The sequence below is a fragment of the Doryrhamphus excisus genome, linkage group LG15 (genome assembly GCF_037039965.1).
Source record: "Doryrhamphus excisus strain RoL-2023G ecotype Guam linkage group LG15, RoL_Dexc_Guam_v1.1, whole genome shotgun sequence".
Lineage (NCBI taxonomy): Eukaryota > Metazoa > Chordata > Actinopteri > Syngnathiformes > Syngnathidae > Doryrhamphus > Doryrhamphus excisus.
The window spans coordinates 12,044,425-12,158,935 of NC_136371.1; the positions used below are offsets into that span (position 1 = coordinate 12,044,425).

The 114,511-nt window shown below is 45.5% G+C and overlaps 12 protein-coding genes across 22 annotated transcripts; 9 read left to right on the top strand and 3 right to left on the bottom strand.

Annotated features, from left to right (window-relative positions):
- Positions 1–3,376: 3,376 nt before the first annotated feature.
- LOC131104707 (C-type lectin-like) lies at positions 3,377–4,736 on the top strand. The gene is made up of 5 exons (XM_078796819.1): positions 3,377–3,419; positions 3,742–3,827; positions 4,151–4,279; positions 4,438–4,573; positions 4,657–4,736. Exons 1-5 carry the CDS (start codon positions 3,377–3,379, stop codon positions 4,734–4,736), a joined length of 474 nt encoding a protein of 157 aa, XP_078652945.1.
- Positions 4,737–9,183: 4,447 nt separating this feature from the next.
- Positions 9,184–10,910, top strand: LOC144901772 (lithostathine-1-alpha-like). The gene is made up of 4 exons (XM_078796703.1): positions 9,184–9,451; positions 10,042–10,096; positions 10,177–10,262; positions 10,752–10,910. The coding sequence occupies exons 1-4, from the start codon at positions 9,389–9,391 to the stop codon at positions 10,899–10,901; spliced, it is 354 nt and encodes a 117-aa protein (XP_078652829.1). The 5' UTR covers positions 9,184–9,388; the 3' UTR covers positions 10,902–10,910.
- A 1,321-nt stretch (positions 10,911–12,231) lies between these two features.
- Positions 12,232–46,469, bottom strand: lamb2l (laminin, beta 2-like). 2 transcript variants are annotated; one of them, XM_058051130.2, is made up of 35 exons: positions 46,132–46,469; positions 38,398–38,458; positions 35,099–35,268; positions 32,622–32,757; positions 32,320–32,393; positions 31,055–31,243; positions 30,174–30,237; positions 29,328–29,530; positions 29,035–29,155; positions 28,644–28,832; positions 27,583–27,762; positions 27,033–27,145; positions 26,875–26,954; positions 25,387–25,543; positions 24,984–25,124; positions 23,502–23,663; positions 23,320–23,441; positions 22,376–22,496; positions 21,917–22,109; positions 21,700–21,843; positions 21,353–21,584; positions 21,121–21,284; positions 19,786–20,010; positions 19,495–19,709; positions 19,306–19,402; positions 18,526–18,898; positions 18,071–18,255; positions 17,707–17,954; positions 15,965–16,180; positions 15,747–15,891; positions 14,962–15,169; positions 14,754–14,895; positions 14,507–14,683; positions 12,770–12,935; positions 12,232–12,689 (listed from the first exon to the last, which is right to left on the bottom strand). In XM_058051130.2, the coding sequence occupies exons 2-35, from the start codon at positions 38,426–38,428 to the stop codon at positions 12,553–12,555; spliced, it is 5,520 nt and encodes a 1,839-aa protein (XP_057907113.2). In that variant the 5' UTR covers positions 38,429–38,458; positions 46,132–46,469; the 3' UTR covers positions 12,232–12,552. The 2 variants fall into 2 exon arrangements, with proteins under 2 accessions (XP_057907113.2, XP_057907114.2); XM_058051131.2 differs by lacking the exon at positions 46,132–46,469 and adding an exon at positions 41,449–41,543.
- A 137-nt stretch (positions 46,470–46,606) lies between these two features.
- LOC131104201 (phosphatidylinositol 4,5-bisphosphate 3-kinase catalytic subunit gamma isoform) lies at positions 46,607–56,769 on the bottom strand. The gene is made up of 12 exons (XM_058051134.2): positions 56,602–56,769; positions 54,006–55,162; positions 53,298–53,850; positions 53,033–53,098; positions 51,506–51,731; positions 51,035–51,126; positions 50,469–50,612; positions 49,695–49,785; positions 48,802–48,932; positions 48,522–48,633; positions 48,278–48,435; positions 46,607–47,344 (listed from the first exon to the last, which is right to left on the bottom strand). Exons 1-12 carry the CDS (start codon positions 56,767–56,769, stop codon positions 47,090–47,092), a joined length of 3,153 nt encoding a protein of 1,050 aa, XP_057907117.2. The 3' UTR covers positions 46,607–47,089.
- Positions 56,770–59,583: 2,814 nt separating this feature from the next.
- Positions 59,584–64,372, top strand: tnnc2.1 (troponin C2, fast skeletal type, tandem duplicate 1). 3 transcript variants are annotated; one of them, XM_058051348.2, is made up of 6 exons: positions 59,584–59,691; positions 62,344–62,398; positions 62,582–62,725; positions 62,850–62,964; positions 63,827–63,963; positions 64,147–64,372. In XM_058051348.2, the coding sequence occupies exons 1-6, from the start codon at positions 59,689–59,691 to the stop codon at positions 64,176–64,178; spliced, it is 486 nt and encodes a 161-aa protein (XP_057907331.1). In that variant the 5' UTR covers positions 59,584–59,688; the 3' UTR covers positions 64,179–64,372. The 3 variants fall into 3 exon arrangements, with proteins under 3 accessions (XP_057907331.1, XP_078652639.1, XP_078652640.1); XM_078796513.1 differs by lacking the exon at positions 59,584–59,691 and adding an exon at positions 59,956–60,015; XM_078796514.1 differs by lacking the exon at positions 59,584–59,691 and adding an exon at positions 60,556–60,577.
- Positions 64,373–67,426: 3,054 nt separating this feature from the next.
- Positions 67,427–70,558, top strand: tnnc2.2 (troponin C2, fast skeletal type, tandem duplicate 2). Its single transcript, XM_058051350.2, has 6 exons — positions 67,427–67,528; positions 68,230–68,281; positions 69,178–69,321; positions 69,481–69,595; positions 69,655–69,791; positions 70,227–70,558. The coding sequence occupies exons 1-6, from the start codon at positions 67,526–67,528 to the stop codon at positions 70,256–70,258; spliced, it is 483 nt and encodes a 160-aa protein (XP_057907333.1). The 5' UTR covers positions 67,427–67,525; the 3' UTR covers positions 70,259–70,558.
- Positions 70,559–70,904: 346 nt separating this feature from the next.
- Positions 70,905–71,617, bottom strand: taf13 (TATA-box binding protein associated factor 13). 2 transcript variants are annotated; one of them, XM_078796515.1, is made up of 2 exons: positions 71,418–71,617; positions 70,905–71,359 (listed from the first exon to the last, which is right to left on the bottom strand). In XM_078796515.1, the coding sequence occupies exon 2, from the start codon at positions 71,356–71,358 to the stop codon at positions 70,984–70,986; it is 375 nt and encodes a 124-aa protein (XP_078652641.1). In that variant the 5' UTR covers position 71,359; positions 71,418–71,617; the 3' UTR covers positions 70,905–70,983. The 2 variants fall into 2 exon arrangements, with proteins under 2 accessions (XP_078652641.1, XP_057907334.1); XM_058051351.2 differs by having other exon boundaries at positions 71,423–71,607.
- On the top strand, positions 71,017–76,771 carry slc35h1 (solute carrier family 35 member H1). Its single transcript, XM_058051345.2, has 9 exons — positions 71,017–72,101; positions 72,549–72,699; positions 72,764–72,827; positions 72,929–73,001; positions 73,636–73,804; positions 74,628–74,711; positions 74,870–75,045; positions 75,121–75,250; positions 76,313–76,771. The coding sequence occupies exons 1-9, from the start codon at positions 71,991–71,993 to the stop codon at positions 76,432–76,434; spliced, it is 1,080 nt and encodes a 359-aa protein (XP_057907328.2). The 5' UTR covers positions 71,017–71,990; the 3' UTR covers positions 76,435–76,771.
- A 760-nt stretch (positions 76,772–77,531) lies between these two features.
- On the top strand, positions 77,532–96,552 carry col20a1 (collagen type XX alpha 1 chain). Of its 5 annotated transcripts, XM_078796510.1 has the most exons (43): positions 77,587–77,670; positions 80,459–80,521; positions 80,627–80,674; positions 80,953–81,057; positions 81,149–81,292; positions 82,313–82,456; positions 82,942–83,097; positions 83,454–83,621; positions 83,777–83,896; positions 83,954–84,118; positions 85,067–85,225; positions 85,348–85,520; positions 85,600–85,729; positions 85,799–85,944; positions 86,330–86,459; positions 86,525–86,664; positions 86,774–86,900; positions 86,978–87,117; positions 87,777–87,909; positions 88,596–88,741; positions 88,817–88,946; positions 89,042–89,158; positions 89,221–89,367; positions 89,459–89,515; positions 89,601–89,639; positions 89,720–89,858; positions 91,383–91,525; positions 91,663–91,772; positions 92,028–92,186; positions 92,261–92,338; positions 93,114–93,200; positions 93,281–93,334; positions 93,456–93,551; positions 93,608–93,661; positions 93,722–93,775; positions 93,859–93,912; positions 94,745–94,816; positions 94,877–94,912; positions 94,994–95,060; positions 95,189–95,377; positions 95,518–95,595; positions 95,682–95,843; positions 96,085–96,552. In XM_078796510.1, the coding sequence occupies exons 4-43, from the start codon at positions 80,994–80,996 to the stop codon at positions 96,111–96,113; spliced, it is 4,536 nt and encodes a 1,511-aa protein (XP_078652636.1). In that variant the 5' UTR covers positions 77,587–77,670; positions 80,459–80,521; positions 80,627–80,674; positions 80,953–80,993; the 3' UTR covers positions 96,114–96,552. The 5 variants fall into 5 exon arrangements, with proteins under 5 accessions (XP_057907327.2, XP_057907324.2, XP_057907323.2 ...); XM_058051341.2 differs by lacking the exon at positions 80,627–80,674 and having other exon boundaries at positions 77,536–77,670; positions 96,088–96,552; XM_058051340.2 differs by lacking the exon at positions 80,627–80,674 and having other exon boundaries at positions 77,537–77,670.
- A 448-nt stretch (positions 96,553–97,000) lies between these two features.
- dpm1 (dolichyl-phosphate mannosyltransferase subunit 1, catalytic) lies at positions 97,001–99,288 on the top strand. Its single transcript, XM_058050871.2, has 9 exons — positions 97,001–97,163; positions 97,375–97,474; positions 97,563–97,596; positions 97,678–97,754; positions 97,826–97,851; positions 97,934–98,029; positions 98,196–98,264; positions 98,424–98,538; positions 98,652–99,288. The coding sequence occupies exons 1-9, from the start codon at positions 97,033–97,035 to the stop codon at positions 98,754–98,756; spliced, it is 753 nt and encodes a 250-aa protein (XP_057906854.2). The 5' UTR covers positions 97,001–97,032; the 3' UTR covers positions 98,757–99,288.
- Positions 99,289–99,585: 297 nt separating this feature from the next.
- Positions 99,586–106,712, top strand: adnpb (activity-dependent neuroprotector homeobox b). 3 transcript variants are annotated; one of them, XM_078796511.1, is made up of 5 exons: positions 99,586–99,727; positions 99,842–100,026; positions 101,544–101,660; positions 102,892–102,984; positions 103,070–106,712. In XM_078796511.1, the coding sequence occupies exons 3-5, from the start codon at positions 101,553–101,555 to the stop codon at positions 105,842–105,844; spliced, it is 2,976 nt and encodes a 991-aa protein (XP_078652637.1). In that variant the 5' UTR covers positions 99,586–99,727; positions 99,842–100,026; positions 101,544–101,552; the 3' UTR covers positions 105,845–106,712. The 3 variants fall into 3 exon arrangements, with proteins under 3 accessions (XP_078652637.1, XP_078652638.1, XP_057906850.2); XM_078796512.1 differs by having other exon boundaries at positions 99,617–100,016; XM_058050867.2 differs by having other exon boundaries at positions 99,618–100,026.
- A 506-nt stretch (positions 106,713–107,218) lies between these two features.
- Positions 107,219–113,402, top strand: pard6b (par-6 partitioning defective 6 homolog beta (C. elegans)). The gene is made up of 3 exons (XM_058050868.2): positions 107,219–107,839; positions 108,490–108,712; positions 111,980–113,402. Exons 1-3 carry the CDS (start codon positions 107,777–107,779, stop codon positions 112,879–112,881), a joined length of 1,188 nt encoding a protein of 395 aa, XP_057906851.2. The 5' UTR covers positions 107,219–107,776; the 3' UTR covers positions 112,882–113,402.
- Positions 113,403–114,511: the final 1,109 nt, after the last annotated feature.

Genomic DNA, 114,511 nt, shown 5'->3' on the forward strand with positions numbered 1-114,511 from the left:
CACACTCTTTATTGCTCTCTGGTTCTACCATATCTTACTTATTGTGTGGAAATATGGGCTAATAACTATAAAAGCAATCTTCACTCGCTAAATGTACTGCAAAAAAAGGTCAGTAAGGATAATTCATAATGCCGCCTACAGAGAACATACTAACTCCTTATTTCTAAAATCACAAATACTTAAACTTGCTGATATAGTTCATCTTCAAACTGCTAAAATAATGCATAACATTAAAATTAAACAATTAGCTAAAAATACTTCTCTACAAGAGAGGAGAAATATGATCTCAGGGAAGAACTAAATTTGAAACAGTTATAACCTAGGACTACGCTAAAAAGCCATAGCATTTCAGTATGTGGAATCAAACTATGGGATGGATTGAGTAAGGACCTCAAACAATGCACAACGATGAGCCAATTCAAGAAACAATACAAGCAGTTGATGTTTGCTAAATACAAGGATGAAGAGTCTTGAACCAGTCATGATGTGCTATACATATCACTATATTGACACTTACTATGGTACCCATTATGTCATTGGATGGTTATATCACCTCCTACTTCGGTACGAGGTACATTATTAAAAAAAATAATAATAATAATAATAAAATGAATTTTTAAAAAAACCTTAAACTGTATTATGGAAAGCAGGAAGTGAACAAATGTATCAGTTACTGATTGTAAAAGTACCAGATGGAGGGGTAGGATTTAATAAGCTTTGCTTCTTCCTACTCCTTTTGGACATGTGGAACTGTGAACTGATTATGGGATGCACTCAATTGTAATCTGATGCATGTTCTAATGAAATAAAACCATTACCATTACCATTACATTACCATTACCATTACCATTCGGTCCCCTCTTCTTTCTTCCTTCATCTGTCTGCCCATTCCCAGCCTGCAGGTGATTAGAAAACTGGTTCCTCTGGCTCGGGGCATGATCTTGATTGCCGGGTTGCACTGGCGTCTGGGGGGTGGGTGGTTGGGTGCCCGGTGTCTCTGTCCCTGCTTGCTGTGCTGACCCCCTGTGGGTTCTGGTGGGGGTGCCGCATCGCGGGGTCTGCTGCCGCCAGGGGGGCCTGTGTGCTCTCAGTGGCGCTGGTTCCTCCGTGGCCTCCCTCGCCTCTTGGGGTGGGCCGGGGTTTGCGCCGGGTGCTCTGGCTTGGCTACTGTGTGGGACCGTGGGGTGAGGGCATGGGGGGCTTTTTGGCCCTGCCCTAGTGGGGGCACGGGTGGTTGTACCCCGCTGCCCTTGCGGAGCCTCCTCCCTTAGGTATGTATATATGTACGTATATCTATATGTGTGTATATGTTGTGTGTATGTATATATTAATTAGTATATCTAAATTGTTAAAAATGGTTGTATATAAATTATTATTATATATTAAGTATTAATATTATTATACACACAACCACTTTTACCAATATATTATTATTATCAATAACTATATACATATATAGATATTAATATATATAAATTAGTAACATCAACTCGTATTTATTTTCAATTTATTTATTTATTATTTATTTTATTGTGTATGGAAGGCATGTGATATATGTGGACCGTATGCTATCGTCCCACTCTGACCGTGGTTGTTTCCCCGGGTGAGGTGCCTGGAGAGTGCGTGTGGGAGGTGGGGTATCGGTTGTGCAGCTTGGGATCTGGGTGGGGGAGGTGTGGTGATGAGGTGGGGGGGTTCCCTGCTTCTCTCCCTTCAGTCGGGGGTCGGTTGTGGTGTGGTAAATGTGGGGCGGGCGGGGGTGCTGGCTGTTGGTGCACGGGTGGGTGCCGGGGCAGGTGGCGGTTGGGATGGTGCTCTGCACGGCACTGGCCAGGATAGGCGGGGGGGGGGCTTGGTTGGGGGTGGGATGGTGGGTTCTGGGTCAACTGGGAGCCTTGGCCAAGGGTTTGGGGGCGGGTCGGCTATTTGTCGGTGTCTGGCAGGCCCCCTCTGTTTCCAGTCTTGTGGCAGTCTTCCCGCCCCCGGGGTGTCCTACTTGGCGGGTTGGTGGGCGGATGGGAGTTGTGGTTTAGACGGGTCGGTGCTGTGGCAGAGGGAGGGCGGGGGGCATCCACATTTTTTTTTTACTTTATTTTTTTTATTTTTTTTTAACAAAACATCAACATTAATACAAACAAACTTAAAACAAAAAGGGAGATACACAGTTTACATGTAGGACCTTGGAGGGTGATCTGCAATTGGACGTGCCAGGGGTGAGGGGTTTCGTTGCGAATGCCCCTTTGCCCTCGGAATTCCTCTGGCTTGGTCCCCCTTCAATTTTAACCGCAACTTAGACACTCAGTTCTGGGGGAGGATCTGGGCAGCCATGGGACCCACCCTTGCTCAGCTGTCCTCCACTATTAATTACTCCATATGATACATACACACACATACACCAATCATAGGTCAGCCCTTTGGTGCAGGCCTATTTTTAATTGCACAATCTACACAATACCATCTCATTACACACACAGGCGTGGCGGGCTGGACCGGAGAGCCTTCTGCCTACCCCCGTGATTGGCCCGCTGGCTGCTGGGACACGGCGGCTCACTCGGAGTGTCCTGGGCTGCAGGATGATATGGTCTGGTCTGCCTAGCCTTCCTGGGGGTCGCTGGGGCTTGCCCTAGGGGCGCGGTTGGCGATACCTCCCTTAGACTGTCCTAGGTCACGGGCACCTCTGTGCCCTTGGTGGGGCGTTCAGCAGTCTCCAGGCAGTGGGGTCCATGCACGGTGTGTGCTTGCCTGTTTGTGTGTGTTGAGTGGATGGGGTGTGCACGTGTGTCTGAGCAATTTTTTCGTATTTATTGTTTTAAATATTCAATTAGTCAAGGTACCACAAAGCTTGGATCTCCACAGGTGGGAAGGGAGTGGCTGAAAACCGGCAAACAAGAGCTACAGAATTTGGAAGAGATCAAAGAAGGTCAAGGGGAGACTTTTGACCATCACCAGCGGAATGTTAAGTGATGAACTCGACAAAGTCCAGGATTATCGACAGAAAACACGGCATCAGGACATCACCAATCTGGGTGAGAGGAAAACTAAGGATCACCTGACCCTAATTTTGCCAATTCCGAGGTTGGCATTTCTGTAACTAATTAAAGCCTAATCATCCTAATTAATGACAAATCCTGGCAAATAGTCTGAAAACATCAAACTGTGTGACCTGCGTAGTTTCCAACTCTGTTTTTGTGATGCTAATTCCCCGCCATCGCCAGCGTGGATCAGCTGATGCCAATTAGCAGCCACCACCCAGGTGTCTACGTAACCTTCACGTTTATTTGTTTGACCCAATGCGTCAGTGCTGTATGATGTGTCATGTGACCCTAATATGAGTGAAATAGTCAACATTCCAGGAGTCAAGCTAGCATATAAAAGGATGGCTTTTGCTGTCCTCGGCATCGAGCATCAGCGCTGCAAAGGTAACATAACAACTTTACATCCGACTTGTCTATCATCGCACAGATGGCATTTACTCTTGTCGTGTTCTTCGGCCTTTGTGGGATCAGTGGACTGTTGACTGGAGCCGTAAGTCCAAATCTCCCTGCTGGCGTGTAGCTTCTCAGTTATCCAGGTTATGGTAACTGGCATGTGCTTTCTTCTCCACAGTGGTCTTGGCCTCATCATCATCATCATGATCATCATCATCATCATCATGACATAGGTTGGTAGCTGTGACTAGCGTACTATAAATGACATATGTTATTGCTGTCTTTTGGACCATATGTCTAAATGGTGTTGCAGATGGCTGCTGTCCTCAGGGCTGGACTCAGGTGGATGATCACTGTTACATCTTCCAATCTGAAGTCAGGACTTTTGCAGATGCAGAGGTAGGCAACAATTTCACACAGTCGTGATGTCCAGTCGTACCTCACCACATGGAGTTAAGCATTGGCAAGCTTAAAATACAAGAAGAAGCTGCTTGAAAATAGTGGCTGTCAGTCATTTGGGGAATCTGTATTTACAAGATTGGAGACAGGTTTTCTTTGCCGGACCGCCAAAAACATTCCATCTATAAATCAGGAATCCTCCTTCACAGAACTTCCTATATCACAGATGGGTGTGGAACCAATGAACCGTGATAAAGGAGGGAGTAGTGTAGCTCTGAAACATCTGACTGATCATCGTTTCTTCACTCCGTTTCTCCCATTAGAGTGTTTGCAACGCTCTTGGCGGGAATCTGGCCTCCATCCACAGTTACCTGGAAAATCTGGCTGTTGCGGGACTGATTAAAGAAGGGGGTGCGGACTATGCTTGGATTGGACTCCATGATGCCATTAAGGTGAAGCATTCCTATTTTTAACAACCCGACTTTGTCCTCCTACATTAACATCTAATCTGACCTCAAACGTCAGCATTATTTCATGATGCTGTAGGACCAGTAAGTCATGTTTCAACATCAGCCATATGGACCATGTTGTGCTGTTGTGTCATCTTTAGAGGGACTCGTTCAAATGTGACTTTGTCTTCCAGATAGGTGACTATATTTGGACTGATGGCACCAAGGTTGAATTCCTCAACTTTGCTCCCGCAGAGCCTAACGGCACTGGTGCCTGTGTTGAGCTTTACGTAGCTGGTATGAGTACAATCCTTCAGTTCAGCTCATTGAATTACGGAACGTGGCGTCATAGTGCATTGGTTTTCTGGTCTTCTCCACAGATTTCACATTTTTTGATGAGGACTGCACCATATTGCACCCCTATGTCTGCACCAGCGAGACCTACTGTGGCCACCACTAATCAGACCTCCTACCAGCATCTTCTGGAACAATGTCTTTCATTGACCACCATGACTCCACTCAGTCCATATCAAACTTTACTGGTGTCTTTGTAACTCTGGGTTTACTATCACGTGTTCTTCATGTCTTCTACACTGTTCAGTCATTGGCAGCAGTCGGTCAAACACATTGGAAACCTCAAAGATGATCTCTCTACTAAAGAAAACTGAAATAAAAAAAAAACGGTCTGCAGTAAAAATGTGTCTTGTTTGAGTATTTCTGCCCTCAACATTCATTTTCAAACCTGGAGTGAATATTGATCAGTCAAAGAAAGAACAGTATACAGTGGGGATATACAGTAGTTGCACACTACAAGTGGCCTCTACTAGTTTAGGATGTACGACTTGCTTCCACGACTCCATAACTCCAAACATCAACCTTGTTCTTCAGCATGACAATGCCCACCTCATTCTTCAGCCATCCTTTCAATCTCCAAGACTCTCACTCATGTCTACGTTCATCAGTTCTTGGGAGTATTTGTTTTGTCCCCTCACATGATCCCATTCCCATCTCCATCCGTGATCACACCAACCTGCTACACACCTTTCCCATCATGACCTCTCTGCCTTGCCAGGCTATGCAGGTTCTTTTCTCCTTCTTTGTTGTCTGGTCTCCGCTACAACCCGTCTAAAATAGTTGATTTAGCTTTTAACTCCTCTTGCTAGCACAATTCTTCTTTGGTCAACTTTTTCCAGCTCTCTATTCTTGGACCTCTTTGGCCCACCATCAGGTGTCCAAATATTGTCTTCTCCTAGATGATGCACCCAACACCTTCTTTCCTTTTTCCCTGGTTACTTTTGTTGTGATTGCACAATCATTCCGCAGATCCTCGCTACCATCAAGACTCAATTTCTTCCTGAAGTCATCACAGCAGTTCTTTTTCCTCAAGTTCCACCATTTAATGATATTGGTCCAAAACTAGAAGAAGGGATTCCAAAATAAAGCACAAGCGTGGAAAGGAATGAAACAATAGAAATGAATCCTAATTCTATGATTCTGACAGATGTAACAAAAAAGGAAATCATTGACATTGTCAAAAATTGTAAAGCAAAAACTTCAACTGATTGTAATGGAATCAAAATGGACACTATAAAAACGGTAGTTAATGAAATCGTAGAACCGCTGATGTACATCAGTAATTTATCTTTTCAGACCAGAAGATTTCCCCAAGAAATGAAAACAGCTAAGGTTGTTCCAATTTTTAAAAATGGTGAAAAACACCAATTTACAAACTATCGGCCAATCTCCTTACTACCACAATTCTCCAAAATTATTGAGAAGCTATTCAACAACAGGCTGGATAAATTTATTAATGTGAACAAATTACTATCAGAAAGTCCGTATGGATACAGAGCTAACATTTCTACCTCCATGCCACTGATTAAAATTAGGGAGGAAATGACTAACGCTATAGATCAGAGGAAGTGTGCAGCCGCAGTATTCATGGATCTGACAAAAGCCTTTGATACAATCAATCAAATCATCAATCATAACATCCTAATAACTACATTAGAAAGGTACGGAATAAGAGGATTAGTTCTGAACTGGGTCAAAAGCTACTTAGCTGACAGGAAGCAATACGTAAAGCTAGGAGAATACACATCTGCAAGTTCATATATTATGTGCGGAGTTCCCCAGGGGTCAATACTGAGGCCAACACTGTTCTACATCAATGATATCTCCAAAGTAACGAAAGACTTCAAGCTGGTATTATTTGCGGATGATACCACTGCTTTTTGTTCTTGAGGGAGTACAGATGAAATCATTAGAAAGGTCAGAGAAGAAATGGTCACACTAAAAAGATGGTTTGATGATAATAGATTGTCCTTGAACCTAAGTAAAACTAAAATCATGCTGTTTGGAAACAACAGAAAAGACACGCACCAGCAAATACAAATAGACGGTGTAGACGGTGAAGGAAAATACATTTCTGGGGATCACAATAGATGAAAATATGAGCTGGAAACCTCATATTACAAATATACAACATAAGGTGGCCAGAAATATTTCAATATTGAACAAAGCAAAATTTGTTCTCAATCAGAAATCACTCCACACTCTTTTTTGCTCTCTGGTTCTACCATATCTTACTTATTGTGTGGAAATATGGGCTAATAACTATAAAAGCAATTTTCACTCGCTAAATGTACTGCAAAAAAGGTCAGTAAGGATAATTCATAATGCCGCCTACAGAGAACATACTAACTCCTTATTTCTAAAATCACAAATACTTAAACTTGCTGATATAGCTAGGACTACGTTAAAAAGTCATAGCTTTTCAGTACGTGGAATCAAACTATGGAATGGATTGAGTAAGGACCTCAAACAATGCACAACGATGAGCCAATTCAAGAAACAATACAAGCAGTTGATGTTTGCTAAATACAAGGATGAAGAGTCTTGAACCAGTCATGATGTGCTATACATATCACTATATTGACACTTACTATGGTACCCATTATGTCATTGGATGGTCATATCACCTCGTACTTTGGTACAAGGTACATTATAAAAAAATTATAAAAAATAATTAAATGAATTGGAAAAAAAAACCTTAAACTGTATTACGGAAAGCAGGAAGTGAACAAATGTAACAGTTACTGATTGTAAAAGTACCAGATGGAGGGGTAGGATTTAATAAGCTTTGCTTCTTCCTACTCCTTTTGGACATGTGGAACTGTGAACTGATTATGGGATGCACTCAATTGTAATCTGATGCATGTTCAAATGAAATAAAACCATTACCATTACCATTACCATTACCATTACCATTACCATTACCATTACCATTACCATTACCATTTGGCCCCCTCTTCTGTCTTCCTTCATCTGTCTTCCCATTCCCAGCCTGCAGGTGATTAGAAAACTTGTTCCTCTGGCTTGGGGCGTGGGTGGGCCGGTTGGGTGCCGGGTGTCTCTGTCCCTGCTCGCTGGGCTGACCCCCTGTGGGTTCTGGTGGGGGTTGGTGGGGTGGGGCTCTCCGCATCTGTCCGCATCTGGGGATGGGGCGTGGGTGGGTGGGGTGGTGGTGGTCATCCCGGGGGCGGTGTAGGACGTTCTTCGGGGTGGTGGGTAGATGGGGTGCCACATTGCGGGGGTTGGTGGGGTCTGCTGCCGCCGGGGGGGCCTGTGTGTGCTCGGTGGCGCTGGTTCCTCCGCGGCATCCCTCGCCTCCGGGGGTGGGCCGGGGTTTGCCCCGGGTGCTCTGGCTTGGCTAATGTGTGGGGCCGTGGGGTGTGGGCATGGGAGGCTTTTTTGCCCTGCCCTTGGTGGGGGCACGGGTGGTTGTACGCTGCTGCCCTTGCGGAGCCTTCTCCTTTAGGTATGTATATACGTATGTATGTATATCTATATGTGTGTATATGTTCTGTGTATGTATATATTAATTATAATATCTAAATTGGGGGTGCTGGCTATTGGTGCAAGGGTGCCGGGGCAGGTGGCGGTTGGGATGGTGCTCTGCACGGCACTGGCCAGGATAGGCGGGGGGGGTGCTTGCTTGGGTGCGGGGTGGTGGGTTCTGGGTCAATGGGGAGCCTTGGCCAGGGGTTTGGGGGCAGGTAGCTATTTGTCGGTGTCTGGCTGCCCCCCTCTGTTTCTGGTCTCGTGGCAGTCTTCCCACCTCCGGGGTTTCCTACTCGGCGGGTTGGTGGGCGGAGGGAAGTTGCGGTCGGCGGGTCGGCGCCGGGTTGGCGCTGTGGCAGAGGGTGGGGCTGGGGGGGACATTCACTTTTTTTTAACTTCTTCAATTTTTTTTAACAAAACGTCAACATTAATACAAACAAACTTAAAACAAAAAAGGGGGCCCTGGAGATACACAGTTTACAAGTTAGGATTTCACATTCCTTGTCATGGTGGAATTTGAGTCATTTCCTTGGTTTCTGTCCGTGAACAGTGTCCACTTCACCCATTTTTCTCCACATATGTCTTCTTCAGTCATCAAGCTATGTGTTAATAATTCCATATTGTGTATTGTATTCATCACACAAAGCCAGTCCACCAGTACCGGGGATCTTGGATTAAGCCATTTCACTTTTGGCGTCCGTTGGGGTGTCCCTTTTCTGGTGGGCTCTGCCATGTGGTGTCTCTGTCCATCCCTGGCACCTTTGGCTCACGTGCCTTGGGAGCGTGGTTGCACTCTGCCTCATGTGGGTCCCGGTTCTCCTGTGGTCTCTGTGGTACCGCTTCCAGGGCTGCCATAGTGATGGATGTGTTGCCGGGGCACGGTTCCTGCTGTTCTGGCGGTTGTAGGAGCTGTCTTGAGGTGCATGGCTTGTCCGCGACTCTTGGTGGTCTGGAGGTGGCATAGCTGGTGCAATCTTTAGTAGGCCCCCCTGTGTGGGGTGGCCGGAGGCCATCGCTGGGGGGGTTGGTGGGCCGGACTGGTTGCCATGATGGGCCCTGTTGAGTGGATGGGGTGTGCGCGTGTGTCTGAGCAATTTTTTTATATTTATTGTTTTAAATATTCATTATTAGTCAAGGTACCGAAAAGCTTGGATCTCCACAGGTGGGAAGGGAGTGGCTGAAAACTGGCAAAAAAGAGCTACAGAATTTGGAAGAGATGAAAGAAGGTCAAGGGGAGACTTTTGACCATCACCAGCGGAATGTTAAGTGATGAACTCGACAAAGTCCAGGATTAACGACAGAAAACACGGCATCAGGACATCACCAATCTGGGTGAGAGGAAAACTAAATATCACCTGACGCTAATTTAGCCAATTCTGAAGTTGGCATTTCTGTAACTAATTAAAGCAAACGACAGCCTAATCATCCTAATTAATGACACATCCTGGCAAATAGTCTGAAAACATCAAACTGTGTGACCTGCGTAGTTTCCAACTCTGTTTTTGTGATGCTAATTCCCCGCCATCGCCAGCGTGGATCAGCTGATGCCAATTAGCAGCCACCACCCAGGTGTCTACGTAACCTTCACGTTTATTTGTTTGACCCAATGCGTCAGTGCTGTATGATGTGTCATGTGACCCTAATATGAGTGAAATAGCCAACATTCCAGGAGTCAAGCTAGCATATAAAAGGATGGCTTTTGCTGTCCTCGGCATCGAGCATCAGCGCTGCAAAGGTAACATAACAACTTTACATCCGACTTGTCTATCATCGCAAAGATGGCATTTACTCTTGTCGTGTTCTTCGGCCTTTGTGGGATCAGTGGACTGTTGACTGGAGCCGTAAGTCCAAATCTCCCTGCTGGGGTGTAGCTTCTCAGTTATCCAGGTTATGGTAACTGGCATGTGCTTTCTTCTCCACAGTGGTCTTGGCCTCATCATCATCATCATGATCATCATCATCATCATCATGACATAGGTTGGTAGCTGTGACTAGCGTACTATAAATGACATATGTTATTGCTGTCTTTTGGACCATATGTCTAAATGGTGTTGCAGATGGCTGCTGTCCTCAGGGCTGGACTCAGGTGGATGATCACTGTTACATCTTCCAATCTGAAGTCAGGACTTTTGCAGATGCAGAGGTAGGCAACAATTTCACACAGTCGTGATGTCCAGTCGTACCTCACCACATGGAGTTAAGCATTGGCAAGCTTAAAATACAAGAAGAAGCTGCTTGAAAATAGTGGCTGTCAGTCATTTGGGGAATCTGTATTTACAAGATTGGAGACTGGTTTTCTTTGCCGGACCTCCAAAAATATTCCATTTATAAATCAGGAATCCTACTTCACGGAAATTCCTTGATCACAGATGAACCCTGATAAAGGAGGGAGTAGTGTAGCTTGAAAATAGGGGCTGTCAGTCATTTGGGGAATCTGTATTTACAAGACTGGAGACTGGTTTTCATTGCTGGACCTCCATAAATATTCCATTTATAAATCAGGGATCCTACTTCACGGAAATTCTTTTATCACAGATGGGTGTGCAACCAATGAACCGTGATAAAGGAGGGAGTAGTGTAGCTCTGAAACATCTGACTGATCATCGGTTTGTCACTCCGTTTCTCCCATTAGAGTGTTTGCAACACTCTTGGCGGGAATCTGGCCTCCATCCACAGTTACCTGGAAAATCTGGCTGTTGCGGGACTGATTAAAGAAGGGGGTGCGGACTATGCTTGGATTGGACTCCATGATGCCATTAAGGTGAAGCATTCCTATTTTTAACAACCCGACTTTGTCCTCCTACATTAACATCTAATCTGACCTCAAACGTCAGCATTATTTCATGATGCTGTAGGACCAGTAAGTCATGTTTCAACATCAGCCATATGGACCATGTTGTGCTGTTGTGTCATCTTTAGAGGGACTCGTTCAAATGTGACTTTGTCTTCCAGATAGGTGACTATATTTGGACTGATGGCACCTACGTTGAATTCCTCAACTTTGCTCCTGCAGAGCCTAACGGCACTGGTGCCTGTGTTGAGCTTTACGTAGCTGGTATGAGTACAATCCTTCAGTTCAGCTCATTGAATTACGGAACGTGGCATCATAGTGCATTGGTTTTCTGGTCTTCTCCACAGATTTCACATTTTTTGATGAGGACTGTACCATATTGCACCCCTATGTCTGCACCAGCGAGACCCACTGTGGCCACCACTAATCAGACCTCCTACCAGCATCTTCTGGAACAATGTCTTTCATTGACCACCATGACTCCACTCAGTCCATATCAAACTTTACTGGTGTCTTTGTAACTCTGGGTTTACTATCACGTGTTCTTCATGTCTTCTACACTGTTCAGTCATTGGCAGCAGTCGGTCAAACACATTGGAAACCTCAAAGATGATCTCTCTACTAAAGAAAACTGAAATAAAAAAACGGTCTGCAGTAAAAATGTGTCTTGTTTGAGTATTTCCGTCCTCAGCATTCATTTTCAAACCCATCACTCTCTCATAAAACGTCATTTTGTGGCTCATTAGCCCTTTGCCTCTGTAGTTGCCACAGCTCCAAACTTCACCATTGTTCTTGTGGATTGGCAGCAATAACTCTCTCTCTTCCCAGGGCTTATAGTACCCCCCCCCCCCAAAGAGCAAAAACATACAATCATCAGGGCCGCTGCATCAGACGGGGCTGTTGTAAGTTCAAGGGCACGGAGGGTGGCTTAATGTCTGGCATCTCTGCTGTGGCGGTGGAGTACTTATTTGCCACTAGTGATATACCAGTGGTGTGCAATGGAGTATTTGTACTCCTGTAAAATTATTTGTAAAAAAGTATTACAATTGATAACATTTATTTGAAAAAATATATATAAAAAATAATTTCATAAAATAAAAATACAAATAATAATAATAATAATAATAATAATAATAATATTACTTAACTAGGAATAAATTGACCAATGTTTTTTCATAAATCTACCAATGAACCTGTAAGGAAATAATAATAACAACCATAACCTGATGGAACCAAAAACTACTAATATATCATAGTGAACATGAACCCCCCCACAAACTTAAAAGGTACCAAATACCACACTAGGTCAGGGGGGCTAAACAAGTGAGCTCACCTTTATTAACCAAACGCTAACCCAATTCAAATGTTTACATGACATTACTCTGTCTGTGTCACAAAAATGCAATGAAATCATTTGTATTTTAGAAAGCATATTGGTTGTGAGCTTTTTTGCAATTAGATAATTAGAAACCAGGAATAATAGAATAATGGAATACAATGGCATTTAAAGATGGCATACACATCTCATGAATATTGATAATAAATCCTTCCCACGGGTCATCCTTTAGATTGGACAGCCTAAGAGCACACATCCAAATGTGGTACAGTACAAGGACGTTTCTCAACACCTTACTTGAGGGTCTCACACACAGCTGCTGTACTTCTGCACTTGCTCACGGATATGATCTCGCACCACGGTGGCGTTTTCCTTCAGCTCGTCCAGCTCCATCCTCTGCTTGTGAAGCCGATGCTCGTTGCTCTTGAACTTCTTCTCCAGCTCTGCAGAAAGAACGACATGACGAGGAGGATGCACTGAGCAAGTCAAGCTGTCGTCTGATGCTAGCATCTGTTTGACTGACTCTTCAGCTGCTCCATGCCCTTGGCAGCTTTGTTGAGAAGCTCCTCGGCCTCCTTCTTCATGTCCTCGGCCTTCTGCTTGATGTTGTCCAGGCCTTGAGACGCGCCGCCGAGCGAGTCCACCTTCTTCTGCAGCTCATCGTAGCGCCTTTCCGTGTCATTGAGGCTCTGTCACACCACCACAATGCAGTACAACTTTTCAGTTACTTTCATGTGCCCTTCAAACTTGTATGACACAAAGATGACAGCATATTTACTGTAGCAGCACCCATCGCAGCACACTGCCCACCCTACATGCATACAAAGACACTGTGAGGTATGGACATACTATAAAGTGGGTAACAGGGGTGTGAGGTTGACTACAGGGGTGTTATTTCATGTCTAGATGGCTCCAATCATGTTAAAAAGTTTATTTAGAAGGTGGTAAACAGGTTTTCTATGTCTTTTTTCCATTATTATGTCTACCATATTGTGTAGTAGGAGTGTATAGGTGACAAAAGGGGTGTTAGTTCATGTCTGGAGGGCTCTAATCACATTAAAAGTGGATTTAGAAGGTGGTAAATATGTCCTATTTTCTCTTATGTCTACCATATTGGGTAATAAAAGTTTATAGGTGACTATAGGGGTGTTATTTCATGTGTTGGGGGCTCTATTCACATTAAAAAGTGGATTTAGAAGTTGGTAAACAGGTTTATTTGCTCTTATGTCTACCATATTGGGTAATAGGAGTGTATAGGTGACAATAGGGGTGTTAGTTCATGTCTGGAGGGCTCTAATCCCATTAAAAGTGGATTTAGAAGGTGGTAAACATGTCCTATTTTCTCTTTTGTCTACCATATTGGGTAATAAAAGTTTATAGGTGACTATAGGGGTGTTATTTCATGTCTGGAGGGCTCTATTCACATTAAAAAGTGGATTTAGAAGTTGGTAAATAGGTTTATTTGCTCTTATGTCTACCATATTGGGTAATAGGAGTGTATAGGTGACAATGGGGTGTTAGTTCATGTCTGGAGGGCTGTAATCACATTAAAAGTAGATTTAGAAGGTGGTAAACATGTCTTATTTTCTCTTTTGTCTACTATATTGGGTAATAAAAGGTTATAGGTGACTATAGGGGTGTTATTTCATGTCTGGAGGGCTCTAATCACATTAAAAGTGGATTTAGAAGGTGGTAAACATGTCCTATTTTCTCTTATGTCTACCATATTGGGTAATAAAAGTTTATAGGTGACTATAGGGGTGTTATTTCATGTCTTGGGGACTCTATTCACATTACAAAGTGGATTTAGAAGGTGGTAAACATGTCTTATTTTCTCTTGTGTCTACTATATTGGGTATTAGGAGTGTATAGGTGACAATAAGGTGTTATTTCATGTCTGGAGGGCTCTATTCACATGAAATAGTGCATTGAGAAGGTGGTAAACATGTCTTATTTTGTCTTATGTCTACATACTATATTGGGTAATAGGAGCTTAAAGGTGACTATAGGGCTGTTAATTCATGTCTAGAGGGCTCTAATCATGTAACGAGCATGCAAGGATGTTTAGTGTGCTTCCAGAGTGCTGGGATACAAACAAATCCTACAAAGCTGCTTCACCAGTACGAGTTACCGTGTGTGGGAGCGTTGGCATTTCATTACTTGACGTTGGGTTTTTCTGTATTATCAAAACTTGCCATGCCTCCATTGTTGGTTCTTGATGTATAAATCCTCAATGATCCTTGATGATGCCCGTCCCTACCTGCTCCAGAGACGACGCTTCCAGCGTGGCGTTGCTGGCTAAAGCTTTGGAGCCCTTCGCCATCTCCATGTTCATTTCAGTCTTGTTCCTCAGTGTTTCCAGACCTGACGAGAGATTGTTCAGACGCATCATGATGTCCATCTGCTTGTCCTCCAGCTCGGTCAGCCTCTCGTCCACCTGGAGTGAAATACAAAGGTCTCCATGATGTAACATAGACATCTCCATGCTGATGATACTGGTAACGCACCTGGAAAGTGGCGTTCCTGGTGCCTTTCAGGTTGTCCAAAGCCTCCTTCAGGGCGCTTCTTGCTTTCTTGACAGCCTTCTCAGATTGATCCAATGCCACCTTGGTAGTATTGGCGGCATCCTTCACGCTTTCTGCTCGATTCCTGCACAATGGCAATGGACGTTGGCTACCAGACTTCACAGATGTTTTCACATAAGAATTTCCATACTTGGCTTGTTTAGCTTGTTCCAGAAGATGCTTGGCCTCGTTGATGTGCCGTGAGGTATGGTTGATGATGCCCTCGATGTCTGAGAGGTTGGAGAGGCTGTCCTTCATCTCCATGATCAACGTGTCCATCGTGGTCCTGTTGACCGGCAGCCTGACGGACAGGACCTGCAGGGCTACCTTCTCGATGCTGTCTGGATCAGCTCCTTCTTCTGGACAATCATAGGCAGAGGAACATGAAGCCAAAGCAGCACTCATCTTCCTTAATATCAGCTTCCATCAAAACATTTTTGGACGACATTAAAGACGTCGTGATGATATGTGCATGTTGCTTGAACACCATATGATCAATACGAGTATCTGAACTTCGGGTTTGGGGGATATGGCTATTCGACAGCCAAGTGCCATATTTTCATGATAACCATTTTTTGGCATTGTTTATGTTGTGGCATGATTGGCTAAATATACAGTATATGGCCTGTGAATGGAAAATGGTAGAAACTAACTTGCTTTCCTCATGAAAGAGCCCATCTTCCTCCTGGGCTACCATGTCTACACTGAATAACCAAGAACACAATATTCCGTGTGCCTTGAAAAGTCCAAATCATCCCAAACGGTCGGTACCAAGATTAATTTAGACCAGGTTAGATGTCATTAGGCACATGTAAAGCTCTGGCAGAGGCTTTGTAGGGGGAGGGACCAATTGGCGTCTACGCTTATTGGCACTGGAATGACATTGAGCTTTCATCAATCTTGATTGGTGGTTTACCTCAGGTATCGTGTACAGACCTGTAAGGAAATCCCGGATCTTCCTGATCAACTCTTTCAGGCTCCTGTTGGACTTTTCAAAGTGGTCTTTGTTCTTCTGGGCTTTTCCCAGTGTGTTCGTGGCCTGGTTCTTCACATCCTGCGTCAAAGATGCTATTGCTTGGAGCTGCACAGACAGAGTCGTGCGTAAGAAGAAGAGGGAGGAACGCCGCCATCGCAAAGAACGTGAGCTACTGCACCTTCATGGCCACGTTCTGCAGGTCATCGTGAGCAGCATCCAGAGTGTTGCCCGCATTCCTGGCGTGAGCTAAGGAGGTTAGAGATGCGCCAACTGTCCCGTTGCAGCCGTCCCCTCCGCATACACGGTTACCCCCCACATCATGGCAACCGGCGCCGCCGCACAGGCTGTCTTGACAAGTGCCATTGACACCGGGGTTGCTGTGACCACCACATACCTGTAGGGGGCATTAGTGCAGACCATGACTGACCCAGAAAACACTGGTAAAACAACACTGGTTAAACAACACTGGTCAGAGCCTGAAGATGATGTGGTTGTTGGACGTGTGAGTCACAGTGAAGGTTAACTTGACACCTTGGTGTGCAGTCAGGGCCAGCAAAGCCTCCTCTGCTGGCCTCATCGCTACCAGAAGTACTAAGCTACATTTCAAACTTATATTGTAGTACAGGGTGACACAAAAAAAACAGAGCTCATAAAAAGTTGAATAATTTCCGCAATATTCAAGTAATTCTGTTATTTGTTTCAGATTCATTAAGAAGACGGATTGATCTAAGAGTCTACCACGTGTGAGCTTCGAGATGCCTTGGACTACAGAGCAAAAGACATTTGCAGTTGAGACATATTTTCGGCTGAAGTCTTTCCGGGAAACGCAATTGCGATTCAAAGACCATTTCAATTGTCGTGAATTTCCTGTCAGCTCAGTGATCTGCGGATGGGTTAAAAAGTTCAGAACCCATGGGACTGTGAATAACCTGAATGCAAAAGACAAAAACAGACAATCACACTCTGGGCGACCAAAATCATCACGGACACAAGACAATGTTGCTGCAGTCAGAGACTCTGTTGTCCACAGCCCAAGCAAGTCTGTGCGTCGGCGAAGTCAAGAACTTGGCATCAACCGGGAGTCTGTAAGAAGAATTTTGATCTCAGATCTCCATCTGTATCCCTACAGGATTCAAATCAAGCACAAGCTCACAGCTGACGACATGAGGAAGCGAGTAACCATGTGCCAGTGGTTTTCAGACAAGATTGACGATGAACCGGACTTTCTCGACAACATGTGGTTTTCAGACGAGGCCCACTTTCTGCTGTCTGGGCACGTTAACTCTAAGAATAACATCTTCTGGGGCAGCACACCCCCTGACCACTGCCTGCAAAGGCCCTTGCACTCTGTCAAGTGTACTGCCTGGGTGGCCATTTCATCTCATGGCGTTATCGGGCCATTCTGGTTTGAGGACGATGACATATCTTTGAGCGGCTGTAGAACAAAGAGTTTTTGTTGTACAGAATTGAGACTTTGCAGATGTTGGCTACATAGGTTGTACATAATTCCATAGAATTTTTGTTTCAAACTGAATAAAATTTCAGGAGTTATAAGACTTTTAGTGAGCTCTGTTTTTTTTGTGTCACCCTGTATTTGGTCCATTAATTGACGTAAAACAATAGTATTGTCTAAGTTTTCATCTTAGCATCTCGATCAGGGGGCGGGAACCTATGGATGGATGGATGGATGGATGGATGGATGGATGGATTCCATGTCTGCATACGACTCTCCCATTTGTAACACAATATTTCTAAGTATATATTATACTTCACCTATACAATAACTGTAAGTATATATTATAGTGTTTGGGTCCTTTTCATCGATGATCCACTACACTGCAATGCTGATGTCATATGACTTCATGTCCAAAATCCCAACTATACTGAAAGCTAAATCTTTCCTCCAACACGTCCTCCTACCTTGTCACTGAGGTGATGGACCTTGTGCTGGACATGATGGGCCTTTTGCTGGAGGTCCTCTATAGATTTGTTATGAGCTGCTACAGCTTGAAGGAACCTCTCCTCATTTCGATCCAGCAGCTCTTCAGTCAGGGCGCGCCTTTCTTTCGACTGTTCCACTGGACTGAGTTGACCCGACACGGAGGCATCGCATTTCTTCTCCGCCTCCAACGACTCCTCATAGTACCTCTTGACTTTTCTCCAGTCATCTGCCAAGACACAGCCGAGCCATGTATTCTCATATGCTCTACATGCTCTGTATTTCATATGTTAAGGTGTGCTGACACAGTTTTACGTGATATATGGTACATGTGATGTAAATGACCTCCAAACCCAGAGGTCATGTAGTCTTCCAGCTGCTGCCTCTTGGAAGCGACTGTGAGGTTGACGTCCATCAGCTGTCTCTCCAGGTCGCTCAGCGTACTCCTCTGTGCGGCCTCCTCCACCGCTGTAGCGTTAAGCTCTCGAGCGACGCCCATCAAGCGCCCGTCCGTCAAAGCTATCTCTGCCCTGAAACACAAGCACACAATGTTTGACTCGTGTATAAGAGACACATTACTCTCCAGAATTGTCTATGCAGAGAGAAAGTATGTGATGATAGCCATAGAAACATACATTTCCCACATAGAGGGTTTCCAAGTGCTAGACTAATATAACATAATTACAATGATGTCATGTCTTGTGTTTATTTGTTTATCCACCGGCTCAAAACTGCACAATCAGAGAAGACCACCCAAAACAAGAGATGAGAACGTCCAGTCCTGGTTGATTTATGCTGACCTGAGATCATCAATGCTCTGCCCAAGCAGCTGATGGACCGCGTCACTGTCCTCTCGGCCAATCAGATCCCGGACCTGCTGCAGCTTCCTCTGCATCTCTTTGATGCGAGTGTCACCAACGCCCGGCGTGACACCACTCTCCAGGATCTTGTTGGCGGTCACCTGGATGTGCTCCAGGTCACGTTTGATCTGGCACACCATGTCATCCCACAGCTGGAAGCAGGCATGACACCGCACGCACTCGGGGAAGACGCCTGTGAAACCTCGGGCGCATTCATTGCAGCGTTTGCCCGCCGCTCCTTCCTTGCAACGACAGTCCCCGGTGGTGCGGTCACACTGTGCTACTTCTGAGCCCTGAGGATGGCAGTTACACTCTGGGGAGGGGAGAAGACAATGGTATTCATGGCATCTGCTCTCCAACCACTATTATTCATCTTTAGTATCTTTTCATACCCCCCCCCCCCCCCCAGGGAGATTGGCAAGGGGTCACAGAGAGGCGATCCCGACCAGAAACGGGGCTGTCAGCCCGGAGGGCAGATTGCTGCTGGGGGCTACCCACCAGTGGGCTCAGTGCCGCCCTCACCAAGCAGAAAGGAGCCTGCCCTCGGCCAGGAGTGCCAGTCCCCCACACCCCCCCCCTCCGCCCCAGGACCCCCCTGCCCAGGGACAGAGGAGGTATCGCCCCCCCATCCCGTGAAGGCCCAGGCAGCAGAGGTGACATCATGACATTGTAGAACTCCCACCTGGAATATGCATGATATGATGTGTCGTATTTGATCACCTTGACACGCCACCCGCGGGTCTCCCCAGTGGAGGTGCTCACACTCGGTGCAGTCCTTCCCTCCAAAGCCTGGATGACAGTGGCACTGCCCAGTGAACTGTCCAGGACAAACATCTGTCATAAACAAGCTTGTGTTTGGGAGGCTAGTGAAATCTAGCCTTAATTAGAAGATATCAACCATCGGTTCACCATATTGCAGTGAGTCCCCATGGAGTGTTGCAAGTCACAGTCGCAGGGCTCACAGCCTCGGTCTTGACCGTAGTTCCAGTGGTTCGGAGCGCACTGGTCGCAGTTACGTCCAGAGACGTTCTCCCTGCACAGGCAAGCGCCGGTCTCCCGGTCGCAGTCGCAATGTCCGTCAACACAAGCCGACAGGACGGTGCCAGCGGTCACGCAGGTACAACCTGAGATCACCAACAGACCACAGATTATATTCAATGGAGAGAAAAGATGTGCAACACACCTTTCTCCAAAACCTACGTCTACAGTCGTGGTCCAGGGCGTTGCCATAGTAACCCTGCTGACACCGTCCACAAGACGGCCCGTCGGTATGGTACAGGCACTTGAGGCACTGCCCTGTTCTTGGGTCACATGACTTGGGGTCCTGAGTGTCGATGTTGCCGCTGCACTCGCATGGAAGGCACTGGCCGCCAGATTGCTCCGGGTTGCCATAGTAACCGGGGGCGCACTGGTCGCAGCGTGGTCCTAGCGTTAAACAGACAACCAGATTTGTATTTACATTATTTACGGGGGTTAATGGCTATTGGATAATCCGAGATTTGTACTTTTGATCCGAAAAAAGTACATTTAGGATAGGATAGTGGTAATATTAGATGTCATTAGGAGGGAAAACGGAGCATAGCTCTTCAGGAAGGCATTTAGATTAGCTTGCCCTAGCTAGCCCTTCTCTCCACCCGCCTAAGGTCACACAAATCCTCCCGTTTCATAGGCTGGGAAGTAATTGACTGCTGATGTCATACAACTTCATGTCCCAGTTCCATGATGGGGGCACAATGCTCGGTTTTGGGAAGTGGTAAGTTGTACATTTTTAGAAAATCTGTCTCTCCATAAACATCCTTGCACTTTTCTTCCTTGCACTCACTGAGAGGAGAAATATGACCACAGGGAAGAACTAAATTTGAAACACTTATATGCTAGGACTACGTTAAAAGCCATAGCATTTCAGTATGTGGAATCAAACTATGGAATGGATTGAGTAAGGACCTCAAACAATGCACAACGATGAGCCAATTCAAGAAACAATACAAGCAGTTGATGTTTGCTAAATACAAGGATGAAGAGTCTTGAACCAGTCATGATGTGCTATACATATCACTATATTGACACTTACTATGGTACCCATTATGTCATTGGATGGTCATATCACCTTGTACTTCGGTACGAGGTGCATTATTAAAAAAAAAAAAAAAAAAACCTTAAACTGTACTATGGCAGGAAGTGAACAAATGTAACAGTTACTGATTGTAAAAGTACCAGATGGAGGGGTAGGATTTAATAAGCTTTGCTTCTTCCTACTCCTTTTGGACATGTGGAACTGTGAACTGATTATGGGATGCACTCAATTGTAATCTGATGCATGTTCAAATGAAATAAAACCATTACCATTACTTTTGAATGCTTCTATACCTCTACTTCTGATATGTCCTCCATCATGAAAGGTGCATGATGGGATCAGGAGGATGACAAACAGTCAGGCTTCATTTTGACCCAAATATATCACAACCGTTTTCTATTTTTTCACACGATGATAAAAAGAATGCATGAGCCCGCCCTCAAGCCCTCCCCCGATCTCACCAGCATAGCCGGGTCTGCAGTTACACATAATGAGGCTGGAAGAGAGGTCAGCTTGGCAGGAGTGGCCGTTAAAGTGGTCCGATCCGGGATTACCGGGGCAGTGGCAGGGGCGACAATGGTCCCCTGAGCCAAGCGCCGGGTTCCCAAAGAATCCATCCTGACACCTGGGATGAGCAAGCGAGGTTATGGACCACCTTTGTGCCATCAGGTACAATGTCAATGTACCGCTTACAGTTCACAAAGGCGCCCGGTCGTGTAGTCCCGGCATTCTTGACACTCGCCCGTTTGGGGGTCACAGACGTCCGAGTGGCCGTTGCACTGACAGGGGCTACAGCTGGGGAAGCCCCATTGGCCCGTCTGGCAGTCGGAGCACCGGCGTCCGCTGGCTCCCTGCCGGCATTGGCACTGGCCACTCACCGGGTCGCACTGGTGGCTCAGAGAACCTTCCGGATGGCAGTCACAGGCTGGAAAAGAACAATATATCCATTGGAGGGGTAACTAAAGACATAACCCAAAGTTGTCACACTTTATTTACAGTTTGTAGTGGACAAATCACAACTTTTCATACAAGTGACTCACCAGTGCAACCATTGCCTCCAAAGCCGTAGGTTCCTGGAGCACACTGGTCACACTGTCGACCAATCACGTTGGCCTTACAGTGGCACTGACCTCCCATGCGATTGCACTCGCCCAAAAGGGAACCTTGGGGATCACACTGGCAGGCTGGAGGAGACAAAAGTGATGGCAACATTGCCCAATGTTCTATAAACATCTACGGTGTGACCGGTGTCCTCACGCAAGGCGCCGTCGTGAAGGATTGCTGAGATGCTGCAGATGAGTTTGGAACACATGTCGGCCAGGGTGGGCATCGGCGTGATCATGAAGGAGTCCAGACACATGTAGCGGATCATCTCCTCTCGTCTCACCTCGGCTGCAATTTCGTTGCCGTGGAAACCAGGAAGTTCTGTGTATTTGGGGATCAGCACCAACTGTTGAAAGACAGCATTAGTGTGTAATTTATACTCATCAATTATGTAGACGATGACAATCAAAGGATACTTGGCCAACATGCAGAGATATATTTCACCTATATTTATTATGCACTGTCAATTGATTAATTTTTTTAAATCAGGTTGGATCACTATTTTTGACAGCCCCAATATTGGCCTATCACTAATTTTCCAAGCATTTCCTTTGTTTCTTCAGTGAGGTAGGCTGAAGTAGTAATGAACAGAGCGGGTGGTGGTCCTCTTACAGAGTCGATGAGAATGAAGGCGGTGAGGTGTCGGTGTGTTACTCCATGGCGCTGGAAGCGGACGGCAACCACATAGCGATTACTTGGCTCAAAACAGAAGGGCCTAGGCATCTGGATGTACCTGCAACAATATGAACACACTATAGTCAAGAACACACACACATGACAATCAGCTCAGAAAGGGACGGCTCGTGCTTAAACCATGCCAACGTTTCAGATCATGAGATTTGCACATTTGGAAGTGAGCCCTGAAAGAAGATTGGATGGCTCAAAACGCTCGGTTCCAAGGTTCGCCAGGAAAGGTGCATTAGTGTCGGTCACGCTGTGCGTCCACACAGTGAGCTCGCGTGCGGCTTCTGAGCTCCACGGCACCAGCGGTGCCTCTGACAAAGTGTGTCCAACAATGAGTGCTCCGCCTCGGGCAGGCGAGGTTGGAGGAGCCTACTCTTTGAGCTCATACACGGTAAGTCAGGAGTCTCCAGCCAGCGCATGATCTACCAGTAGCGCAAAACACTTAGGTCTCCAAAGACTTTAATCATTTATCATTAACTCCTATTACCACTATATCAGAATGTGGGGTTCGGGGACCAATCACAGCCGGAGGCGAGCTGTGGGTGGAATAAGTTAAAAGAGACAGTTTTGGCGGGAATCACACATCCATGGAATACAGCTACTAATTGGAGCCGCCATTTGAGACCGCTGCAGCACTTAAAGTTGAAGTGGAGCCGTGCAAAAAGAAGCCAAGCTGCAGAAGCGGGATGCCGTATGGATGCCTCCCTTGTCGTCAGCTTTGGGGAAGACTGTCCCTCATGGGAAGTGGGACATTACGTCACAGGGATGACTTTGACAGCCAGGGCATGCACGCCCACACACATGCAGCAGCGTATAGCCAAACCGCCATCCAAACCACCGGCAGATTGTCTCGTGGTATCTCTAGTTGTTACCTGTTGCTGTGCGGCAAGGTGACGGTGTAAAGCTGCTCAGTTGGAAGAAGGTTTCCACAGCGCAGACTGGAAGGAAGGTTGACAGACGTTATGCTAACGATGGCCTCCCAGTCCTCTGTCGACTGCACAAACAATGTTTAGTTTCAAAGACTTTGACAAAACCGTCAATTCAGTGTACAAACCTCAGGTTCGTAGCGGATCATGATGTCGTAGTCCATGCCGTACGGGATGTTGTCAATGGTGAACACCAGACCTGCACCGTCCTTCACTCGAGCAAAACCAGGACCGGTCCAGGTCACTGTGTGACCCAGACTGATCTCTCTATAAACGCTCCTAACGTCCGGCTGGGAAAGATGGAAATAATGTGTCTGATCAGCTTTACATCTACAATGTCAATGCTTGTGTATGAGTAATAAACGTGGAGTTCATCATATCTACAATTGAGGAACTATTTTCTGTCTCTGGCAGAGTACCTGCTTGATATTGGAAAGATGTTTTCATGAATTTAGTAGCTTTCTGTTTCTTTGTGTTGAGTGGTATTTGAAGTATTCAAAGAGTTTATGTTCATGTGCAGTATATATATCTCCAAAATTGTTTTCAGCCCCCAGTATCGGCCCCAGATATCTCATATCATCGGGATCTAATCTACAACGCGCTCGTATGTGGCATGCTCTGATCCATCGGCCACCAATCAATTTCAGCCGGTTTGCATTAAAAAAACATGCAACTGGCGTATGCTGAAACGCCTTTCAAGGCCGATGACAAAAATGTCTCACCATCTTCCCCTGCCTTCCATGCATTCATCCAATCACCAGTCAGAACTCAGCCAGGAGGTATTCATGGTCTCACAAAAAGTCAGACTTTTGAGACACATGACAAAAACTCGCTTTTTCCGCACTCGGGTGTTCCAAATATATTAGAGCATCGCAAAGGGAGCTACAAGAAAATGCAAATCTTAGTCAATGACAACACAACTTGATGCACTTTTGATGATGAAGGGAGAAAAAATGCAAAGCTACATGTTCCTGTGTGAAAAAGTGGGATGATTTAAGATCTACCAGTGTGGACAAGGTTCTAAAGCCATTTCTAATGCATTGGGACTCCAGCCAACCACAGTGAGAGCCATTATCAACAAATGCCAAAACACGGGACAGTGATGAACCTTCCCAGGAGCAGCCGGACGACCAAAATGACCCCAAGAGCGCAGCCACAAATCATCCCAGAGGTCACAAAAGACCCCACAACAACATCCAAAGAAGTGCAGGCCTCACTCGCCTCAGTTAAGGTCAGTACCATCAGAAAGACACTGGGCCAAAACCAGTTCCAAGACCAAAACATTAAGGCTGTTAACCTTTTGGAAGGTGTCCCGATACATCTGGCATTTGAGGAAAAAGAAGAGTCAAATATGGTGGTGGTAGTGTGATGGTTCTGGGGCTGTTTTGCTGTGATAAATGGAAGCATGAATTCTGCTGAAGGAGAATGTGGCGTTTTCCACAAAAAGTGAATCACGTGTTGTCATTGAGTAATATTTACATTTGTGACAAAAACAAACAAAAAAGAAATGAGGAAGGCGGCAAACACTTTTTCACACCAATGTATACAAAATCATAAATACTGCAGTATACCTTTCCAATGTACACGCACATGTACAACGATGACCCTACCGTCTGCTGAAGCTGGCGTATTCGCCTCAGCGCTGCTCGGTGCTGCTGTGGGTTGGTGATGCGGCGGTGACGCCTGTGTCGTCTCAGCTGGTTGCTGAGGTGTTGCACGCAGTCCGTCTCAGCCTGAGGACGAACTTTACCCTAAAATAAAAGCAAAAGACCAGTAAAAAAACCCTGAGGATGTCCTGAGGTGATGTGGTTAAAGATTTCACCAGCACTACTTAATAGTAAATGTTACTCTGTTCTGGTCTTGGCACCAACAGGTACTGGTGCACAAAGAAAGTCCCTTTATACTTCTCTCAGTCATGTCATCTGTGATGGAACATTTCAGCTACACAAGCTAGACGCAGCTTGAAGGCCGGAGAAGATACAAGATGAGAAAAAGTTTTGACAAAATGCTTACCGGGAGTGAGGAGTCGATGGGCGAGTGTCCAGCGGCCCCCTCGGCCTCGTACTTGTAGTAGTCGAGCGGGGCGCAGAAGTAGCCGGGCTGCACCTCTGAACACTGTCGACCAATCAGATGCCTCCTGCAGTCACACTGTCCGTTCTCCATCATGCATCTTGGACAACAGACAAAATCAACTCATTCAAAAGGTGGATTTTGATTTTTTTTAATGACTCCACTTCTGTGGAGGTCCGGGACGAGGAGTGTAGTTCAGTTTAGTTCCTGGGGTCATTTAAGTAGAGTTTGGTTTCTCAAAACAATATGCGTTCAAAAGAGGAACACATATGCATCATAAAAATGGGAGAATTCCAAGTGCCGCCAAAATAGGTATTTATTCAAAAATATTTTCAATTTTAATTTTTCAAAAATTATTTTTAATAAAACTCTCCATATTCTGTCTAATGCCTGTTCTTCAAATGCCAGTAAAGTAAATGAAAGCTTTTCATTGTCACCCCGTCTGATAGTTTTGGTGGAATGTGTTACCGGACGGCAGACATGTTGGGTTTGCTGCCACACACCAGCACAGCTTACACAGCGACAGAGTAGCTACACCCTTTATAACAGAGGTAGGGAACCTATGGCTCGGGAGCCAGGTAGGGCTCTTTTGATGACTGTATCTGGCTCTCAAGCATTTCTTACCACAATAAAAATGTATTTTTGCTAACATTTTAAAGTAAACATCACAGAAATGACTGTTAAAAATATTAAAAATCAACAACTTTTTGATGCATTTTAATTCGTCCATCTATTTTCTACTGCAATACGGCCAACCATATCCATCTTTCCTGATATTTTCCAGGTCAAACACCAAAACTCGATTATTACTGGGTAATGCGGTAGTCTACCTCGGTCATTGAGATGTCAACATGTAAATATAAACTTTTCTCCTTTAGTCAAATAGTCACCTAGCTAAAGCTGCAGAACCAAGCCTTCTGGCAAAGATGGCCAAAAGAATGAAATATACTGAGTATGGTGCAAAATTATGCAGCAGCAGAAGTTGTATTAATGGCAACAAGTATTTGATTTATTATTAGACACTGCACTGCTCACAAAAGTTTGCTGGCCACACCCCGTTGGCGTGGGGTAGTGTGCCTGGTCTACGTAATTAGAGCCCATTATATCTAAAACTGTTGGTCTTACATAAAAATGCACACATTTTATTGCATTCAATGTTTAAAAAAATGTATATGGCTCTCATAGATACACATTTTAAAATATCTGGCCTTCATGGCTCTCTTAGCCAAAAAGGTTCCCGACCCCTGCTTTATAAGCTTCTCTGCAGACTGCAATAGAACGAGTCACGGTGATGGCCATTGACCCACGTATTCCAATCATGGTTTTTCACGGTCATCAGTCAAAATCAGAGTCCCACCACTTATTTCTATTGTCAGGAACTGAGTATACGTAGTATACCAAGTATACTTGTTAAAGGGGTCGCTTGAGTACCTGTTGTTGACGGCTCCACCCACATCACAGTCACATGTTCTACAGCCACCCAGGTCATTGCTGAGACCCCAGAATTCTGGCTGCAAATGAAGTAACAAACACATGAAAACATATGGTATGGGATTGAAGAAGACTGGAAGAAGCAGAATACTACAAACCAGACACTCGTTGCAGTAGCGGCCAGTGACGTATCTTTTACACGAGCAGTCACCGCTGATCTGATCGCATGGGGATCCCATCATGATGATACCTCGAGGGTCACAGTTGCATGCTGGGGGCCACGAAAAGACAAGGGAAATATATATTTTTTGAGAATATGCCATTGTGCCTTTTAAAAGGACTCATCTTTGTGTTGAGGTGCAGCTACACACCACAACCCGCACAGAAGGCTTCCTAGATGTTCCACAATTTCAGGTGGATTTCCTTGGATTATTAATTTATTTCACCCACAACCCACCTCCAGGCACGGTCACTCCGCTGTGATCGGTCACACTCCCGACCTTTCCCAAAGACTTACAGCCTACTGCCGAACCCACTTTTCAAGCAATACTTTTCAAGCAATATGCAAACTGATTAGAAAGTAACTCAGTTTGCTTGCTATGTCAGGCTTTTGGTAACCCTTTCAGGAGAATGACCTACCATATGTACATGCTGTAGCTCACACCACACACACACGCACACACACACACACACACACACACTACGTACGCTGACAACCCAGCGGGTCGTTGTGGCTGAGGCCGTAGAAACCCTCCTTGCAGACGTCACAGCGCAAGCCTTTGACGTTGGCTTTGCAACGACACTGTCCAGAGATCATTCCCATGTCTGGATCCGTGTGGCCATCACACATCCCTCCCTCCAAGGAACCCACCGGGTCGCAGTCACAGGCTGGAAGACACACAAATCATGGCTGACAATTTCAGGTTTGTTTTTATTTGAGACATTTTTCACAAAATATAGTAAATATTTTTATTATTTTTATTAAATATGAGTATTCAAATGCTTGGTAAAATGTGATTTAACATGTGTTTTTATATCAATTTTCCAATTATGGAATTGACCTATCCATCTTCTGCCTATCTGAAGTCAAGGAGCATGGACCAGTTCCTCCTGGTGGATCCTGAGGAGATCCCAGGCCACCTCCTGCCTGACAGATAGACAGATGTGCCCTGAACATCCTCATCCTAACCAGCCACCCGTTCTGCCTACTCAGTGCAGAGGAACAGCCATTTTGGTCCTTTGCTCACTACCCAACGCTCATGACCATAGGGGAGGTGAACGTTGAGCTTCGCCTTTGGGCTCAGCTCCCTCTTCATGACGGGCTGATGCAGAGTCGACATCACTGCAGACATCGCACCAATCCATCTATCCATCCTACCCTCACTCGTGAACAAGACCAGAGGGTACTTGAACGCCTCATGGGGCAGGACCTCATCCCCGATCCCGAGATGGCACCACGGACTGGGCCTTGGACGAACCAATTCTCCTCCTGGTTGCAAACTTTCCAGTGACAGCTGAAGGCCGCAGACCTACCTCTAACCCTAAAAAGTTACCTTTTGTATGGTGGTGTAGCGGGCAGCATTTGGCCCACGTGCCGTGAGTTGCCTTCCTGTGCTGTAAGCCCCATTGTGAGTTGTAAAGAGGATATGTCAAACCTCAGTACAGACGGGTCTACAATGTCTGAATAAGACGTTTTATTTGAGTATTTTCTGAATGCAAAGAGAAAATGTGTTGTGTCTTTGTTGTAAATGAGCAAGGCAGCAACTCACCGAGACAAACCTGCGGGTCTCTGACATCCCTGTTGGGGTCTTGGTAGTAGAAAGGCTTGCAGGTCTCGCACTTGCGTCCCATGGTGTTGTGCTGGCAGTCATCACACACGCCCCCGCTCACGTTGCCCGTGGCCAAATACACGGCCATGTCAAAGTGACACTGGCTGGAGTGGCCGTTGCAATTACACTCTAAGGAATAGCACAAGTTACAGTGCAACCTCGGTTAGTGTCTTTTTCCGTTGCGATTAGAAATATATATGACAATGTTGTGTCGATTTTCTGCCTGACCCCCAATGTGGTTAAGATATAATATTCCACGATTACATAACAAATTATTGGAATGGCTCTAACAAGACGAATTGGAAATTTTGCAGTGCTTGTGTGTTGCTACCTCGACAGGCGTGCGGGTTTTCCACCTCAGCCGGCCTCCATGGAAGGTCGTGGTGGAAATCATGGCAACGCTCGCAGTTCAGACCCTCTGTGTTGTGTTTGCAGACGCAACGGCCATGGATCTGCACACATGTAGATGGCAATGTAGTCCATTCTCTTCCTCGTCACATTGTAGCAACAATCCTAACCCGTTGAATTGGAAATGAATGCCACTGCCCCACTTGGCCCGGTGCAAGCAGACTGGAACACTTTTGAACTAAAACGCATGCAAAGATGAATGAAAGGAAACCCCACCATGCCGTTTTCCCGCGAGTATACCCCAGGCACGGGGGCGCACTCGGACGCGTGTCCATAGCAGAAGCAGCTGCCTCGGACCACCAGCTCATAGATGGCGTAGTAATACTTTTGCAGCACGTCAGAGCGTCTGTCCAGCAGGTCGTCTCCCAGAGTGTTCAGCTTGGTGAAGTTGATGCGCAGGTTGGTGATTCTCAGGAGTTCTACGTAGAAAGCCAGATTTTCACCCATTCATTCGTCATACAGCATTTCCATTAATGCTACACCCTGAACGCCACATAAGACAACATTTACGCTGTAGGTTAAATGCTGTATTTAACTCCTCAGACCCCAATAGCGCCTGGTATGCGGTCTACAAAAGCAAATCATGGCCTGGGTCTCTATTAGTCAAAGACAATTGACTGTCAGCAACTTCCTGATGTAGCTTCTACAACCTCCACAAGATGGCAGTAGCTGCATATGAAGTATGACATGAACATCCGGCAGCTTTATCTAGCTCTAAAAATGTATGAGGGTCACCGCATGTCCCACATGTGGTACTGTTGCCTACAGTCCACTCATCATTACAACATCGGTTCTGTTGGGGCTGTGCTTTAAGCGTGTTCACACATGAGCTAGGGTGTCCTTTCAACTTTCTCATGCACTCCAAATCACGATTAAAAGTTAAAAATAACTTGGTGAGCATTATTTATGATCAATAATGATACGATTCTAAAGGACTTTTGCAGCCAAGGAATACACTAGTGCGTACATACTGTTCTCTACTAAGCTCCATAGTACTAGAGTACTAGATGGTAGCAATACATGACAGTAACAACACAATATGAGAGATAATAAATTCATCACCTTGGATGTCCAAGCTGTAAGGGTCTTTCACGTGAATGGCAGGATCCAGCACTTTATAAATCACCTTGCATAGAAACACACACACACGCGTGTCAACTCATGCTGTAAAACACTTTTTCCATTGAGGGTCATATGTAAAGAACATCATAATGTGCTGACGTTTCCATGGAGACCATCTCTTCTGGCGCACCAGGCAGGACGCTACCAGGAAATACAAGGCTACGTTTCCAGCGCCCCCAAACACACACACACACAGAAACACTTCTTTCATGATGTTCAGGTAGATACTGTATGTTGGCTGCCTGTCAATGTATTCTCATTCATAAAGGTCAGGGTTCTCAATGGATGGCAGCTGGAATGTACAGGTTGTCTTCAAAGATGTTCCGCCTCCCATCTGAGCAGGTACCGGTTCATTCTATTCATGCTCAAAGACGAGGTGAGACACACACACACACCAGTCAGACCAGATAGGACAGCTCTAGTCTTAAATTATATGTATTTTGTGTCCTCAGCTATCTTGCTTGTGTCCTCAGCTATAACTTTGAAATATTTGGTTGCCTGATAGCGAGGAAGTGCTCATGGTGTTCTTCTTTGGCGAGGGGGAGGCATGGCTGGCGCCAGTGCCAAGGAGAACCAGAGCTTGACAACCTTCTTCTGTCATTAAAAAGTCATATGACTTGATCATTATTATCATTATTGATTATTATTATTGCTAAGCAGTGCTTGTTAATTCTTTTCTGTCATGCCCCCACTGGGGGCAGATGTGTTGTAAATGGCCATAAAGACGCACTGGTGTAACAAAGTTCTTGCTTTTTAAATAAACGTTGACCTGGTTCCACATTTCCCAAACCCGCTATATTAGCAAACATTCCCCCGCTTACCTCCCCGTTGGTGGAAGGCTCAATGTCAGAGTAGCGCTCCTCACAGATGACATCATTGATGTGGCGCAAGCCGTTGGCGGTGATGCCCGGGAAGGTCTTGGTGCAGTTGGCGGCAAAGTAGCGGTAGGGTCTCCACGAACGTCCAAAATCAGCCGAACGCTCGATGATCATGGCTGCCGGCCGGAAAGTCTGCAGACGAGCGAGTTTATCAGCTTTTGTTCATGGGGGCTGCAGATCACAGTCTTGTGCTTCTTGTGTGTGAACTTCAGACATTGCATTTCTGTCCCAGTAGCGGGCATCGGTTCTATTTTCCTCCGATCGGCAGCAGCAGCTTGGACATGAAGAAGATGGAAGTTGCTGAAATGTGCGCCGACAGAGGAAAATGGCCAGGAATCCAGCAGAGACAAAAACACAGGCGTAGGGTAGGCAGGGTAGGCCTTAAACTGGCACAGGGTTTGTCTGGCTGGGGATTTGTCACCATCGCCAAGGATGGGGGGGGGGGCATTGGTGACACTGTTGGTGCTGTTCCCACAAGTAGACGTGCACACACACGTACACATCTGAACTTACAGTAGATAATTAGCTTGTGTTAGATTTGGGGTTACATAATAATAAGAATAAGTGTCGTAATTTTGTAAGCAAAACCTTTGATCCTGTTTTGTTTTTATTGTTTCACAAAAGTAAAGAACTGTTCAGATGTTTGAGATGTCGCTAAAACAAAACATATGGGCGTCAGTCACCGTTTGCTTCTCTTTTTTGGTAAAAATCAGGTGTTTTCACTGAAACCACCCCATGTTAACCGCTGATTTATAAAGACACCAAAAGGCTAGAAACAAACTATTTTCTCTGATGAGTCTAAAGTTTCTTTTCATAGTTTGAATAGTTATGTAGTCCTAAAAATCAACATTCTGTGGGTCTTCAAAGTTTAGCAACAACGCCCAAAAAGTCCCTGAAAACGGCTGGCAGTCAATGAGTTAAGTTTTAGACCAAAAGTCACAATAATTCTACTGTACAAGTATGCATGTACAAAAAGCATAAGTCTCCCATCTCATGGATTGAGATGTTTTTGTTTTGTTATAAAACACTAGCCGCACATCGGCCAATGGTTGACGACGCCACGACAACCATAGTCGTATATTCACCAACTAATGGAAAGCAGGAATTTCTATTCTTAAATTGGTGATGTTCACATTACAATGAAGAATGACCATGTCTTAATATGCACCCAGACACTTGAAGTACTCGGAAGTATGTATTTGGAGTACCTTAAACTTCATGATGAGATGTGTGAAGTGGAATTCAGCTTCCAGGTTCAGTCGAATGCTGACAGTCTCCTCTCCTGAGTGAGCAACACAATGCAACATCATGCATGGGGAACTGCTTTACAATAGTACAGTAGAAGTAATAGTTGGATAATTGCATAATAATGGCATGGAATGTGAACTGAACGTATCCCATTGTCTCCATCATTACCTCCATTGATGGATGGACATTCTACATGTACACTTACAACTTGTACTACTAGTAAGTTTGGGCAAGGACAAGTACTACGACAATATGAGAGTACCGTTAGCAGACTGCCACCAGGTGTTGTCTCCGTTGCGTTCCATGAGGTAGATGACATTGTCGATGCGATGGCTGTTTCTGTGGCGGTACGAGTCATACGGATGCTGGGAGTTACACTCAAAACATTTGTCCGACTCCTGTTGACATTAAAATAAAATAAAAAAGTTGGTTCTCTTGGTAGCAGAGGTATTATCTAAGACTAGTCCAGCTACCGGAAGTGGAAAACGAAAATATGGACTTAATTGGTAACCAGCAAAAGTAATGTAAATGTAATACACAAGGCACTGTGAACGCCTCACAGACGGAACCACGTGACACCACAAACCATAGAAGCACGTCCATCGTCTTCCACACATCAAGACTGACAGGAAGTGGAATGACTTGTGTGAGTCATTACTTGTACTTGAAAACTTGAATAAAAAGCAGGTTTGCCCCCCCCCTCTGCTGGGCCCCTCCAGCCGCATCCGCTGCCTTCCTGCTGACCCTCACGGAGCCAGTAGTGGTCACACTTATCACATTTTCATGCTGATAATTATCGGTAACCCGGCCCGTTATGGGACATAGCAAATAGTTACAGTAGTTACAATATAATAGATGTCAGAGTAGACTTGTTGCTGATGAGAACACTATTGTGTAACTCTCATACATGTTTCAAACTGTTGATTTGAAATGATCTTAATAACCGAGTGGTGTACCATGCCTGTGAAAATGGTAATGGTAATGGTTTTATTTCATTTGAACATGCATCAGATTACAATTGAGTGCATCCCATAATCAGTTCACAGTTCCACATGTCCAAAAGGAGTAGGAAGAAGCAAAGCTTATTAAATCCTGCCCCTTCATTTGGTACTTTTACAATCAATAACCATTACATTAGTTCACTTCCTGCTTTCCGTAATACAGTTTAAGTTTGTCAGTTTTTGTTTTTTTTTTTTTTATTTTGTAATTTTATGTCCCGTACCAAAGTACAAGGTGATATGACCATCCAATGACATAATGGGTACCATAGTAAGTGTCAATATAGTGATATGTATAGCACATCATGACTGGTTCAAGACTCTTCATCCTTGTATTTAGCGAACATCAACTGCTTGTATTGTTTCTTGAATTGGCTCATCGTTGTGCATTGTTTGAGGTCCTTACTCAAAATTGCAGTTGTATGATTGACATATGATTATTATTATAGTCAGAGTGCATCCAATTGGCAGGCGTGCATGAAGAGAAGAAGGGGGCCATGGAAGTGGAGAATGAAAGTGTTTGTGAGAGAACAGGGGACACAAGAGAAAGAGGTGGACATGCAAAGTGAAGAGGGTTCAGTGGGGACAGAATCAGATGGGGGCCCTAAAGAGGGGTGCTGGCACAAGAAGAGGTGGAATCCAGCCCAGTTGATTAGGTTGATGAAGGGCGATGAAGCTGAGGCTGGCTGTAAAGATGTTAAAATGGTGCTGCGGCTGTGGTGAATGCATCTCATCTCGACAATTCCGTAAGAAATGATTGAAAGAATAATCCAAATGTTTCCAAGTCACAGTTTTTCATAGACATGTGCTTGTCCAAAGCATCATTTATCCGGCTAACCATAACCCCGGGCTGGATTGATGCTGTGACAGCACACCCTCCCCCGGACAGGAGTGGGGGGCCTCTGCAATCATCGCCCGTCAGTCATGTTCACCTGGAAGTCACACACGGCTGCCCTCAGGCATGGAAGTACAAGTATGTACTTGTGTTGCACGGATACGCATGTGCATGTACATGATGAAATACACGTCAGGCTTCATTGACAAGAACAATCTTTCCAAGCCGTCTACTACGAGCACTACTCCCAGAACTGTTTGGTGCCAATTGTTGAATGGGAGCCAACCCGGAATGGTTGGAAGGCGTGCCCATGGAAATACAAACAATGACGATGGAAGAGTGGAGATAGATGGACAAGTGAAGAATAAACATTCCTTTTCGTAACAGACAAGCATGAAAAACAAGACATCTCCAAAAAGGATAACAGTATATTTTACAAGCTGTCACTTCCTGTTTACGGAAAAGCTCTGTCTTTTGCTACCGGAGTTTTACATTTTTTGGGAATATTCCTGACCATAGCTTGTGATGCTAACTCTAGAGGAGTGTGCCGACATCGCTGCCTTAATCCGGACAAGCGAGATGACTAACAAAAGGATTAAAAAAACGCCTGTAAGAAGAATACATGATATAGGAGATGTGTCATTCAACATAGTCAAGATGAAAAAAAAAAAAGGGGATAACAATAAGTTGACATCCGAGCTACTTAGGTCATTTTAAACTGTATTTTTACGGTGGGAAACACTCATAATAATGATATAATAACGAGGTACAATTACTTCTTAAATATTGGACCAAACCTAGAAGAAGAAATTCCAAAATGTTGGCCAATGGAGGAAAGGAATGAAAGCTGATTCCATGTTTCTCACTGAAACCACACCAAAGCGAGAAACATATGAAGATGCTGACCTGAAGATGGCTGACGATGCAGTAGTGCTCAGGACCGTCCAGGCCGCAGGTGGAGGTGGCGCTCAGGTTCATGGCCCGTCCAATCAAGAGGTTTCCCGTGGCAGGGTAGCAGCTGCCATCAGTGCAGCCGTGAGGGCCCGATGGGAGGTCCTGTCCCCACACGGCGGCTCCTGCAGATAAAGAAATGCCACAGGTGAAGAAAGATGGTGCACACTTTTACCAAGACATGACCTGCATACCAGACCGCCCACATTATTATTTCTTCCATCATATTTACTTGGAAATAAAATCAATTTTTTCAAGTCAAGAGGCCTATATTGCAGACAGGGAATGATTGCATGGTGAACAGCAGGGGTGGGCAAACTACGGCCTGGGGGCCACATGCGGCCCACCAAGCGTTTGAATCCAGCCCACCAGTTGCTTTGTCAGTATTTCAACTTTTAACATACAAACTGGCAACATGACTTGTAAGTCGGATGTTTTATTTAGTAAAATTAAATTACATAGTTTGATGTGGTCTGATGTTTAAAGTGCTCCTGAAAAAGAATCATACAGCTGGTAATATAACACTTTTACAGTTAAAATTAGACAAATAATTCAAGAAAAATTATAAGCATAAAATAGTGTGTATGTGTTAAATATATGTTCTGGCCCCCCGGACAATTTTGTTAACTCAATGCGGCCCACAAGTCAAAATATTTGCCCACCCCTGGTCTACAGCGTCCAACACCCCACTTGACCCACATCAGGTGTGTCTCTGCCGTCCACTGACAAGACCAGACTAAGCCAAACAACATTGTCCCAGGAGGGGGCAGGACTGGACCAAGGGGACTAGATGACCGTGGCGTACGGCTGCTTTTTACACCGGGTGCTACAGTAAAAACACAACATGCTGAGGCTTGACGGCTACAGAGTGGGAGACTTCAAAGTGCAATTCCTCTTCACAACGAGGCATGCTTTTTTATTCTACCTTTTATTTATGTGAATGAGCCAAATCAAAGTCCTTTTAATTGTGCACTACTGTGGAGGGGTGCACCCCCCCCCCCCCCCCGCCCATCCCACAAGGTTTTGCAAAAGCATGCAATGACAATTAAGCCCATTCTTTTCCACAAGAAAAAAATTAAATTAAATTAAAATAAATTAATTTATGAAGCTTTATGAAGACTTTGACTTTTGAAAATAAGATTGAAGATTTTGAAGCTTGAATATCAACTCCCACCATAAGATCGTCGGGCCATCATCAGTGAAATGATCACTGCAAGGACAGAACAGAACTCCAGGTGGACATCCATCCATCTCTGGTTTGTCCAATGTCATCTTAAAGCTAAGATAAAAAGTCCATCAACCAGGCTCAATGCTGTGGATGCTCTTCAGTCTTTCTGCTAAAATGTGTGGTCGGATCCGATCAACAGCTGAGGAAAAGTGGATAAAAACGAGGCACACAAAGGTCATTGTACCTTCCAGACGTGTCAGGATCAGACGAAGCGGAGTACCCCCTGTCCTGCCTAGAAGCAACCTGAAATGGATCCAGGTTTACCTGAACAAACTTACCTGAATAAGCTCCCCTTTCACAATTTTCTCAAGTGTTTTCATCACAAGAGATGTGAGAGCCAATCATGACGACAGTTCATTTTTGGCAAAGAAACAATAATAGAATCTTCCACACATGAGGAACCATTTCAAGCACCATTTTTGGCGATACGACCCCCAATACCATCAGGCCAGGGCTTTTCCTCTCTCCAACACCTCAAACGGTTTAGGACCTGATCCCTGTCCACCTCCACAGTGTACTGCTCAGAGGTATTTTCTCCTTACTAAAATAGTGGATATTAAATTGTTTGCCAGCTCAAATGACCCCTTTTTAGTTGGCATCCTTTGACCCCCTCCCACTGCGGGAACAGTGTCTCCACTTTGACCTTCTAAGAGAATTTTGCGGCCTTTCAGTCTTTCCTCACTTATCTCTAATAATAATAATAATAATAATAATAATAATAATAATAATAATAATAAATGATCCCGCCTACTTTCCCTTCATAGCCAAAACAAGCATGGCTGCTCTTTGGCTGAAATGATCCAGTCCAGCATGGCGGTGGCCCCATCACGGACATGTTGACAATTGTACACAGGGCACCCAAAAGCACATCCAACTTGTCTTCATTATTGCATTTCGTCACGTAGTTGGAATAGTCAAGAAAGCAGGAAGAGACGTGCCTGGCACTGTAAGTGCAATCATGCTAATAACAATCTTTGCGACACCAGCTGCTTTCCAAGTGTGTGAGGAGAGTGGAGCACCAGGCCATGAAAGGCAGACAAGAAGAATGATGGGTAAACACAGCCCCGGGCGCCAAATTTCCCTCTGCTATACGGCGCTATGGCAGGAATGTGAAGACAGGATGGAAAGTTATTCATTACAAGAAACATTCCAGGTGTCAGCATGCACGATGCCAACGCTCTTCCATGGAACCTGAATGCAACACTTTCTTCCCTGTGCAAGAATGAAAACAAAGCCTATGGGAAACTTTCATTCATCCATCTGCTCATTCGTTCGTTCATTCATCCTTCCATCCACTCATACACCCATCCCTCCATTCACTCGTTCATTCATCCATCCATCCATGCATTCATACCTCCATCCACTCATTCATCCCTCTGCCCATTCACTCGTTCATACCTCCATCCACTCATTCATCCCACCATCCACTCATACACCCATTCCTCCATTCACTTGTTCATTCATCCGTCCATCCATGCATCCATACCTCCATCCACTCATTCATCCATCTGCCCATTCACTCATTCATACCTCCATCCACTCATACACCCAGCCCTCCATTCACTTGTTCATTCATCCATCCATCCACGCATTCATCCATCCACGCATACGCCCAGCCCTCCATTCACTCATTCATTCATCTGCCCATCCACTCATACTACACCCATCCCTCCATTCACTTGTTCATTCATCCGCCCATCCACTCATTCATACCTCCATCCACTCATACACCCAGCCCTCCATTCACTCATTCATCCGCCCGCCCATTCACTCACGTATCCATTCACTCATGCATCCATGGGGCCCGGTCGGGCAGACCCTGAAGGGACGACATAGTCTTCCCTCACCGGCCCCCATGGGCTCCCAAGTCATGTGAGGGGCCAAAAGGGCCTGGTTCAGAGGAAACTGGGTGGCAGCCGAAGGCGGGAATCAAATAAAAGCTAAGATGAGCACGCCTGCAGTCTTGAGATGCATGGTGTCATTTCACCCAGGATGCAGTGTGTGCAAAAAAGAAGGCTTGACTCACCCAGCAGGAGGAGCATCATCAAGACAGCCATGTTGGTCCTCACACAGTCCACACGATCACCCTAGATGCCACAAAAACAAATACTTTTTATTACGGTGTCAGCAAGAAAATACTATTCCTTTTATTTGGAGGGACTTTGGTGGCGTGTCAGTTGAGCAGAATAGTATTTAAATACTGCATCATCAACGAAATGATAACCACACCATTCATTCTCCAGTATGCACAAGAACAAGCTGCTGACACTGTCATGTTCATGCTGACTATTCCAGCATTGGCGAGTGCGATTGGTGGGTAACGAGGAAGTGTTGCGTGGTCTGGGGGGGACAGAGGAACGCCAAGTTCACGTTGGCAGAATTGAGTGATGCTGTTGGCGTATTGAAGCTGGTAGGAAAAGTCTGTCTGTGGGGATGCTACATTACGTACAAGATCAAGGGGGCTGCATTCATTTACCACCCAAAGCTACTTCCTTTTTTTGGTGCCGTTACTAGTGTCTATACGCTCACACGGTGCCATTATGATACCGAGCACACATCCCAAGTAAAACGTTATTCCAATTGAGGCTAGAAAGAAATTAAATGGAGGCTGTCATCAGCTGAGAGCAAGAGGCCCCTGTGTGTGCACAGGCTCTGCAAACACGGGGACCACTCAATGGGACCACAAGCCATAGAATGCATGCGTGCGTGTGGAAACATGGTCAGGCGAGGATCAGTATGTTTTCACGCCACAACACGCTAAACGAGCATGACCTCTGAGACAAAGAAAAATGGTGACAGGCAAGGCCATATGAAAGGATGAAGGACACCATAGCGCCATGCTGTATGTATTACATCCAGTTAGCATTTACCATCAAACATTACACATACACAGGAATTGAAAATGAGGTAAGAAAAAGAGTCTAGGCAACATATTGAAAAAAATTTCAGCTGTGGACACCATTTTCCAATTCAGCATGAAATAATAGTTAAGAAGCTTATGTGTAGAAAACAGATTTCTGTCGTGGAGGTGATGACACGAAGCAAAGCCATTTTCTACATAACTAGCCGCTGCAAGTCAACGGGTAACTTTTGCTCAAAATATAAGATATAAGAATAACAAAGATGAACGTGTCATCTCCGTGCGTAGCACCCAAACTACCTTGGCCATCAACTGGTAGGTAGCCGCATGAGAAGGGCGCCCCTGGTGTACAACAACTTCATTTTTTATTTACGTTATGATTTGGAGTGCATGGGAAAGTGGGGTGGGGCAACGTAGCTCACTCTTAAGAAGCTAACTGATGAGTTGATTGTAGTACAGTATGACACATGTAACTGGCGTGACTTTTACACCAGCTGACTGGCAAAGCTTTACACCGCATGTGCAAAATAAATGGTTCCTCCACAAGTGTTGTTATGGCAGAAATACAGAAAAAAATACAAATTGATAGTAAGTATAGAAGTGGTGCATGAACCACAAAAGAAGGTATTTTGGTGAGGATGTGAATAATGATGTAGCAGAAGTATCTATCATCCACAAACCAGGAAGTAGTCCTAGCCAGTGCTAAAAATCATCCTCCACAAACCAGGAAGTAGTCCTAGCCAGTGCTAAAAATCATCCTCCACAAACCAGGAAGTAGTCCCAGCCAGTGCTGAAAATCATCCTACATGAACCAGGAAATAGTCCAATCCAGAACTAAAAATCATCCTACACGAACCAGGAAGTAATCCTCACCAGTACGAAAAATCATCCTCCATGAACCGGGAAGTAGTCCTAGCCAGTCCTGAAAATCATCCTACACAAACCAGGAAGTAGTCGTAGCCAGTCCTGAAAATCATCCTACATGAACCAGGAAATAGTCCTCACCAGTACTAAAAATCATCCTCCACAAACCAGGAAGTAGACCTAGCCAGTGCTGAAAATCATCCTCCACAAACCAGGAAGTAGTCCAATCCAGTACTAAAAATCATCCTCCACGAACCAGGAAGTAGTACTAACCAACACTACAAATCATCCTCCATGAACCAGGAAGTAGTCCAAACCAGTACTAAAAATCATCCTCCACAAACCAGGAAGTAGTCCAAACCAATACTAAAAATCATCCTCCACAAACCAGGAAGTAGTACTAACTAGTACTAAAAATCATCCTCCATGAACCAGGAAGTAGTCCAAACCAATACTAAAAATCATCCTCCACAAACCAGGAAATAGTCCTAGCCAGTACTAAAATCATCCTCCACAAACCAGGAAGTAGTCCTCCCCAGTACTAAAATCATCCTCCACAAACCAGGAAGTAGTCCTCCCCAGTACTAAAAATCATCCTCCACAAACCAGGAAGCAGTCCAAACCAATACTAAAAATCATCCTCCACAAACCAGGAAGTAGTACTAACTAGTACTAAAATCATCCTCCATAAACAAGGAAGTAATCCTAGCCAGTATAAAATCATCCTCCACAAACCAGGAAGCAGTGCTCCCCAGTACTAAAAATCATCCTCCCAAAACCAGAAAGTAGTCACCAGTACTAAAAATCATCCTCCATGAAAAAGGAAGTAGTCCTAGCCAGTACTAAACAACATCCTCCACGAACCAGGAAGTAGTCCTAGCCAGTACTAAAAGTCATCCTCCATAAAGCAGGAAGTAGTCCTAGCCAGTAGTAGAAATCATCCTCCACAAACGAGGAAGTAGCCCTAGCCAGTACTAAAATGAAATTCCCTTCCATGAACCAGTAAGTAGTAGTAGTAGTAGTCCAAGTAGTAATAACAAGCCATGTTTTCCACTGACTGATATTGTAGTTATCTATGGTTCAGCTTTGAGAAAAAGAACTGTTGTATATAGAGTGAAGTTAGGTGCAAAACCAAGTTCTCGACACTAACAAATAAATCAGCAACCAAGGTCACGGTTGGACGAAACACCGTTACAATGTAACCAACCAACACCTTTGCTGCTGCCCTAAAAATACACCAAGTCATGCTCTTCAAACAACACGGCTACGGAACACCTCATTTGAAACGCAGCAAAGGAAGGAGCCAATGCTGTCGGGCAGAGAAAGGGTCATTCCAGCATAGTAGATACTCACATGCGGTCAGGTCAGGCGTCTTTGAAGGCTAGAAGTGTGTGCCATGTAAAGGCCTCGTAGTGCAATGTGTGTTCACGCATGCATGCACATGCGGTGCATGAAAGTGTAAAACAAACTTCAGGGCGCTACGGCGGTGTAAAAACAGAGGGAACGCCGCCAGCCAATGGGAAGGCCAAGTGGCCGCCGTCTCCCCGCCCTCCAGCCCAGCCCTCCCTGGTTCCCTTCGGCCAGGCGCCTCGGCACTGGGGCACTGGGGTGAATGGGCAGCCATTCTTATTCTAATTGTCACTCGGAGGGCCACTGGCTGAAAGAGGGGAACGGTCTCCAGGCTGCTGGAATGTACCAAAGCCTTTCTTCTCCCAGGAAAGAGCGAAAAAGAGTAAAGAGGCCACAGGGAATGACTCGGCGAAAAGAAAGGGTGATTGCAGCATAGTGAGAAGCGGTTATGCCCTAATTTAGGTTATTTCCCAACAATTTGGGGGGTGTATTTAAAACAAACAAAAAAAACACCATCAACCATTATCCGCAGGTCAACCTCACAATCAGAGGATCAGAGTAGCCGTTTGGAACTTTGGCATCCTGTAATTCCAAAACATGCATGAAATTGTCTACAGGTGTGATTGGTTGGTTGAATACGTGTGCCCTGCCATTGGCTGGTCATGTTCTCACTAGAGGTACGATGGAGCCTAAGTGCTGTAAAAAAATGGATGAATGGACCATGACGCAAGTTCAGCCAATAAGCTAGAAACCATTACTGGCACCACTTTATTGATCCCATCAGCTCCAGTTCTTCACTTCAGTCAAAAGACTCACGATGCAAACTTATTTTGTCCACTTGTTTGTTAAAGTGCCAAATATCAGCTGCCTGTGTCATAGCTGCTGTGCTTTGACACAAAAAGGGAAGCATGGTGGGCTAGTGGTTAGCATGCGGCACGGCCACACCGTCAGGAGATCTGCAAGACCTGTTTGGGCATCTGTGTGCATGTTTTCCCCGTGTGAGGTTTCTCTGAGGTACTTCCTCCCACATTCCAAAACCATACGAGTTGGGTTCATTGGAGACTGTAAATCAGGGGTCTCAAACTAAATTTACCTGGGGGCCACTGGAGCTAGGGTCTGGGCAAGGCTGGGCCGCATCAGGTTTTCCCCCCAAAAAAACGCATTTATTAAAAACGGAAAAATATACAAACTTTTTCAGCGCTTTGGTTCTGATTTTCTACAATAAAAGCTCTGATAAAACATTCCACTGTTCTCAAATATCTTATTTTGTGCAGAAAAATAAAAAGTAAGATGAAAAATAAATAAACAAATCAAGAATAAAGAAAATCAATCAGAGTAATTAATAAATATAATAATAATAATAATAAAACGGCAAATAATAAAAACTTAAGAAACCACATTTAGTTGGTGGGTAGACAAATTATTTTTTTCAGATTAAAATGAACAAAGCATTATTAGAGCCCTGTAGACATGCCAAAACACAACTATAGTCACATTTATACTTTTTTTATTTACAACATATTGCGCAACTGTAGGGTCTTGAGACACATGCTAACTCGCAAACTAGAGAGCTAGCGACCTAAACGGTAGCCTTCAAGTTATTTCCTTTAAACTTAAATAGTCAAAAACTTACCACTTCCACACAGATAGGGAGGATAACTATTAACAGTTATTTAACCTTTAACATGAACATTGATCAAACGTAATAATTTTTTCTGGGTACATGATACCATACAGCATCCGTATCAAACTTGCGCGGGCCGCACTAACATTAAACTTTCATATCAAGACGGGGGCCTCAAACTAGTGTCCTGTGGGCCACATTTGGCCCGCGGGCCGCGTGTTTGAGACCCCTGCTCTAAATGGTACCAACGTGAGTGTGAATGATTGGTTGTCTATACATGCATGCAAGCATCCAAGTGAAGAGGGGGGCATATGAAGGAGCCTTCATGCTTTATCAAATTTAGGACGTCCCTGAATGAAGAAAGTGTCACGAAATGCGTTTGTCATGTCGCCACCACCACCAAGTGTGATAATAGCCATAGAGGTAGAGACCAGGGTAAAGGGTCTGTCAGCTCAGTGAAGAAGAAAAGCAGAGACAAAGAGATGAGTGATGTGCATGAGTGCCATTGGGCCAACAAAACAAAAACCTCAGGGAACAAAAGCTGCTTTCACATTCACAGCGCTGCGCTCATGTGACCTTCAACCCCGGTAAAGACGCAGACAGCCGGTGCAGAAAGAGACTTGACAGTCAATGACATACTGCATTCATATCCATGTGTTCTATTGTCATAATAAGACTGCAATCATCTTTAATTACTCTCAAGTACTCATACATACTGATAGCATTATGAGCAGACATTTAATTGGGCCCGGATTGTGGGGGCAGCAGTCTCAGTAGGGACGTCTGGACTTGGACTATGGCGTCACCAGTAGGTGGCTCTCCGGCACCTCTCTGATTGGCTCCAAGAAAGCTGGCCACTCAACTGCCTTTGGCATGAAACACACGTCAGTCAGGACCCCTTCCCCAACCGAAGCCTCCTTCACCAGGATGATTCCAAGACACCCAGCCGGGGGTGGAATCATGTCCCTAAGGATCATGTCATGAAAAGATGCATCAAGCAAAGCAGCAATGAAGATGATAGATCTTTGATAGATAGATCTCATACCCATGTATTTCCTGTTGTCGCATCGCTTGCAAAGTACCTTTGCAACACCTGACAGACACTTCCAGTTGCTACGAGAGAAACATTCATAGCAATCGTCTTGACTTTCATGTACTGTAAGCCTGTTGTCTACCAAGGTTAAGACTGCAGCGGAACTGAACAACAAAGATAAAGATAAGAAGTGTGTGTCGGAGGCCAGACAATGCCAAGGAATGTAGAGACCGTAGCCCAAACAATCCCTGCCTCCCGTATCGGCAAATAAAAAAACCCACCATATCGGTGCGTGTATGAACTTGTGTACACATCAAACGAAGGACTTGAGCTTCAGACAGCAAAGCAGCTGGCGGCGATGTGAAGGCGAAGCTGTCATAATAAGAGTTGGAAAGAGAAAGAGGAAGGAATGACAGAGGTGAGCTCATGGAGGAAGGATTCTGGAGAGTTCAAATCCCTGGAAAGAAGTCATGTTGGTCTGTAGAGCAAGGCAGCTAAGCGCTAGTTAAAGAGTAACCAGCAGGGTGTGTCAGCTGGTATCTATAGCAGAGACAAAGAGCACAGGAACGTGAAGTCATATCACTGTCCAACACTCACGGCTAGTACACCGCAAAATGCTTAGCATCGAGTATCACAGTACAGTATCTAGTATCCGACCAAACCACGCTGGTATTTTAGTCATGGGATCACATAAAACCATGGAAATAAAGCAAAGACTTGATCGGACAGTAACATAACCCAAACATGCCAAACCAAAATGTCTGCCTCTTTAAAGACACTTTCATATTCTGCTCTTCTTACCTTGTGAAATACACAGTACCTCTAAAGAGTCTACACGACTTATTAGGGCTGTCACCATACACTCGCACACCGACCCAGTTTCAAGAAATGGTAGAACACCCCATCCGCAGCAAACTCAAAAATTGGAGGGGGGGTTGCTTTAAAGGGGACCTATGATGCTTCCACCTTCCTGGCCTATAAATGTAGTTAGGATGTTGGATTCTGGTGTTAAACCATGCCAGAGTTTCAGACCCTGATACCAGCAGTGTGTTGCAGACTTGTATTGTATTCTACAGCAGCACTTCCATCCAGTGCTAGCATTATGATGGCCACAGTTTGACCCTGGAACAGACCATTTTTATTCCCATGATTTCCTGTGGGAAGATGACTGCACAAGTGAAGGTGGAGAAGTACTCGTGGATGGTCTTAACCCTTCAGGTTAGAGTTGACGTGAGCAGCAGGGTGCAGTCCTGCGTCCTTGAGCCGATTAAAGCTAGACTAAGCCTCGGAAGGCCCCTGGGAACCTTTGGGGGGTCACCAGGAAGCAGTGCAGAGAAAATGCAAGGAAGTCATGAGAGGAGATCATAGGAGCCTGCTTGGCTGAAATGAGAGGGTTCCATCTTGGAACAAGTGTGTGTTCCACTCATTCTTTTCAGCTCAAGTAGAAAATCTGAGCCCTTCTCTCCATTAATCTGTGGCGCTGCTAATCTGGCAGGAATGTGTGTGTCAAAAACCTGCTTTGCAGCCCAGGAGGTACTCTGCACACATATATCATGCAATAATATACCTTTTGGCACTGCATCACACTAATACTAATACTAATGGGAATCCAAGAGCATGCACTATGTACGTCAGCATTTCTTTTGGACAAATCAAAGAGTAAAAGACAAACAGGTGGAACAATGCCCGAGGACTTCTAAAGTTTGCCAAGAAGGAAACTTATTGACGATTGCCAATTATTCCCCTCTGGCATGAACCTGACGTTATTCTACCGCAACACTTGCTGAAATGTGATATCAAGTTTAGAGCCGCGGCAGACTGACGTCACGCCAATTAGCCTAGCACCACAAGTACCAGAAGAAAAGATAAAAGTGCATAAAGCTGTAAAACATGCAACAAACTAACGTTAATGTGTAGCAAAGCTATGTTGACTCTTAAATGTTCATAATCACATTTCTGACGGAACTTGGAATTGTCTACTTTTTGGCGAAGATCTGTTTTTTCCCCCCCAAAACAAGCCCTTCCTTACCGGTTAGCTGCCTATCGACGCACACGCTCCTCTCTGGGAGGTCTCCCGTTGGCGCTCGGTGTCCGGTCTGCAGCGTCGCTGGACGGATCAGGACGGAGGAGGAGCCCTTGGCAGTGGCCGGCAGCGGTGTGCCGTCTCCGGGGAAGCGGGTGCAGGTAGGCCGCTTGGAGGTGGTCGACCCCACCCAGTGCTACGAGGCCACGCCCACTCCTCCAGGTAAAGATAACGCACATAATCCCGTGAAGATAAATCCTTTGTTACTCAGGGGCCCATTGTACAAAAGTAAGACATGGTATGTATGCATGGTAAATGACTGGGGTGAGCTCAACCAACCCTGGGTAAGAACGCAAAGCCAGGCTTTTTAGATGCGGATTAATCAAGCCACGTGAACCATCCAATCAGTGCGCATACGCGGCTTAGTTAAATAGACCCCGCTATAGATGGTGTCCATGCAGCGCGGAGGGGCCTGCCATGTAATGAATGTTATCACCGCTAGAGGGTAGCATTTACTGAGTCTCTGACTGGGAGGGCTTTGTTTTTTCATTTTTATGAATGAACTATTAACTCTGTCTGAACTTATCACCACTTCATTTCATTGTTTATCTATGACAGTATTTGGTCTTATGAGCTCTTTAAAGAACACAAATACGAAGCAGTTTTATGGTTTGCATTTGGTTTCTAATGTGTCACATTGGAAGTGTGATGGTGGCATAGTTCTCCAGCCCTACTTGACCTTGACTTGAACCATGACCTTTCACACACCATGTGGATACATCATTCAAGCATGAGCGAGCCCTCTGGGTAATGTTATCCTGCTAGCTAGCATGGACAGATGGAACTTTCCATTTTGGCCACCAATACACTGCTTTGTACCGCAAAGGTTCGGGGAAATTGCTGAAAGGTTTGAGATGAGCGTCCATGGGGAGATATATCATTAAATGAATAATATCATCATGTCTCATCTATTTGCCATCCGGTGGATCCACCAGTTGGCCTGCACAGTCCAGTCCAGCTGTTCACACCTGCTAATCTGCAGAAGGAAATGCTTCTTGGCCTCTGCCTCGCTCTTGTCCTCCTGCAGCGCCTCCCGCAGGTACTGCATGTCCTCCGCGGCACTCAGCTCCGGCATGCCCGTCAGCAGCATGAGAGAGAAGAGCGTCACCAGCAGGCCCGAGTGTGAACGCAGCGCCAGGTAGGCCTGAACGCACGAGTCCTGTAAATACATACACCAACATCTTAAATACACAAACCTGCACAAACCTGCACCTGGGACTGGAAAGGACGTCCAAGGCGAGAGGTCTGCTGTTGATAGAGTTTTAAACTGTTTTGGTGCCTTCCGGACTACCCTACATGGACTACACAGAACAGATTGCTGACACCCTCAACTTCAACCCGGACAGGCAAGAGCTGCAGATTCTTTCAAATAAATGAGTTCAAGTGCTGACGGCTGCTAGAATCTGTGTCGAAAATCCAAACAGGGCCATTCTGGATGACGAATGAGGAGGAATGTCAATCTGGGTTCAGCGTCATATTTACTTCTAGAGGACAAAGATTGGAAGTCATTTCATGCTTTGAAGGAGGAGAAGAAAGCGCTACAGGAGAAAACGAGCACAAATGAGGCCAGTTCTAACACAGATTAGAAATTGCAGAACAGCCTCAAGAAGAAATTTGTGAAGTCATAAACCTTAAGGAGGACAATGGAATACTTGTGCAGTGCTCTAAGGCACTCAGAGGTGATATCAAAGTACTACAAGATGGTAATACTGCCTTGTACGCTGTTCTTAAAGAGGTTAAAAACCCTGTGGAGGAAAAGAGCACTAGAAAATGATATGAAGGTTGTACATGATGCTAGAAGAGTACTATAGGATGAGAAAAAAAGAGAAGGAAAGGAAAATATGATTGAACAAATGAAAGGTATGATTGATGGATGGATCAGAATGAACGATGGAGAAGTAAGAGTGCTCGTTGTCAAAGTTAACAAGGATGCGGATACATACTAAAGATCACGTCTCCGCGACAAGGAAAATGGAAGATGTGTTTCTGATAATCTATCTTACATCTTAGAAATATGAAATGGAATTTGCTACCAAACCCAAGAGAAATGTTCTTGTGGAACATTTATGGACGGTTGTAGTGTCGAGCGTACCTTGAAGAGCTGAAAGTAGAGGCTGTTACCACCTTTCACTCTCCCCATGACATACAGGAAGTCAGGCGTGAGGACAAACGGAACACGCTCCCTGCTGACTCCCAGGAAGTGCTTCCTGTTCCCCAAGATGTGGCCAAAGTCAATGTGGAACAAATTGCCTGAAGACACAATGGACATACAACAGACAGACAATAGTTGTTGGATGATACATGTGAAGAAGTGGTTTGTGCTTGATGGTTCATACCTTCATGTGTGATCATAATGTTGTCATTGTGACGATCGCCAATGCCGAGCACGTATGTAGCCACACAGTATCCAGCACAAGACTTGACAAAGCGTTCCACAGTCTTGAAGTGCTGCATCAAACATGTAGTGTTAATGCACACAAACATCTACTACATCCAACATCCACCTTCTGTAACATTTGTAGAGTAATGGGGATGCTGGAGTCCATCCCAGCTGACTTGAGGCCAAGGGTGGGTGGGATATCAACACGCAACCATTCATGAATGGTCATGAATTACAATTTCCTGGAGTGAACTCTTGGACCTGAGCCACTCAAAGACAGCATCATCTCTGAAGAATCCATTGGTTCCTCCGTGGCTCCTCTGCACTGCTGCAATGGTCGCCGCGTCTCGTACGATCTCAATCATTCCTGAGCAACAGAAAGGTGTTTTATGTTGGAACTGTTAGCCTTGATGCTGGAATGGAGCCAGTCTTAAAGGGCTTTTAGTAACATATTGTGTGTGTGTGTGTGTGTGTGTGTGGGTAGCTTTAATGCTAATGATCTGTGTGTCTCAAGAGGCCCTATTGCATACTTCACAACCAGTAACTATGCACTAACCTAATACACAAATATTTTTATTTCACTTTATTTCAACATTTTTATGCAGGTAATTGCTTCATTTAGGGGAAAAATGCAAAATAAGCTTAAATGTTCATATTTTGACTACTAATAAGCCACATTCAACCATATTCATGAAGCAGCTGTAAAGGTCAAAGGGCGAAGTGTCCAAGCACCAACTGAGTAACATAAAGGGGTGGCACAGGAGGACACACGTGTTAGCAACAATAACAAGTGCTAACGTTACATTTTAGCATCAGGCTAGGTTAGCAGATTGACTGAAGAAAAACTACATGATCAAGGCTACAGCTCTATTTTAGCTTGTCCTCCAAGGGGGTATTGTGCGTGATTCACCACCTCTATTTCTATAGCTCAACCCAACTGATCGAGGCAGACAGCCCATACAGAGCCTGGGTTCTGTCCAAGGTTTCGTTTTCTTGCCTCCGTCACCAAGAGCGTGCTCCTGTGGGTTTGTTGTTCAGTTGGTTCTGTCTTTTGTGTAGTGCCAACGAGTGCCACGAGATAACTGCTGTTCTGACTTGACGCTAACCTGGACTTGTTTACTCTGCTTACCTATGTTGTGTCCCGTGGAGATGCAGCCATACGGTAGGAGGTTGAGGTGCAGTGACTGCTCCTGCCAGATTGACTCCATTACCATTAAAGTCTAAAGAAAAAGCAACACGTCTTTTATGGCCATGTGAAGTCGTAAAGGCCCCACAAGGCCGTGGGGGACACGCTTAGAAAAGTATACGCATTACATCCATCAAGCTTGCCGCAGTAATACCATGATTGCACTTGTTGTACGGTCATAAGACCACACTGGTGTATGTTTTCACGTATTGCCACACGGCACGGCTTCACTCCAACATTTCCCACCAATGTTGATGACTCAGTCAAAAGTGCTGATGGTGATTTTTATTTTTCATTTTGAAGCAGTGCAAACACTGTCACCTATTTAGGGTAAAAATCTCTTAGAAAAGAAACCTAAAACTAAAAACGGGGAGTCAAAATGAATACAAAATATACATATTTACAGAAGCATAATGATCAAAGTCACCTATGCAGCCAAAGTACGACAACGCGTCCCACTCACTCTGCAGTAAACACAAGACAATAAACATCCCCCCCCCACATTCTAATCCGTTCAGTACAGCATTAACAGAAACTTGGTACCATGTGTGCCTACCAGCGAATGAAGAACTGACAGTTCATGACCATAAAGGTCATCATCTATTTTTAACTCTTGATGTGCAATTCTCCACCAAAACACTAGGGGCAGCATTTTCCTGAACGTGATCAACCACAACTATGACTCGAGGATGTGCAACAAGTCGGCTCATGGCTCACCTGAATAACCAGCATGTCCTGTCGGAGGTCATCTCCTTGTTTGAAAATGATCCCGACAGCCGGAGCAGATCCTGGTGACGGCATGGCCGAGAACTCCAGCCACAGAGGTCTCTTCTTGGACGCCAGCACCTTGCATTTGTCCAGCTGGGAAATGAAATCCACATATGTGTCCTGTGGATGTGGTTACTGTCACTACTATAACAGCGCCCCCTGTAGGATGTCATCACAGCTGCAGGAGCTATTATGGTTAGTGTGGTTATGGTTAGCAGCTTCGCTACGATGCTAAGCTAAGGAAGAAAGGGTCATTATGGGGAGGGGTGGAGGAGGATTCCAGCAACAACTTGTATATACTGTATATTCCATGCCTTTGACTTAGAGGATGAAGTCAGATCTACACTAGATGTTCACACCAGATTCCACCTGTTAGAGGACTCACTTTGGTTGCCAGATATTTACATCACGGTGGCTCTACACTGACTACTCTAAAGTACAGTATATCCAGTAGTATTGACCCCCAGGGAAGTATATTAAAATATTGCCGTGTCCTCGTTTTTGGCGAGGCTTACCAGAATCCGTCCTACTTTGATGCGGGGGTCCAACGGCAGCAGGAACTCGGGAAGAACGCTGTCTTGAAGGAGCTGCTGAAGCTTGAGTGAAGCTGTAGGAGCACATTGAAGAATATGATGGCTGATACACGTCTCTCCAATTGCATGTTTTGGGTGGGCGGATTAGTCCGAAGTATCCACCAGGATGTTGTGGGTACTTGGAACAGTAACTGGGAAGTGCAAATACGCCTCATAGTGGACCTGCTGTTATGCATGAAACCGACGTCCATGTTTCCAAATTTCACATGGAAATGTCCGAGCTAGGATGCAAACACAGCCACCTGACCATCGTATCGTTCTCCTCATATCCATGTTTCCATAAGAAATCATGCCAATCCAATGCCAAAAATATAATATAAATACAAACAGTTTATTTCCAACTGCACAACATCAGGAGAATGCAGATCTTGCAAATGATAAACGAGTATTTACCTGCAGGAGGAAGGCCTGTTTTTTCAGGGTAGAGCCTCTTCATGGTGACGGCGACCTCCTGCAGGGCGTTCACGGCCTCCACCTGCCGGGCGAAGCCATCCAGCATGGCCTGACCGCAACCTCGCAAGTAGGCCTCCAGAACCACGGCCATGCGCTGGCGGAAATACGGACATGCCAGCACTTCTCCGCGTAGGTACCAGAAGAGGAAGTGGCCAATGCGCTTGCTCTGGAACAGGGGACCACCATGGTTAACTTCTTTTATACGCTTATAAGATGCCTGCAAAGAAATTCATGTTAGATTATTTCCTACTGCAAAATTTAATTTAGCAAATTCACTTTGACGGTTTTTTTTTCAGATAGTTTTTTTAACAGTGTTCCCAAAATAGCCCTCAATCAGTGAAATATGTGAAGTGTGTGCGTTTTAAGTCTCTCACCATACACTTTCTCAGACAAGCAATGACATTTTCTCACATTTCTCTCTTGTTTATACACTCTCAAAAAAGTTCAAACCGGCGTCCAAATTGTATCAACCCACAGGTCCAACACAAGCAATTATTCAGTCACTCACGCATATTTTTCACCCCTTTGACTGTGCCTTTTCATCCTGGCCCGGTTCCTCTGTACTATAACTTTTATGTGTTCTTGTTAAAATATTTTGCAGCAGTCCTCCTCCTGGTGCCATCCCCCTCCTTCCAACAAGGGATTCATTTAAAAGCTAGCAAGCTAGCAATGACTTCCGGGCAACAAAGGAGATTGATTGACAACTGTCTACAGGCAATTAGGACGCAAAAAACAATGGGCGGTGAACACCAAAGAGTGTAAAGTTACGAATAGATTGAGCCAACTAGTGCAAATGAATGGAACAGAGTGAAGAATAGCATGGAACTGAAAGTCCTCCATGATAGAAAGCAAGCAAAAGAGGTGGGAGGGGCTAGGCAGCCAACAGACTACAATGTGTTCACTAGCTCTGAACGGAGTATATCATGAATAAAGTTATACGCTGTGCATACACTTCGATAAAATGGACACAATGAACACAATTAATATATATGTAAATATAAATGAGTAAAAATCCATTGTACTGCAGAAATATGACCGACATGTGGGTGTAAATTTTTCTGGATTCAGCATCCTAAAATGGCGGCCAAACGCGCCCAGAGCATAATACGGAAGCAGAAGCTTTATCGGCTGATAGTATAGTCTCCTTTATAGTCTCTTATATAGGCTCCTTAGTGAAAAGGGACAACAGAGGGGAGAGTGAGAAATAGCGAGAGAGAAAGAAGGACACTCAACTTCCCACAATGCAATTCATCTTAAAGGGCCAGGCTCGACCTTTAACAACACTCATATGCCGTCTTAAAAAAAGCTAATTTTGCAAATCAGCAGAAGGTGAACCGCGATAGAGCGAGGGAACACTGTATTCTATATGTGTATCATACATGTGCACTAATCCCTACTTATCAGCATGTAAAAACAGACGATAACGCATAGATGAGGGTAATAAGAGATGAAAGTGGCATCACTCACCCTTAAGGCTCTTTGGATGAGGAAGCGAGCCAGGACGCTATCATGGTACGCTTCCACTTTGATGCTCTATGCCAAGAAACACATCAAACTCACGTAAATGAGCCACTCTCTTTATGTCTGGGGTTTACATACACTAACGGGTACATATCTCATGCAGGGTGGAAAAAGGATCACACGGCGTGCCAAGTCCAAAAAATGTGTCCATGTTGGCAGCTCTGCATGCGCTATAAAATATAGCCAGTCACCTGCAGGCATTTATACATACTTGCACCAACTGCAGCAAATACTTCAGAACGTCGTCATTGGACAGGCTCTCCAGTCGCTGGACCGCTAATCTCCTGGCCGCCTCGTCAGCAAAGTCCATGCTCAACAGCTCCAGGGCCACGGTCACATCCAGTTCTACCGGGTCCCAGTTGGCCACCAACCAGTGGACATCTTCCACCGCTCTGCTGTTCATCCAGTCCACGGTGCGAAGGAACTTGGGTAGGTTAGGGCCGTAGCAAACGCTCTTCTCCCTGAATCTTCTGAGGCAAGCCTTGTTTTGGACGCCTTGAGAAAAAGATGTGACGGTTTCAGGATCATCGGCTTGTTCATCAACAGCAGAATGGGATCTGCTGGTGTTGGAAGTGTGGCTAAAGCACTTTGGGAGAACCATGGGGAAGCTGTAGCGATCAAGAAGGAAGCTAATGGCCATGGAGTTAGAGCGATCCGGGTTGGTAGCACAGGACAGTTTGTCTGCTTGATAGGTGACGGCCTCGTCCTCCTGGTCAGGGTGGGACCACATGTGCAGGGTGATGGCTCCCTGTGTGAGGAGCGACCTGTGACAAACAATAAGAAGCTGACTAGTATTCTGGCTCCAAACCAAGAGCTCATCTACAGCATAGATCCAGAGGTTCCAAAACAAAGTCTACCAAGTTACATTCAAATCCATTCCCAACGTTTGGAGTTTTGAACAAGATGGTTAGTTTCTGACCTGTGATCTATCAGGAGAAGATTGACAAAGTAGAGAACCTTCACCTTCCCTTTGGCCACGTCAGACATTTTGGATGCAGAGTTTGCTTCTCTGGTGTCACTGCTGCTGGCACTAATGGTGAAGCCCAGCTTGGCGCCACGTGGAAGATGCTGAAGCGACACATCAAAGTCCAGCCACTCGTTCCACAGGACTTCGTCTGTGAGGAGTTTGGGACTTGAAGACACTGAGGAGAGAACCTTGTTGCCGTAAAGTATCGATGCATCCACATGAACCCATTGCAGGGATTTGCTCGGCAGCATTGGAACGTCAATGCCGACAAGTTTGACACGGAACTTTCTGTTGCAGTCCCACAGGGATACCATGTTGATGTCTTCCAAATCCTTCCGTTCCAGGCAGAGATCTTCGTGGGAGCTGAAAGTTCCCATGAAAGCATCCACAAGCGGCAAGTCCTCCAACTGGACAGTCTCTTTCAGGAGCTGCGAGACAGGGACCACGGACAGGTGGAGGTCATGGTTGTCTTTCAGACACTGTCGCACCCACTGGAAATCCTTCAGGGGGTAGTCCCCCGTTACGAACTCCTCTCTTCCAGATACTTTCAGCACCAAAGTGTCAGAAATATCCTGCTTCTGTTCTGCCATCACCCTTTGAAAGAATTTCAGAAGGATGTTAGGTGTTGCGCTAAAATCCACTTGTATACTGAAGCTGATCTGGTTCATGTAATGTAGCGTGACCGGGAGCTTCCTGTTTAGCAGGGCCTTTAAGTCGTCCGGGACGGGGGTGTTTGCAATCCAAGGCTCGGTGGTGTACGACGTGTCATCTCGACGCTTTAGCTCCTGATTTGTCCAAGATGCCAGTTTCCTTCGGGTGTATGCCAGCTCTCCAAGTCTGCCCGATACCTCTTCTTCCAGATTGCATCCGATCAGGAAGGCCAGCAGGTGATGTTGTTTCCGCTTCCACTCTGAATGCCCCGCCACCATCTCCTTTAGCACCATGTGGGCTGTTGGCAGTCCAGCGTCATCATAGCACCATGGTAGGTTTAGCGTCCTGATGATCTGACAGTCGTCGTAGGCCTCGTACCAATCTTCTGTCTTAGCGTACAGCAGCGTGTACTTCTCTGGATCCAGTATTGCAAGGGGATCTTGATGGCAGTCCTGCACCTGCAAGCACAAACCAAACTGGTGAAATCCACGTCTTCCATGCCATTTTCCAAGTTAGCATTATCACTCCCTGCTGCCTTAAGAGTCGAACTGGACATTCAGTTAGCTCGACGGCTAGCGCTCTCGTCTCTCTTTCTGCTGTCCCTGGGTTTGAATCTGCACCAAGGAGGACACATGTACGTATATCCCCATATATCCTATATCCCATATATATAATACTTGCCTCCACTCAAATTGATGCCGTGCCTCAATGTTTACTTTTTTGTTTTCTCAAGACTTTAAACAAGTGATAGTCACCGCACAAAAGTTAAACACGTCATTTTCAACCTCCAGGAACAAAAGTGCCGACAAACTTTCAATACGTGTGTTTGCAATGAATCACAAATACTTACACTGGCTTAAGGTTAACCTTTTCAACTTTCTTCTTGAAGGGGACATTTTATGCTTTTTCCACTTTACTGACCTATAAATATAGTTAGAATGTTGAATTATTGTGTTCCATCCATCTTTTTTCTATGCAGGGTGTAAGGGAATGCTACATTTGTTTGAAACTTGGGACTGTCCAGTCTCTACTTACGGACCGGATTCAGGATCCAACACGTATGGCTGTATGTTAAAAGCCCACATTTGAAAAAGATGGGTTCGCAACACCGGAAGTCCTTCTAAGCACTTGGGAGTGTTACCAACCACAATGCACTGGGCGTGCCTAGAGGCGGGCCGTGGGTGGAGTACATTAAAACGGACCGTTTTTGCAGGATGCATTAAATCAAAAGAAATAGAGCTGAATAAGTGCAGATTCTGGACGATCTGGCTTCTTCCCAAGCTACTTTTCCATCTTTTGTAATTGTGGTTTGTCCAAAGTTACAGCATTTTTACATTTCTGCTTTTTTTAAATTTTTCAAATATTTTAACTTCTTCAGGTTGCACGGCGGATGAATGGTTAGCTCGCAGGCCTCACAGCTAGGAGACCCAAGTTCAATTCCACCCTCGGCCATCACTGTGTGGAGTTTGCATGTTATCCCCGTGGATGTGTGGCTTTTCTCCAGGTTCTCCGTAACATGCATGCTAGGTTAATTGGCCACTCCAAATTGTCCATAGGTATGACTGTGGGTGGGAATGGTTGTTTGTCTATATGTGCCCTGTGATTGGCTGGCCACCAGTCCTGGGTGTAGCCCGCCTATCACCCGAAGACAGCTGGGATAGGCTCCAGCACCCCCACGACCCTTGTGAGGATAAGCGGTAGAAAATTATTTAATTATAACTTTTTTCCTCAACCCAATTTTCAAAAAATGACAATCCCTCTTTTCATACTTCGTACACAGTACGCAGTACTTGTAGTACTTGTACTTGTACACATAAGGTTTGATGATGTTACAGCTTGACAGTGGAAGAGATTCTCAATGAACATGCAAAGGAGGAAAATGGAAGTATGCGTGTACCTGCATGGAGATGCGCATCCTGAGCTGCTGCAGCGTGGACTGAGCAGGCAGGATGACGGACACCTGATCAGCATGGGGATGCTCGTCGGAGATGAACTGGCAGATCAACTTCAGCTTGTTCTGACTGCACTTTGGAGTCCATGTGAGTGAGGTTGCAGACACGTCCATTGACCTTAGAGCAGTGGAAGGGATGGAAGGACAAATGCAAGCTGCATGTTACAAGAAGCACTGATTGTACTCTAGCAAGGTTCCCCCTTTGGTGTATGTTCTGTATGGGACTTCCTCATTCTTACTGTAAATGGAAGTAGTCTTAGAGATCAGGTTACAATAACAACACTATACTGCATCTGTACACCTCCCTTGTACAGACATACTCTTAGAATACACAGTATACACCTTATATTCCATATGGCTATCACATTCCAAATCCCTTTATGCGCGCTGGCAAATCGATGCGGTCAATCAAATGCATGAAAGATATTTTTATGCTCTGCCGAATGAACCAATGACTGCTAAGATGGAGGATGATATAGGAATGCTCAACGGGAGACTTTTACAACAAAGTATCCCAAATTTTCCTTGAATAGGAAAATATAAGATAAAAGGTGAGAACCAAGGTTCTCTAAACCCGCCAATGAAGCACTGAAATATACTTTGTAGTAAATCATCCAAATATACTACATTGTTTTCTTGCTGTACTTCTTATTTTGGCCTGGAGGCGTACCTGCAACTGCACTGCACTTTAAGCTGACCGCCAGCTAGTTTTGAGCTTTGGACCATGGACTTGTGTTGTGGCAGAGCTAGCATGCATGCTTGGCCTGTTTGTAAGGGATGCTACGCTAAGCAAGCAAACGATTAGAAACATGATGCATGCTCAGATGCATACCTCCCCGCCTTTTTTAGAGTCTTGTTGGGCTTCAGCTGCTCCCCAAGTGGGGGCAGGCAGAGGGGAGGGGGGCCATGTCCACAAATAGAAGGAACGAGCAGACAGTGGCATGAGAAGGACAAAGGTGAACAACAAAATCATCTTTCTTTCTTCTCTGCTCAGTACGATCATCTTAGCATTGCTCTTCAGGCTCCTTGCCTCTCAGCAAAACCACAAGCACAGAAGAAGAAGAAGAAGAAGAAGAAGAAGAGAAGACAACGTGGAGCATCAGCTGCTGCTGTCAATCAGCCAGCCAACAAGGGAGGAGCATTCCGTTGGATGGAATGGACACACTCACGCTGTGTCCTACTCCAACGCACTTTCTTTCCATGTTCTGATCTCAAGTCAAACGTGCTACGCTTGTATGACCCAGCACATGCATCATACATGCCTTTTATTAGTTATTGATCATAAACACACGTCAGGTAATCCACCAGGTCACCAATCCAACAGTTATTGACCATAAAGGTTGTGTAAGGAATGATGACACACTACAGAAGACGACCCCCAAGGGTTCATGGAAAGACATGCCCCTGCATGGCATGTACCACCCACCAATTGAAGAAGTGACTGGACTGAAAGACAGCAAGGAGGCAGCACAACAAGATCAATAAAGGGCAGGGTCTACCCCATCAGACCGGACCCCTGGCGCAGCCTGTGCAAAGAGGCCCCCGGCACGGGGCAGCACATCACAGCAGGGAGTAAGATGCTGGCAGGAAGGGCATACATGGGGGTGCACGGCCCACGCAGGGATAGTGTACCAAAACATTCATTCATTCATTCATTCATTTTCTACCGCTTTTTCCTCACGAGGGTCGCGGGGGGGCTGGAGCCTATCCCAGCCGTCTTCGGGCGAGAGGCGGGGTACACTGGTCGCCAGCCAATCACAGGGCACATATAGACAAACAACCATTCACACTCACACCAATGGACAATTTTGAAACGGCAATTAACCTAGCATGTTTTTGGAATGTGAGAGGAAACCGGAGTACCTGGAGAAAACCCACGCGTGCACGGGGAGAACATGCAAACTCCGCACAGAGATGGCCGAGGGTGGAATTGAACCCTGGTCTCCTTGCTGTGAGGTCTAACCACTCGACCGCCGTGCCGCCCTGTACCAGAACATCTGTAGCAAATATGGACTGGAGCTCCTACAGTCAAGGTGCTTGAGAACAACCAGGACAAGATCCTGTGGGTCTTCTACATCCAGACTGACAAACTGACTTAGCGGTGGTGAGACATACTGGAAGGAAATAGGATCACCAGGAGAAAATGTGGGCTATGAAGGCAACAATGGTGCCACCAGCGATGGGGTCCCTGGAGGCAGTCACTCCCAAACTGGGTAGATAGAGACCATACTGGGAACAGCTAAGATCCTACTCCAACTCACAGGGCTCTGGTAGAGAAGGGGGTACTTCGGCAACCCAACCGAGCTATTAATGGCACCACAATCCCGCCACAGCTACAAAGCACCAATAAACACCAAAATGCAGCTTGAGTAATAGTAAAGAAGATGACCAAATAGTAGACTTGCAGATGTATCTGTGCTTGTCATGGTGTTGCTTTGTTGGCCGGACTCTACCACTGCTGTACAACTCTTGTACTTGTAGAAAGATGGGCCAGCAAGTTGAGGTGGTGTACAGATGTTTGAGTCCACACAATACCAGTCCAACGTTTAGACACATGTGCCCAGACCGTGGACTGGACGTGCATTTTCGGTATGTATACGCTACATGCTGCGGGACCGTACGGCTGTTGTATTTGTTGACTTGTTGAAAGACAGGATGACATAGCTGGAGATGTTGTACAGCTGATTGAGATACATCTTGAGTTACAGATGCCAAAGAGATGGAGGAGGGATGGAGGGGTGTGAGGCATTGAAGTTGATCCTGTCCCGCTTTTTTCAAATGAATGTCACAGAGATGATCCCTTGTCTAAATGCGGCCGATCGGATCAAGAGGGTTCCACATGGGGGTGTCCATCAACAGATTGCAAGATCTGATTGGCCGCCTCCGGCCCAATCCTGATCATTTCCCGCAAAAGTGGAGTGCGATGCGAGGGTACTAAAGGGAGGTGGAACCCAGAACCACTTCTATCCCGACCGTGCTGCGTTGCTTGAAGACTCTTGACACCTTTTTCCTGGTGCACAACCGCTGCTCACCATGGTAAGAAATGGCCTTTATTGTTTTTAAGGAGTTTGAAGGCCTTTTGGGTTCAACTGTCGAGGATGCAGGATTCCTTCCTGGATTTACCACCGATCTTTTCTTCTATGGGGATTCCACTGATTTCCTCTCGATGAGCGTTTGCAGGGCGACTAAACCCGATACGCTGGATAATCAGCCGGCACTAAAGATAGATGAGGTCATTTAGTTTCACCTTGGCTAAAATCCTCCTCAATCCCGCCTGCTTAAAAATAACTGCAACCAGTCACAAGGACCTCAGACATGGAATTCATTGATGCTGAAGGATGCCAGCCAGGCTGTGCAAGTGTACGCAAGTAAACCTCAGTCCCTCCGCCTGGAGAGCTGCTCTGAACATTGGCCTCACTCCCATATCAACGTTCTGTGTCAAATGGACAAATGAAGTATATACTGTATATAAATACTGTATATACTCTATGATACTTTTCCAAATCCCCAGTAAGAAAAGTAGCTATTGGCTGTCCTGGAAGTTGTTTGACTATCTTTGTGTGGAGGGGGGGGGGGTCTGGGTACTCCGCCAAGATACCCCTGCAACCCTAGTGAGGATAGGCGGCATAGAAGATGATGGATGAAGATTACATTGGCATGGCAACACATACATACAAACTGAACTCTGATTGGACAAAACAATCTAACATACACACACACTACTGGAAGATAAATCCATGTGTCTTTGCATGCTAATTGTATGCTAATGTACATATATATAATGTACATACACTTGTGTATTGTCGGGGTGCACGGTAGTCCAGTGGTTAGCGCCCAGGCCAAACAGCTGTTTGATTCCCCACTCGGGCATCTCTGTGTGGCATTGGCATGTTCTCCCCGTGAGCGTGTGGGTTTTCTCTGGGTACTCCGCTTTCCTCCCCCATTCCAAAAACATGAATGCTTTTGTCCATAGGTATGAATGTGGGTGTGAATGGTTGTTTGTCTCTATGTGCCATGTGATTGGCTGGCCACCAGTCCAGGGTGTACCGCGCCCGAAGACAGCTGGGATAGGCTCCAGCATGCCTGCAGATAAGCGGTATAGAAAATGGATGGATGGTGTGTATTGTATGCTAATTGTACGCTAATGTGTTTTTGACATAGTAGACATGTGCATTGTATGCCAATTGTATGTTAATGTGTTTATTGACATATTAGATGTATGCGTTGTATTCTAATTGCATGCTAATGTGTACACATTAGCGTGCATTAATGTGCACATGCTAATGTGTACTTTGACATGTTAGATGTGTGTATTGTATGCTAAATGTATGCTAATGTGTTGATTGACATGTTAGATGTGTGTATTGTATGCTAAATGTACGCTAATGTGTTGATTGACATGTTAGATGTGTGTATTGTATGCTAAATGTACGCTAATGTGTTGATTGACATGTTAGATGTGTGTATTGCATGCTAAATGTACGCTAATGTGTTTATTGACATGTTAGATGTGTGTATTGTATGCTAATTGTACGCTAATGTGTTGATTGACATGTTAGATGTGTGTATTGTATGCTACGTACATTTATGCTAATATTTTTATTGACATGTAAGATGTGTATTGTATGCTAATTGCGCACTCATGTGTTGACTGTCATATTAGATATGTTTATTGTATGCTACATTTATGTTAATGTGTTGATTGACATGTTAGATGTGTGTATTGTATGCTAAATATACGCTAATGTGTTGATTGACATGTTAGATGTGTGTATTGTATGCTAATTGTACGCTAATGTGTTGATTGACATGTCAGATGTGTGTATTGTATGCTAATCGTACGCTAATGTGTTGATTGAGAGATATGTGTATTGTATGCTAATGTTATGTTAATATATTGATTGACATGTTAGATGTGTGTATCACATGCTAAATGTATGCTAATGTGTTTATTGACATGTTAGATGTGTGTATTGTAGGCTAATTGTACGCTAATGTGTTTATTGACATGTTAGATGTGTGTATTGTATGCTAAATGTACGCTAATGTGTTGATTGACATGTTAGATGTGTGTATTGCATGCTAAATGTACGCTAATGTGTTTATTGACATGTTAGATGTGTGTATTGTATGCTAATTGTACGCTAATGTGTTGATTGACATGTTAGATGTGTGTATTGTATGCTACGTACATTTATGCTAATATTTTTATTGACATGTAAGATGTGTATTGTATGCTAATTGCGCACTCATGTGTTGACTGTCATATTAGATATGTTTATTGTATGCTACATTTATGTTAATGTGTTGATTGACATGTTAGATGTGTGTATTGTATGCTAAATATACGCTAATGTGTTGATTGACATGTTAGATGTGTGTATTGTATGCTAATTGTACGCTAATGTGTTGATTGACATGTCAGATGTGTGTATTGTATGCTAATCGTACGCTAATGTGTTGATTGAGATATATATGTATTGTATGCTAATGTTATGTTAATATATTGATTGACATGTTAGATGTGTGTATCACATGCTAAATGTATGCTAATGTGTTTATTGACATGTTAGATGTGTGTATTGTAGGCTAATTGTACACTAATGTGTTTATTGACATGTTAGATGTGTGTATTGTAGGCTAATTGCACTCTAACGTGTTTATTTATTTTCCACTTTTGCCCTGCAGCCCACAGACGCTCAAAGCGATGCTCGCTCCTTCCTCACGGAGGAGATGATTGCAGGTCAGCCTGTGTGGGTTTCAAATAGAAAAGGTCCTTGTAGCTGTCATTCAATCAGTAGCAGAGGCAACAGCTGTGTTGTATAGACAATCTTTGATGAATGCAACTTCTGTACTTTTGATGATGTTGTGTGTTCCTCGCCAGGACAGTCACTTCTCTGATGACTCCAACTTTGTGTGTGTGTAGAGTTCAAAGCCGCCTTCGACATGTTCGACACGGACGGCGGCGGTGACATCAGCACCAAGGAGTTGGGCACCGTGATGAGGATGCTGGGTCAGAACCCGTCCAGGGAGGAGCTGGACGCCATCATAGAGGAAGTGGATGAGGACGGTGAGCAGATAATATTGATTATGTTATGATGAGTTTTACATTTGACATGAAGATGCATTGAATGAAATGAAACGAGTGACCAAAACACCACATTACACTTTCATGTCCTATCATGTCCCCCCAGGTAGCGGCACCATCGACTTTGAGGAGTTCTTGGTCATGATGGTCCAACAGCTCAAAGAGGACCAGGCTGGCAAGAGTGAAGAGGAGTTGTCCGAATGCTTCCGGATTTTTGACAAGTATGACATATATGACTGTATATCCTGTATACACGGTAGGATTTATTACCCTCATCCATCACGTATTATGCCATCCCAGCATCTGTTTATGCTTACTACTCATTCCTGGCTGTATGGATGATTGATTAGTGTATGCCTGGGTGTATTGGTAATTGATTAGTTTGTATTCCAGAGTGTATTGATGATTAATGAGTGTATGCCTGGGTGTATTGGTGATTGTTTAGTTTGTATTCCAGAGTGTATTTATAATTGATTACTGTATTCCAGGGTGTATTGGTGATTGATTAGTTTGCATTCCAGGGTGCATTGATGATTGATTAGTGTATTCCAGGGTGTATTGATTAGGGATCGACCAATATGGTTTTTTGGGTGCCGATGCCGATACCGATTTTTTTCCATCACCCTTAGCCGATGGCCAATTTTGCCTGGGCCGATATTTGTGGCCGATACTGCTTTTGATCCCTCAATTTACATGAAAAATGACAATGATAACAAATATTACAGGTCTCATGTTTAAACAAATATTTATTGAAATGTAAACACTGAACACAATAGAATTCAGCTTTCTTAAACACACATTTAAATGACATTATCAACTTTAAAAGGAATAAATATTCAACCATGTGGTACATGTCATAGTTTAAGTTTTATCTAGAATTGATGTGATGACTGCTCCTCCGCAGCGTGAAAAAAAACATCGGCGAACCCGCGCACGTATCGGCCGATACCGATACAAGGAAAAAGCGCAAATATCGGCCCGATATATCGGTGTATCGGTCGATCCTTAGTATTGATGATTGATTAGTGTATTCCAAGGTGAATTGATTATTAGTATTTCTTAATTTTTTGTGTATGCCGTCAGGAACGCAGACGGCTTCATCGACCGAGAGGAGTTTGGAGACATTCTGCACATGACCGGAGAACCGGTGACAGAGGAAGATATTGATGAGATGTTTGGAGAATCCGACTCAAACAAAGATGGAAAGATTGATTTTGATGGTGAGATGAAAGGTTTTTGTCTGAGAAATGATGAGAAAAAAAATCCTGTTAGCATGAGCAGCTACTTCCTGTTTGTGATGGACTTCTTCTACTTGTACTTGTACTTGTACTTGTACTTGTACTTGTACATCAGCCTTCATAAAGCTGTATTAATATGAATGCTTTCTTTGTCCTTCTATCCAGAGTTCCTGAAGATGATGGAGAACGTCCAATAAAGTCCCTGATGTTTTCCCTCCTGTCCTCTCCTCTAGCACCTCCGTGCTTGTAAGAAGTCCTCCTCTAGCACCTCCATGCTTGTTGGAAGTCCTCCTTTAGCACCTCAATGCTTGTCGGAAGGCCTCCTCCAGCACCTCCATGCTTGTAGGAGGTTCTCCAGCACCTCCATGTGAAATAAAGCACTTTGCACCCATTTGTCCTTTTTGCTAATTTTATAATCCTGTTTCAAAATGCTTTGGTTGCAGGGTGCAGTTAATGGGGGCGTTTGGCCCAGACCACCAAGCTGGTCTTGAGTTTCATGAAAGAAAACATGAACTACTTTTCCACCACAGTTCTCATCTTCACAACTTCATGGTTGCAAACTGGGGGTGTGGGGCCCAAAAGGTCATGGTTCTGTTTCTAAAGGTCAAACACCTTGATTGATTGACAAGACGGTTGTTGTGTTGTTTCCCATCACTGGATAGTATACAGTCATCCCTCACCACTTCATAGCTTCACTAGCAGGCTTTTCAAAATAAAATAATGTCTAATAATAACGTCCAGCCATCCATCTTCTACCGTTTCTCAGAGGTCGAGTCGCGGGGGTCCAGAGGCCCTGCTCTTGATGTCCACATGATGCAACAGAACCAACCCCTCATTCTGCTGGGGGACTTCAATGTCCATGTTGTCAGTGACAGTGAGACCTGGGAAGGCGAGATTGGGAGGAGTGGACCCCCAATCTGAACCAGAGCGCCGCCTTTTTACTGTCCATAATGAACATCAGGGTGTACGTACATGTGTGCATTGGCACCAGGACATCCTGGGCTGCAGTTCAATTATTGACTATTGGGGCAATATGGTTTGGACACTCAGGTCAAAAGAGGGGCTGAGTCGACCAATCACCATCTAATAGCGAGTTGGCGTCAACGGTGGGGGAGGATGGCGGTCAGAACTGGCAGGCCCAGGTGTATTATGAGGGTCTGCTGGGAACGTCTGGCAGAGTCCCCTGTCAGAAGAACTTCCAACTCTGGGAAAGCCTGGACCATGTTCCAAGGGGGGCGGTAGACATTGAGTCCGATTGGGCCATTCTGTGCCCCCATTGTCGAAGCGGCTGATTGGTGCTGTGGCGGTAAGGTGTTTGGTGTTTTGGTGAGTTTGGAGAAGCCACAGAGAACGGCTTTGAAGAGATTCTGCTCAACCAATCACCGTCTCAGGAGGAAGGAGCAGTGCACAGTAAAACCGTTTATGGGGAGGAGGATGCTGATCTCTACTTGACATGTTGGACCGGTGGAAGGAATACTTCCACCTGAGGGAGCACTTAGTACTTCCTCCAAGGACTCCAAAAAGGGTGGTTATTCTGAACCCCCCTGACCCAGGGTACAACAAGAATTGCCACCCCTGACCGTCACCTCTCACTGCTGGCAATGCCAGGGTAAGATAGTCCAGTTCCTCTTGAGAGTACTGGCTCCAGAGCCCTCGCTGTGCCTCAGGGTGCCGACCGCCAAGGTTCCTGCTTTGGTCCACCATCCACCTCACTCTGCACTCTGCCCCTGCCATCAGTGGTGAGCCCATCCATGTTGGATCCATGATACCTCTTCAAGCCCCATGGGAGCAGGTTTAGCCACCACACTCGCCATCGTGCCCCACCTCCACTCCTGCTCTGGAGGTGGGCCCAGATGACCCGCGTCCCAGAAAGCGAAATATAGGTCCAATGTTATTTCTCAATCATTAGGGTTGGAGGAGCTGAGGCTCTAATAATGTTGTAAAATTAAAAAAAAAAGTACAAAAGTGTATTTGGAAGGTAGTAAACAGGTTTTTTTAATGTCTTATTTTCTTGTGTTATGTCTACCATATTGGGTAATAGCAGTGTAAAGGTGACTATAGGGGTGTTGTTTCATGTCCAGAGGGCTCTAATCATGTTAAAAAGTGTATTTAGAAGGTGATAAACAGGTTTTTTTATGTCTTATTTTCTTGTATTATGTCTACCATATTGGGCAATAGCAGTGTAAAGGTGACTATAGGGGTGTTGTTTCATGTGTAGAGGGCTCTAATCATGTTAAAGAGTGTATTTAGAAGGTGGTAAACAGGTTTTTTATGTCTTATTTTCTTGTATTATGTCTACCATATTGGGTAATAGCAGTGTAAAGGTGACTATAGGGGTGTTGTTTCATGTGTAGAGGGCTCTAATCATGTTAAAGAGTGTATTTAGAAGGTGGTAAACAGGTTTTTTATGTCTTATTTTCTTGTATTATGTCTACCATATTGGGTAATAGCAGTGTAAAGGTGACTATAGGGGTGTTATTTCATGTGTAGAGGGCTCTAATTATGTAAAAAAAGTGTATTTAGAAGGTGGTAAACAGGTTTTTTATGTCTTGTTTTCTCATATTAGGTCTACTATATTGGGTAATAGCAGTGTAAAGGTGACTATAGGGGTGTTATTTCATGTCTAGAGGGCTCTAATCATGTAAAAAAAAGTGTATTTAGACGGTGATAAACATGTTTTTTTATGTCTTATTTTCTTGTATTATGTCTACCATATTGGGTAATAGCAGTGTAAGGGTGACTAGGGGTGTTGTTTCATGTGTAGAGGGCTCTAATAATTTTAAAAAGTGTATTTAGAAGGTGGTAAACAGGTTTTTTTATGTCTTATTTTCTTGTATTATGTCTTCTATATTGGGTAATAGGAGTGTAAAGGTGACTATAGGGTATTATTTCATGTGTAGAGGGCTCTAATCATGTGAAAAAGTGTATTTAGAAGGTGGCAAACAGTTTTTTTATGTCTTATTTTCTCATATTAGGTCTACTATATTGGGTAATAGGAGTGTAGAGTGTAAAGGTGACTGTAGGGGTGTTGTTTCATGTCAAGAAGGCTCTAATCGTGTTAAAAAGTCGATTAATGCTTTTGTTTTCTATGCTCTAAGCACTAATATTTATATTTTCCATTTGGAAAAAGACATCCTATGGCAATTCACTTTTGGTCTGGAACCAATTAATCGCTATAAAGGAGGGATGACTTCACACTAAATAAATGCTTGAATAAAGTCAATAATCAACTTACAGAGCAGGAAGCTCCAACATTAGCTGTCTGACTGGTTTTCTCCTCATGGTTTGGTCAAGGTGCTGGTTTTAGATGTTCAAGACGTCTTCCCCTCCAAGTGAGATTGGCTTTCCTCGGGGCAAAGCAAGAACCCTAAAAGTTCAGGAGACCAAATGTGGAAGAGCTGTGAGAGGCAGGGGGCGGGGCCTTGTCACCCACTTTAAAGTGTGTGCGAAGCTTCGCTGGACGTCTAGTCTCTCTGTTGGGGGGCACAAGGATTGACCGCTCCTTTGGGCTTTTTTTCCTGGGGGGGAACGCTAATCCAGCATCATGGTAAGAAACTTTCAAGTATTCTAAGACCTATATATTGCACTGAAATACTCTTTACACTAGCTTCAAAATGCTATTATCACCTGCAAAACGAATGTTGAAGGAGAATCGGTACAAATATTTCAAAACACAACCTCAGCAAAGGCTTTTGAGTTGAAGTAAAAGGTGGTTTTAATCATTTTTCTTGTCAAAAGTCAATAAAATCCTCATTTGCCTTTTGAAGGTGAAAGGCAGACATATTTCTCCTGTATGAATATGATTGACGTATTTGCAAACTATATGTAATAATAGCTTACTAATTCATTATCCTTGTTTGTTTTGGACTGACGTTTGACCTCTGAAATGGAATTCTTTGGCCTAAAAACCTCTTTTGCCGTGTTTATGGGGGTGGTGTGGGGTGGGGCAAGGGGGTCTCCATGGTGCAGGGTGGGCCGCAGCTGCTCAGGTGCGGATTCCGCTAAAGTGACAGATTCCCAAGGATTGGATGTCTGGGGGCCAAATGTGTTGATCCTGAAATAGCCCAGCTCATTTACACCCGCTGCAACAACCAGACCTTTTTAAGACATCTCCTCCTTCATTCTTCACCCCATCCCATGCACCATGTTCCCACACACCTGGCAACCTCCTTCCCTCGCTGAACAGGAGGGAAATGTTGCCGTGGAAAATGCTAAATATCATGAAAATGAATTGTGATTGTTTTTCAGACCGACGCACAACAAGAGGCCCGCTCCTACCTGAGCGAGGAAATGCTGGCTGGTAAGTGACCATGATGATGATGATGATGATGATATTTCATTTGTACACATGTCTCACTTTCAGCCAATCAGCACTTGGCTTCTTGTTGCTAGGCAGTTCTCAGTTCTCTTTTATTCTTTTATTTTTATCATTTTTTACAGGTTTTGATTGACTTTTATAATACTTGTCCACGTTTTATTTACTTTTATAATACTTCCCTCATGTTTTATGCAATTTTATAACACTTTTTCTATGTATTATGAACTTTTTGTAATACTTTTCCCATGTTTTGTTAACTTTTATAATACTATTACTATGTATTATTAATTTTTATAATACATTTTACATGTTTTATTCATTTTTATTATACTTTTTCAATTTCTTATTAATTTCTTTATAATTTTTCTATTTACTATTCACTTTTAGAATATTCTTCCCAAGTATTATTAATTTTTAGAATATATGTTCAATGTTTGATTCACTTTTATACTATGTTGCCCATATTTGATTGACTTTTATAATACTTGTTCCGTGTCTTATTCTTTTTATAATACTTTCGCCATGTTTTTATTAACTTTTATACGATGTTTTGTATGTATTATTAACTTGTATAATACTTTTTCCATGTGTTATTAGCATTTAGAAGGTAGAAGGGCTGTGTTTGTTTTGTATATTTTTCTTAAAAAGGACCTACGCTCATTGTATTGAATTGTAGACTCCTGTAGAGCAGCTACTCACAATTACCCAAATACATATATTTCCTTGGCTTTCCACAACGGTCTGGTTTAGCCTCCGGCCACGCCCACTCCTCTGTGATTGGTCCCACTAAACTTGTACAGCTAACAGCCTTTTCATTTTGTATTAAAAAGAAGAGTCGGATGAGGACTGGCTTAGCTTTTGTTTTTTTCCTGGTCAAGAGTTCAAAGCCGCCTTCGACATGTTCGACACGGATGGCGGCGGTGACATCAGCACCAAGGAGTTGGGCACAGTGATGAGGATGCTGGGTCAGAACCCGACCAGAGAGGAGCTGGATGAGATCATCGAGGAGGTGGATGAGGACGGTGAGCCATGTCGCTCGAGAGCTTTGAAAATGAAAAATCCGCACGTGTGACACTTTCATTGACATTAGCATGTCACACAGGAAGTTTGACAGATTTTCAAAACGAAAGCCCTGCAAAGAGTGATATGAAGGTCCTCAGGCAGCGTGTCCTTCCTCACAGGCAGCGGTACCATCGACTTTGAGGAGTTCTTGGTGATGATGGTGAGGCTGCTCAAGGAGGACCAGGCCGGCAAGAGTGAGGAAGAGTTGGCCGAGTGCTTCCGCGTCTTCGACAAGTACGTTCTTCTTCCACGTGTGATGTATGAGCATGTGTTCATGAACGGATGCCGCGCAGGAACGGCGACGGCTACATCGACAGAGAAGAGTTTGCGCTGATCATCCGTAGCACCGGCGAGCCGATCACCGAGGATGAGATCGATGAGCTGATGAAGGACGGAGACAAGAACGCTGACGGCATGCTGGACTTTGACGGTAAGGAACGTCTCGTTTCCGTCTATTTCTCCTGTAACTTCCTGTCCAATCAATCAAATCTGGCTGCGCTCATCCATCTATGCCACACAGCACCTTTCAAAGTAAAACCCACCAAACACCCACTTCTTCCAGCCCTCTCATCAACTCTACCCTACCTCCAATAAACACCTGGTACTCTCTGGAGTTGAGTAAAAAAACTAATCCCTTGACTGCTTGTCAAGAAATATTCCATTTGTTATTTCCAAGCATCCTACATTCAGATAATCTTTGTCTAGCCTTTTTGCAGGAGGGCCTTTAAAACAGCTTAGTGCTCTCCTTGTATAGAGGATCTTTGACTGGCCAAACAGCTTAGCGCTTGCCATTTTCAGGATCTGTGACTGGCCTTTTTTCTCCAGCGGTGCATCCTAATGAATTGTTCCATCTTGTGTCCACCAGAATTCCTGAAGATGATGGAGAATGTGCAGTAATGAAGCAGACTAACTCATGGACATTCCTCCTCACCCCAGTCAAGAAAACCTCCATGCGGAATCGATCTGAGCATCTCTCGCGGCTCATGTGCTCCATCCATCCTCCTTCCTCAACAGAAAGCTCGGAGTGGAGGTTGGGGGGGCTAGACTGGAAACTGATCCTCCCCACCTCATCGGTCAGCTGTAATCTAGATGTAGTCTAGATAGAACCTGCTGCTGCCAGACCGGTCCATCCCTTTCCTCTGTACAAAGAAGCTAACCTGCTTGTGAACAAAATAAATCATCTCACAACACGCCCACTCACATGACTAAAGCTTTCCTCCTTTTGCAAAAGTCTCTGAAAGAACTGGTTGTGCTGTACATACAGTAAATATACGAGAAAATGCCATGAAAAGTACTAAGCTTTTGCACAGTATTGGAGCAGCCATCTTTTTATGATTAAAAACTCATCACATCAGTTGATATGTTAATAAATGAGTTCTTCTGGATTCAATAGAAGCTCTGTTTCAGTGTCATAAGCATGAGTGTATATTCCACTCCAACGGTACACCCCAATCATAACGTGCAAAAGCTCCACTTATCGTATAGACGATCTTGGACAAACCCGAGTTTGTTGTTTTCCCAGCACTGACATGATCCAACACTGTAAAACAACACAAACGTTTATTTAACGTATGAAGCACATAACTGAATAATGCGTGTCAGAAATAGCGGCATGCAGCTGATTATGAGCCATAATTTGCTTCGTCGAAAGCCTTCCGCGCCCTCTTGAGCTCCTCATTCATGGTCAGCAGATCTTTGACCCTGGCGAACTTCCTGGGGTCTTTCCGTATGAGGAAGACAATGTCCTCCACCTGGACGCGGCCCTGGCGTCCGATGGACATGGCTTTGTGGGTCATTTCCGTGATAAACTCGATGACCAGGTCCTCTAGGATGTCCACTGACTCGGTGTACGGGTTCTGGTCGTCCCCGAAGCCGTACATCATGCAGCGGAGCTCCTTGGAGAAGAGCCTCTTCCTGCGGCCGTGGCACACGTCCACTCCGCCGCAACCTTCGTCCAGCTCCTCGTCGAAGGCGGTCTCGTCCTCCTCGTCCGCCATTCTGTCGGGGAAACATATCGGATTCATTACATTCCACCGAGAATTCCCCAGATGAGTACATTACCTGGAATTCAGCGAAGAATCGTCGTGAGCTGTTGATTACAAGACAACGTCCGCGTTTGGGTCCTCGACCCGGAAGTGATTCCTGCAGGCTCTGGTGAACCTATTAGGTAACATTGCCCCCCTGTGGTGCATTTCCACCGCGTCCACTTCCAGTTGGGTAACTGACGTGTACTTCAGTTCTCGTTTTTCATGAACAACCCAAATAAGTCTGTGATTTTACTATTATTTCCGCTGCGTGTGCTGCTACAACGCATGCGCACTGCCAACGCGCTTCCAAGGTTCGCGTTTGTTATGGGGTCAGATAGCAGGTCATGCTAATCATGCTGATATTCGTCAGTGGAGTTTGTTAAACTGGTAGTACCACAACGAAGTTTGCCAAGTCTGCTGTCAATTGTAGCGTAGAGTGCTCCAATCAAGTTGTATTTAAGAATAAATAGTAGTAGCATTTAGCATATGAAACATATGGACGTCCCTTTTAGCTGACAAGCTAGCAAACGCATCTCGTCGTAAAATGCAGTACCGTACAAAAAGGTGCAGATAGCATTTCTTCTACACTAGCTGCCTGTTTTATGGCGTTCCCGGTCCAGTTCCTGTGCAGGACCCTCCGGACTTTGGGACTGGTTCTCCTCTACTACGTCTTCTCCATCGGCATCACCTTCTATAACAAATGGCTGATGAAGGTATGTGCATTTCTTTCTTCTTTTGACATCAACATGCATTCAGTCCAAGCTGTCTTTCCAACAGAAAATATATTTACAATGAATACAGAGCAGCACTCAATCACTTGTTAAATGTATGCTTGGAAAATAGATGAGAGCCTGGGAGTTAGCAACAAGATGCCACACAAATCAGGGACAGAAAGACTGGATGGCTGACGGGAGGATCCGCTATAGAACCAAGGTGTTTGGACAGATGCACAGAGTGACCTCTTGTCATCCGGACTGTTTGGTTGAGAGAGAGAGAGAGAGAGAGAGAGAGAAGGGAAACCACTTGCATCTACCTGTCAATTTACCTTGCCACTTTCTTTTTATTTAGCCAGATATGAATGTATTTATTTATTATGAAGAAGAAATGGATTGATTAGACAACCATATAAACTATGTTTCACCCATGTCATGTTTTTCTAGGCCTTCCACTATCCTCTCTTCATGACGCTGGTCCACCTTGCCATCAACTTCTGCCTATCGGCGCTGACCCGGCGGGCCATCCAGTGTTGGACGGGGAAGACTGGCGTTCTTCTCAGCTGGACAGATTACCTGCGCAGAGTGGCTCCCACAGGTGAGTATTGTATCAACCCAAAGTCATCTCACCGTCTTTACCGTCACGTACAATCGTCCCCCAGCCCTGACCACCGCACTGGACATTGGACTCTCCAATTGGAGCTTCCTCTTCATTACCATTAGCTTGTAAGTTATTGATCTTTTTCATTGATTCATTCACGCACAATGATAAAAGCAATCACATACAAGGCAAATGAAGCACCTCCATGACAGCTATCCCTTTCCAGGTACACCATGACCAAGTCCTCAGCGGTGCTCTTTATTCTCTTTTTCTCTCTGCTCTTCAAGCTGGAAGAGCCGGTGAGTATGCATGTAGAGTCTTCCCTCACCACTTAGCACTTCCTATCATGCACCTTCAATCTATCACATGTTTTCAAAACCGTATGAATAAATCATTCCTGTTTTGTGGCTGACTACGGCTACAATATTGGGTAATAGGCTTATAAGGGTGACTGTAGGGGTGTTATGTAATGCCTGGGGTGTCTAATAATGTTAAGTGTCTTTAAAAGGTAGTAAAGGTTTCTATGTCTTATTTTCTGTCATTATGTCTACTATATTGGGTAATAGGAGTGTAAAGGTGACTATAAGGGCTGTTATTTCACGTCTAGAGGGCTCTAATCATGTAAAGACGTGTACTTAGAAGGTGGTAAACAAGTTTCCTCTGCTCTAACTAGCTAAATATTCAATTTAGCAAAGAATCCTACTTGGTGGAAATGGACTTATAATGGTCATGTATGGAAGCAGTTAACCGCCATAAAGGAGGGATTACTGTATTCAATACAGAAATGAAGCATGTGATGTACATAGTCACTAAAAACAAAGTGTATAATGCATGATGATGGCAAACACGACAGAGCTATCATCCACATTTGGATTGTTTTGATGAAGGTCTGCTGCCTGCTGGCTTCCATTCTAGTCTTTCTCTTTCCACCAGAACCCTTTCTTGGTCCTGGTGGTCCTGCTGATCGCCAGCGGCCTGTTCATGTTCACCTTCCAGTCCACCCAGTTCAACCTGGAGGGCTTCGTCATGGTGCTGCTGGCATCCTTCATCGGGGGGATCCGATGGACCCTCACTCAGGTGCTCATGCAGAAAGCCGAGCTGGGTCAGTGGTCAGTCTTTGTCCCTTCTATCAGAACATAGAAAACCTGTTTACCACCTTCTAAATACACATTTTAACATGATTAGAGCCCTCTATACATGAAATAACACCCCTATAGCCACATTTCCATCCCTGTTGTGCAATGACAATAAAGAAAGTCTATCTATCTCTATCTATATAATAGACATAATAAGAGGAAATACTGTAAGACCTAATATAGAGTCACACGTTAGCATTTCATGAGTACCTTATTGTTGCTTTTATTGAACTTGCGGGACTTCCTGCGGTGTTTTGTCTCATCAACATGAGACTATTGACACATAGTGACCAGTGTATGTCAAATATTACATCTAAGTACATCTTCTGAATACCTTACATGAGAAAGTAAGACACAAAAAGGCAGGTGCTCTTGTGTTTGGCTCTAAAGGTTTCCTAGGGCAGCCGAAAGGGAGACGGACAGGAAGTGACGTCGCAGGTTAAGTCTGTGTTTTTATTTGGGATTATTGTGCCTGTTGTGGGATGATTGAAAGCTGCAATAAAAGCCATGGAGTCTGGTCTCAGCCAACATGACAGGAACATTGCTGACACCTAGTGGTCAGTGCATAATACTACATCTCAGAATCATCCAATGTGGTAGATGAGTATTTGATGTCATCTATGCTTGAAAATACGCATTTTCATTGTAAGTGTCAATTGTCGAGGGACGACTGTAGAGTGTAAAAAGAAGCAATGAGAAGGATGCCGAGCAAATATGGCGTCTTGCTTTTGATTTGCCAAAGAAATGCATTGAAAAAGTTTATGTTTGTGATTTCACCTTTCCATGCAGGCCTCCAGAACCCAGTGGACGCCATGTACCACCTCCAGCCCCTCATGTTCCTCGGCCTCTTTCCTCTCTTCCTGTATAATGAAGGTCAGACACAATGAGATAAACGGATGATGGGGGGATGGATGGAAGTATGTGTTGCAGCCTATTTGAACCCGAATACGAGCAACCTGGAAACACGACATCTCAAGCTTAAGAAAAATAAATATCTACGTAGGAGTAATGATGTCATCATGTGTGTGCAGGATTGATCCTGACCACCTCAGACAAGTTGTTCCGTGTGACGGAGTTGTGGCCTGTGTTGTATTCGCTGCTGTTGTTGAGCATGGGAGGAATCCTGGCCTTTGGTTTGGGCTTTTCAGAGTTTCTGCTGGTGTCAAGAACCTCCAGCCTCACCTTGTCCATATCAGGCATCTTTAAGGTACTCCTCTGTCTTTACTTGTATACTACTTGCATGTAGTGGAGCCACTTCTGCATATCAGTGCTTTCCCCGCAGGAAGTGTGCACGCTGCTGCTGGCAGCATGGCTGATGGGAGACAAGATGAGCGCCCTCAACTGGCTGGGCTTTGCAGTGTGCGTGTGTGGTATTGCACTGCACGTGGTTCTCAAGACTTATTATTCCAAAAGTAAGTACATTTCTGCATTGGATGCTTTCTTCTTCCAGGTCACATCAAGCATGCATCTCTCAGTGGTTTGTTGAGTATGTGAGCGCGCAGAACTCACAGCTAGGAGACCCAAGTTCAATCCCACCCTCGGCCATCTCTGTGTGGAGTTTGCATGTTCTCCCCGTGCATGCGTGGGTTTTCTCCTACATTCCAAAAAAATGCTAGGTTAATTGGCCACTCCAAATTGTCCATAGGTATGAATGTGAGTCGGAATGGTTGTTTGTCTATATGTGCCCTGTGGTTGGCCGGCCACCGGTCCGGGGTGTACCCCAGCTTGAGGGCAGCTGGGATGGGCTCCAGCACCCCCGCGACCCTCGTGAGGATAAGCAGTAGAAAATGAATGAATGAAGTACGTGTTTAAAAATCATGTCAGATATTATCCTAATAAACCTCTCCATCCTGGGGAACCTCACGCTAGTCACATGACATCAGTCTCCATTACAGAGACTGATGTCACAGCTTCAACAGACAACAGTCACAGCTTCACTTTTTCAATAATATATTCAGGAATACATCATGCTGCTTTGTGTTTAGATATTTACAAGTTGTTTTTTATGTCTACTATACTGGGTAATTGGAGTGTAAAAGTGACTGTAGGGGTTTTATTTCATGTGTAGCAGGCTCTAATCATGTTAAAAACATTATTTAGATGGTGCTAAACAGGTTTTCCTTTTGTCTTATTTTCTGTTATGTTTACTATATTGGGTAAAAAGAGCGTGAAGGTGACTATAGGGATGTTATTTGATGTCTAGATGGCTCTAATCATGTTAAAATGAACAGTATGTAGAAGGTGGTAAAGGGTTACTACCAAACTATTCCATTTGTAAATAAGGAATCCTACTTGGCTTATGGTGGTGGGGTGTGAAAGCAGTTAGTGATGATAAACAAGGGCTGAGTCAGTTAATGATGACGAATGAGAGTTGAGTGCATTTGATTCGTGCTTTCTGTTCGGGCAGCCAACTGGACGGGCCAGATGCAGTGCGCCCTCTGCTGGTTGCTTCCTGACTTTGACATTTCTTACAGATAAACTCCCCTCCTTACGGCAGCTGAACAGTCGGAGCCCCGAGCTCCAGCTGCCTTTGCTGAGGCACAATGAAGACCATTCTGATGAGGAGGAGGAGGAGGAGGAAGAAGATGATATATAATACACCATCATCATCCTCGTGGTGCAAGCCATCATCATTTGTCTCAGGGATTTATTGAAATATGATAGAACTGAATGTCCTGGAATGTTCTACGTGAGGCGAGTCTATAGGAGAGGGAAATCCTCATCACGTCTGCAGGCCATGAAAAAGTAGTCAACCAATATTGCAAGCACACTTGGTGGCCATGTTGTTGTGAGCAGCCTGGACATCATTTCTTCCAACATGTGGATCTTTGCTGCTATGTAGTACTATGTGGTATCCTTACTTCAATGTACGAGTCCTGCTGTTTTCTGTTAAAATAGGACTGAAGCTACGCGTCAAGACGTACTGAAAGCCATGAGAGCGTGTGGTGCCTTTATCCAATAATTCACCTATCACCTCAGGAGTATTTCTGGTCCTGTCCAGGTTCTACTCTACTCTGATACTTGACTGTACTCTGATACAAATGTGCCTTTACCTGTCTTTCAGACAGCTTTCTTAGCCATAAATGGACACAAACCTGCACAGGTCTCTTATTTCTCACTGGGTCCTCTTGGCTGCTTTCAATGACCTCACCTGCATGCTTTCCATCCCGAGCTTCCTTTCATTATGTCACGTGCTGCTCTGCCTCGCTACGAAAAGCCACGCCCACGCTTGGAGGCGTGGCTGATCGGTGGTGTGCGATACCATACTGAGTAAAATACGGGCAGATGTCGGCGTTATCGATGCCGATACTTTACAAATTGACGTAATGTGTCTGATCCATTTTAAAAAGTATATTTCATATGTGTTTAGAGATTGTAAGACATTGAATACATTTATTAATACAGTGGGAGAAGCTGGTTTGTCAATTGCAGGGCATTAAAGGAATATCGCAATAATATCATGTTCAATAAAGCCAAGCTCATATACAACAGAAAAACAAGACGAAACCATTTAATAAACAATAATACAATAGATAAATTATTAAGAGCTACGCTGATAATTAAAACTTTATTGACAAGTGACACGTGATGTCTCCGTTCTCGATCCTGTAGGGTTAGATTTTGGAGCATGGTATCTGAGGTATCGATATTTCAGTATCGGTCACATCACGACTTGACTCAAGTTTCACACTATTGGCACGCAGGCACATGCAACGCAACGCAGCCTGTAGGATGAAAGCGCATGCTCGGCTGCCGTAGGCTGCTGTTGGAGGAATTTCTTGTCAAGTGTGGAGGACTAGCTCGGACATGACGCAGCACCGCCGGGACCCAGGTAACACCCAGCTCACCTGGCTATACCCACTCAATCCCACTATTACTCCTCTCTTTGCTCTTTTCCACCTATTGTCATATAAGGTTACGTTCTTTTTTCGAGCTACAATAGTAGAACACTGTCATCAGAGAACTTTCTAGACTTTTGTGGTTTATCCGAGGCAGTCTCGCCAGCTTGCAGAACGTTACACAAAGTAAGATTTAGCCATGTTACAAAATCCGTATTGGAACAGGGTCCGTGCGGACGTCCTTAAAATGCATTTTCCCCCACATGATATGGTTTGTTTTCATTGGTATACAGGTTTCTTAGGTAGAATAATTCTACATCTTCAATTTCCTATCGCATTTATATTAAGCACTTGACCACATCCAGTCAAAATCACTGCTTGTTAAACGAAATACAACTTGAAGACTTCCAAAGTTATAGACCCGAGCTTCATTTCACGATAAAAGGATATAGGATAGGATATATACCAAAAAAAACACCACCTTGGGTTTGATACCTGGGATGTGCAAATAGATTGAATATGTGAGGGGTGCATTGGAAAAAAAGTTAAATCGGTTTTCTGTGAAAATATGAACTGTAAATTTAATTTACCACCTAACAGAGTTAGTGTCCTTGAATAGAAGTGTAAACCAAGTCAGTGGTAACTATAACATCATGATTGTTACACTACTTTACTAAAAACCCCACCACATTGGTTAACAAAGTTAGTGTCCTTGAATGGAAGTGTAAACCAAGTCAGTGGCGACTATAACATCATGATTGTTAGACTACGTGACTAAAAACTCCACCACTTTGGTTAACAAAGTTAGTGTCCTTGAATGGAAGTGTAAACCAAGTCAGTGGTAGCTATAACATTATGATTGCTACACTACGTTACTAAAAACACCACCACCTTGGTTAACAAAGTTAGTGTCCTTCATTAGAAGTGTAAACCAAGTCAGTGGCGACTATAACATCATGATCGTTACACTACGTTACTAAAAAAAAAGTCCACCACTTTGGTTAACAAAGTTAGTGTCTTTGAATGGAAGTGTAAACCAAGTCAGTGGTAACTATAACATCATGATTGTTACACTACGTGACTAAAAACTCCACCAACCTTGGTTAACATCGGTCCCTTCCAGAAGGTCCAACTCTAACCAAAACCGACTGGAACAAAAGCAATTATTCAATCCCATTCATTTGTTCCAGACACATTTTATACACAAAAAACTGTTTTACATGCAGAAATATGAACGGACAAGTCAACTTTTAATATTACTTTTTACCTATTTTGGAATCTCTCTAATTTTTGTACTTGTACTACTCCTGCATGTACTACTACTACTACAAACATAGTCTACTCCTGCATGTACTAACACTAGTACGACAAAGTAGTAGTCCTGCAAGTACTCCTTCCTGCAAGCACTAGTACTAGACGTATAGAGGTGGTGTGTGTGTGACGAGGTGGTGTGTGTGTGTGTGAAGAGGTGGTGTGTGCGGTAGCAAAGCAGGTGTAGTCTGGCTGAGTCGTCAAGCGTTTCCCACGGGAAAAGGATGATGATGGTGATGACATGGCGGTCATTGGTTTGCATTGACCAGCTATTTTTGCCAACTCTTTACTTTTTTGAAATTATTGTCATTATTTGTGATTGTCAGCCATATAGAATGCTATGTCATTGTTATTGTGTGCTAACGTACGTGTTAGCTATTTATATTTTTTTCCTTCTTTTTGTTTCATGAGCATCAATCACGTGTGTTGTATTGGTCAGCTAGTTGTTAACCTATAAAGTTAAGCCTACCCTTGAGCCAAGGTGCTCTATGCATGCAGATTGACATTGCCATCTGCTGGACGTAGTTAGAACCACGAGTCATGTGAACGTGCCTTATGTAAAAAACAAACAAAAAAAAAAAACAAATAGATGGCGCCAAATTCTTCTGTTCTGCTTAAAAATTCACTCTCATTAGTCCATTTCCACCTCTTTAGAAGTGGAATATTTTGACAGTCACAGCATGAAAAACCCATTTACCATCTTCTACATACACTTTTTAACATCCTTAGAGGCCTATATGAAATGGCAATGAACATCCACATAGTCACCTTTACGCTCATATTACCCAAGAAAATAGACGTACTACATGAACATAAGACATGGAAAACCTGTTTACCACCTTCTACATACACCTAACAGGAGTAGAGCCCTCTAGATATGAAATAACACCCCCAGAGTCACCTTTACACTCCTATTACCCAATATAGTAGGTATCATAAAAGAATGAAATACATAGAAAACCTGTTTACCGGGCGGCACGGCGGTCGAGTGGTTAGCGCGCAGACCTCACAGCTAGTAGACCAGGGTTCAATTCCACCCTCGGCCACCTCTGTGTGGAGTTTGCATGTTCTCCCCGTGCATGCGTGGGTTTTCTCCGGGTACTCCGGTTTCCTCCCACATTCCAAAAACATGCTAGGTTAATTGGCCACTCCAAATTGTCCATAGGTATGAATGTGAGTGTGAATGGTTGTTTGTCTATATGTGCCCTGTGATTGGCTGGCCACCCCGTGACCCTCGTGAGGAAATGCGGTAAAAAATGAATGAATGAACCTGTTTACCACCTTCTACATACACCTAACAGGAGTAGAGCTCTCTAGATATGAAATAACACCACCAGAGTCACCTTTACACTCTTATTACCCAATATAGTAGACATCATAAGAGAATATGCTGAGTGAGGAGTTATATGATGTACTATGATGTATGTAAATAAACCACATTATACATTTGACTGTATATCTTCTCCCCAGCATCATCATTTGGCTGGATGATCTTCCTCATCCTGCTGCTGTCATCACGAGCCGATGGCCAAGGTCGGTCACTCCAACATCTTCACCCCGTTAGAGCTTTGCCTTTGCGGTGGTGGTCTTCTCTAACCTCCTGGGGGAAATCTTATTGTCTGTTTCTCCACTTGAAAGCCTACGTGGAGCTTTGAGACGGTCTGAGGGGGATCTTCTCATGGTATAGTATGTATGGACCTCGCCCTTTGCCCTCATGCTCCATCCATGACCCTCCCGATGTTACATTCAAACACTGGAACTCTGTGACAGCCTTTGACCCCTCAGGCCCCGGCCAGCATCCTCTTCCTGTTTCTTGAGGGACGGGAGGACAGGGTGTGCTTTGTGGGGGAGGGAAAGGACAGGCAGAGACATGAAAGATGCTGCTTGTTAAGGGAAAGTCCTGCTTGGAAATCATGCAAATGAAGACACAAAGACACGGATGTCTTCTTTACGTCTCTGTCAAGGTCGTCTCAAGCTGACGGTGCTGTCTGAAGACAGACTGCAGATGAAGTGGAAGGAGGCTGACAGTCCCGTTCAGGCCTACAAGGTCCGAGTCAGGTCCATCTCAGGTGAGAGCCGCGCTCCGCTCCTTTCATGTGTAGAATACGGCCTCAGTGCTGAGTGACGTCCCACGCTGTCCCGATCCCGCTGCCGTCGCAGACCTGCCCCAGCCAGAGCTCATGCTGACCACCACACGGGCCCGCGCCACCGTGGCAGGTCTGGATCCGGGTCAGGAGTACGCCCTGCAGGTCCTCGTGCTCCATGGGACCTCCGAGAAACTTCTGGCAAAGCGACGATTCACCTGTAAGACAAAAAAAGACGAGAAGATTGTTGCTTCCTCACTCCTTCAACGCACGTCACACCCGCACACTAAATACCTTTTATACTACATACTACTGCATTCTAGTTCTACTACTTCCAATAGTAGTAGTGCACTACCTACTGCAACATATTACTGCTCCATACTACTGCTACTACTCCATACTACTCCTACATACTACTACTGTATATAGTATTTCTCTACACTACTTGTACATACTATTACTAGTAGTACTACCACTACTACAACCCATTAGTGGTAGTACTACTCCATACTCCTACTACTACTACATACTACACAACTACATACTACTACTACTACTACTACATACCTGTACTACTACTAATACTAATACTACTACATATAGTACTAGTCCACACTATTACTTGTAGTACTATTCCATACTACTACTACTAGTGCTACTAATACTAATACTACTACAACACAGTATTACTACATACTACTCCTACATACTACTACTAGTAGTACTACTACATGCCACAACATACTACTACCACTACATACTTGTACTACTACAGCTACTCAATACTACTACTTGTAGTACTAATCCATACTACTACTTCTCTCTAATACTACTAGTGCTACTAATACAACATAGCATTGCTCCATCATACTTCTACACACTACTACAAGTAGTATTACTAGTACATACTACTACTCCATACCACTATTACATACTACTAGTTCAACATAGTCCTAATAGTAGTAGTGGTACTACTGCATAGTACATACCCAGTACATGTGTGCTGCCATGCTATTTTACAGCTATATTCCTACTTCTTGGTATTTGTCACCAATGTACCGCAGCCTTGTACTTGTACTTTGCCTTCATCGGAGTACTAGCACTCTCAGGTAAGTCTTGTTTTTGTTTGTACTTTGTTAACACGCACTGCAAAGAAGTACTCTTAGTACTGATGAAAACGCCTCTTTGGCATGGTGGGACCTTTACAGACTTTCTCATCTCACCCGTTGTTGCACTTCAGTGGAAGGTCTGCGTGAGGAGGAGATGGTCCGCAGCGGCCAGAGGAGGAAGTTGCTGCCTGGTGGGTCGGGATCTGGAGACCTGGACGACGTGACGGAGGCTGTGGCGGGTCTTCCTACGGTCCTATATCCAGACGGGAATGCAGGTAAGGTCCATCGTGACTTCATCTACACCACGCTCTCCTTTCTTTCAGCTCCATGACAGATGTTTACGTTACAACATACCTTGCTGCCTTTTTTTCTCCTCATGACTCCTGTGGATCTCTCAAGCAATGATAGAAAATATACATTAATCCCTCCTTTATGGCACCCAACCATGATGCCTGAATTTCCACAACGTAGGATTCCTTTTTTATATATGGAATACTTCTGTATCTGGAAGAATGAATGATTAGTTCATTATTATTTGTATTGTGCATGGTGCATGTTCCACGCCACAATTACTGACACCTAGTGGCCACTGTAGAATTCCACATTGTATGTTAGCTCATTCACTGACTTTTATGCTTGAAAATGGTTAGCTTAGGCTAAAATGATGCATAACATCTGCTTAACTTTTCATGTTTTTGACTAATAATAGGTCAAACAGCCATCCTTTGTTCATGAATCCTGTATGACCTTTCCCTGCCAGAGCCACCAACCCTACAACCCTCCCCTCCGCCCCTGGACAAGACCCCAGACAAAGAGAAGAGGAAGCGGAAGAAGGACAGAGAGCGTTCCAAAGAGGACACCAAGGAGGAACAGGAGACGTCAGCAGAGATACCTTCCCCTACTCCGCCACTTCCAGGTACTCCTACACGCATCGAGCATCCGTAGCGTGTGCTCAAATCAGGCAGCAAGTCTTGGGAAGCAGGAGGTGCTGATGACAGTGTTTACACAAAACAAGCTTAATGAAAAGCCACGCTGGCCTGCCGGGAACATCTGTCGTCTGGAATTCAAGGGAACATGTATTTACACCCAGCCTTGGGGGATGGGGGGGGGGTCATACAGACATCATACACGTGCAAGTGCAAACGTGCACGGCTACTACTACCACTATAAACATGGTGAGAAAGTCAGGGGAGAAGGTGACATGGAGTATGTGAATGAATGATATTTCTAGTGTACTTCTTCTCCCCTGATGCTGGCTGTTTTTTATTTCAGGTGGCGGTACAAGGAAGCTGTTGGCATGTGACACTGACGCGGCGGCAGACATCGTGTTCTTGGTGGACGGCTCGTGGAGCATCGGACGCACAAACTTCAGGCGGGTGCGGGACTTCCTGGAGGGACTGATGACTCCCTTCCGCATCGGGCCCAACCACGTTCAGATCGGTGAGGCTCGTAACAGGGCACACACATGCAGAGTTCGACATACTGTCAGTTAATATGTAGTTGAAAACGTTCTTCCTGTGTTGGTAGTAATGATATCCATCACAGGAACAAGCAGAAGGCCTTGCCATAAGTACTGTTGTGCACGTTTCTTCCAGGGCTGAGCCAGTACAGCGGAGACCCTCGGACAGAGTGGCATCTCAACAACTTCACCAGCAGAGAGCAGTTGGTGGAGGCAGTCAGGAGTTTCAGATATAAAGGAGGAAACACGTTTACAGGTGATGTGAAACGCCTAATGGAAGCATCATGTGACGCTAATGTGCATTCACGTGTAGGCCAGGCGCTGCTTCACGTCATGGAGGAGAACATGAGGGCCGAGGCAGGCGCCAGGCCGGACACACCCTTTTTCCTGGTGCTCCTGACAGACGGCAAATCTCAGGATGACGCCGTCGCGGCCGCAAAGCGACTGAAGAGTGCGGGTGTGGAGATCCTGGCTGTAGGTGAGATGAGTGTGGTGTACGTACATATAGCTTCACATTGTTACACTGCTTTGTGTTTCTCTTCGTCATCATGCCGTCATCATGCCATCATCCTCGGGGTCTCCGGGGTGAGGGAAGGATGGAAAGTGAGATGGACAGGTGGATTGGTGCGGTGCTCTGAAGATGGAGCCGAGCCCAAAGGCAAAGCTCTCAATCTCTACAGTCATGAGCTTTGGGTAGCGAGCAAGAGGCCAAGATGGCGGGAATAAGCGTAGAGCGGCTGGGCTCTCCCTTAGAGATAAGGTGAGAAGCACTGTCTCAGAGTAGGACAGTGGAGCCAGATGAGAGCTGAGATAGCTCAAGCATATGGTCAGGAGCCCTCCCGGGGCAGGACCCAGGGTACATTGGATAGACCGTAGTGGTGTTTGCATACAGTACATACAGTAAATGATGCACTTGGCATGCAGTTAGTAGCAGTGTTTACGTCTAGTGCACAACAACAGCACACATGTTGTTCCTGCATGGGTATGCATTATCAGCAGCACTTCCTGCATCTGTGGAGCAGTCCTGGTATGATTTGTCCCATGTGACACCGCCCACCAGCAGACATCACCCCCACCAGCTTCATGAATTAGAACATACAAGATGTTGAAGTGCAGAGGAGCTTCTAACAAAAAGAAAATTCAGCGTGTGTGCAAAGAACAGGAAAGACGCAATAAGGTGTAAAAAAGGGGCAGCTGTAGAGGACGCGGCTTTGGGCTGGGTGATCACTGATAGAAGATCCAACAGGATCCAAGAGGCGGTGCAGTTTTCCTCGCTTCAGTCAGCATGTATTCTTTCTCTGCACTGTCTTGTTTCTTCTGAAGTCCCGCCTCTCTGCACTGGCTGACTGTGACGAGATCGATCACTCCTCTTTATTGTCATACGGTATGTGCTGGACATGAAGGTGTATTTTGTGGTGAAATGCAGGCGTGAAGAATGCAGATGAAGCCGAGTTGAGGCACGTAGCATCTGAGCCTGTGGACCTGAACGTCTACAACGTCAACGACTTCCCTCTGCTCAGCAAACTGGTGGCCCGACTGGTTCACATCCTGTGTGGGCGCATAGAAGATCATGGCATCCTAATGCGTAAAAGACTTTTTCATGGTCTATTTTTTACACCGACACTCATACTTGAAAAACATACAATAAACTGAGACACTTTTCTTCTGGCTCCTTGTGGACTTTGAATGCATCTCTTGTGGCTCCAGACGTAGAACCAGAGCCCACGGTAGATCCAGCTATCTCCTACCCCAGTCCCACGGAGCTCCGCTTCTCCGAGCTGGGCTCCAGAGAGGTGAGGTTACATTGGAGCAACCCCGCTGAGCCCGTCCGACAGTACCGGGTGGTTTACCACAGCGCAGAGGGACAAAGTCCTCAGGAGGTCAGAGACTTGACACTGCTGGTTTGCTAGCAAGAAACTTCATGAGTTATATTTCTGTCTTGCTTTCTTTGCTCCTCAGGTGGTGCTGGCTGGCTCCCAGTCCTCCGTGCAGCTACAGGGCTTGGCCTCTCAGACGCTGTATCATGTGTCTATTTTCCCCGTGTACGACGACCATGTTGGCCTCGCACTCAGAGGAACTGTCACCACGCGTGAGTCTGACACGGCTTCACGTTACGCAGCATATTTCCCCGGAGGCTGATGTTTCTATCCTGCATCAGTGCCACTGGCCATGCCGAGTAGCCTGGAGGTGACGCCGTCCTCCTACAACGCGCTGCGAGTCAGCTGGAGTGCGACGCCCGGGGCCACGGAGTACCTGGTCCTCTACTCGGCCCTCGACCACGGAGAGCCCGACGACGCCAAAGAGGTGAGAACCCCACAAGGAAGGAAAGGAAGGTGGAAAGATCATCTTAGAATATGAGATTACAATTGATTGTACAATAACAATAATGTACTTCTTCACTGCTATTCAACCTATCATGTCAATGTGGTGCCTCCATTCCACACACTGTTAAATATGCAGAAGAATTGTAGTTGGAATGGGAAATCATCCTAAATGAGGAACTTATAGTTGATGCAGCTTCCCATAGATCCTGCTGAGATGGAATTCAATATCCTTTCTCACCTTCTGCATCAAACTGCTGCTCTTTGGCCCCATGGCGGGTTCTTTAGCACTGACTAATGGTAAATGGTTAGTGTCTGCTCCTTCATTTACTGTATACCGTACTGTATGCCCTCCTCTCTGAGCGTAGGAGAAATTTGGTGCGGAGAAGACCGTGTTGGAACTGAGCGGCTTACTTCCTGCCACAGACTACTCTGTCACTCTTTACGCGCTCTACCATGAAGACTCCAGCGATCCTGTCACTGCTGTGGCCAGCACCTGTAAGGCTACTTCTGATTGGATGTTGCGCCATGGAAGCTGACGGCGCTGTCCCCCTCCTGTCTAGTTCCTCTTCCTGCCCCAGTCAGCGTACACTTTCCCGTGGTGACCCACAGCACGCTGAGGGTGAGCTGGCTTCCTGGAGACGCAGAAGCTCCCGGACACACCATCACCTACAGCACCAACCACGGCAGTGAGGTCAAGCAGGTATCGTCATGGTCCCATCATCCCTGCAAACAAGCTAATTGAGTTGCTAGCTAAGCGATAATAATAATAAATAATAAAGCTGTGAAATTGCTGTTTTCAAACCTTGCAGGTGGAGGTATCAGGACAGAACTCGGTACTGGTGCAAAACCTGTCTTCACTGTCCCGATATCAGGTGTCGGTCCAGTCCCGCTACCCGCAAGGCCTTTCTGCAGCCCTCACCAGTAACGTCAGCACCTGTAAGACACCTGATGGCTCACACAATCAGCGTGCTTGCTCCTTACCACCTTATTCATCTTGTCTTCGTCCCACACAGTGAAGGTGCCCTCCCCGTCAGACCTGAGGGTGACCAACTTCTCCAGCGGTGACATCACGGTACGCTGGCAGGCCGCCGCCAATGACGTCATCTCCTACCTCATTAAGTGGATCTCCCTCAGTGGAGGCCATCTGAGACAGGTGAGGGACAAGCATCGGCACATCTTATGTGAATGAGGGGTTCGTTCACCCCTCCGTTTGACACTGTTGGATCTTCAGGAGGTTCTACGTAGACATTCCAAATGCAAAAAGAAGAAATGGGAGGGAGCCAAAAAAGCAGTTGAAGTGAAATAGGATGTTCATCAGCTGACCAAACACTGACAAGCACAGCTCAAAAAAGCCGAAAATAGAAACGAAAGGTATCAAAAAGGAGTGAGTCATGAGTAGCTGTGCCCAAATGGCTTTGAGCTGTTTCCAGGAGGCTAGTGGGAATGTTGCTCCAGGTGCTGAAGATGGCTTCACCTTCACTGTCTGGAAATCCATCCCCAAATGTTCTCCATCAGATTTAGATGAGTGGAAGAAGCAGGATGGTCCAAAAGAGTTGGCTTATTACCCTCTGTGATGTGTTGAAAAGGCCAGTCATAACATACAGATCAGGGCCTTCAGTCATGAGTAACATCTCCACATCGCCGGCTGCCGTTTGACATCCCTGCACAACCTGAAGCTCCATTGTTCCATTGAAGGATCATCATGGGTGTGAAGTGGTTTCATGTTTGCCATGTTCTTCCCATACTGGAGCCCAAATGAATCTTGAACGCCAGCGAGGCCACGGTGCAGCACGTTGCTTGTGTGTTTTCCAGCTGACGGTGAGTGGAGAGAGCGAGGGTGCCATCCTGGAGGGCGTGGAGGACGACGAGGAGTATCAGATCTCTCTGTCGGCGCTCTACGGGGACGGCGCTCAAAGCGAAGCCGTGGCCGTGCGCTACAGCACGAGTGAGTCATCGAGTACGACATCGTCATTGCAGCGTCTGTGACAAACACTTGCAATGAAAATCTGCTACACCACTCTCATAACCCTTCACGTTATGGCTTTTATTCCCATAACATTGTGACATTATTACCATAATGTTAGCATTTTATTCCTATAATATCATGAGTGTATCCCCAAAATATTATAACTTTATTCCCTTAACTTTATAATGTCATTAAGATTATGACTTCATCATCTATCGACTTTATTATTTATTATTATAACTTGCTCCCTAACATAATTTTCTCAAAATTCATTCAATTTTTCAAAAGTGACCACCTTCTTTTTTGTTTCTCATAAAAAAATGTGAACTAAACTAAAATCACATTATGTTTCCTCATAATGTTATGACTTTATTATTCTGGTAGAATTGTACACTATGACTTTTTCCTAATATTTTGACTTTATTCTCATAAAAATATACTTGATTTAGTTGTGTTAGTGTTAATATTCCAACTTAAAAAAAACTTTTACTAAAAATGAGTTTGTAATATGATGACAACTTTCCCTTGTGAGATGACACGTGCATTATCTTAATATTTTACTTTATTGCCGGACAATAAAAAGCAGCTTTGGACATCCTTCTCTAGTAGAGTGATGCTGCATCCACAACAGATACGTACTGTAAATGTCTTCTTCCTGCCTGCAGTGTCCGGTGGAGGTCCGTCCAGCATGTCCATCTCAGAGGAGACTCCAGTCAGCTTCACGGTCAGCTGGGTCCCGCCCAACGCACACGTCCTGCGGTATCGCGTCTCCTATGCCGCGCTGACGGGTGGAGACGACCGGGACGGCGCTGTAAGGCGGCTTTCAGCGGGGCCTCACATCGGTGCTTTGTCTGACAAGCCAACCTGACGGGGATGTCGTGTGCAGGTGTTGGTCCCCGGTGGACAAAAGCAGGTGGTGCTGGAATCTTTAAGGCCAGACACGAGATACAGCATCCTGGTCACCGCAGAGTACCGCAACAAGGAGGGGGGCAGTGCTTCAGCTCAGGGAAAAACCAGTGGGTCAAGATAATACTTCCACTATTCATCCATTCATCCATCTTCTACTACATATATACATACGAACATATACTATGATGTTGTCTACACGCAGCCAGTCTCCGAGTCAGCAGCGTGAGTGTGGTGCGCTCCGACCACTCCAGTATCTGTGTGTCCTGGAGAGCCGTATCCCTGGTGGACGGCTACCGTATCGTTCTTCAGTCTGCCAAAGGTAAAGACAAAAGGTGACATCATGGTGGTTGCTTGATGAGAGCGTCCCGTCGCCACCTGCAGATAAAGCCACCGTGGAGGAAAGAGTGGACCAGAGTGTCAGCAGTCAGTGTTTCACGCAGCTGCAGCCGGACACGCTTTACCGCATCAGCGTTCACTCACTTCTCAGCTCAGCAGAGGGTGCCGCCGTCTCCATTCTTCATCCAACAGGTGTGTGTGTGTTTGTGTGAAATGTAAATAATATCATCAACGGTAGTACTGTATGTACTAGCACCTGATATCTATACTGTATATCTGCCAGCTCTCGCCCCGGCTAAAATTCCACTCAACCCTCGCCTACACCCTGCTCATAACCAAGGTGACCATCATCATCATCATCATCATCATCATCATCTACTAACAAAGGCAAAGTACATCTCAACACTGTCCTCTTGTGTCCACAGTGTGTCCTGAGGTCACCATCAGAAACAGCATCGTAAAAGGCCAGACTCTTTGAAGACAATGAAACATGGTTCACTCCTACGCTACTGGTCCTAACACTCTTGTGGCGCTTGCTCTCCAGGCTTTGACATGATGGAAGCCTTCGGCCTGACTCCTAAAGATCACTCGTCCGTGGAGGGTGTCTCTGCCGAGCCTTTTGTCTTCAACATGCTGCCCGCCTACAATTTGTATCCAGACATCCAACTGATGCAGAACACAGAGTGAGAGGCCATCTGCTTTTCTGCTACACAATACCAGTAAAGCAAACATGCAAGGAACCTGTCATGGACATGCCAGGAACCTGCAACATGCAAGGAACCTGTCATGAACATGCCAGGAACCTGCAACATGTCAGGATCCTGCAACATGTCAGGAACCTGTCATGAACATGTCAGGAACCTGCAACATGCAAGGAACCAGAAACATGCAAGGAAACTCTCAGGAACATGTCACAAACCTGCAACATGCAAAGAACCTATCATGAACTTGTGAGGAACCTGCAACATGTCAGAAACCTGTCATGAACATGTCAGGAACCTGCAACATGCAAGGAACCTGTCATGAACATGTCAGGAACCTGCAACATACCAGGGACCTGTCATGAACATGCCAGGAACCTGCAACATGTCAGGAACCTGTCATGAACATGTCAGGAACCTGCAACATGTCAGAAACCTGCAACCTGTCATGAACATGTCAAGAACCTGTCATGAACATGTCAGGAACCTGTCGTGAACATGTCAGAACCTGCAACATGTCAGGAACCTGTCACGAACATGTCAGGAACCTGCAACATGCAAGGAACCTGTCATGAACATGTTAGGAACCTGCAACATGTCAGCAACCTGTCATGATAATGCTAGGAACCTGCAACATGCAAGGAGCCAGAAACATGCAAGGAACCTCTCAGGAACATGTCAGGAACCTGCAACATGCAAAGAACCTATCATGAACTTGTGAGGAACCTGCAACATGTCAGAACCGTGTCATGAACATGCCAGGAACCTGCAACATGCAAGAAACCTGTCATGAACATGTCAGGAACCTACAACATACAAGGAACCTGTCATGAACATGCCAGGAACCTGCAACATGTCAGAAACCTGTCATGAACATGCCAGGAACGTGCAACACGTCAGGAACCTGCAACACGTCAGGAACCTGTCATGAACATGTCAGGAACCTGCAACACGTCAGGAACCTATCATGAACATGTCAGGAACCTGCAACATGCAAGGAACCTGTCATGAACATGCCAGGAACCTGTCATGAACATGTCAGGAACCTGCAACACGTCAGGAACCTGTCATGAACATGTCAGGAACCTACAACATGCAAGGAACCTGTCATGAACATGTCAGGAACCTGCAACATGCAAGGAACCAGAAACATGCAAGGAACCTCTCAGGAACATGTCAGGAACCTGCAACATGCAAGGAACCTGTCACGAACATGTCAGGAACCTGCAACATGCAAGGAACATGTCATGAACATGTCAGGAACCGGCACCATGCAAGGAACCAGAAATATGCAAGGAACCTGTCATGAACATGTCAGGAACCTGCAAGATGCAAGGAACCTGTCATGAACATGTCAGGAACCTGCAAGATGCAAGGAACCGGTCAGTAACCTTTCATGAAGATGCAAGGGAGAAAGAAAAAGAGAAGAAAAAGCTATACCTGCTTGCTGGCCTGAGGTGTGGTGTGGGAAGCAGATGACTCAGATGTCTTCAACGTGTCCTCCAGGTTCATCCACCCTGCCGGTTTCTCTCCCGAACACACCATCAGCATCACCTTCCGTCTGCTGCAGGGCACACCCACAGAACCCTTCGCCCTATGGCAGCTCACCGACAAACACTTCCAGCCCAAGATGGGCGTGGTGCTGGATGGTGAGTTCTTCTTCATCATCATCACAGGACACCCTCTGACAGCAGCATGTACTTCCGACTCTGCACACACTCTATGTGTGTGTGTGTGTGTGTGTGTGTGTGTGTGTGTGTGTGTGTGTGTGCACGTGTGCGTGCAGCCTCCAGGAAACATCTGGTCTACTTCAGTCTGGATTACAGAGGAGAAGTGCAGGAGCTGCGCTTCGAGCAGCCGCAGGTGCACAGGATATTCTACGGAAGCTTCCACAAGGTCAGACATTGACAGGAGGTACAAGTACTTTTAGTAGTGCCCTAGCAGTAGCGGTATTAGTAGTACACAAGCAAATAAGACCTTCTAAGAGCACATCTAACAACGGGAAGTACTACACTCAGACAGCAACAACAGGAACTTCACATGTAGTTGACTAGAAATACTGGTATTCGGAGTACAGAAGCAAATAAGGTGATTTCTAAGTCCAAATATTTCATATGTTGGTGGAATCATCTTCTTTTCTGTGATTGGCAGCTGCACCTGTCAGTCAGCCAGGTGGGCGTGTCCCTATCTGTGGATTGCCAGCACGTGGGGGAGAGGCCCGCCCGCCCTCTGGGCACCCTACCCACCGACGGCTTTGAGATGTTGGGGAAGCTGGTGAAGAGTACAGGTCCCAAAAGTGGATCTGCAGCGGTACTTTGGACGTTTTGATTTCCTTGATATCAACACATACAGTATGTGTATACTAACATCCTGTATGTCTGCAGTTCCAGCTGCAGGCATTTGAGATAGTGTGTAACACAACGTGGGCTACGGAGGACACCTGCTGTGACCTGCCAGGAGCGGTCAGTAGTCTTAATAAAATCAATTGATCCCTGCACTACCCATGGCCGTATCGCAGTTTTCCACAAATAAATGAAAGATTGGCGTTTGGAATACGGCCTATTACTAGTAAACTTGACAACAGGGGTGTTGTTTTGTGTCTAGTGGGCTCTAATCATGTTAAAATTTGTATTTCCAAAATAGGAAACAGGTTTTCTGTGTCATATATGTCTTGTTTTCTCATATTGTATCTACAATATTGGGTAATAGGAGTGTAAAGGTGACCATAGGGGTGTTATTTCATTTGTAGAGGGGTCTAAACATGTTCAAAAGTGCATTTAGAAGGTGGTAAACAGGTTTTCTATGTCAAATATGTCTTATTTTATCTTATTACAACTAATATACTGGGTAATAGGAGTGTAACGGTGACCATAGGGATGTTATTTCATGTCTAGAGGGCTCTAATCATGTTCAAGAGTGTATTTAGAAGGTGGTAAACAGGTTTTCTATACCACAACTATAAAAAACAAATCTATTAATTAATATTGAATCCTACCTTACAGAAATACCTGTACCTTATCACGGTTGAGGATGAAACCAATTAACCACCACAAAGGAGGGATTACTGTATACGGAAGTACTAACTGCTACATCTGCCATCTAAACCCAATACACATATACAGTGCTACCGATACTTTGATGTATGATGTAATGGCAGTATAATTAAGTAGTATTGTAGAGGTGATGGGTGATATAAACATCCAATCCAAGTAAGTAGTGATGTGTTTTTTTTGTCAGAGAGATGAAGAAAGTTGTCCTCCTGCGGCCTACGCGTGTTTGTGTTCCTCTGAGGTTCCAGGAGCTGTCGGTTCCATGGGCCCGCCTGTATGTCTTCCCCAGTGCGGTATAATTATAAAGTCCTACATGTAAAAGCGCAAGTCGTTGTAATATCTCTTTGCTGTCAGGGCAAGCCCGGCCCCCGCGGTGTGAAAGGAGAGAAGGGTGAACAAGGCCACAAGGTAAATAATGCCAACGTATTTGTGCTCCTATTGTATTGAATTTGGCTTAGTCATATTAGGACTTTATTGACGTGTGAATGATGATGATGCTGAAGGATGAGATGTTGCGTTGGTGGTGCAGGGGGAGATGGGGCCTCCAGGGAAAAGTGGACCTGAGGGCGGTGTTGGAGCGCTGGGCAGCAGAGGACCCAGTGGGATGGCAGCGCAAGGCAAAGCGGTGAGTACTTATGTGGAAGATGCTGGGAAAGACGGCTAACGTCCTCCTGTTCTTAGGGGCCACCTGGAGAAAGAGGCCAAAAGGGGGACGCTGGAAGACCTGGACTTCAGGTGACATGATTGCAAAGTTCCCTCTATCAATCCAAACATGAACTTGCTCTTTGGTTGTAGGGTGTACCAGGACCTCCAGGCCCAAAGGGGGAAGAGGGCCCCCTCGGTCCCAAGGTGAGAAGTAAATGTGTACTGCGTTCACATGTCTTAATAAATAAAGTTGAATGCTGAATAATATCATCATAATGACCTTGCAGGGCATACGAGGCGTTGAAGGCAACATGGGACCCACTGGCCCGAATGGTCCCAGAGTAAGACTGGTGTTCATCTAAGAAACATCATATACTACCACCTCATTGCTAATACTTGACTGCAACTTACACCTTTACTTTTTCATCATATCACAATAATAGTTGATTCCATCCTTCTTACGATTTCCATATTAGGTTGGCCAAATGTCTTCTTGGTGTCTTTATGAAGATATTCCATCATTATTGACGTGAAATTGTTATATCAGGACCCACTCCGGAGCTAGGCTTGGGGGGAAGGGATCACAGGGCCTTCATCCCCTCAGTAGACCCACCACCTGGGTGACTTGGTCTTTGTTTGCCTTTCTTCCAACTGGCCTAGTGGGAACTTGGACTGGGGAGTGAGGGCGGGGCGAGACCCAAGACACAATGCTAGGAAGACCATGACTCAATGCTAGGAGGACAAAGACCCACTGCTAGGAAGACCAAGACCCAATGCTGGGAACACTAAGACCCAATGCTAGGAACACCAAGACCCAATGCTGGGAACACAAAGACCCAATGCTGGGAACACCAAGACCCAATGCTGGCAACACCAAGACGCAATGCTAGGAACACCAAGACCCAATGCTAGGAAGACCCAAGACCCAATGCTAGGAAGACCCAAGACCCACTGCTAGGAAGACCCAAGACCCACTGCTAGGAAGACCCAAGACCCAATGCTAGGAAGACCAAAGACCCAGTGCTAGGAAGACCAAGACCCGAAGTTGGGAACACCAAGACCCAATGCTAGGAACACCAAGACCCAATGCTAGGAAGCGTGAGGGTCCACTGGGGAAGAATTCCATAGGAGGTATTTGACTGCTGTCAGTACTGGGGTATGTTTCTTTTCCAGGGTTTCCAGGGCATGCCAGGACACCCAGGACCCACAGGAGAGAGAGGTTATGTTGGACTGGTTGGGCCTACGGTAAGACGAGAGGGATAAGCATGAGTCATGTGTGAATTTACATGTGTGTATCACGTACAGGGTCTTCCAGGGAGTAAAGGGGAGCAAGGAGAGAAGGTAAGTATTGTGTACTAGTATGCATACTTGATGATTACATTCCTTGTCCTCGTCCTGGGTGCAGTTTTTCATCTTTTACAGGGAGAACCTCAATCCATGGCTGCCATCCTCCACATCGTCACTGAGGCCTGTCAACAACTCATTCACAGTACCTACTATGACACTATTGGCATGCTTTAGGAAGCTCAGCGTCCCTTTAAATGTGAAATATTGTCATCAGTTGGCAGCTGTAGTGTAATAACAATAATAATGGTTGTTTTTCCTGCTGTTTGTCAGAGGAGGTGTTGAAGATGGACATGTTGATCAGTGAGATGAGCCGTAAGAAGACGCCTGTGGAGGAGCCTGCCGGTCCACCGGGGGAGCCGGGGATACCGGGTTCGAGGGGCCTGCCGGGTACCAGAGGGAATCAAGGGAACGTTGGCCCCAGAGGGAGACCTGGCAGACCTGGCTACCCTGGAGAGCAAGGTTGTGTTGTGGGTGGTCATTGTTGACATGCTGAAATATGCCTAAATACTCTGTTTACTGTTTCGGGTCATTCATTGGGGTGTTACTAGGAACGGTTACGGTATGTCATATGTCATGGGTTGTCTCTTTGTGCTTGACAGGAAGACCCGGAATGCCAGGGGGGAAAGGTGATGCAGGAGTTAACAGCCAGGGGCCTTCAGGGGTGAAAGGTTATGCAGGTAGCGTTTACTTTCCCTGGGTATTATACGTATTTTGTATGCCGTGCCTCCTTACAATGTGGCGTCTACTCTGTGTGTGTCTGCAGGTCCTCCGGGTGAATCCAAGGTGGGAAGCCAGGGTCCCAAAGGACAAGATGGAAAGCCGGGACCCCCAGGGATCAATGGACCCCCTGGCCAACCGGGAGAGATGGGACCTCCTGGAGTGTGTGACAGCAGTGGAGGCTGCCTCAGAGCTCCTCAGCAGACAGGTTGGACACTCTTCCACCTTCCGCCTCATACAGTACAGTCACAAATAGTGTATCACCGGCGGAGCGTTTCTATGTGCCCTTCTGTCCATCAAACCATCCTCCTTTTTCTACCTTTTGGGTTGGTATGACAAAAAGAGGGAGCAGCATATCATGCACTATCTTGCAGCAGCTGAAACCCTCCTTCACAGGTGGTGGAGCTCTTCTTAACTCTTGTTTGTTTCCCTCCTCCTCTTTGCCACAGAAGACCCCTACTATGGCTACCAGCCTTGAGTGGACATTTCAGACCACTGTGCTGCCTCGGTGAAGAAGCTATTGGACTGATGCAGAATAAAAGCAGAAGGACCCGTCTGTCCTATCCTGAGGATGAGGCGGAGGTGTTATTGTCACAACAAAGAATGGTGGTGCTGTTCAATCAATACCGTATCTTCCCACTTCATCAGTCTTATACACTATGTTCGCACTGAAACCCTTTCTACTGATGTTTATGTAGACATGCACTGTATTGATGTATCTCCTTTTCCTTTTCTATCCAAACCTGACCTGCCTCAAACAGTGAACTTTTTATTTTACCATGCATGGTACAAAAAATGACTGTGAGTATGTTGTACATGACAATATATAGAAATTTTATTATGTTGACTGTATACACTTATTCATGTATGTGCTTTTGTAAGTATCTTCATCCTTTTTTACATGTTTCAATGAATAATAAAAGTTGTATTATTATTTATACATTATTTATATATATAAGATTTATTTCACTCGCAGGATTACCAAAAGACTTTGGTCTTTCCTTTGTAACACCGCGAATGTATTCTTGGCAATAATGCCGTTCGTAGCGGCCGCAGCTGTGCTCCATGTCGGACCGTGTCTGACAAACCGCTGTTTCCAGTCGTGTCTATTTTGTAAGCGCACAGTCGGTAATGACAACCGCTCATCAAGTCAAGCGAAATTATTCATTTTGTTTCCGGTTCAACGGCAAACAATTTATTAACAACAGAGATGATCTCCTTAGGTTTGATTAGAATTATGCATTCCGCATTGTAATTAAATTACTCCCCCTGTTACGACTGGTGTCAATGTTTCGAGCAAATCAATTTTGCACATGAACATTACGGTATATTATTCTGAAAGTACTATCGGAAGTTCATTATCACACTGCAGCGGCAGAGTGCGTAGCAGTGTTGCAATGGCGAGCAGGAAAACTATACGCTCCAAGCAAAACGACCGGGATAAATATTCAGTATTGTTGCCAACTTACAACGAAAGGGAAAATCTTCCTTTGATTGTTTGGCTTTTGGTGAAATATTTTGATGAAAGGTAAGTTTGTGTCAACTTCCACAGTAGCTCAGCTAGCGCTAAATACTACTAGCTTAAAGCGAGGCAGTGATGAGGTGTCACTTCCCTTCGCTCAACCCATGTCATGGTAGGATTGCATTTTTATTCAGGTTTAGGTTATTATATTACATAGCTTTACCAAGCAAGTTGTTATTAAATTATACTAACTATTGTCTTTGCATGGAAATACGAGTGGTTACAAATACGAGATTATCGTAATTGACGACGGAAGCCCAGATGGTACATTAGCGGTGGCGGAACAACTGCAAACAATCTATGGAGACGACAAAATAGTAAGTTTATGGTTTGATGTTTTTATTCTTACACAAATTGATTGCGCAGATGATTTATTGGAATAAAAGTTTTCATTTTATCTTCAAGCTTCTTCGACCACGGGCGTCGAAATTGGGCCTCGGTGAGTTAAAAAAAAATAAGTGTGTAGTGCACCAGTTTGGAACATTCATGAGCAAATATGGATATTAATTCCAATATAAAGGCACTGCATACATCCACGGCATGAAGCACGCCAGTGGAAACTTCATCATCATTATGGATGCTGATCTGTCCCATCACGTGAGAGCCTGCAAACCAGGAGACCTCTTCATTTGCATTGAGATTTAATTGAGATGCTCTCTACTTTTCAGCCCAAATTCATCCCAGAATTTATAGAGTACGTATTCCATTTCTTGGAATGATGTCGACAGCATGTCCTGGTGGTAAATCCATTGTTATTCTTCATGTTTTGTGTCCAGGAAGCAGAAGGAGGGTGATTACGATTTGGTGTCTGGCACTCGATATCGAGGCAACGGGGGCGTCTACGGTTGGGACCTGCGCAGGAAGCTCATCAGGTAACATATACGGCAGGAGTCGCCAGCCGTATGTGACTTGACTGCCATCGACTTGTCTGTCTTTGGGACTTTGCTGGTCGATTCAGAAAATATTTGGAAAAACAAAATACATGAAGACATCTATGTCATCCCCGCCAACAAGCTGTGATTTGTCTTTTTCTCTCAGCCGAGGTGCCAACTTCCTGACTCAGGTGCTGATGAGGCCTGGCGCGTCTGACCTCACCGGCAGCTTCAGGTCAGGCGTGTTCTTCACACAATGTCTATTGCACCTCCAGCCTTACATACGTCTCGTGATGGCGTCCACTAGCACAAAGGAAACTCAGCTTTATCATCCTTCTTTTGGGATGCAGCTGTTGTATTAGACAACATCTTGTTGCTTTTCTATGTCCATCAGACTGTACAAGAAGAATGTCCTGGAGAGCCTGGTGGAGCGCTGCGTGTCCAGAGGTTATGTCTTCCAAATGGAGATGATCGTCCGTGCCAGACAGCTCAATTACACCATCGGAGAGGTGACACACACACACACACACCGAGTATACATGCAAGTTCTCTGTCATATTGTCTGGAAAATTTTATAATCTTTATGGAAAATTCATATTTCATCATCTTCTTTTCTTGTCAGGTTCCCATCTCCTTCGTAGATCGCGTCTACGGCGAGTCCAAACTTGGAGGGAACGAGATTGTGTCGTTTGCAAAAGGACTGCTTACACTTTTTGCCACCACATGATAACCCAGGACGTAGTACACTCATCATATGGTATCACAAAACTGCTGACTCTGTCATGCTGAATAGATGGTGGAAGGACTGCAGAGCTTCCCCTGTTGGTAGTAAATAGATCATGCTTTCATCATAGTACATCTGTCTATCTATGGAATATTTTCTATATACACACACTATGTTTGACCTGTGTATACAGCTGTGTATTTTTATGGTCAGTAGCCAACTGTAGAACACGTATAAAGCCACACGTGGACAACTTACAGTATACAATGTGTGTAGTGTGCATGCTTTGGAAACCTGAGGAGGAATAAGCCCACACAAGCCCGGGGAGATCATGCAAGCTCAACACACATGTTCCAACAGAGCCTGAGAGGCTCGCCATTTGTCCTGCCTGGTGCACTGTGTCTCATCATTCCCAATGTGCAGTATGGACTAACAGAAATTCTGGAGTAAACAATGCATGTTTTTCAAATACACAAATTCTTCTAGCAGCTTAACATATTATTATTGTTATTAGAGATTAAAATAGTCAAATCTTGCTGTTGATTTCATTTGATATGAATGTGATTGGCATCCCGTGAACTACATTTCATGAGGTATATTGTGTGACGCGTGTGCGCATGCCCCACACTGAAGAACAGCGTTAAAGATGACGCCTCCCGTTGGATGCGTGGCGCTACTGCAGTTCATCTTGTTTACCCCACACAGTCCAACGTTCTGAACCCAAAACACAACAGACGCTTTTCTAAAGTAAAAGCCCCACTTTCTAACATGATAAATCAACGTTTCAGAGAGTAAGATATACTCTTAAATCGACGTAAAATGACAACGAGTCTTGCTGTAGGCTAATTAGCAAGGATCTACGTCACTTCCGCTTTTTATTTTCGCCATTTTGGATGGGGGCACTTTCTCGGCTGGATGTGTATTGTCTGTCAAGAGAAGAATGGGGCAAGGTGTCTTTATTAATGTCGCCACATGTACGCTAGCTTCTTACAAACCATGATAAATATGACTGATTTCCAACCAACGTTCACACGGAGAATGGAGTTTTAAGCCGTCACATGAGCTTGTGTAGTCCTGTTTGCTGGTAGGAGGCGGAGAGCGAGGGAGACCGGAGTAGTTGGAGTGTACACCGACCGACGAACGGCGGATCTCTTTCTCCGTCATTAACCGCAGCTCACCTGTACGGATTTTAGCAACCAAACCGGAGGAATAAGCAGCAGTGGAAGTGCTGGCGTTCCGTCTAGTTAGACGGCAGCTGTGGATGTAAGAGCAGGTAAAACATGTTTGTCATGATGGGATAGTTGATTTCCATGCTAGCTGCTAATGTCACCTAGCTAGCTAAACATAAGCGCCCATTATCGGACAAGCCATACAGAGTAGACGGGCTCGCGCGTTTTAAAACCCTTGTTGTTGTTTAGCTTAGCTGCTAACGTTGTCCAGGACTCTTGGTCAATATCAGCATCATTTATTTAATGTTTATCTCTAGATGCTTATCTCTAGATGCGATTGTTTATGTACATGATCAGTGCTACATGCTTTCTAGTTGCCAGGTGACACCGGAGGAGTTTGTTAACCCCCGCAAAAAAAAGCCCAAGTGGGAGGTGTCACTACTGTCATCCACCCATCGTCTTGTTCCTGATTGCGGGTGGCAAGAGCACACAGGTGTCACCCAGAGTTCATCCCAAACTTGAAAGGCATTTAGTGACGTCATAAAGCCTTTGAAGGAGCAGACTAGACTGGGGTCACGATGGAATATGGAGGCCTTCCGTGGAGGTGCTTTTCCTCCATCCCCTCCTACTCAGCAGCCTCTCTCCTTGTCTCCTTGGCTTTCTTCCTCCTGCTCCCCGCCCTGTTTCTCTCACCCGTCCCCCCCACTCCCCCTCTTCCTTTTAAACCAATCTGTCCGACCTCCCCCATCCCATCCCCCCCTTCCTCCTCATCCTCAGCAAACCCGCCCTTCCTCACCCCCCACAGCCCATCCTCCTCACACCCTCCCTCCCCATCTCCTCTTCCTCCACTGCAGACATATTGTCGAGGCTGACTCAATAGGAGGCGCCATTCTGTGATGGAGGCTTACATAATGGAGCGCCTCTCTAGCGCCATCTACATGCAATGGCAGAGGCAGGGAGCGGAAGCAAGTGGGAGTGCACCTGAGTGATTGACATAAAATGGCTTCTTTTGATCTCTCTATCTCACACACACACAAGCCTTTCAGGTCAAATGCACCTGAGGTGGTACAGTTGTTGAGAAAAATAGGCCGAAAGGTTTCAGCATGGCCTGCTAAGGATACACGGCCAAGTTAAAATACACTCTTATTGTTTTTTGTTTGTTTTTTTACAATGCTTAACTTCTTTTTACACTTGAGTACCAACTAAGAATGTTGAAGGTGTTGTATAGGATGCCTTATAACGATGTAATTAGTGTAAAATGTCTTTTTCCACATCGCATTTGGTGAAAATCTATCATCTCCCTCACTCCCTTGCTCCACTTTAGAGAGAAGAGGCATTGGAATGCATGCTTTTCTAGTTGTGTCTGATACGCTCACCACTTTTGTGAAAACCATCGGGCTTTGCTACACACCTTAAAGTGCAACTCTGCCATCTATCAGTCAGTCTGTTCCAGGTGTGGAAGTTTGATCATGTTGTTTTTCTTGAGTGAATATGATGAAGCTAGCATGAACACGTGTTCAGTGCACTTTTTATTCGCTTGGTGGTTGGAAGGAAAACAGTTTCTCCTTGTAGTCGTCTATAGTGGTATAGCTTATGATGAGCATTTTTCCCCCTGATCCAGGTGGCCAGAATGTTCCAGCTCCCCGTCAACAACCTGGGTAGTCTGCGCAAAGCTCGTAAAAATGTCAAGAGGGTCCTGGGAGACATTGGCCTGGAGTACTGCAAAGACCACCTCCAGGTATTTTACAAATACTTACAGTTCTGATGCAGGACTGCAATCCACCTGTGGTGGTGGCTTGGGGTGGGTAGATGATATAGCAAAAGTAGCATAATTAGCTATGACATGGGATTTTTAACTGGGGGAGAGGAAAAGTCAGTAAAAAAACTAAATAAAAAGCAAAATAAGTATGTTTAGAAATAAAATTAATTTGTTTTCACAGTACAGTATATAATGTATACATACAATGGGCTGAAAAAGTAACTTCTCTTTGTCAAACTTCACTGTTTCAGATCATCAAACAAATGTAAAAAAAATAAATAATAAATGGGAATATCAGTCAATGACAACACAGCTCAACACTCTTTATGAAGGGAGAAAAAATGCAAAGCTGCATGTCCCTGAGTGGAAAAAGTGCTTTGATGATTTGAGATCTATCAGTGTGGAAAAGCTTCAGAAGCCAATTCTAAAGCTTTGGGACTCCAGCCAACAGCCAACCACAGTGAGAGCCATTTTCCACAAATGGCCAAAACGCGGGACTGTGATGAACCCTCCCGGGGGCCGACCAAAATGACCCCAAGAGCGCAGCCACGACTCATCCCTGAGGTCACAAAAGACCCCACAACAACATCCAAAGAAGTGCATGCCTCACATGACTCAGTCAAAGTCCATGAGTCCACCATAAGAGAGACACTGGGCACAAACCAGTTCCAAGACCAAAACATTAAGGCTGGTAAAACATCTTCATGATCCCCAAGACCTTTGGGTACTCTGTGGTTGAACCTTTTGGGTGGTGTCCCATTCTATCTGGGATTTGAGATGCTGTGGCATGACCTTCAAAAGGCGCTTCATGATGGAAAAGCCTCCAATGTGGCTCCAATGTTAGCTTGAAGGGAAATAACTTTTTCACACAGGGACATATATGTAGCTTTGCATTGTTTTCATGGAAAAGTGCATCAAATGTTGACTTGTGTTGTCATTGACTAATATTTACATGTGTATGCATGCTATTTTTTTTGAGACAATACTGATAAAATTCCTGCTTCACAAAATAGCTATAAGTTTGTCCTGCAAGATGTGGATGCGTGTTATAGAGGATGCCATCTACTCAGTTAGTCCCATTATATATCATGTGTTTAAACAACATTGCAACAGGTGAGGTGTGATACATTATGGAGTCACATGGGAATGTTTTTGGGAACCATTGTGAAATGAGGAATTGTAAAAATGATTTGTTGTCTTGTCTTGTCAGGACTTTAAGGACTATACGCCGCCAGAGGTGTACATAAAGCACACATCCTGGGAAGATGTGTGTATGTGGGAGCCATCACACACCAAAGTCCAAGTGTGTATCAGCAAACATCAAATCAAATGTTCATTGTCTGAAAAGAATAACGCTTGATGTCCCGCCTCCTTCTGCTGTGTCCCAGGACTACCGCTCCAAACCTTTCTGCTGCTCCGGCTGCCTCTTCTCCTCCAAATACTTCTCTGCATACAAGAGCCACTTTCGCAATGTCCACAGCGAAGACTTCGAGAACAACATCCTGCTCAACTGTCCCTACTGCACATACAACGGCAACAAGAAGACGCTGGAGACACACATCAAACTCTTCCACATGCCCAGCAACACCGTGCGCCAGGCGGCCGGCGGCCTCGTGATGAAGGACGGCCTCCTGAAGAGGCCAGGAGACAGCATGGAGCAGGCGGTGTATTACTGTAAGAAATGCACCTACCGGGACCCTTTGTACAACGTGGTGCGGAAGCACATCTACAGGGAACACTTCCAGCAGGTGGCGCAGCCTTACATCGCAAAGCCAGGAGAGAAGGCCCAAAATGGCGCCACCACCGGGAAACCAGAGGGTAGCAACACAAACAACGTGAACAGTCATCAAATCCACTGCAAGAAGTGTCTGTTTGTCCCCAGAACCTATGAGGCACTTGTCCAACATGTCATCGAGGACCATGAGAGGATCGGCTACCAGGTGACGGCCATGATAGGCCACACCAGTGTGATCGTTCCCCGTCCGAAACCCATTCTCCTGATACCCTCGAAAACCCAAGGAGACAAGACCATCATTGGGATGGGTCCAAAGGGGGCCGTCATGGCCACTCCCAGACCTTCAGCTTCCCAGCAACTGGCCCGAGTCGCGTCAGCATCAAAGCCAACCTTCAGTCCTCAGAGTCTTCTCTCAGGCATCAAACACGAGTCACTGGGCTTCAAGTCAGGGACCAACCAGCCTTTTTCATTTGGAGGCCTACAGGGGAAGGTCATTTTACCAGGGAACGCCCAGGTTTCTCAGCAGCCTCACTCGGCAAAGCATCCATTTTCCGGAGGCAGCCTACGGAGTCCAGTGGTGGTCAGCGCCGTGTCATCCCTCAAGTCCAGCCCCCTCGGGGCCCGGGTTCAGGCGGCGGCCGCCACTGTTGCCTCAGTTACAGCTAAGAAAGGTGCCTCCTCGGTCCTGGGCCCATCCTTCACCCAGAAGTGGAAGATCTGCACCATTTGCAATGAGCTCTTCCCAGAGAATGTGTACAGTTCTCACTTTGAGAAGGAACACAAAGCGGAGAAGGTGCCCGCCGTGGCCAACTACATCATGAAGATCCACAACTTCACCAGCAAGTGTCTCTACTGCAACCGCTACCTGCCCAGCGACACCTTGTTGAACCACATGCTCATTCACGGCCTGTCCTGCCTGCACTGCCGCGCCACCTTTAACGACGTGGAGAAGATGGTGGCTCACATGCGCCTGTCACACCCGGATGAGGTGGTGGGCCCTCGCACAGACTCCCCACTGACTTTCGACCTGACCCTGCAGCAGGGCAACCCAAAGAACGTTCAGCTCATCGTGACTACCTACAACATGAAAGACGCCCCGGAGGAGTCGGTGGCCTTTCACGCCCAAAACCACACGGCCATGCCGCCTTCACTGTCGTCCTCCTTGCTGTCCACTAAGAGGTTGCTATCTCAGCACCCTTCCAAACCAACGGATCCTATCAAAAATGTCCCAGCAGCCGCTGTACCCTACAAGAGGGACATAGGAAAGACCCTCTGTCCCCTTTGCTTCTCCATCCTTAAGGGTCCCATCTCGGACTCCCTCGCTCACCACCTCAAGGAAAGGCACCAAGTCATCCAGACGGTACACCCGGTGGAAAAGAAGCTGACCTACAAGTGTATTCACTGCCTGGGGGTGTACACCAGCAACATGACGGCCTCCACCATCACCTTGCATCTTGTCCACTGTCGAGGCGTAGGAAAGTCTCACAACGGCCAGGATAGGTCAGCTCACGCCTCCAGAAGCAGCCAGGCCATCAAAAGGACCGGCTTCGACAGCACAGACGCTAGCGCGCCAAAAAGGAGGCGGCGGGGCCCTCCTGGAGAGAGGGCGCACCCGAGAGATATGAACATTCAGTTTGAGGAAAACCCGGACGAACCTGTCTCTCTAGCGCTCGACCCCAAGGGACTGGAAAACGAGTCATACGAGTCGAGGAAGGCCTTCTTGACCCGCTACTTCAACCGGGCGCCGTACGCCACTCAGCGGGAGGTGGAGAAGCTGGCGGCCGCGCTCTGGCTGTGGAAGTCGGACGTCTCCGGCCACTTCGTCAACACTCGCAGGAAATGTGCGCAGGAGTGCGAAAGCCTGCGCCCTGGCGTCCTGCTCGGGTTCAGCATGGAGGAAGCGGGCCAGGTGAACCACGAGCTGGCATTAGAGGGGGGCGTGTTTGACGCCAGACCCAGCAAAAGGAGGACGTCCAGGAACCACTTGGGGCTTTCGGAACTAGCCCGTCAGAGACGGAAGGAGGCTACGGTGGGCGGTGGCAGCACCTCCTTAAAAGCCAAATGTACCAACCAAACCAAGACAATCAACTGCACCTTGCCGCTCACAACACCCCTCCTACCCTCCGAGCCCATCGCCATCGACTCGGACAGCGAGGACGAGCCCAGGCAAGCACTCTGTGTCCGTGCCAATGTCCAACATCCGAGTGCTGAGGAGAGAGCAGCGGAAGTTAAGAAGATTTCTGATGTAGAGGACATGACGGACGAGGAGGAGGAGGATGATGAGGAGGATGAGGAAGAGGAGGAAGGTGAGAGCTTGGAGAATGGCTTTGGGTCCACAGAAAGCTCAGGAGGACAGGTGTCCCTGCCCATCATCATCCCCAAATTCATCCCCTCATCCGCCAGGCGGGGCGGCAAGCAGCAGGTGTGACCTCTGACCTCTTCTGGACTGTACCAACACATCTGCCTCACCTGGACTCCACAAGGACCACGTTTGTAAGCAGGAGCTCAGAACAAGCCATCCAGTCACAATGACGTGAGACCACAGCGGCGTACAAAGAAGACAAAACTAGCTAGCCTTGTCATCATCTTCATCTTGCTTGATTCTTTTTGTCATTTAAAGGAACTACCTAAAGTCTTCTTTCACCCCCCCAACCCCCACCCACGCCACCGGATGGTAACCACCACACTGAATTTTTTAACCTGTATTTGTTGTGCATCAACAATAAAGTGCTGTCATTGTTTCTTACTGAAAAAAGCACCAGAGAGATCAGAGGACAGGTTCCATCCATTATCTATGTCGCTTATGGGACAGGACAAGTTACTTTTCATTATTTCTATTCATATCTACTTGACAGAACCACTGTTGGAATAGGCGATCAATAAATAGTTTATTGGAAACAGTCCGCACGGCTTTCAGCTTTCACACCAACATTTTAAATCGCAACAGAGCTAGCTCAAGCTCTTCATGCGCTACAGATCAATACCACAGATGAGCATCTTCATTACCGCCACAACAAAAATGCATTGGTGGCAACGGCTGTGGCTGGAGGCAACCTCCTGATGTAGTAACCCCACATGTGAGGTGTAAGTGTCCAGCATTCTTTCGCGTTATCTAGCTCTCCCATGTGCCTAAAAACAAAATACCATGGCTGCAGTTAGACTGCATTTGGAATGTCATATATAAATGTGTAGTGTAATATTTGCATGTGGCAAATGTCAGCATTTACTGAGAAATATTCATCCAGCCTCCACTTTCTCATCTGGAAGACAAAATGGAGGGAAAGAGGAGTGTTGCCATACTCAGGAGGGGGAAGGGGGCTCCTCCGCAGTGCTGTGTGCAAAGGAGGGAGGGGGTGGAGGGGTGAGGAGGCTGATGACTACTACGGGTGTAGAATGGCGCCCCCCAGTGTTGTGTTGTCGATGGTCATTTTGGCCCCGGATGACCCAGTGTGTGGCTGTTAGCATTAGCATGATGGTCACATGGCCAAGTGCGATTGGAGGAGGATGAGTGAGCCTATTGTTAGCGCCCCCTGTCGCTTCATGGCACAGTGGAAACAAATAAGCCTTCATTTCAAGATGTTGCTCGGTCCAGTCAGTCGGACCCATGTGACCTCTCCAGCCAATCGGTACAGTGGAATGGTAGTCACTGTGTTGGTCCTAAACTGCATCGAGACGGAACCAGTCCACCTGGAAATTCCACCCTTTCTTCGGAGGTTAGTTCAAACCAAACATCTGCCTATGCTTTTTACACGGAAGCCAGCCAAGTGCGATATTGTTCACTGTATATGTTTACAAACTTAGAGCATATAGAATTGTTGCAAAGTGTTAATTTGATGAAAAAGTGAGCAAGGAGCAGGGTGTTGTACTGGAGGTGACCAGCAGATGTCGCCAGCGAACCATATATTGATTTAGAACAACATTGAAAACCATATCACACCTCTTTTTCTAACTAAGAAAGAGGCCAAATGATCGTTAATTTGAATAAAACGTGTACCTGTATAGTTTAAGCAAGCACTAGCAGACTGTACACAGCTCTTATTTTGAAGATATGACTTTTATTTTGAAGGGTCTCCAGGCATGCACACAGAGCGGCGAGAAGCACCGCGGGAGTCCGCCAGTCACACGCTCGGTAGCGGCTACCAGAGCACCGGCTGCGGCCATCATGACGCGGAGCGAGTCGGGGCGCTGAGGAGTTTCTTGACGCGGAAGGTTTAGAAAGATTTCTGACGTTCTTACAGGAACTAAATCTTAGCGGGCGGCTCCGACTTTCTCGGACCGTAGCGGAGGCGATTGAAGCGGGCAAGGCGAGCGAGGTCGGCGGCGGTGGCGGCGGTGGTGGAGGTGCCGCTGCTTGCGAAACATGAACAAGAGCCACCGTATGCCGAGTAATCGTTCTCTGAGTGCCGTGGAGGTGAAGAGTAAGGTGAATATGATCACTTTTATTGCATTTCCGTGTTTTTTTCTACCACTTTGGCCATAGCGTTACGGCCACTCAAGGCTAATTTAGCTTGCTAGGTGCTTATTAGCAAGTTCTTACCGTAATGCAGGCGAAATTAGCCTTGATCGCCACTACAAACTTCATTCGATATTTTTTTTAAACAGTAGAATGCCATAAAAAGATGACAATAACGCCGCCTTGGACTACAGCAAGTGAAGTGTTAAGTTTTGTTAGTTGCGGTGATGTCACCTGTCAGTTTCCATTGGGAGCAAATATTGACACAAAGATGAGGTCAAGTTGACATTACGTTCGCGTTGACATAAGTCGGAGGCTGTTTTTTTGTCTTTGTTAAAACGAAGATGGAATTAGCCGCACCACTGCTTGTTTTCCTCCTTGGGAGCGTACAGGTGTCATTCGGCCCGCAGGCCTCACCTTGCTCTGTTGTGGGCGGGGCCTCAGCCACTTCAGATAATTACGTCACAACCGCTGTCCTCCTAAACCACAGTGTTGGACACTTTGTTGCTGTTGAATGATAAATCCTGGAAAGTTGGCTAAGAAGCAGAGCTACCACGTTGTTGATATAAAATATTTCATTGATGGTTAATATTTCCTTATTGGGTCTGCCCCCCCCACAGTTTGGCGCAGAGTTCCGTCGTTTCTCCCTGGACCGCTCCAAGCCGGGCCGCTTCGATGAATTCTACGGCCTCCTGCAGCACGTGCACCGCATTCCCAACGTGGACCTGCTGGTGGGCTACGCCGACGTGCACGGTGACCTGCTGCCCATCAACAACGACGACAACTACCACAAGGCCCTGTCCACCGCCAGCCCCCTCCTCAGGCTCTTCCTGCAGAGGAAAGGTAAGAGGATTGAAGCGCCATGCTGGGAGCCACAGCATCATGGGGGTTAGCATCAAGCTAGCGTACATGCAGCTCTCCTCATTGCCACAGCAGCGCGGCTGCCTCTCAGATGAGGTACTTTCCTTCATGATTGCTTCCAACAACATGCAGTTTTCTGGCTCCGCCCCACAATCCCATGTGCGTCCTTTGCATCACTTGGAGCTACCCAAACACTCGCTGGAGAGCATGTAGAGCATACAGTATGTCTTTCTGGAAAACGCTCTTCTGGCTCTGATTCTCATATCACAACTTAATTAAATGAGAATAATAAATGAATGAATAAAATGATGTTATTTTTTCACACGGTTTTACCATCTTAGTCTTAGTAAAATTATGACTTTTTTATTTTAATATTTAGACTTTGGTTTTGTAAAATGATGACTTTTCCCTTCATATTTTGAGTTTATTTTTGTAAAATAATGCCTTTTTTCTCTTAATATTTTGACTTTATTGATGTAAAATAATGTTTTTTCCCCAATGTTTTGTTTTTCCAAGTGTCTCCCAGGAGAAGAAAGGTTTCTGCTGTACAGGGACTACTCTAAAGTGGTGTGTGTGATGCTGGGCTCGGTGACTGTGCAAGCAGCACGACTTGTCAGTGTGAACTTGTGCTACGTAGACTTTGAGCCGGTGAGAGGCCAGTGATTGCGCAAGAGCGGGCCTTTGGACGGTGCCGGCCATATTAGCCGCGTGTATTGTATGTGACGTTTGGACTCATCTGTGGTGCGAATGTTTGCACGGATGCTCATAGTGCGTGTGCACCTGCTCGCCGCTAACATCAGGTCGAAAAAAAACTTCCTAGCTATGCCACCCATGAGGTGTCCACTGTTGACTTGTCATGGCAACAGCGAAGAGGTGCTGGAGTATGACATTCAGATGTTGGCATTGGAATATGGACTCACTCAGCCGTCATTCTTTCTCAGGGCGTGTCTTTCAATGGTTCACCTGGCAGGTAGAGAGTGGGGACAGCAGTGTTTGCTAACCCAGCTGCGATTGCCTGGCTAATCACTAACCACTGACTCACTGCCTGTGGAAAACATGGAAGACGTGCACTGTAAGACTGTTCAGTGTAGGTATGATGCATGCTGTGTGACGTGGTAGAAGTGCAAAGCTACGGGCGCCACACATAGGAGGCAAACTCCTCAACGGCGTGTAGCTAACCTTGCATACGGGTGGCGACGAGCAACTGATTGGCGGTCAGGAGGAGGGAACGTGGGGGTATCAAAGTAGTTCAGAGGAGGAAAAGCGGCCAGTGTGGATGGAGTACTCTTGCTAGTACTGAAGATGAACTTGCATAAATGTTTGTGTAAATCAGGGGTGGGCAGGTCCCCACAGGGGACGTCTGTATTGATGTAGGTGACGACACAGTCGCTCATTGGGGCAACGAAACAATTCATGGGTGTTTTTTGGGCAGTAAAGTTCAAATTTCTTAGCGCAAAATTCAAGACGCACAAATGTTGCTTTTTGCTTGGCTGGTCGGTGACTTGTGATAGATCTTCAGGTGGACGATGTCAACTCCCGTGTGCGGCGGCCATCAGGGAAGAGGAAGGCTGGTGGTAATTAGAGCGGTGAAAGGGGAGGTGGAGTCTGGGGTAAGTCTGATTGGAATTCAGCCGTACAGAGAGGAGGTTAGCGGGAATGCTATTAGTGAGAGAGGAATGCAGAGGGAGGCCCAAGCTGGGGAAAGAGGAAAGAAAGAAGCGTGGAATGTGTCCAACCTCCGATCAGCCCTCCGTTGGACACATTGGACAGGACAGCGGCCCTTACTGCACACTAGCACACAGCCTGGCCGTCCCACCACCACTGCTCATCAACCCAACGATGGGTACTTACTAGGGATGTCTGATAATATCGGCCCGATATCAGGTGATACAACTTTATAGTACTCAACATGCAAGTTTCTTCGTGAGTAAAATTGTTGGACATTTTTTTCACACACACACCCCCTTTGAAATACTAGAGGAACTGATAATATTTATTTATTTATCTGTACTGTATATGTGATGTTACTCATATTGGTATTGGTTGATATCAGAATCAGACATCAGACATCCCTAGTACTTACAGACCCAATAATGGGTACTCACGGACCCAACGATGGGTACTTACGAGTCCAGGGAACTTATGGACCCAAAGATGGGTACTTACGGACTGATTGTGGACCCAACGATGGGTACTTTATGGACCCAACGATGGGTACTTATGGATCCAACGATGGGTATTTATAGACCCAGATATGGGTACTTATAGACCCATTATGGATCCAACGATGGGTACTTATGGTTCCATTATGGACCCAATGATGGGTACTTATGGATCCATTATGGACCCAACAATGGGTACTTATGGATCAAACGATGGGTACTTATAGACCCAATGATGGGTACTTATGGACCCAACGATGGGTACTTATGGATCCATTATGGACCCAATGATTGGTACTTATGGATCCATTATGGACCCAACGATGGGTACCTATGGATCCATTATGGACCCAACGATGGGTACCTATGGATCCATTATGGACCCAACGATGGGTACCTATGGATCCATTATGGACCCAACGATGGGTACCTATGGATCCATTATGGACCCAAAAATTGGTACCTATGGATACAACGTTGGGTACTTATAGACCCAAAGATGGGTACTTTTAGACCCATTATGGACCCAACAGCAGGTACTTATAAACCCAATGATGGATACTTACAGACCCATTATCATTTATTAGCTTGTGGAAAAGCCAAAGTATTATGAGAAAGACGTCCTACAGTAATTATGGGGGGGGGGGGTATAAGCAGGTAATATTATCAGGGTATGTGCAAGTCTCTCTTCTCTTCAGCGTTGACGCGATGCTATGATTCTCGTGCCTTTTTGCACTCGCGTTGCCCTCTTCTGGCACGCACACACACACACACACATCGTATCAGTGTGTGTCAGGAACGTGTCGGCACAGAGGGTGGTGGTGAACGTTCAGGCTTGTCATCAACAAAGCTGAGAGTTTCCAGAAGAGCACAAGCTTGGCCTTGTTGTCTTCTTTGTCTTGGAGGCCATGTTGTGGATCAGGTTGGATACACACCCAACTATGCACACGCTAACAACCTCATGTACTACACACTAATTCACTATCATGACTTGAAATACATATTTCCAGTCTATGCTCCTGATATGATGACATGATATGAAATGAAAATGATATGAAAATAATATTCCTCGTTGTGTATTTTTCAGAGGAAGCAGATTATTTGGGCAGCGACTCGCTGACGAGAAAGAAAAACACGGTGCTGTCGGCAGTCCTCCTGCGGCCCGACGCCACCAGGAAGAAGCCGCCGGTTATCATCAGCCTCCCGAGGGACTTCCGCCCCGTCTCCTCCATCATCGACGTGGACATCCTGCCCGAGACGCACCGCCGGGTGCGCCTGTACAAGCACGGCCAGGAAAAGCCTCTCGGCTTCTACATCCGCGACGGATCCAGCGTGCGGGTGACGCCGCAGGGCTTGGAGAAGGTGCCGGGCATTTTTATCTCCAGGATGGTACCTGGTGGCCTGGCGGAGAGCACAGGTCTCCTGGCCGTCAACGACGAGGTCCTGGAGGTGAACGGCATCGAGGTGGCTGGGAAGTCTCTGGACCAAGTGACGGACATGATGATTGCCAACAGCCACAACCTCATAATCACCGTCAAGCCGGCCAACCAGCGCAACAACATCGTCCGCGGTGGCGGAGCGTCCGGTAGCTCGGGACGCTCCTCGGACAGCGGGACCAGCTTCTATGGGTACTCCTCGTCCACCGGCCTCGCCGCCACAGCCTCGGTGCCGTCGCACATCATCCAGAACTTCCCAGCGGGTGAGATGGACAGTGACGAGGGTGACGAGGACCTGGTGATCGAGGCAGGCGGTGACGGCGAGTCTTTCCGTCGCACGCTGTCCGACTACAGCGTGCCGCCACCTCCTCGCTACGAACCTCACCTCAACCTTCGAGCCGCTGCCTCGCCATCCCCGCTTTCAGTCAACGGCGGCATGACAGCCAGTGCCAGCAGCGGCTCCCTGAGCAGGGCCAAGTCCTCCACGCCATCGCCGGACACGTCTGTGAGTAGGCGGAGTCTTGAGGAGGACGGCACTGTCATAACACTGTAGACTGGCCAATCACACGCAAAGAGACACTACCATAAACGCACATCACTGCGTTTACGTGATGCACTTCTTACACACATGCTGATACACACGCTAGCTTACATGATCACATACATGGTATCACCATGCTAACATGATGGTAGCATACATGTTAACATCATGATGACATCATGCTAGCATACATGGTAACGCCATGCTAACGTAATGGTAGCATACGAGTTAACCTCATGCTAACATACATGGTAAAACTATGCTAACATAATGGTCGCATAAATGGTAACAGTATGCCTACATAATGGTAGCATACATGTTTCCCTCCTGCTAACATACATGGTAACACCATGCTAACATAATCATAACATACATGTTAATGTCATGCTAAGATACATAGTAACATAATGGTAGCATACATGTTAATTTAATGCTAACATACTTGGCAACACCACGCTAACATAATGGTAGCATTTATGTTAGCCTCATGCTAACACCATGTTAACATAATGGTAGCATGCATGTCAATGACATGCTAACATAATGGTAGCATTTATGTTAGCCTCATGCTAACACCATGTTAACATAATGGTAGCATGCATGTCAATGTCATGCTAATGACATGCTATCATAATGATAGCATACATAATAACTTTGTGCTAACATACATGGTAACACCATGCGAGCATAGTGCTAGCATACATGGTAACATCATGCTAACAGAATGATAGCATACATGGTAACACGTTTTCATCATGCTAACACACTCTAACATAAGTGTAGCATGTTAACCTCAAGAGAACGTCATGCTAACATACCTACTAACAGACACAGATGTGATGCACTGATGCATTAAACTTTTATCTGTCCACAAATAATACTGAAATGTTTGTACACCTGACACCCCCTAAATACACACTACATACACCCCCATGTACACACACACTTTGTAGAAGATGTCCGTCCTTCCTCATCCTGTGTGTGTGTGTGTGTGTGTGTGTGTAATGAACTGAGCTTGCTCTAGGGGGAGTGGAGCCCTACCACCCCGTTATGTCTGCTCCAGCGATCAAGGATACAAAAGACTTTTTAGCATGACAATCGTCCAGGGGAATATCAGCTGAAATCATATTGATGATAGCAATAATCATCTACTTTGTATTCATTCATCAAGGAATAACTGAGCATCTTTTTAGGAAACTTGATATGTTTGAGAGACAGGATCAATCATGAAAGTGTTTGGGAACGTTTCTACGCGTCTTAGCCTCAAATGGAACACAAGACAGGCAGAAAATACCCTCTGTTGTACTGAGCAGCCCCGGCGTTGCCATGGAAAAAGGGTCTAGGGTTATCATCACACTTTTCCTATTTTCTGAAGAAAGCCAAAGAAACAGCTTTTGGTGGCGTGGAAGTTGGCATATTTCCTTCCACCTTCAAGCCTAAGTCAAGCACTTTCCCATTGGACGTCCAGGAGCGTGACAGTAAAAGTGTGAAAATGGGTGGGGCGTGTTTGGCTGGTCTCTCTCCCTTCATTGGCTCCCTTGGTCTTTGCACAGCGTTCTTAGTGGACGTACAGGACACACTGTATACAGTATACAGTGTACTGTATACCTTGTATACTGTACAAGGCCAGGTGCAAAACATC

What these genes read in the sequence shown, in the direction of transcription:
- LOC131104707 (XM_078796819.1), top strand. Translation starts at nt 3,377, where the DNA reads ATGGCTTTTGCTGTCCTCGGCATCGAGCATCAGCGCTGCAAAG. An exon ending in GGACTTTTGCAGATGCAGAG is followed by an intron (nt 3,828 to 4,150) that starts GTAGGCAACAAT and finishes TTCTCCCATTAG; the next exon opens with AGTGTTTGCAACGCTCTTGG. An exon ending in GACTCCATGATGCCATTAAG is followed by an intron (nt 4,280 to 4,437) that starts GTGAAGCATTCC and finishes TGTCATCTTTAG; the next exon opens with AGGGACTCGTTCAAATGTGA.
- LOC144901772 (XM_078796703.1), top strand. Translation starts at nt 9,389, where the DNA reads ATGAACTCGACAAAGTCCAGGATTAACGACAGAAAACACGGCATCAGG. An exon ending in TCAGGACATCACCAATCTGG is followed by an intron (nt 9,452 to 10,041) that starts GTGAGAGGAAAA and finishes TCTTCTCCACAG; the next exon opens with TGGTCTTGGCCTCATCATCA. An exon ending in GGACTTTTGCAGATGCAGAG is followed by an intron (nt 10,263 to 10,751) that starts GTAGGCAACAAT and finishes TTCTCCCATTAG; the next exon opens with AGTGTTTGCAACACTCTTGG.
- lamb2l (XM_058051130.2), bottom strand. Translation starts at nt 38,428, where the DNA reads ATGGCTGTCTTGATGATGCTCCTCCTGCTGG. An exon ending in GCATCGTCAGCCATCTTCAG is followed by an intron (nt 32,758 to 35,098) that starts GTCAGCATCTTC and finishes TAATGTCAACAG; the next exon opens with GAGTCGGACAAATGTTTTGA. An exon ending in CTGCAGACCCGGCTATGCTG is followed by an intron (nt 20,011 to 21,120) that starts GTGAGATCGGGG and finishes GTTTAACGCTAG; the next exon opens with GACCACGCTGCGACCAGTGC.
- LOC131104201 (XM_058051134.2), bottom strand. Translation starts at nt 56,769, where the DNA reads ATGGACGTGTCTGCAACCTCACTCACATGGACTCCAAAGTGCAGTCAG. An exon ending in TCATCCAAAGAGCCTTAAGG is followed by an intron (nt 51,732 to 53,032) that starts GTGAGTGATGCC and finishes CCCCTGTTCCAG; the next exon opens with AGCAAGCGCATTGGCCACTT. An exon ending in CTCCACGGGACACAACATAG is followed by an intron (nt 48,933 to 49,694) that starts GTAAGCAGAGTA and finishes TCTGTTGCTCAG; the next exon opens with GAATGATTGAGATCGTACGA.
- tnnc2.1 (XM_078796513.1), top strand. Translation starts at nt 59,971, where the DNA reads ATGGAATTCATTGATGCTGAAGGATGCCAGCCAGGCTGTGCAAGT. An exon ending in GCCAGCCAGGCTGTGCAAGT is followed by an intron (nt 60,016 to 62,343) that starts GTACGCAAGTAA and finishes TTTGCCCTGCAG; the next exon opens with CCCACAGACGCTCAAAGCGA. An exon ending in AGAGGAAGTGGATGAGGACG is followed by an intron (nt 62,726 to 62,849) that starts GTGAGCAGATAA and finishes ATGTCCCCCCAG; the next exon opens with GTAGCGGCACCATCGACTTT.
- tnnc2.2 (XM_058051350.2), top strand. An exon ending in GAGCGAGGAAATGCTGGCTG is followed by an intron (nt 68,282 to 69,177) that starts GTAAGTGACCAT and finishes TTCCTGGTCAAG; the next exon opens with AGTTCAAAGCCGCCTTCGAC. An exon ending in CGAGGAGGTGGATGAGGACG is followed by an intron (nt 69,322 to 69,480) that starts GTGAGCCATGTC and finishes CCTTCCTCACAG; the next exon opens with GCAGCGGTACCATCGACTTT.
- taf13 (XM_078796515.1), bottom strand. Translation starts at nt 71,358, where the DNA reads ATGGCGGACGAGGAGGACGAGACCGCCTTCGACGAGGAGCTGGACGAA.
- slc35h1 (XM_058051345.2), top strand. Translation starts at nt 71,991, where the DNA reads ATGGCGTTCCCGGTCCAGTTCCTGTGCAGGACCCTCCGGACTTTGGGA. An exon ending in GCGCAGAGTGGCTCCCACAG is followed by an intron (nt 72,700 to 72,763) that starts GTGAGTATTGTA and finishes ATCGTCCCCCAG; the next exon opens with CCCTGACCACCGCACTGGAC. An exon ending in CCATATCAGGCATCTTTAAG is followed by an intron (nt 75,046 to 75,120) that starts GTACTCCTCTGT and finishes CTTTCCCCGCAG; the next exon opens with GAAGTGTGCACGCTGCTGCT.
- col20a1 (XM_058051340.2), top strand. Translation starts at nt 77,646, where the DNA reads ATGACGCAGCACCGCCGGGACCCAG. An exon ending in TTCAGCTCAGGGAAAAACCA is followed by an intron (nt 88,947 to 89,041) that starts GTGGGTCAAGAT and finishes GTCTACACGCAG; the next exon opens with CCAGTCTCCGAGTCAGCAGC. An exon ending in TGGCAGCGCAAGGCAAAGCG is followed by an intron (nt 93,552 to 93,607) that starts GTGAGTACTTAT and finishes TCCTGTTCTTAG; the next exon opens with GGGCCACCTGGAGAAAGAGG.
- dpm1 (XM_058050871.2), top strand. Translation starts at nt 97,033, where the DNA reads ATGGCGAGCAGGAAAACTATACGCTCCAAGCAAAACGACCGGGATAAA. An exon ending in GTGAAATATTTTGATGAAAG is followed by an intron (nt 97,164 to 97,374) that starts GTAAGTTTGTGT and finishes TGGAAATACGAG; the next exon opens with TGGTTACAAATACGAGATTA. An exon ending in TTCATCCCAGAATTTATAGA is followed by an intron (nt 97,852 to 97,933) that starts GTACGTATTCCA and finishes TTTTGTGTCCAG; the next exon opens with GAAGCAGAAGGAGGGTGATT.
- adnpb (XM_078796511.1), top strand. Translation starts at nt 101,553, where the DNA reads ATGTTCCAGCTCCCCGTCAACAACCTGGGTAGTCTGCGCAAAGCTCGT. An exon ending in ACTGCAAAGACCACCTCCAG is followed by an intron (nt 101,661 to 102,891) that starts GTATTTTACAAA and finishes TTGTCTTGTCAG; the next exon opens with GACTTTAAGGACTATACGCC. An exon ending in CATCACACACCAAAGTCCAA is followed by an intron (nt 102,985 to 103,069) that starts GTGTGTATCAGC and finishes GCTGTGTCCCAG; the next exon opens with GACTACCGCTCCAAACCTTT.
- pard6b (XM_058050868.2), top strand. Translation starts at nt 107,777, where the DNA reads ATGAACAAGAGCCACCGTATGCCGAGTAATCGTTCTCTGAGTGCCGTG. An exon ending in CCGTGGAGGTGAAGAGTAAG is followed by an intron (nt 107,840 to 108,489) that starts GTGAATATGATC and finishes CCCCCCCCACAG; the next exon opens with TTTGGCGCAGAGTTCCGTCG. An exon ending in GCTCTTCCTGCAGAGGAAAG is followed by an intron (nt 108,713 to 111,979) that starts GTAAGAGGATTG and finishes TGTATTTTTCAG; the next exon opens with AGGAAGCAGATTATTTGGGC.